This window comes from Chelonoidis abingdonii, chromosome 4, assembly GCF_003597395.2.
Source record: "Chelonoidis abingdonii isolate Lonesome George chromosome 4, CheloAbing_2.0, whole genome shotgun sequence".
Taxonomy (NCBI): domain Eukaryota; kingdom Metazoa; phylum Chordata; order Testudines; family Testudinidae; genus Chelonoidis; species Chelonoidis abingdonii.
In genome coordinates this window covers 11,501,051-11,638,177 of record NC_133772.1, presented here as the reverse complement: position 1 = coordinate 11,638,177, position 137,127 = coordinate 11,501,051, and the positions used below count along the sequence as shown (strand labels likewise).

General features: G+C 44.7%; 6 protein-coding genes across 7 annotated transcripts in view; 2 read left to right on the top strand and 4 right to left on the bottom strand.

Moving 5' to 3' along the window:
* Positions 1 to 12,157: 12,157 nt before the first annotated feature.
* On the bottom strand, positions 12,158 to 21,989 carry GUCA1A (guanylate cyclase activator 1A). The gene is made up of 4 exons (XM_032794170.1): positions 20,893 to 21,989; positions 15,878 to 16,027; positions 15,022 to 15,112; positions 12,158 to 12,318 (listed from the first exon to the last, which is right to left on the bottom strand). The coding sequence occupies exons 1-4, from the start codon at positions 21,088 to 21,090 to the stop codon at positions 12,158 to 12,160; spliced, it is 600 nt and encodes a 199-aa protein (XP_032650061.1). The 5' UTR covers positions 21,091 to 21,989.
* A 5,211-nt stretch (positions 21,990 to 27,200) lies between these two features.
* CIMIP3 (ciliary microtubule inner protein 3) lies at positions 27,201 to 36,815 on the bottom strand. Its single transcript, XM_075064709.1, has 3 exons — positions 36,723 to 36,815; positions 30,926 to 30,988; positions 27,201 to 27,832 (listed from the first exon to the last, which is right to left on the bottom strand). The coding sequence occupies exons 1-3, from the start codon at positions 36,813 to 36,815 to the stop codon at positions 27,416 to 27,418; spliced, it is 573 nt and encodes a 190-aa protein (XP_074920810.1). The 3' UTR covers positions 27,201 to 27,415.
* A 7,068-nt stretch (positions 36,816 to 43,883) lies between these two features.
* Positions 43,884 to 75,411, top strand: C4H6orf132 (chromosome 4 C6orf132 homolog). Of its 2 annotated transcripts, none has more exons than XM_032794157.2 (5): positions 43,884 to 43,982; positions 58,423 to 58,538; positions 67,892 to 67,967; positions 69,376 to 72,517; positions 73,572 to 75,411. In XM_032794157.2, the coding sequence occupies exons 1-5, from the start codon at positions 43,979 to 43,981 to the stop codon at positions 73,675 to 73,677; spliced, it is 3,444 nt and encodes a 1,147-aa protein (XP_032650048.1). In that variant the 5' UTR covers positions 43,884 to 43,978; the 3' UTR covers positions 73,678 to 75,411. The 2 variants fall into 2 exon arrangements, with proteins under 2 accessions (XP_032650048.1, XP_032650047.1); XM_032794156.2 differs by lacking the exon at positions 43,884 to 43,982 and adding an exon at positions 46,265 to 46,549.
* Positions 75,412 to 81,725: 6,314 nt separating this feature from the next.
* Positions 81,726 to 90,481, bottom strand: WDR77 (WD repeat domain 77). The gene is made up of 11 exons (XM_032794158.2): positions 90,257 to 90,481; positions 88,948 to 89,133; positions 87,827 to 87,968; positions 87,693 to 87,742; positions 86,927 to 86,997; positions 85,780 to 85,834; positions 85,412 to 85,483; positions 85,204 to 85,312; positions 84,499 to 84,567; positions 83,928 to 84,075; positions 81,726 to 82,533 (listed from the first exon to the last, which is right to left on the bottom strand). The coding sequence occupies exons 1-11, from the start codon at positions 90,369 to 90,371 to the stop codon at positions 82,513 to 82,515; spliced, it is 1,038 nt and encodes a 345-aa protein (XP_032650049.1). The 5' UTR covers positions 90,372 to 90,481; the 3' UTR covers positions 81,726 to 82,512.
* Positions 90,482 to 90,620: 139 nt separating this feature from the next.
* On the top strand, positions 90,621 to 115,067 carry ATP5PB (ATP synthase peripheral stalk-membrane subunit b). Its single transcript, XM_032794159.2, is given in 9 exon segments — positions 90,621 to 90,728; positions 90,810 to 90,852; positions 108,100 to 108,150; positions 108,152 to 108,190; positions 109,008 to 109,048; positions 109,175 to 109,338; positions 110,726 to 110,851; positions 113,573 to 113,752; positions 114,730 to 115,067. Coding segments are annotated over 9 exon segments (744 nt in total). The 5' UTR covers positions 90,621 to 90,700; the 3' UTR covers positions 114,802 to 115,067.
* A 19,455-nt stretch (positions 115,068 to 134,522) lies between these two features.
* The window catches only part of ADORA3 (adenosine A3 receptor), a 4,561-nt gene continuing 1,956 nt past the window's right edge, over positions 134,523 to 137,127 (bottom strand). The window contains exon 2 of the mRNA XM_032794171.2: positions 134,523 to 135,833. Within this exon, the coding sequence (XP_032650062.1) occupies positions 135,215 to 135,833 (619 nt within the window). The 3' untranslated portion in view covers positions 134,523 to 135,214. The remainder of the gene's footprint in view (positions 135,834 to 137,127) is intronic.

Below are 137,127 nucleotides of genomic sequence, written 5' to 3'. Positions count from 1 at the left end.
GCCATTGGGAGGTGGTTTGCGTCTGGAGTGAGTGGGTGTGGGAGGGCAGAATTTTGCTCATTAATTTTCACATTAACAAGAGCATCAGCATTTGTTTGTAATGAGTGATGGTAGAATGAAACAAAAATGATCTATGACTATCCTAAGAGATAAGCATGGTGTGAGTTTACTCCAGAGTTACTAAGCCAGTTGTACACCACAAATAGTGAATAGCTGATAGAGAAAATAATGTATAGGCATCCTCTAGCCTGAGATTTGTTATACTTACAAATAACAACCATATCTGCAGAGTGCAGGTTGGATAATGGACAGGAAAAAAGGGACAAATGTATTGAATAGTTTATTTGCAATCAAAAAATTAAACCAGGAAAAAAAGATGACTGAATATACTAGATTTGTATTTTTTCCTTTTGAAGCAGTAGGTCTAATCATATCTATGGGAGATTCGCAATCACTTTTCATTTTTCTGTGGCCTTTTACTGAAATGTCCTTGCTTCTCATTAGTTCACTGGTTTGTTCTTTTATGGTTTTATTGGTTTTTTTAAATCTAGGGAAATAGGGGGAAACCAGAATAAGATTCATATTGTGCTGCAGCTCATGTTTAAAACATGAATCCATACAGATTGGTCTATTTTTTAAATAGACTTTATAAGAGTGTGTTCCAGTTATTTCCATAGCACAGAAAAGAGGTGGTGTTTTTCATTTCTAAGTAAAAGCTATACTTTGGGTTATACAGTGGCTGCTCTGAAAAGATCATTCTAGTTTCAGAGTTATTACCAATTCCAGAGATATTCCCTACACTTAAAATGAAGAATACCACTGCAGCCTATGTATTAGTTGTAAACATTCTATAACTCCTGTACCACATTCTCAGATAGCATAAGATAGAGTAGCTCTATTGACTTCAGTTTTGCGATGCTGAGTTATACCAGCTGGGGATCTTCCCATAAAGCAGTGCTAGAGATGATAAGCCAAATTCAGAAGAGACATGCAGAATGGCCTAAATTATATGTTCTTAGGCTCCTTCCACTTATATAGCTCTATTTATACCCAGTCTACTGACAGATGTTCCATGGAGCCCGATTCTCCACTGCCTTGCACCTTGTGTAGTCATTTACTCAAGACCAGATTTTGAACTCTCACAGGTTTCATACACATATAACTGCTTGACTTAATTGGTGTTAGTCCTCCTTTACACTGGTGTAAGGGCCTGATCCAAACTCATTGAAATCAATCCAGAATTTACACCTTCATAGTAGGAATTCCAGGAAATTCCAGGTTCTAAACCCAGCTAACACAACTTGACAATTGCTTTTCCACTCCATATTTCATTTTCTTTTCAAGTTTACACGTGGTTGATATTTTAGTTTCTCATTACATAGTAGAAGCTTCTGTATGCCAGTCAGCCAATCAGATTGTGGAGAAAGAAAGATGGTTGAAATCCCCCATCCCCATTCAAATAACTTGTATGCTGGTGGGCTATTACAGTGAGAGTTTGTATAGAATCATTGTTAGAGTTTTGTAACATTTGAATTGAATAAAGAATATTTATTTATTAAAATAGTGACTTTTCTTTCTATGTTCTACCTTTTCTCATTTCCCTTCAGATTGACGTGATGGCCCATAAGGTATAAGGGAGAGCAATGGGGTGAAACTAGCAAGATGAGTCTCAGGAGCAACCTTCTAAGAGAAATCTTTTAGGGTATGAAATAATGAACATGGGAAGGGGTGGGGCTCACATTTTTTGGGTCTTCTATGACTAAACAGGATTAGGCAGAAAAAATATTCAGTAGGGGTCGAACCTGCAGTTACAAGGAGATAGGCTAGTGACTTAACAGTTCTCTTCCACTGTCCTGTAGCTAATAGGATGCCCATTATATAAGTATTTCTCTTCCAGATTGGATTTGATATAGCAGCACTCACAAAATCATGCATCATGTGGGATGCATATGTGATGGCCACCATCTTGGACATTGAACCAGCAAACTCAGGTGGAGCTCTATAGTTATACCTCTGTGGAGCACGTACAGAGAAGGGCCACATAACACATTCTCACCAGAGGGCTACACAAGGACTCGTGACACAGAATTATTGAAGATGACAGTGGCAGTTTCTCCAACAGCAGCGACATATATAAAGAGTCAGATTTCTTGCTGAGATCAGCCTAGACACTAGGGGGTTAACTCTCAGGTGAAACCAGGAGCCAAACCCAGCTTAGCCAGAAGGCCGTCTTCAGATGACTCTCCCTGCTGCCCATAGCAGTTGGTCTTATTTAATTGGTCTTTGTTTGTCAAAGGTAAAGGTGACATATTTTTAGGTAGCTGACCACTGTCCTTTGTGAAGGGGCTAACCTGAAAGCAGGAAACTCATATGGCAGAAGCAAAGGCCAACCATTAAATCATTGACTTAATCAGATGAATGAGCTCAGGATTGTGGCTGTATTAGTTATAAAGGTATACACCACAGTCAGATCCAAGTAAATATATTTTACTGACTGAATAAGTGGTGCATGTCCACTAGGAGCAGTAGGATCCCACCCAAATGAAGGCACAAGGTAGCAGATCCAAAATCAAGGTCAAACATAGCTCTGAAGGAAGCAGGTGCCACTCCACTGAGTTCAGTGGAATTACACTGACTCATTCTAGGGTTGTATTTGGCCACTAGTGTTTACAAATCTTACTGTTTTTGTTTTGTTTGTTTGTTTAAATTAATGTCCTTTAACCACAATAGTGAAATGATTTTTAATGGGGTGATGGAAACAGCTGTGTGGCAGGCACTGTTGCATGTGTGACCAAGTGTTGGTTTCTGCAATTTACAGCCAGTGGGTTGGTAGGTGGGCTATTTTAATTAGATGGCTCCTCTTATCAAATTACAAAACATGGAGTGCTGTGTATTATTCCTTCTGTAACTTCTGGTGCAAGGCCTTTGCTAAGAATGGCAGCTGAGGACAGGGGGAAGAAGAGCTGGTTAGATTTTTAAAAAGTCCCTAAATGTAAATTCTGGATAAAAAAAAAAAAAGAAATAATGGAGCCAATTTTCCATTCTGTTACAATGGCATAAATCTGGCATAATGTGCTGAGGAATCAGACCCAATCTCTCTCTCTCTTTCTCTCTCTATGTCATCAATGGCATTGTCATTTTCTGTCAAAAATATCATACTGGAACTGTAGTCCCCCTGCTAAGTCTATAAGCATTAAATGCTTTGATCTCCTCTCAAACTCAGTTTGACCTCTGTGTTGGCTCTTGCTGTTAACTACTGTATTAATCCATTTTCCAGACTTACTGCCTAGCTGAAATTGGATTTGCCTGATCCGATTTCTTATTGGCCTAAATTGGGAAATTGGAGGATGGGTATTGAGACTTGCTAAAGACAAATGCCATCTGATTCTCTGAGCTGATCAGCATTTGCTCCCATTCTTCATGTTCACCAAAGTTAGACAGGCCTGAAGGTGAAATAATGAGGTTAGAAAGCTGAAGTCTTTGCTGCTGCAGAGATAGGCTGTGTGGGAGATGCGACAGAGAAATGTAGCTGGGAAGAGTTATATTGCTCTGAAGTATTCTGCACAGATAGATTTTCCAGAAACATTACTGAGCATGGCTGAGCATTGTTCAGGAATTGTCTCTGCTTTGAAAAAGAGATGGGCCCCAACACAACCCTTGGTTCAGGATCAGATCCAGATCTTTAGGGGGCTTGGTCCTGCACACTGCAGAGGTTCAGGTCCTCAACTAGAGTAAACTGTCAATGAAAATATGACAGTTTATCCCACATTGAGGATTTGCCTCCAGTTGCAGATTGCTGTGCATATAAGCAAGATGGGGGAACCCAGGTCTGCATTAATGAATGCACTGCTGGATGGGCACAATATGATCCCTGCCTGGAAGCAAGCATGAGACTTGAGCAGAAAGCAAGCTGTTACTAGCACTAGGACTGCATGTAAGTCCATGTCTATTCTGACACGCCCATTCTCTGTCCACAGGCCCACAGTCTTGAGAGGAAGGAAGTGAGCACAGTAGGGGCCAGAGATTCAGTCCTGCTCTGAGGAGAGGATTATGTCAAGGTCTTACCCTCAATTACACCCACATATATCCTCCACTCACAAATATCCTGTTGCAACAGTGGTGGGTAGCACAGCTTTGCGCCATGGAAAATACCTGCACAATACCTGTGCTTCCAACTCTGTCATTTTTTTTATAAGTCCCAGGATATTTGATCTTTTTCTTAGAATCCTGTAATAATGTGAGAACCTCAGCTTTCATTTTTAAAAAAAATGTCAGTTTCTAGCCCTCATAACTGTGGAGAAAATCTGGAAAATATGAAGCAGGTTCACCTGGAAGGCTCAGAATCCAGCAGGGAAATAAAAAGCCCTCAAAATATATTATGTTTTTTTAAAAAAATTAATAATATTTAAGACAATTTCATGACATTTAGGCCCTGTTGGAACATGTGTGGTTGGCAATACTGCAATCAAGAGCCTAGACATAGCAAAGTAGTCCTAGAGAGAAAGAACGATTCAATCTGTTTTATGTCAATTTCTGTCTTCTGTATCGCCATAAAGTAACAGGGTGTAAAAGGAGGCATGTTTGCAGATTGAGTGAATTGAACCTTTATTTATTTATTCTGGATTCCTTTTGCAATTGTTCTTCACTCTTCTGCAGCACTAAACAATGGAAGCAGAGTACAGATGAAGCAAGGACTCCTTGCTTAATCTTCTTCCTGCTCTCCTGGGTGGGGTCTCTCAGTATTTTCAGTGTGGCTATAATTGACTCAAGTCCCCTTGCCAGAATTATGAAAGTGATGCAAATTAAACAGGGGGGAGGTGGAAGGAAACAGATTCTGATCTCCAGTGTTACCCAGATTCACTTTCAATGAGAGAGAAATTATTTCCTTGATTTCAAAGGATGCAAAATGTATTTGTTGTCATTTTTTAAAGGGCTGAGAGAAAATGGGAGAAGGGAGTGAGCATTCAGCCAAGAAAGAGTTATTCCCAGTTTCCTGGATGAAGAGCCAAAACAACTAATGAATCTATTCCTATATGACAGATGTGCTCCATAAATGTAAAATAACATTACTTTAAGGATTAAAAGTTGCTTTGTTTGCAGTCAGCACACTTTTGCAGCGTGGGTCTATCTCCTAGCTAGCTCAAGTGGCAATAGCATTGGAGTAGCTTTGGAGTAGGGGGGGAGTAGCTTTGGAAAGGTTTCAGCAGCTGGCAATTCAGGTGATCCTGACAGCTGTCAGATGGTGGCATGGTTGCTCAACCGTAGGAATCCACTACTGCAGGAGAACAGGGAAAATGGTAAACACATTCTTATTTGAAATACAGTAGCATATAGGGGTCCTAGCTGAGATCTATACCCAGAATGTTCAAACATATTGTAAGAGACAGCCATTGCTGTGAAGAGCTTTATAACTGAAATAGTGAGGACAGGCAAAGGGTGGGAGAAAGAGGATATTATCCCCAGTTTATAGATGGGGAACTGAGGCCCCCAACTCCCATTGAAATAAGCACCTAGGCACATTTGAAAAGCCCACTAGGTATGTATCTGCATCTTTAGGTGCTTAAATACCTTTAAAATCTAGCCCTAAGGAACTTGCCCTAGGTCATAGTGAACAGGTAGAGAATTGAACTGGGATCCAGCAAGCCCCAGTTCACTGGCTCATGTGTTTTGCCCACCACTCTGACCAGTTTGTATTTTATTAATTTATTCTTATGAAGCTAATTGTTGGAAGGAAGCTTCTTTAGTATTCATAAGCAACTGGGGGTTACAGCATCAGCTGGTATACCAGAAATGCTAATAAAACATAAATTAATAGTAAGTAAACAAAGACAGCTGACACCTGAACAATCCCGAGGTGGTTGCTGCCATTTTGCTGTTTATTAAATTATTATGAACTGGGGCAAAGAGATTCTCAGAGTTGTTTTTCTTTCTTTTTAATTTGCTGTCAGAGACTTTGGAAAGCAGCATCTGCAGCAAGGAGGGGAGGGTTTGCTAGACACACATCTACCCTCAGATTCCCCCAGCCTGCTTTTTTGCATTAGCATTTGGGACAGCTTAGCCTGTAGAAGTTTCTGATTAAACAGAACTCTGGCCTGTCAAGGTTTCTATAGGAAACACTGCAGCTTCCTTCACAACTGAGAGTATGGAGGAAATAAAAATCAATCTTCAAATGCATATGGAAGTGAATTTCATCCATGTGTGGAAGCCTGGCACATGGTCCATGCAGCACTTAAGGCCAGCATAAATTCTATTTTGAGTGTTTAAGTGATCCATAAATCTTTTACAAGTCCTCTGCCCCACAGCAAATTTCAACCACAGAGCTCATATGGGAATGTATATGCCAAAGAAATAGCTCATCCAGGATCTTACAATAAAGCAAAATTCTGCTCTCAATTACACATGTATAAAGGCTGTGTCACTGGGTGAACTGTCTTTTTACCAGAGTTCTGAGTTCAGCCTCACCTGTGACTATTTCACCTCTCAATCCAATGACCATGTAATGAGAGCATGTGATTAGGAACCAGGCCTGCTGGAGCATATAAATGCAACCTAAGACTAGTCAGAAGAGGGATGTAAAGGAGTAGTAACATTGTGTGAACTGTTTCATGCAGAGAAAACAGGTGGGAGATGCTCTTTAGTTCCCAGGCAGAAAGTTTGCAAAGAGCAGCAGCCAGCTAGGAAGTTTAGAGCAGTGGTCCCCAACCTTTTTGTGGCCAGTAGCCCATTCATGTTTTCAGAAAAGTGTGGCGGGTGCCAACAATTTTTCAAGGCTTATTTTGTATTTGTACATTAAATAATATGAAAAAAATCATATTTAATACACATAATATATGAATCCATAAGATAAAAAGGGTAATTTTACATGTAAAAGGTATTAATTAAATTATTTGGCAATTAGTCTTTCACCTTACCATGTGAATTTGCTCTTTTTTATCTACCTGTAAGAAAAATTAAGGGGTTTTTACAAAATAAATATCATAAACAGTTTTCATCTTATTTATTTTAAAAAAGTTAAACATGGTTGAACTGCTGGTCCAAATATATTTATTATTCTTACTTTAACATAGAATGAAGCCTGCAGCCCCGGAATTCTCTGTCCCTGGCAGACGTGGGGCCGCGGTTTCTCTCCGGCTTAAGCCATGGCGCCGCGCCTGCCAGGGACCGAGAACACTGGCGCCCGCAGCCTAGAGCCCCAGAGTTCTCTGTCCACGGCAGAGGCCGGGCCACAGCTTCTCTCCGGCTTTGAAGCTGGAGAGAAGCCATGGCCTGGTGCCTGCTGGGGACAGAGAACACCGGAGCCCGCAGCCTGCAGCTCCAGAGAAGCCGGAGAGAAGCCGCAGCCCCGTGTCTGCCAGAGAACACCAGCGCCTGCAGCCTGCAGCCCTGGAGTTCTCTGTCTCCGGCAGGCGCGGGGCCGCGGCTTCTCTTCCCTGCTGAGCACTAGGCAGGCGCACATAAATGACCCGGCGGGCACCGCATTGGGGACCACTGGTCTAGAGAGAAGCCTCAGCAGAGACAGGGCTAGCAATCCCATACCAAAGGCTGCTAGCCAGTAGGAGAGTGGATGGAAAACTTGAGCTGCCTTGAACTTTGTATAAGTCAGACTCCAGAAACAGAGGGTTACTAAGAAAATGCCTGCAGAGTGAAAGTTTATTAACTGTAGCGGAAGGGAAACTGAGGAATGGGAGCACCTGAAGCCAGAGCGAGTGAGCCCTTCTGAAGCCAGAATAACATCAGTACAGTCAGCTAGCCCTGAAGTTACATGGGATTCAGTGAATGTAGGAGCAGAATCTGGCCCATCTTGAGTCTGAAAACTCCAGGCCTCTCTTCTCTGGTACCATTTTAAGCTGGTTCCCTGAATGGAATTGCTTTTGATGTGTAGCAGGGAATTAATATCTCCTGCTAGGAATAGAAACATTTGATTTAAAAAAAATAAAATAAAAAGGCACAAGTGAAATAATTTTATAAAATACCATCTTTACTTTGTTCTTTAATTACACTATAGACTCAGAAGTATAAAACTTAACAGGTAAAATGCAGCCAAATGCACGCGTACACATGCGCACACACACAAAACAACAGAAAAATCAGAAAACTACTTATACGTCGGAAACAGCCAGTGGTAAATAACAAGACATTGAATGTGGGGAAAATAATTGCTTCCAGTGTGCAGTGCTGCCTAGTCACTTGTGTGTTAGTTGCTGCTGTGGGATGAAGACACTCTCTGCCTGATGAGCACATAACAGAGAGATGAACAGAGGATGAATGGCCAGCCCTACTCAGCTGCTGCAAAAGAGGGGCTGATAAACCATTAATTATCAACCTTTCCTATGTGTATGGTGGATACTGGGGGCAGTCAAGATGTTACATCTGTCCTGCCAATAGAGGCAGAGAGAGGTCGTTGTGTTAGGTAATTAGCATACCATTGCGATCCCCAGGTCTCTTTCTGCAAAAGTGGAAAACAGCTTCTAGGAAGGGCCAGGACTCAACCTTACAGGGAAAGATGTTTCATAGAATCATATCAGGGTTGGAAGGGACCTCAGGAGGTCATCTAGTCCAACCCCCTGCTCAAAGCAGGACCAACCCCTAGATAGATTTTTGCCTCAAATCTGTAAATGGCCCCCCTCAAGGATTGAACTCACAACCCTGACCAATGCTCAAACCACTGAGCTATCCCTCATTACCAAATGCCCTGATGTTTGGAAAAAGCTCACAGTTTGAACATTGTGTTTGGCCCATCTCTAGCCATGAATTCCTTTGAACTGCACTTAGACATTCTACTACCATTGTAGGTTCCCTTGTTTTGACCCTTTGACCTTCACACCTGTCTTTGTTATATTTTCTGATGCCCACTGTAATTATGTGATTTCCTGGGCTCAGTGGATCCTCCCACAGGCTAGGGGAGGGTCCTTAACTTGCACCTGCCCACCTCCCCAGAATCCAATAGGCCCATTGTATGAAAAATGTTCTATTGCCAAAAGGTATAATGGAAAATGAAAACAGTGTACCCACCAGCCCACAGATTAGTGACCAACATTCCTCCAGCAGAAACTCATCCATGGAGGTATCTGGGTTGGTAAGGGAAATTATAAAAGCCTACTTAAAGTGTTAAACTAGTTCACTTTCCATTTCCCATTGGACCTTGTGTTTGGTACCTGAACCTCTGTGGGTAACTAGTAGTCTGGGCTCCATAGAAAAGTGAGATGATTTGTTCCATTCTGATTCCCCAACAAACAAGTCACGGCAATGTGACAGTAGCAAGAGTAAACATGCCTGTGTTCTAAAGAAGCAGAAAGGCAAGAAGATGCCAGTCCCACTACCAAGCTTTCCACAGTTGGAGCTTGGAAAGAGACAGAACTGATGTGGTCTGGCTTTCAGAGGTGTTGAACACCCATTGATTTCAAAGCACTCTAAACCCTGTTTGCTTATTCCCAGAGCTCAGGCACCTGCACTGTGAAGTGGAAGGGTATTCTGGCTACTGGTGTGCAAAGAGGCACACCAGGTGGGTCTCACCTCACTCACAAATGTCTATGTTCAGCCTTGCCACAAGAAGCAGTAATGAGAAAAAAGGCTTGGCCAGGCAATGTGTGCAAAGATCCACACAGCATCTGGAGACTAGAGGAGAGATTTTCAGTCTTCACAAATCATTTTTCTTTTTGTGAAAACAATGTATTTTTCCCCTTTTCTATAGGTGTGTATTTGCCAAACATTATGTTATACCCTCATTGGGGCTTAGCTCCATATTCTCTAGAGACGTTATAGTCCTCTGGGTTTTTTCCTCCTCCAAACTTGTTATAAGAAGCATTAATGAGGTCGAAATCTATGAAAACTCTCTTTCCCCCACCTATAAAAGTGATTCTGACAGTTATCCAAATCCTACATTGGCTGGACCAATTAGAAGAGTTACACTGGTGTAAATCCAGAATAACTGAAACTAAAATTTGGCTCATTGGGATCAATAGCTAACTAGGAAAGTATCAGAGGGGTAGCCGTGTTAGTCTGGATCTGTAAAAGCAGCAAGGAGTCCTGTGGCACCTTATAGACTAACAGACGTATTGGAGCATGCGCTTTCGTGGGTGAATACCCACTTCGTCGGATTCATTCACCCATGAAAGCTCATGCTCCAATACGTCTGTTAGTCTATAAGGTGCCACAGGACTCTTTGCTGCTTTTAAGTAAGAAAGTATTCCAAAGACCAAAGAGTGGGCACGCTACATTGTTCTTTCTGTACAGATGAGACATGCAGGAGTATTTCTACAGATACATGACAAGACATTACCTTTTAAGTCACTGCCATTGCTGTTCTTTCAAATTCCTTCATGGAGAAACAGGGCCAAGCAGTTGTGTGTTTGAATAGTTCAGACATTAGTAAAAAGGCACATTTATGTTTTTAACATTTTAAAAGGAAGAAAAAAAGTCGCTTTAGTCAAGACTCTTTTTTTCTAGCTCATGTTGGGTTTTTTAACCTTCCTTTGCCTTTAGTTTAAAGATAGCCTCAAACCAAAGGATGAGTGACATAACCGTTGACTTCTGCTTATGTGCAAGCATCAGAGCAATTACTAAAGGGCAACTGTCTCAAAATACATATGGAAGGAGAAGATCCAGAGCATTTCTCCAGCTGTTCTGGAATTCCCGCTTTCAGGGAATTATAGTGGGTCAAAGCAAAAGAGATTAGACTGGACACTCTTAGAGTCAATTTTTCTTCCACAGAACATTGTCACTCTGGGCAGATTTCACTATGGTTGAAAAGTTAGCACAAGGTCCATGCACCACTTACAGTCTATTCTGTGGGCTCATGATGGATTCAAGCTGCGCCTAAGTGCCCTGAATTTCACCCTATAATTTGAGTTGTGAAGTGATCCGTTGATCCCATTTCACTCCACACAATTTGCTTACACTCCAGTTTACGACCAAGTTCTCTCCTTTCAAAGACATAATGAGGAGAAAAATGATTCTATCAAAAATATCTGATTTATTTTCCCTGTCGTGTATTTTACTTGAGAGACTTCTCTGTGAGAAAAATCATCACTACTATATTGTAAAATGCCTTTAAATATGACCTAGGTCCCTTTCCCCCTATACACACACAAACATGTGCCTAACCAGAGAGGGGTTTGCAATTTAAGTGCTCTGTTCAGCTAGGGTGCAACTGACCCCAGCGCAGTGGATCCACAGATGCCCATGTTGCCATTTAACACGTGTTAAAGATTTAAGGGGTGCCTGGAGCCTTTTTTGTGGGCTCCTGTGCAGGTCCAAATTGCATCCTTATTGCCTACTTGCTCTGAACTCCCGCAGTAACCCTGGTGTCTGTGCTGATTTGGCTGACAGAAAAGCTGTTCATTATGAACTGGACTCTGCAAAGTCCTTGGAAGGTCACCTGTGTTTGTCACATACCGATTTCCATACAGGTCACATAGCTGTGGTTACCACTATGTTCTCAGAGTGGGAAATTCACCCCGGGCAGAGAGCCTGTGCACTCCTACTTCACTTTCCCAGTGTTTACATCAGGCCTCCCCTAGGGTTTAAGCTTCCATTAAGAGCCAGGTGCTGCTCCTTTCGAAATCAGAGGGGTTTGTACTTGGCTTTAATGGAATCAGGTTTTGACCCTAAGACTTAAGTGGTGTGAAGACCTTGTGGGGCCCCTTGCACAAAGATGAATTTCCACAGTGGTCACACAGCTATGCGCCTTCTGAAAGTATTATGTGATCCTGCTCTCGCCTTCCTGGAACACATTCTTCACTTCTCTCCCTACATAGAAGCAGCAATATTCAGAGGCACCAAGCTGGCAATAGGCCCAGGTGGCACCATTCGGGAAGTCCATTTGATTCTAGAGCAATGAGTCAGCTCGGCAGCTCACTCTCTTTAAAGTCTGATCTCTCCCTTTTACAGAGGCAGCAGTCGTTGCGTCTGCTCCCTAGGCAGCGCTCGCCCAACGCCCAGAGGCTCTTGTCACTGCTGGTCTGCGTTGGCCTCACAATTAACTGCATACACAATTGGTTTGACATGTTTAGAGGAGCTCCTGATTCCCCTGCTACGGTGATATTCTAACATAGGATGCTCTTATCACAGTGGCAGTAGCACAGCTCGCCAATTTCCCCACGCCCACTCCAATTTTTTAATAATGTTAGACAATAAAATAAAAGAGTTCTGAAAATTTCTATTCAGCTGCCCCTTCTGTCTGCTCCGAGTCCTGTGGGTTCTTCCCATCATTCTGGATCATCCGGACAATGTGCGTCAGGTCCAAGCTCCGTGTGAGGATTTCAAGGAGCACCTCGTCCTTCTGTACTCCCTCCATGAACTCCTCCAAGGAGAGCTCGCCTGTTTGCAGGAACACATGCAAAGAGGGCTCTGTTAAATCCTGCCCCCATCTCTGCTGACTTCAGTGGGCCTTGAATCAGGCCCAAAGGAATTTGTAGATACAACATAAGAAAGGGCCTAACCAAGGCTCTCAGTCCCCTGCCAAATAAAATTAAACTACTTGCACAACCTCAAACGCCTCTCCACAGCTCCAATTGCTCTCAAAACCCACCTCCTCCCCAGCCCCTGCAAACAGAAGCAGCTTGCAGTGTGCCCTGAAGGACAGTAGACCACAGGGCCATTTCTGATCAGCGGCCAGCCCCCTCTCCTTTAGAAAGAGGAGTGTCCAACTTGAGTTCCTCTGATCGCACCTGTGTCAGTACGTCATGAGGAGAGGGGCAAAGTCCTACACCATTCAGGCCTTATCGATCAAAACTAGCATTTGAAATATAATCTGGAACCAACAGGATTTATTTACTGAAGGAGAGAGATTTAAAAAAAAGAAGCCTATCTCCCTGCCAGGCAGTCTAGGACTATTCTCTAAAAGTTTCCAGTATCATTTTAAATCTCCCCAGTCAAAGGGTTTCTACCAGTCCTCTTGGGAGACTCTTCCCCAGAGGAGTGTATAACTCACTCCAGAAGTTTATCTTGACATTTCAGCTAAATTTTCCTCTTTCTTAATCTCATTCTCCTCTTAATCCCCCTAGTGGATTCTGGACCCTTGGGAATACGGACATCTAAATTCAAACTCTATGACAAGAGCTTGAGATGTTGATGTTACACCCCCATGCTTATTTTGGAACTGTTTAAATAGGGCTTCTGATTTTAGATTTTGAATTTCAGGTTTTACTGTTGTTTGAAACAGTGCTACATTAAAGCGCACAGAGGAACAAACACCCTAAACACTAAACCAGGGGATTCTATAACAAGGATACAAAATTTAAAATAACATGTAAGTCATTTGTATACATATTATAAAAAATTAAGTAGATTGTGTTTGGACAATAAATTTGGGAAGTACCTGGAAAAATCTTCTCAGAGCCCTGAAACCCCCCTGATTTTTGGACATCTACACAGAACTGAAAAATTGCTAACAGTAAACCCTGAACAATAAAATTTATAACACCCAAAAAACAGAAGCCCTGTACATAAAGCCAGATTCATGAGGCAGAATTTGGGGTCTGTTTAAGTTCTAAGGATTGGGAGAAGCAGAGAACATTTGACACAGTCCCACATGACATTCTGATAAGTCAGCTAGGGAAATGGGAGGTTGGCAGAACTACCATTAAGTGGATATGAAATTGGTTAAACAGCCGCAAACAACGAGTAACTATTAATGGAATGATGTTAGATTGGAAGGAGATCTCAAGGCGGGTTCCACAGGGATCTGTTCTGGATCTGATGTTGTTTAACATCTTTATTAATGACCTGGATGTAGGAAGAGAGAGCATCCTGCTCAAATCTGCAGATGACACAGAGCTGGGGGAGGAGCACAGAGCTAAAGTTCAAAGGGATCTTGATAAATTGGAGAACTGGACTATAGACAACAAAATGAAATTCAACAAAGACAAATGTAAGGTGCTACACTTAGGGGAAAAAACCCAAATGGACAAATACAGAATGGGGTATAAGTGGATTGGCATCAGCCCTGCTGAGAAGGATCTGGGAGCTGTGGTGGATCACAACTTCAACATGAGTCAACAGTGCAATGTTGTTGCAAAACAAGGAAATTCAGTTGTAGGTTGCATTAACAGAGGCCTAGCATGCATGTCACAAGAGATGATAATACTGTTCTATTAGGAAATTGTTAGACCTTAGGTGGAGTATTCTGTCCAGTTTTGGTCACCAATGTATAGAAAGGATGTAGAGAAACTGGAAAGGAACTAGAGGTGAGTGACAAATATGATCAAAGGGATGGAATACAAGCCATATGAGTAAAGGCGGAAGGAAGTGGTACATGTTTAGTCTGAAAAAGAGGAGATGAAGGGGGGGACATGACAGCAGTCTTCAAATACTTGAAAGGCTGCCATAAAAAAGATGAAGAAAAATTGTTCTCTCTTGCCATAGAGGGCAGGACAAGAGACAATGGGTTCAAGCTACAGCAGAGCAGATTTAAATTAAATCTCAGGGAAAACTTCCTAACTGTAAGAACAGTAGGACAACGGAGCAGATGCCTAGGGAGATCATGGAAGCTCCTTCACTGAAGATTTCCAAAAGGAGGCTGGAGCCATCTGTCTTAGATGGTTTAGACACAACAAATCCTGCATCTTGGCAGGGGTGTAGACTAGAGGACCCTTATGGTCCCTTCTAACCTTATGATTCTATGATTAAGAGTGGGAAATGTGTAAGCACTTAGAGTTCAGCCAAAGGGGGAACAGGAGAGAACGAAATGGGCAGGTTAGATGGTACCTGTTTCTTCTTAGTTTGCTGAGACCTTGAACAAAATTTAAAAGGATAAGGGGCTAGACTTCCCCTCGCATCCTAAAGCTTTTTGGCCAGATCTTCAGATCCTCAGCTGATGTAAATGGCCATAGCTTTACTGATGTCAATGGAGCAACAGTCATATACACCAGCTGAAGATCTGGCCTTTCATATGCTTTCGGATCCATTTTTGACAGCTCTGTTTCGGGGCACTCCAAGAGTTTGCAGTAACTTGGAAGGAAGAATTAGGGTTAGGGGGTTCAAGTTAGAGCAGTGCTCTCTCAAGCATATAAAGGTTCTTACCATCTCCATTGATATCAATTTTGTCAAATACCATGTCTGTGAATTCCTCAGCGGTCATTGTTTCTTTACATCGGTTAATGGCTCGAATAGCCTGGAGGCAAAGAAGGACACAGAGAACATTTAATGATCATGTTGTGTAGATTTATGAATGTGTGGGCAGTGAGTAGCAAAGGGGTGTAGCACAAATTACCAAATTTTCATGCAATGGGTTGGGTTCTCAAAGAGATAACAAGTAAAAAAAATTTTTAAAAAGATTCAAAACAATTTAAAATACATTAAATGCATTAAAATTTTAAGTAGTTAACGGAGGCACATTAGGATATTTCATAAACCGCTGACCTCTGGAAATCTTGATTCAAATCCTTAGGTTCAATTAAAGTGCTAGTCTCAACCTAGTTTTAAATGGAGGTATTTAAAAGCCCAGACTGGAACAGAACGGATTACTGCAGGTGAGAACTGGAAATTACACTGGCAGATGTGTGGAGGCTGAGGGTTGAGGACTTGGACTGCAAGGGAATTTCAGTCCATCAGCACAGCAGTGGGGGAGAGCTACTGCCACAATGCATGCCCACACCAGGCATGGCACCAGCCACTGCTGTAATTCCCAATTTGTGCCTAACTGAGCCTGGAGGTCCTTCAGCCCACTATTGTGAGTGGACTAAAGAGTTGGCCAATGCTCACAAATTTGCCAGTTGACTTAGCACAATTATCTCTCTGGCTTGGAATGTTCTTCCTTTGGGAATGCATTCTTGTGGCCTTTCTCTCGCTGTACATTTGTCTAACAGCTGATATCCAAGGTGCTATGGCAACACAGTTACTGGCTGAAGAAAAGAGAGGCAGAGCAGCAATAGCTCACCTTGATGATATTCAATAATTCTCCTCTGTCAATGCAGCCATTCCCATCCACATCATAGAGCTTGAAATACCATCTCAGCTTCTGTTCCACTTTTCCCTTCAAGACCAGGCTCAGAGCTGCCACGTATTCCATAAAATCAATGTAGCCATCCTAAAAGGCACAAGAACAGGGCTACATCAGAGGTGAGCATGAGTCTGATAGTCGGCTTTAAAGGTTCTGTCTGATATCTTTTGGAACAGCCGACTGTATTTCTGTAATAAAACTGGGATAATATTACTTATCTTTCTCTAACTACTGGGCCAGATCCTAAACTAGTGTAAATTGGCTGTAGTTCCTGTGAAGTCAATAAATGATGCTAATTTATACCTGCTGAGGATCTGGTCCAATAAATGTAAAAACACTTTGAAATCGCTGGTACTTATCTGGCCCCCATCACTGTAGTATCTGAGCACCTCACAGTCTTTCATGTATTTATTGTCAGAACTCCTCTGTGAGGTCTGGTGGTGTGATTATCCCCATTCTACAGATGGGGAACTGAGCACTGACAGACTAATGACTTACCCAAGTCTGGGGTGGAGTAGAGAATTGAACTCAGGTCTCTAAGGGCTGAGGGGAAGACTGTAACCATTAGACTGTCCTTCCCATTTAAACAAATCACTTGGTGAAAAAAGACTAAATATGTTCAGATGAATTATTACTTTATTAATAAATATTACTAACAAATATTATTATACAACAAACTGTAGTGATGTCTCTCCAATAGCTGTGATGGGAATTGGGAAACCCAGTTGTGTGTCGTTTGGACAAACATTTCTTTCCTTAATTTAAACATTTATTTTTCAACTTTAATTAAGTTAATGGATTTTTAACTATTTGCAAATGGAAGCCCAGGCTGTTCAAACAATCAAGAGTCATGCTGGTAATTCATTCTTGCCTGGTACTCAGGGAAACACAACAAAACAAAAGCCAAAGTTTTGCCATAGCAAATGGAACCTGAACTTCAAAAGTGCAGGGTCCTATTTTCGATAGAGAAGTCCTAATTTGGGAGGGATTTAAAAAAAAAAAAGTCAGGCAGCATGAGCTCTCCATTCCTTACTTCAAAGATTTCCTCTGCATTTCAGCAAAACAAGGGATCTCAGGGGAACATTCACCCGTGCCATGGCCACCACAGGGAATCGGCAACACTTAAGTTCCACTCAAAGACCTATTTTTCAGGCTTACCTGGTGCATATGCCTTGTGCCTGTCCCCCTGAACAGGGGTGAATTGCATCGGCTCTGGATCAGATTTTCTGTATCCTGCTGCATTTTCCAAATTTGAATAAATATGCAAACCAAACAGACATAAGGACCTAAAGTTCAACTGTTCTATGTGAAACTAGGCAAGGTGAAAGCTTTCACCCTCTCTCCAGTGCATTTTGAATGCAAGCAGCAGTTAGTTTTAGTTGTCCCAAACACTTCCAATCCCCAAAGTGGTAATTTTTAAATTTGCAGATGCACAATGAGTTAATAATCAACAAGATCTCAGAGTATCTGCTGGGTTTAGAGATTAAATAAACCTAGAGAGCTATTCTGTGCTATGGGAATCTCTTTATGCAATACAATTATATCTCAGGAAGCAAAGAGGAACAGGCTTATCCAGATGAAATCTGATGGGTTACCCAACGCTATCCCATCCATGTGCATATGTAATTCTTTTCACTGCTAATGGGATTTGCATGCAGAAGTCAATGGGAGAAGCGAATTCACAAAGAGAATATAGAATGGGGTCTTGCACTGTAATCTTTTCCCTCTGGAAATTGGGTTCACACTTGGTCAGGCCAACAGAAAAGGAGGTTTAGCCTCATTTTTCTGCTTAGTTACATTTGCCCCACACACTACAGTTGGGTGCATTCACCTGGAGAGGCTTAGTTCAGGGGAAGTTACAGGTAGGACTGAGGTGTATTTGCAGCAGTGCTATGCAGGAGGGAGCTCGCTAGTCACTGCCCTGGCTCTAGGTATTGATCTCTGACATTCACAACTTCTTAAATTTCTGCAATGCCTACTCCCAAACCTATTTCAAGTGAAAAATGGCACATTGTACAAAGCGATGGTAATTCCTTGGGAAGTACGGAATCAGCCCACTGCTCAAGCGGCCCAGTTAAAGAACAGATCATCTGCTTTATTCCACAGTCACAAAAATCAGATTAGGTATAAATAGCTGCTGAGCCCAATTACCACCCTGGATTTCCTGTGCGTTGATTCATTAGTCAGGTGTACATTCAAGCATGAGATCCCTTAGAACACCAATGTAAATACTGGCATACTGACTTTTGGTAATATTTTCAAGTCCTTTAAGCAATTTAAATTGATTTTCAATGGGAACTAAGATCCTAAATGGAGCCTTTTTTTACGTGCGCAAATTTTAGCCTTAATTTTTAATTTAGCAGGGATTGGGGGGTTGTTTCAAAACCATGAGTGCTACTGAATGTTTAAGGAAGTCAAGTGTCTCATTCTCAGTTTGTCTTTTTCTAAACAAACACATTCCTGTTGGGCAGGACATTTTTTTTAGCTGGCACCAGCTTTAATTTCATTGCACCACCAGTTTGGTAGGTACTTTGCAGAGAGACATGAAAACAAGGGCCAAATTCTGTTCTCATTTACACCAGTGAAAACCTGGAGTAATTCCACTGACGCCAATAGATTTCTACTGATTTAACTTGCAATAAAATTCTCCTAAGGTCAATGTCTTTGATATTTTACAGACACATACTAGTGGGCTTAGTGCTAACGATGCTGAATCATCCCCACTGGAGTCAGACAATAACTCAAGTTAGTGGGACTGCTCATGGAAGCAAGCACTACACCTGGTATGAAGTTTTTGCTGGACTGGGGCTTAAAGTTTTGTTAATGTGGCCAGATTCCCAAAGTTTCTTGCAGCATTTGGGTTTGGGTAAAAATAATATTGCAGAGAAGAATGGCATGGGGAGCTTCAGGGGTCAAAGGGCTCCAGAGGACTGTCGGCAGGTACTGAATGGCAGTCATGCTCCTGTAAGGTGCAAGGAGGCTCCAAAGATGCTTCTTCCTACCTTGGAGTTCAACACACTTTTCAACAGACAACGCTGCAGGGGCCCCATTCTATGCAGCCTGGAGAGTAAAATCGCCTGTATTTCACCTACTGAGAGCTTTCTGTGTGGGTGAAATTCATTCCTGACCAGACGGCCTGCATAAGGCTTAGGTGACACTTAAGTCTCAGTTAAACTCAAGGTCAAGGATTTCAGCAGAACTCATGTCTTCTGCACTGGGTTGAATTTTAGACACAAACTATTGGGATGAAATGAAACCTCAGACAAGGGGTGATGGATGTTATGAATGGCAGTTTGTGAGACAGACAAGGCCGGTGAGGCAATATCTTTTATTGGAACAACTTGTGCTGATGAGAGAGACAAGTTTTTGAACTTACGCAGAGCTCTTCCTGATAGGGCCCTGCCATTATGCAGTCAATTAGACCCAAATAAACCCTCTTAAGTAAACAGATCTGCCTTACAGACAGCTTTCTTATCCTGAAAAGGGAGAAGAGCCACTAGGGCCTCCACCACTGCCAATCCATTCTATATGGAAGGTGAATAGATACATGGTGATGGGCATCAGTAAACATCCTTAAGACAGGCAAATCCAGAATCACTCTGTTGATGGCACTTCCGGATTTATATTGGTGTAACAGAGGCTAGTTAATTATGCCTAGATAGCAATTCTTTTCATTTCCTTTTCTGCTGAAAGCTCCTTACAAGGTGATGGGCCTGATTCACTCCTGCTTTACTCATAGTATTGTGTGGGAATAACTCCACTGAAGCCAATGAACTTGTGTCGGCATAACACTGGCCATGCAGTAATGACTCAGGGCCTGCATATCGAGGGATCTTCCAGCCCTCACTGGGAGGCAGATATGGCAGCCAAGGAAGTGATTCTGGATAATAACAAATGTTCTCCAAATAGGGCCTGACCTGAATGGGCTTTGGAACAGGCCCATGAGGACACGGTTAAAAAATAATCTTAAAGATCAGGTCTTTCTCCCTTTGAAGTCAGGGGACATTCAGGAACTGATTTCAATGGGAGCAAGATTGGTTCCTACTACAAAGCACAGCATCCATTAGCAGCAACTGCTCTACCTGAACCTCAGTGGGTCATTTGCTGCTTTTGCTTTTAACAGCACCTTGTGACAATCATGAACGAATTTAGCAGGAGCAAGTAATTAGACATTTAAAAAGTTGTAAAAAGAGAAGCCCAGCACAAGAAAAACACAGCTATATAATAAAACAAATCCAGTGATAATAAACATAGAAACCAGCAATAAATACACTTAATCTTTGCCCTAAAAGATGGAATGTGCCATACTGAGTGGATGTGGAACTTACTGTTGCTCAGTCAAATTAATGTGGCACTTTTGACTCAATTTCTTTTTACTGCCATGACATTAGATAGTTTGGGATTAAAAGGTAATTTATTTTACAGGGATTAGAAACCATCAGATAAAAAAATTCTTTTAAAGTTGTATTAAAGAGAAATACCAACAATTCAAATAATTTAAAACTAAAAACAATGGAATATTTGTTTTGGAAAGATTCCCTTTTCTTTTACCTGCATTCATATAACAAACTCATTCGGAACATTCATGTCAAATACTGTCACATAAGTATATTTATATGAACTTAATTCTCCACCATATTGCAAACTGTGCAGACATTTAGACTTGTGCAATATGAGTGCAAAGTAGGTGTAAAATGCTACCAAAACTGGTTTTGAAGAGTGGAGAATCTGGATTTGAGAGTGTTTTACACCCACTTGGTCCTTTACATGTGTGTAAAGGACTGCATAACATGTAAGGCAATGGAAAGACAGGCCATATTTATATATTATTTTTATTTGTATTATCAGAGTACCTATGGAACCTTAGCCTCATATATATAGGGGTCCATACACACATAAACACATACATAGACACAGGTACATACATATTAAACAGGGATGGTTATATTTACCTTATTAAAGTCAAATGTCTCAAACATTTGCTCAATGTATTTGTTTGATGCTGGACTCAGATTTTTCAAACCAAAAAACTGCTTGAACTCATGCAGGGTGAGCTGGCCTGAGGGACACTCCGTCATGAACTTCTTGTACCACTGGTGGCACTCGGTGGCACTCAGTTCTTCCACGGATTTCCCATCCATGTTGCCCATTTCCACACAACGAGATGGTCACGTTTTTCAGGAACAATGGAAATTTTGCAGACTTCTCCTTCTCGGTTGTTGGTGGTTTGGTTGACTTTTTTTTTTTCCAATTCTACTTTTTTGTCTTTAAATTTCAAAATAAGCTGATGTTACAGGAATTATGCTAATTAGAGAACTCAAACACCCAGCCACAAGATTTTTCTAATTCACTGTCATAGGTGACAGAGCTGCAAAAAGGGCACCCCTCCAGAGAGAGTTTCACACTTCCTAAAGTGAATTTAAACTCGCAAAACCCTCTTCAAACAAGGACCTGACATTTAAGTATGCAGCAAATCCTAATCCAGCCAATGAGGAACAGCTGGGGATGGGATCCCAGCTGGGGCATCCATAGTTCAGGGTTAAAATAGAAGGGAGGTAAAATGGGAGACTCTTGCAGATTACAGGTAAGATTATGACGGCAGGATTTGCTCCACGCATAATCTCCTAATCCACTTCATTTCTGATTTTGGGTCTGACCATGTGAGTGATGACTCTGATACTAACATCAGAACAAAAGAGAAGAGAGTAAAGTACTCCGAAGGCCTTTTGTTAGTCTGTCCTTTCACTTCTCCCCTAGAACCCAACCCATTACAGCCAGAGGGCTTCCAAAAGTGGCCAGCAACCAGAGAATGAAAAGTCAGGCTGGGGAGAAGAACACTTCAGCTCCTGTCATGTGTTTTGTTGGGTTGATTTTGATGGCCTAGGACAACACCAAGGAAAGAGAATCATCCTAAGCACTAACCAGCAGTCCTGCTAGCAGAGATTGGTTCCAGGGGGCAAATCTCCAGTTAATAAATTGTCATAGCTCCACTGATTTCAATGGCACTTTACACCAGCTAAGGATCTGCCACCAATTGTTATGTGCCTCCGTGATATGTGAAAAGGTCTTAGTGTGAATGAGAATTGGGCCCAATGTTGTTTTCATATCAAAGGTGCAGCAAATAGAGAAGAATTAACAAAAAATTGATCCTATTATAATAGGCCAAATCCACAGAGTATAAAATGAATAGAGCTACCTGGATTTACACCAGGTGAAGATCTATTCCATAGTATTCATAAATATTTTTTCTTCTACACATCTTAAGGTAAGGAGCCCAATTTTGCACATGGCCTGATGCTGCTTTCCCTGCATTTATGCAGTTATGAATAATAAAAGAAAGGCTTCAAATTAAAGGTGTGCAGGCTAGTTACACTTCACCAACTCTTTGTCAACTACATTTCCTAGAAGCTTGACAATGGCTGGGCAACAGAAACACCTAGCGGGACAAACATCTGTGAAAAACCTGGCAGAATAATATAAGGCTGAACACGAGGTTTTTTTCCGGCAGAAATACTGTGAGGTTTGATATTCCAGTGACAGTCAGTTTAATAAGGTGCAATGCACTCTAACAAGCCAACAATGAGAAATTCAACAGGGAAAATGGAAACACGCAGAAGCAAAACCTTTCCCAGACATCTATAAAGTGAACTGCGCTAACAATGAACTGAACGTGGAGAGGTCTTCTCATCTGAGTGTGCCTCAAAGGGCTTTGCACACATTCATTCATTAAACCTCACAGTTTCTCCTTCTGAGGCAGAGCAGTATTATTTCCTCAGTTTTTACAAAAGGAGAAACTGAGCTACAGAAAGGTGATTCAATGGCAGAATCAGCCACAGAACCGAGGCTCTGATTCTCCATCTTCTGCTTTAACCATTACACTGCACATGTTCAAGGAGCTGGGAATAGGATCGAGCAGCCCTGACCCTGCAGTCCTATTCTCTAACCACTTAATATGTTGCACACCTGCCCTGTTTTCCCTCAATAGAAGCAGAAGTTCTCTGTCCCCCCAACTTCTTATCTGGGCTATTTATGGCACCGATTGTTCCTGGCCCTTACGTGGGTTAACACGAGGAAGGAGAACACAAGAAACTTTCCTCCCATGTGCAACAAATGTAAGGGCTGGCACAATCGCACCCGCTGCACAACAAGCCTAGAGGTGCACAATACCCCAAGGGGGAAAGGAGGGGCAGGGCCAGGGGTTCCCCTTCTGCCCCAGCCTGTGGGGAGGACAAGTCCGCTGAGAGAGTCAAGAGCACCCCCTGGAGGGTGGTAGGCGACCTTCCTCTGCATGCCAATTGTGGCATTCTAGTTGCCTGCACCTCCCCTTACTCATGCTGAGGGGCCCTGGGGGGGCAATGTACTTTCGGAAGGAGCTGCTCTGTCAGGGGCGGTGCAGAGCACTTCCTGCTCAGCGAGTGACAGAAGTGTGTGGCTTGTGCAAGAGGGATTAATATCCAGGGCAAGGAAACACCTTATGCTGCCGGAGGAATCGAGGGCAACCCTGACAGATGCGCAGGATGTAAGGATATTCCCCCAGATCTGCTGCTGATATAAGCACCAATTAGGGTCAAATTCAGCTGTGGGTTACACCTGTGAACATCTACTTTCCAAATCCAGTCAATGGAATTACTCTGGGTTTGTGCCAGTGCAAAGGAGGAACAGATTTGGCCCTTAGTGTCATGGTGCCAGGGGGCTGCCCTCTAATCAGCAGAAGTGGTCTTGACCCCTGGCTAGACCCTTAAGGGAAGGAAGGGAGGGGAGAATTTACCTTTCCCCACTGCTGTGTCCCAGCGTGGCCTCTGCCTGTAAGCTGTCCGCTCTGCATTACTCATCACGCTAGCAATCCCCAGGTCCCAATGATCAGTGAAAGGCAGAGGCTGGGACTGGGAGATACACAGAGAACCTAAAAATAAACCACTAATAAAAAAGTGTGGGGGCTTGTACCTCAGGATACATCAATGTGCTAACAGTATATGAAAATACCAATGCTTTATAAGAGCTTCCAGTGGAGATACTCAGGACTTACGGGAAACAGCCCTCACACTCACAGTCGGCGCTAAAGAGGGAACACATGAAGCAAATCAAGGCCTCCACTCCCCTGTGAATCTTGACAGCATCTGAAATATGAGGTGCCACTGTTCTTTAGCTAAGCATCAGTTAAGTGTACTCGGTTCTTCAATTCAGAATCAGCAAATGCAGTGGAACCTGCTGCTAGCAGGAGCAGACAGAAGAGATGGGTCTGAAATGAATCTGGTTAAAACACACCCCAACTTGGCTCTGCTGCTTGGGCTAATCTCTAGCGCACTGTGAGTAGAATGAAAGCCCCGAATTATTTCAGGATATTGCAAGGTGCCAGGTGAAATTCCCAGCTGTGCCGCAGACTCCCTGTATGAGTTTAGGCAAAGCATTTGGGCCCAGATCCTCAGAGTGCCTAGTTTAGATGCCTAGTTTTCAATTATTTCAATGGAAGTTAGGTGCCTAAACACCTTTGAGTTTCTGGGCCTTGGGCTCGCTGGGCCTCAGTTTCCCAGCAGTAAATAGGGGGATGATTTATAGACTCATAGACTCTAGGACAGGAAGGGACCTCCAGAGGTCATCGAGTCCAGTCCCCTGCCCTCATGGCAGGACCAAATACTGTCTAGACCATCCCTGATAGACATTTATCTAACCTACTCTTAAATATCTCCAGAGATGGAGATTCCACAACCTCCCTAGGCAATTTATTCCAGTGTTTAACTACCCTGACAGTTAGGAACTTTTTCCTAATGTCCAACCTAAATCTCCCTTGCTGCAGTTTAAGCCCATTGCTTCTTGTTCTATCATTAGAGGCTAAGGTGAACAAGTTTTCTCCCTCCTCCTGATGACACCCTTTTAGATACCTGAAAACTGCTATCATGTCCCCTCTCAGTCTTCTCTTTTCCAAACTAAATAAACCCAATTCTTTCAGCCTTCCTTCATAGGTCATGTTCTCAAGACCTTTAATCATTCTTGTTGCTCTTCTCTGGACCCTCTCCAATTTCTCCACATCTTTCTTGAAATGTGGTGCCCAGAACTGGACACAATACTCCAGTTGAGGCCTAACCAGTGCAGAGTAGAGCGGAAGAATGACTTCTCGTGTCTTGTTTACAACACACCTGTTAATGCATCCCAGAATCACGTTTGCTTTTTTTGCAACAGTATCACACTGTTGACTCATATTTAGCTTGTGGTCCACTATGACCCCTAGATCTCTTTCTGCCATACTCCTTCCTAGACAGTCTCTTCCCATTCTGTATGTGTGAAACTGATTGTTCCTTCCTAAGTGGAGCACTTTGCATTTGTCTTTATTGAACTTCATCCGGTTTACCTCAGACCATTTCTCCAATTTGTCCAGATCATTTTGAATTTTGACCCTGTCCTCCAAAGCAGTTGCAATCCCTCCCAGTTTGGTATCGTCCGCAAACTTAATAAGCGTACTTTCTATGCCAACATCTAAGTCGTTGATGAAGATATTGAACAGAGCCGGTCCTAAAACAGACCCCTGCGGAACCCCACTTGTTATACCTTTCCAGCAGGATTGGGAGCCATTAATAACCACTCTCTGAGTACGGTTATCCAGCCAGTTATGCACCCACCTTATAGTAGCCCCATCTAAATTGTATTTGCCTAGTTTATCGATAAGGATATCATGCGAGACCGTATCAAATGCCTTACTAAAGTCTAGGTATACCACATCCACCATTTCTCCCTTATCCACAAGACTCGTTATCCTATCAAAGAAAGCTATCAGATTGGTTTGACACGATTTGTTCTTTACAAATCCATGCTGGCTATTCCCTATCACCTTACCACCTTCCAAGTGTTTGCAGATGATTTCTTTAATTACTTGCTCCATTATCTTCCCTGGCACAGAAGTTAAACTAACTGGTCTGTAGTTTCCTGGGTTGTTTTTATTTCCCTTTTTATAGATGGGCACTATATTTGCCCTTTTCCAGTCTTCTGGAATCTCTCCCGTCTCCCATGACTTTCCAAAGATAATAGCTAGAGGCTCAGATACATCCTCTATTAACTCCTTGAGTATTCTAGGATCCATTTCATCAGGCCCCGGTGACTTGCAGGCATCTAACTTTTCTAAGTGATGATAGTCTTCTACCTCATGGCAGTGGTCATGATGCTTAGTTAATTATTACTTGTAAAATGCTTTAAACATCTTAGCTGAAAGGTGCTTCTAAGGAGGTGGCCGGGTTTTTTCCCGTAACCCACTCTGTTAGCAAGAGTTAGAACCCTACATAAAGTTGCTGAGTAAGTTCTGCTGGCTCATTATAGCAGGTGGGACTTGTTAATTCTACCAAGATAGGAAGTGTGTGATGATCATCTGACCAGAAGGCACGAGGGTCTGGGGCACAGAGATTTCTGCAGGGAAACCCTAGGACCAGCCAGACTTGGGCTGAGATTTATGACATACTGTTGATATTTCAACTGCCAGTCAAGCCAAACTCCACCAAAGGGGATATGTTTGGACAATATGAGTACACTGTTCAGAGCAGAGTGGGAAAGTCCATCAGCTCACAATGCTACAGAAGGACAAAATATTATGATTATAGTTGTACCTTTCTGCCAATGGATTCAATTCACCAGGCTATTAAAAAAATTCCTGTATACTGTGTGCCACCTCACATCTTTTACAGTATACTCTTAAGTCAGGGCTAGTAGAGACCTCCCCAGTGTATGTTACATTTCAGTGACAATTACCAAACACAAAACAAGCTTTTACAGCTCCAAACACAAAATGAGCTTTCTGCCTCACTGAGCCTAGCAATGAAGGGGTTCTTATGCTTTCCAGAGTCTGACCAGGACTTTGGGAAACCAAAGAAGAGACCAGCTCCTACGGAATACAGCCCAGGTTCTACACTGAGCCCAGTGCATGCTGGGGCAAGACTTCTGGAGTTTAGTCTGTTGTGTGGATACCCATGCAGTACATAGATGATCAGTAGAATTCATATTTTGTGCACCTCACTGTTGAGTCTCAGTGCCTCAGTAAGGGCTCCCAGCAACCCGGACACAACAAGTCTGACTGGGTTTTCCTATATCAATACAAGTACACACACTCTAGGCAACATATTTCTCAGAAATCAGTGCATTCATCAGGTGGATGTATTCACCAAACCTAACAGCATCTTCCCCACCCCCCATATCCATTGTTTTGCTATCACAGGCACCAGCTGTCATTTTAACATGCTTCATTTAATGTGCCAGCTAGTGGCTAGTTTTAGTAACTTAACCACAATGGTAAGTTTACACTATTGCACTGCATTCTGGAAGGAGTTGGGTAGAAGTTACAGGAGCCGTTTGCTATGCTGCTGTGAAAGTTTAGCTCCTGCAGTATTTCCCAGGTGGTCTTCTAGAGCCATCCAAATAAGCTTTACCTTACCCTTTCAACCCACACACTGCACTAGAGTATCCTGCACAAATGAGAGGCTCGGGCCAGGCATACTGTCAGTTTCGTTGCTTTGGGTTTATTGTAACCAACTGTGGTTTTGTCCCCACAATGGATCTCCACTTGACAATGTTTGCACTCTCTACGTCCATCACCTTCCTGGTGTGATCGGTGTCCCGGCAATACCGGTACCCACAGGTTGGCTTCTGCGCAGTGTAAAACGGCGCGTACGAATTAGAGTAATTCGATTTATAGAAGACAAACTTGAGTGAATCAGGCTTATGACTCCCAGGGTGTACGACGAAAGGAACAAACATAGAGGCTAAAGATTGGTCCTTACGATAGCCGATTGGAGACGACTGATCCTTGGATGTGCGTAGGGGGCAAAGAAAATCCTGTGATACTTTGGCTGTTTCTCTTCCCTTTGATCTCTTGCAGGCATTGATGGGAGCTCCAGGTTTCAGAGCCCCATCGACCTGTGAAAAGAAAAGTCAAACAAAGAGACATTGCAATCTTTTTGTTCCTGCACAGAATTGTAGAAGTTTCACATTCTCTCTATCATCTACCCAAACATAATGGCGCTGCACTAGAACTGGAAAATGAAACAGATCAGGCCCAGTAGTGAAAGTGGCCACTCTAGTTACACTGAACAGCAGTCAACAACTGGTATAAATGCTAAAAATCTGGCCATTTAAAATTCTTCAATGAGTGTTTGAGGTGTTGCTCGTAGCACACATAGGGGATTATTTAAAGAAAATGTATTATTTTTAACTTGACAGCATCTCTTTACAAATACTACTAATAAAGAAAAAATATACTAAGGAAATTCACATACCAAAGGTAAAACTAGATCCCAAGGACTTGATTCTCTGTAACCTTGCTCCTTTTGCAGCCATTTACACCACCACCAACCGAGTGTAAAGAGCTATCAGATTGTTGTCTTGTGCTCCCCATCTGTCTGTCTGTGTCTAGCTGTTGTCTCTTATCTTAGACTGCAAGCTGTTTGGAACAGGGACTTGCTTTTTGTTCTGGGTTTGTACATAAATGTTCATCGGAGTAGGGACTAGGATAAAGGTTAGTGCCCCAGAGCCACTAGCACTTTCTTTGTCCAAATAACTACTCAGGTATTTTATACAAAGTGGAACAACTTTAACAGAACAGATGTAGATAGCCCCACTCCAGGTATATAGCCCACTGGTTATGGCGCTCATGTAGGATGTAGGAGATGGGTATTCCAAGTTCCTGGTCCTGAACAGTGATTCAAAACTGGGTGTCCCAGGTCCCAGCTGACCTAATCAGTGGGCTACAGGTTACAACGGGGGTACCACCCCTCAGTTTAATGATTGTTGCTCTTTGCTTTTGTTAAAAATGACCAACACAAAATGCTTCATCTGAAGCCAAGGTTTTCTCGACTCTTTCAATTTGCCAGAATTTCCCCTACCGCATACACACACACACATACACACACAATCACTTTCACTTTCAGCGGAACCAAACCATTATTTTGATTTTTTTGGAACTGTCAGTGAAATGAGACCATCAGTTAAAACATTTGCACAGCTCTACCAGCAACTCCCTGATCACACTGCTGTGCCTGCTCACTGGCTTCCTGATGCCTTGCCAGGCCATGCATTTCTGGGCTACTTGTATGATGTGTTCTTTGCAGGCCCTAGCCACAACCTTGGCACATCCATCGGTGGGTCTATTTTTATTTTGCACACAAATATGCAAAAGATGGAGAGGAAAATATGAATCAATAAATCTTATATGTAATCAATAGAGAGCCAGATGTTCCTTGTGTCTTGAGCCAACAATGACACCACACCCAAAATATGTTGCACAGTTCACCATCTTATTCCAGCTGAGCATATCCCCTGTGGAAACACCACCTTCCAAATTTGTACTAACATGATCTTTTTGCAGAATGAGGTGATACCGGCCTGATGACAGAGAGCACTTGTGGTCATGTATTTTGAGCTATCCCTAGGGCGCTAGACTAAAGGGTTAAGGTGTAATTCTTTAGCACAAAAGATTCTCAGTTCTACACCTAGTGATAGTTTATGAAGCCATGGGATTCTTACAGCACGTAGTGTGAACAGATTCACATCTAAATGCACCTCATCCGGGTAAAACACAGCATGCAACAATGTTTCTCTGCTGACAGAATTTAGTCTTTCATCTCCCCCCACAGATTTTCATTCTCTTTTCACAGATCTGTTTTACCCCGCTTTATGACAAACACAGCCCGGATGGGACCCGACTGAACAGGAGTCAGTGCACCAGTGGCAGGAGTGCTCAGGAGATTGGAAAAGGGAGAGGACAGTCCTTCATCACTAGGTCAGCTGCCTGAATCCAGTCCTGACCAGACGTTGCTACTATCAGACTCATTTTTCAGAGGCTAATGAACAACTAAGTGGTGGTCCTAGACCAGTTCCTAATGGATCAGGTACTCACTGACATCAGAACTGCACCCAACTAGAAGCCCTGCTAGTATTCAGGGATCACACAGGCCATAGATGCCTCTCTCAACCCTAAAGGTGATTCCTCTATGCCAGGGGTCGGCAACCTTTCAGAAGTGCTGTGCTAAGTCTTCATTTATTCACTCTAATTTAAGGTTTCACGTGCCAGTAATACATTTTAATGTTTTTAGAAGGTCTCTTTCTAGAAGTCTGTAATATATAACTAAACTATTGTTGTATGTAAAATTAATAAAGTTTCAAAATGTTTAAGAAGCTTCATTTGAAATTAAATTAAAATGAAGAGTCCCCTGGACTATTGGCCAGGACCTGGGCTGTGAATGCCACTGAAAATCAGCTCGCGTGCTGCCTTCGGCACCTGTGCCATAGGTTGCCTACCCCTGCTCTATGCTGATAAATACCAATGTAGTGACACAGGGAAAGCTTGCCCATGCGATATCTGTTCTGTGGGTCAACAAAGCACTGCAGTGCTGTCAGTGCAAGCACCTTGCGCCAGTGTTAAATTCTCTGAAAGAATGAAAACAGAAACAGGATTTAAATGCACGTAGGGCTGAAAAACACAGGTCACTTGAGAAAGGTGCAAACATCTATCAGAAGTAAAATTTGAAGGCTTTCTTGGCAGGGACATTACGTTTTTACCTTCGTTACTTAACCAGCACTTAGAGATGCTCAGGATATGCTGCTTTTCACGGAGGATGCCCGTGATCCTTGGAAAGGTCAAATGGGAACCAAGTTGTCCCTGTTCAATTATTAGTTGTGCATCCTAAACAAAATCTTTGGTGCCTAGCTTTATTTTTAACCATGTAAAGAGGTTTCCATGATGCTCTGGCTTATTCAGCTGATCTATTTTCGGCCTGTATACCTGGCTCTGACTACTGGGTCATAAACCTATTAATCACGTAACAGGAAGATCAGTAAAATGATTATGTAAATTACATTGCCTACTGTCTTTTGAGGCCTCTGGCAGCTGGCTGTCACCCACTCCCCAGACAGCCAGCTGCCAGAGGCCTTAATGCTCTCACTGCAGGACCCTTTTCTTCAGGGATCCTCCATCTGCCTCTGAGAGATGCTCAGATTTAGCTCAGTGCCTACTTGATCTTCCCCAATGGCTAGTGCTTCCATTTGCATTGTGGCAAGGATTCCACTTGGTGGTGGCTGTGGGGGGAAGAGAGAAAATCTTCCCATCTAAGATATTCTCAGGATGCCACTAACATTCAGAAGTTAATCTGCTTTCAAAGACCCTAATCCTGAACTCATTGAAGTCAAGGTTAAGAATCCTATTGGCACCACTGGGCTTTGGATCAGACTTAGCTGCAGCTTGCAAGCGAGAGGTCAGCACGTTCCAGCCTTATGGAACAACAGGCTTTATACATGATTTACTGGCACCTCTTCCCACTCTGAACTGTCTTTACTTTGGGAGGACGGCATTTACTTCTGGGAATGACAGTCTCCATCCAGGCAGTGTCCCTGGAGCCAAGTCTGTGATAGGAGTTAGAGGTGATAGCAGACCTCCGTTGGAATGTGCAGAATTGCTTCCTACAGACCAGCTAGAGAGGATGGCTTGCATGTCTAAGCCCCGAGTCTGAAGTCACTAATGGTACATCTATACTTCATCTGGAACTGAGCCTCCCAATGCCGGTAGACAGACTGACGCTAGCGGGACTCAAATTAGAGGACTAAAAATAGCAGCATTGACGTAACAGCTTGGGATAACTTGGGCTCTTACACTCATCCGCCCCCGTCACTTGTCTAGCTTGACTCACCAGTGGAGTCACAGCATCCACACTGCTATTTTTAACATGCTAGCTTGATCTAAACTAGTTCAAGTCTGCCTATCTGGGCTGGGAGGCTCCCTCCCAGCTGCAGTATAGATATACTCTAAAGTTTCTGGAAGTGCAAATCCCAGGGAAGTCATCTCAGGCCTTTTGTAGATGTATAGTTCTTACAGCTAAAAGGGACCACAATCCGCATCTAGTTTGACCTTCTATGCTTCCTGCATCAAGCCCATAACTTCTGGATGAGCTAGAGTGTATCTTTTGGAAAGAAATCCAAACCTGATTTAAAGACTCTAGATAATGGAGAATCCACCACAACATTAGGGAATTGTTCTAGTACTTAATTACCATCACTATTAAAAATTTGCACCTTGGGTACAAACACTTTGGGTACATGTTGGGTACCGAGGTCTTCTGAAAATTTGGCCCCAGTTGGAGAATTGGGACCTTATTTTCTTGCTCATCTCCACCATAGTTTTCACCTCTTGCTAAAGTACATTAAGTGTATCAAGAGGGAGGCTTGAGATTAGTAAACACCAAAGATGTTGCAGGCAATTACCACACCCTTTAAACAAGCAGCATCGATAATAAGTACTTCAACATCTATTATAGTCCTTATGTAAAAAGTATGATTGTGGAGAAAATGAAATGCAAGGGAAATTGGAGCAGTTAGCGGTGACTATAAAGGAGACTTTTGCTTCCCAGTATTGTTCACCCAACATATTCAAAAATCACGTGCTAGGCTCCAAAAATTATGAGAAGCAACAAAGAGTCCTGTGGCATCTCAAAGACTAACAGACGTATTGGAGCTTTTGCAGGTGAATCCCCACAGATGTATCTGACGAAGTGTGTATTCACCCATGAAAGCTCGTGCTCCAATACATCTGTTAGTTTGTAAGGTGCCACAGGACTCTTTGTTGCTTTTTACAGATCCAGACTAACATGGCTACTCCTCTGATGCTTAAAAATTATGAGAGTAACTTAAAAATCATGCATTTTTTAAAATGAAGTTTGGGTACTTTTTATGTGCTTTCTGCTTTCTGAACTTTAAGATGCAGCTGGATCATATTTCCAAGCTTCTCTCTGTAACCCTGAAAGCTAGAAACTTCGTTTTTTGTTGTTTTTTTTAATGAAAGCTGAGATTCTCATGTCATTACATGACTCAACGAGCTGGGATTTCAAGAAAAACATATTATGAGACTGGAAATAAAATTGTGAGTCCCACACACATTACAGCTTTTAACAGAGCAGCAAAACAGTGAGTGTTCCCAAACTCTATGTATTTTTATGCTATCCAGCTGGTTTCCAGTGACCTTTTCTATAGTTGGTCACAGCAGGTGACATACATACACATCAGTAACCATGCACAATACTACCGCCCATGCATGTGCATTTTTGAGATGAGGTTAAGGGATGACAGGAATTGCATTACCCTGGTCCATCTAGTCCAGTATGTCTGCCTCCGACAGTGGCTAGCACCAGGTGCTTCAGGGGAAGGTCATAAATCAATAAATATCGTTATGACATGAGATAGCCTTGAAGGGACCAGAGCCGCCTTACATTAACTGTGCCAGCTGTTTAGCACATTAGCAGTGTCTCTGCCAGCCCTGATGTGTCATGTTTTGCTGTAATCCATGTCAAAAAAAAAAAGGCCCCTCACAATTCATAGGGAAAGATAACACCTCCACAGAGTACCAGCATCACCCAGTCACTGCTGCCAGCATGGTAGGGGGTGCTGCACCAGGTTGAATATTTGGAGTTAGGGCTGAGGAAGGGGAGAAGGAGTACAGATGGGTGTGGATGGAGGATTTAGATCCATGTAGTGTATGTATATATTGACATTTCATTATGTGAGTCTGTTTAGATGACAAGCTCTTCAAGGCCAGGACCTTTCCTCAAATTCATCGGTAAAGCACCTAGGATAAAATTTTCAAAATCATCAAAGTGACTTAGGCACCTCGGTCCTGTTTTCAAAGGAGATTTAGACACTGAGCCTCAATCACATCAACTGACTAAATACCTTTTGGAAATGCAATTTAGGTTCCTAAATCAGTTTGGCTTTGCAACGCTGAATGCAGCAATGCCCAAATACCTTTAAAAATCTAGGCCTGAGTACTCAAGGCCCAATCTAAACATAGATTTTGTGCCAGAGCAGCCATTTCAGCTAGGAGTGGGCATTTTATCCTAAATAGTTACAGCAGTCCAGCCCCTGGTGCAGGCTCAGTTAAACCAGTACAAAGGTGATTATACTAGTATCATATATTCCCCATCCCATACAAGGATAAACTATACATCTGACAAAGTGGGTTCTAGCCCACAAAAGCTTATGCCCAAATAAATTTGTTAGTCTCTAAGGTGCCACAAAGACTTCTTGTTTTTTTTATACCAATGGAAACATTTATATCTATAACTGCATCCACGCTACACTGTACTTACTACCCATATAATTAAGACAGGGCAACTTCAGTGTGTAGACAAGGCCAGAGTCACTTTTGCAAATGGAACTCAGGCTCCTAAGTCACTTAGATGCTTTTGAAACGTTGACTCCCTGCTACAGGTGCCATGTGCTAGATGGATTACAAAGGAGTGAGGCAGCTGGAATTCCATTTCCAGGCTGCTAGCGCCTTGTGCCCTGCTGGGGATTGCCATGGGGAAGTCTCCGCTTTGACAGAACTGTGGCACCTCTGCCAGGATGGTTAAAGTTTCCCCCAGATACTTTCTTGAGTGATGTCGTTGAACGCTCTGTTCTCCACAGGAAAGTAAACAGCTGGGGGAATCCCTCCCTGCCCTGACCATCCCCGCCTCCCTGGGGGCGTGGATTTCCCAGCCCCCCACGCTGGGAGCTGCTGTATCTCTATGCTCCCGGCCAGGCGCTCTGTGCCCGGCGGGTGGGGAATGGGGCTGGGGGGCAGGGTCCTGCCAGCGCCGACCTGAGACCGCCGCTGGTCCTGCCGCTGCTCTGCAGCAGCCGCCCCTGCCTTGCCTGCTGCTAAGCCCATTAGCCCGGCGGGCTCCTACCTGCGAGGGAATCCCCCCTGCGGGGTTCCCTGGCTGCGTCATCCCGCCGCCAGGCCGCTCCGCACTTGGGCTGCCGCCGCTCTAAGCCGCTGGGGAGCCGCCAGCGGAGCCTGGTGCTGCCGCGGCCGCTGGGGGCATGGGGGCCGCTGCGCTCTACTCGGGAGCCCGCTGCGCTGCGGGGCCGGGCCGGGCCATTGTGACTCGGCCGAGGCGTCAGCTCTGCCCACGGGCTCCTGGCCTCGCTGCGCCCACGGGGGAGAGCAGGGCTGGGGAGTCAGGGCAAGCCGCTTCCCAGGGACAGAGCCCGGCCTAGGAGGGGAATCCCTCTGTCCCCCTTCCCGAGCCCGCTCGCTTACCCCGGGGCTCCAGAGGGAATGGCGTTTGGTGGGGACAGGGGGCCATTAGCAGGGGCTGTTGTGAATATGAAGGTCCTGATCCCTTGAGCTACATTGGGCAGAGCCTGGCATCCAGGGCTGGCTTTAGGCCAATTCCCCCGAATTGGGCCCTGCGCCCAGTGAGAATCTCTTCCCTGGCTAGAGGCACCTTTTTAATTTTTACTCACCTGGCGGCGCGCCAGGTCTTCGGCGGCACTTTGGCGGTGGGTCCTTTGCTTGCTCTGGGTCTTCGGCAGCACTTTGGTGGCAGGTCCTTCAGTGCCGCCGAAGACCTGGAGTGAGTGAAGGACCCGCCGCCGGAGTGCCATCAAAGATTCGGAGCACTGCCAGGTGAGCACAAGCCCCATGTGTTTTTTTACATACATACATACGTACATACATATATATATATATATATATATATATAAATTCCCTCTCACTTCCCTGTGGTGGTATGTGTCTTCCTCAACCTCGGGTCCTTACCAGAGGCTGGGAGTTTGAGGGTTCTGTGCAGTTATCTTAGCTGTTCTAGCATGGACTCTTCTGGACAGAGAGCTCTGAGTTGTTCCTGGGATCTGTTGGAGCACATCACCCAGCTTAGGAGTCACAGCCCCGAGTGCTCCTACCACCATGGGACCACTTTGCTTCACTTTCCACATCTCTCTAGTTCCTCTTTCAGGCCCTGGATCTCTCCAGCTTCTATATTCCTTCTTCCCTGATTGTTCTGTCACTTGGCACTGCTATATTATCCACCGCTGTCTTCTCGTTTCTATTACACCGAAGTCTGTTAATTGGCCGTACCTCCCTGTCCGTCTGGAATCTGGAAGTCCAGAGAATCTTAGCCATGCTATTCTCCACAACCTTCTGTGGAATCTCCCATCTGGTCTTGGGAGGGTCTAGCCCATACGTGTGCAGATGTTCGTACACAATGCAGCCACTTGTTGTGCCATTCAGTTATGCTGTTCCTGCCTGCATCTTACATCCTGGCACTAGTTTTGGACTGTCTCTGAGCCCCTCTGCACAGTCTGCACCTTGGGTCCTATCTAGTGTGGTCAACTCCGCTTCAATGGATCTGGTGCTCAGTGCTTGTCTGTGCTGCTATGATCAGTGCTCAGTGCTGTCTTTTAGTCCAGCCCTTTCCAGCCACTGGTAGAGATCCAATGTGCCACCTCAGCTATCTTCGATGGTACATCCGATGCAGAGTCTGTCTTGCATGGCAACTCTTCTTCTTGGTCTTCTCCCATGTCTGCTGCTGCTCAGGCATTCTCTCAGCAGCTCATCTTGGGCCATCTTACTGATGTACTCCTGGATGTTCCGGGTTTCGTCAGGCAGTGACTTTGATGCTCACCAGCCCCGCCGCTTCTTTCTGGCTGGTATACAGTCTCTGGTGTTGGACTTGGGGTTGGAACCTTGAATTGTGAGGAGCTTCCGGTCTTCACATGGACTTCCATGTCCTCTTTGGCCAGATCACTATATCCGGCAGGGTATCTGATGACGGCAGGGCGTATCTGTTGATGGGTGTGATCTGGTTTTTCCACTGAGCTGGTCTTCAGGACCTGTCTTATTCCTTTGGTGATACTTGGATGTTGCGTCTTCCTTGCTCCTCATCATGGTTTCCATGTGACTGTGGAGCGCAAGGTACTTGTAGCTGGTCTGTATGTCTGGTATGTGGCCGCTGGTAGTTCACCCCATCAGTTTGACTATCTTCCCTCTCTTCACTACCATCCGGCCACACTTCATCAGATCCGAATGAACCGATATTCTCACTGGTAGATCCGCGCAGGTGCGATTAGCAAGTCGATGTTCTCGGTTCATTCTTACATAAAGCTTGATGTCATCCGTGTACCCGTATCAGTCCTTGTGATTATGGCTGTGGGGGTTTTAAGCTATGCGAGAACAGCAGCGGGACAGTTGTATCACTTGGTAAGAGCACAACTGATGGCGATCTTGTGCAAGCTCTTTGAGTTGCTTCCAGTGTGGTCTTCATAAGTCCATTGAGTTCTTGAGGAAGGTCCTTAGCTGTCCTGTTGACTTTGTATAGCGCAAGACATTTCATAGATCATGTGTGCAGCATTGAGTCATAGGCATTTCTGTAGTCAATCCAGGCTGTGCTCAGATGGTCTGTCTAGATCTTGAGTTTGGGGCGACTGCTCTATCATGAGCAAACTGGTGTTGTCCATGCCCTTCTGAGCTGTGCTCATGTACTGGCCCATAATGTCGCTAAGCTTGGTGGTATGATGCTGATGGACTTTCCAGTTGTGGGGAGGCAGTTATTGGCCGTAGTTTAGAACGGTTCGTCCTGTGCAGGAGTCTTCATGATCAGCAAATGTCTTCCTTGTGTTGCTGCGGCTAGCAGCTGTTCTCTGTCTGCTAGATGTTCATGCACTGCTGTTAGTTTTATTTACCAGTAGGAATGTTGATCTGTTGGTCCAGGTGCTCTCACCTTTCATGTCTTGACCGACTGCGGATTGTCTTTCTACAGTGATGGTGAATGGTTCTGTTTGGAGTGCTGTGCTCAGGCGCAGTTTGCACTGGTAGTTATGGATCGTCTCTTTCTCCCATATGTTCTTCCAGTACTGTTCCCTTTCTGTGCTGGTGGCTCTCTGTTATTGTGTGATTTGACTGAGTAGGGATAACTTGGTGGTTACTTTGGAAGAACAGACTTTACTTTTGGCCTCTGTTCTAGTTATTCCTTGCCTGGTAGAGTGTGTGAGCTTTGTTTAGCAGTTCCTAGGGCGTTTCAGATGGAATCAGGTCAGGCTTGAATTTTTCAGTAGAGATTTAGCTATCTTACACCCTTCTGTAGTATCCTATCCAGTGACTACTTCTCTCTGAGCTCGCTTGATTATTTTCAACTAATTATCCAGGGTGGGTTACTGTTGTGTTCTGATCGTGTAGCCCAAGCATCTCAGGATACGAGGCTGGTAGCGTATACCAGTTCGAGTTAAGGTGGGTAGTAGGGATTTACGAGGGCTCTGTGGCATCTTCTAAATACTATCATGATGGTTTTCCAACTGAGCTTGGTAATAGGTCTCCGAGGATTGACTGTAGCTATTTTTTTCCATGATCTTCCATGCTATATGAGCGCTGTGTCTGCATGGAGGGGGTGGAGGAAGTTTCGCCTGTGTGGGGGAATGCACATTGTTCTTCCAGTCTTCTTGAGTCTGGGAGTATATGGAGTTGGGCTATCTCAGGCTATAGAGAGCTTCCTATTTTATATGTTGTAAGGTTGGGTAACGTGTTTTTTCAGTTAAGTGTGGATGTAGAGTCTTTTGTCCTCTAGTCCTCATATGTTCATATATCCCCTCTCATTAGGTCTACTGTTGTAGTAGCATTCCATCAATTCCAGGTTCTCTTGTCTCATCCATGAATGGTTTGTTCCATTAGCTCACTTATCGTCAGATTGTCCTGGTTCCTCAACATCTGGTGCGGACCTTGTTAATCTGGGCGACGTCCGAGCCGGCATGACTCTCCTAGTTCGTGTCACTCTCATATATGAGGTAGGCAGGTGAAGCGTTAGGGGGTCTTTTGCCCAAGGACCCCTACTGGAAATTTGGGTACCAACCGGGATTTGAACCCCCATCTCTCGTATCAAAGGGTGGTCTCCCACATCAAAGGGCAGTGCGCTTAACCACTACGTTATCCAGTAATAGCCATCCCTGCTGGGGTCCTGTCAAAACTGTTTGAATTGGGCCCCGCACTTTCTAAAGCTGGCCCTGTCTGCGCAGGGTCCCTTGGACTCCAGCTGGGCTCCAGCTTCCCCAGCCCTTGCTAATGTATTGACAGTTAATGATATTTCAGGTTTTTTCTAAAGCCCCAGCTCCTGGAGTTCCCTGAATCTCTGCTTTCATTTCTCAAAGTAACCTGCTTTTTGCCTTCACAGTTGCAGAAGAAAAGCCTGAAAAATTGACCAGAGTGCACCTTAATGGCCCAGAAAGTGGAAGGCAAATTAAAAGTACCCAGATTTTTTGTTTTTAATATTGCGGATTTTAAGCCAACCTAATTATTGGCGAGGTGCTGACTTTCCTTGGTGGATGTAGGGGTCTGCCTGTTTGGACCAGCTTGAAGGAAGGGACCCTGTCTACATTCTACATATTATTTAGGAGAAAACAAGAGAACCAAACATCTAATGAAAGAACCTGGCTCCCCTTCCAAACTACAGTGCTGGAAGAGTTCACTTTCTTCCAATGCACAATGACCAGGCAGGAACAGCACAGCATTGCAATGCTTTACAATCCTGTCAGGGTTGTTTGTAAGAATAGAGAACCATTGGCAGTAGTATCACTGCACTGCTCAGCACAAAACTCTTTAGTTGTGTATCTGTGTGGAGTTGCTGATTACAGACTTTTTTAAAAAAAGGAAAATGCATTTTTACTGAGTGAATAGTTCTGGGTGAATGATTTCCCCCCTCCAAACTGATATCGATCTTTTCTTGAGGCATCCCTGAGCTGAGGAAAGGGGTCTTTCAGATGTTATCTGTGATGAACCAGATTTGCATTAAAGTAATAGTTCTCCATCTCAAGAGTTGCAAATTCAAAGTTGACTTAGGTGACAAGTGAAACAAATTTACTAGTCTCAGCCCCGCACCAGCTATTTACTTTCATAAGAATAGAGAATTCTACAAAATCACTCAAGAATATACATATCAGAAACATATAATTAAATTACTAATTCATCTTTTGATAAAAAATACTTTGCAAAATTATAAGAGATGCTATTTTATGCCTGACTAGTTAATAATCACTAACACTGCATGAAAATGAAAATCTTTGTGTAAAAAATTCACTGTGAAAACAGGGCATTTTTCCAAATTTTGATATACTTTTTGCCAGTGCCAGACTGTATTAATTTCCAGTGTTTTCATGGAAGTTCTCATTCATTATTCAAAATTCAGGCACATCAAAAAATAATTTAATACAGATATGAATACTTAGCATACATACCATTCTGATGTCTTTACATCATCAAACCACTATATTATCTATCTCCATTAACAAGTCTGTATAATTGTATGTATATATTAAGTAATCTGTACATTCATATTTAGTAACTTGTACTGTTCACTTGAATTTTAAAAAAGTCACTTAAGCCAATGTTCCAAGGATTTGACCTTAGTTTAGAGCCCCTTGTAAATTTCAAATGTCTTTGTTTTGCTTGTTACTCATATTTATAGATTTGATGTCACAACTATGAAATATGTCATTGATAATGCTGCTACAGCCACAACAATCACTTTGTTCTTTGGCTGTCTATGAACTGCAGCCTCAACCTCTTATAGTAAATCTGAGAAGACAGGGACTATACCTCTGCAGGACTGGATTACATATTTTATTTACACGAGCGCCTCACCAGGTAGCAAAGTGTCTTGTCACTTCATTGCATGAATAACTCGCTTTTTGCAATAAGAGGTATTTCATAGAAATCTTGTGTTCCTGAGCTACGGAACCTGCCACAGGTATTGCGCTTTAAGATATGGCGCAAAGGTACACCTGGCTTTTCTACAATAACTCACTGAGGAAATAGACCAAACTTTTATATGGAATCTGGCATTGTCCCTGTCATGGCAGATATGTTTGGAAAATTGAGAGTGCTAGTGACATCACTGGCTACTAGAATGCCAGATGAAAACTCATCTATCTACTGTATTGTCTTTGGCAGCCTAAGTCATTTGTTTCCTAGTAGCATTGATTTCTGACTGACAATCAGGAACTTGGTGGCATGCTGCGTGTGTGGAATGTGTGTGCTGTTTCTATTGAAATTCTAAATATCTCATTTGACAGCTGTGGTGCTCACAAATAGACCTGCTTTAAAAAGATAATGTCATTATGTAAGGATAGATGCAGTTCGTAATATACGATAGGATGGGTAGGTGGAGGCCATACAGGGGTTCCTTCAGATAAGCATCTAAATGCAAATGGCCTTCCACTCCGAAGGAAATGCTAAGCATCTGTAGCTCCCATGTTAAAATCAGACTGTTTGTATGTAGCAACAGAGAGTCCTGTGGCACCTTTAAGACTAACAGATGTATTGGAGCATAAGTTTTCGTGGGTGAATACCCACTTTGTCAGACTCACGGAAGCTTATGCTCCAATACATCTATTAGTCTTAAAGGTGCCACAGGACTCTCTGTTGCTTTTTACAGATCCAGACTAACACGGCTATCCCTCTGATGTTTGTATGTCGGTGCCTAATTTTGAACATTTGAATGTGTTTGTGTAAAGTACTGCCCTCCACTGGAAGAAATATGCCAAGCCATTGTCTGCTGGCCCCTTTCTGCCTGAGTTAGTGGAACTGTTCCTTCAAATTACAAGGCTGGCATCACAACCTGCATTTCTGCTGCTGATTTTTTTTTAAAGCACAAAAGAAGCTATTCCTACAGCAAATAATGGACATTGTTAGGCACATAACAGGGATCAGATGTGCTCCTGGAGACAGTGAACAACTTCTAACTGCTGGACAAAGAAAATTATTAGCAGAAAGTCGACAGCTTGACAGCGCAGAATGCAGTTGTCAATCAGCAGTGATACCCCTTCCAAGCCCCTGTGAAGCTCAGAGAAAACTTGATGGACAGGTTCTAAACTGAAAGGAGTTTCCAGAGAGGCAGAGTTTTCATTCCTCAGCCTTGTGCTTTTCTTCATTATCAGTGTCTAACTCTCTGTGCTACTCTTGGCTTAGTATTTACTTAGTTCATAGGTCACATGTGTTTACTTTTATGCAATAAAAACAGAGAAGGAAAGAGGGGGAACACACACACAAGTACTGTGTTTGGTCAAATATTTCCACTTCTGTTTTTAGAAACAGTAATGTGTGCATTTTCAACAAACGTGGACAGCAAGGCAGGATTTTGTTGTGCGGAAAATGACTTGGCATGAAGAAATTACAATGGTTTCCAAAGTAGCAATAATATCTTACTTGTACCTGGCCCTTTGTTTTTGAAGAAGTGCAGAATACTTAAAGTGACATGCCAAGCTATGTACAATCCCAATATTTTGCATTGCTCACTGTCTATGGCACAAAGCACCCACCAGCACAGTATATGGGTGGGATTTCCACAAGGCCACACTGTTGGCCTACCTGCTCCCATTGAAAAACCGCTGGAGTTAGGACAAAAGTTGAGCGCTTCAGAAAATCTCATCCTATAAATCCCAACTCTCTATCGCCTCCTATCAGAGGCCTTCAAGCACAGTGCAAATGTTCCCCAGACCTCGCCCAGTCTAGCCTAGGGATGAGGCTAGGGTAAAGAACAAATATTTGTAGTCTGGAGCAAACGTTGCAGGTGTATGTCCACAACAGTCTTTATAAGAGGCTTAAGTATCTCTCCTTAGTTAGCAATAAGTTCAGGGGAAGTAAAAAAGACTGGCGAAGACATACCCTTATGCTGAGAGGAATTTGCATCTCTTTATCGCCTCCTTCCCTGCAGGGCCACCCAAAGGATTCTGGGGCCTGGGGCAAAGCGGGGGAGCCGCGACACTTGTACTCACCCGAAGGCGGTCCAGGTCTTTGGTGGCATTTCGGTGGCGGGGGACCCTTCAGTCGTTCCACGTCTTTGGCAGCATGGAAGGGCCCCCCGTCGCTGAAGACCTGGAGTGACTGAAGGGCCCCGACTGCCGAAATGCCGCCGAAGACCCAGACCACAGCTGGGCCAGGGCTCGTGGAGCATTTCGGTGGTGGGGCCCATCAATTGCTCCATGTCTTCGGCAGCACTGAAGGGCCCCCTGCTGCCGAAATGTCACCGAAGACCTGGATTGCCGCTGGGCCAGGGCTCGTGGGGCCCCTGTGGGGCCTGGGGAAAATTGCCCCACTTGCCCCCCCCCCGGGCGGCCCTGCTTCCCTGGCTGTTACTGGCTGTTGGTGGGGTGGGGCAGTGGGAAGTGTAGGTGCTTGCTGTGCCATCTTCCCCCTCCTGATCTCCCAGGGCCTTTGAAACTCCTGCAGTCTGTTCAAGCACCCACCGCTATCCCCCTTGGCCCCACCTCCCGCGGGGATGTATGAGTTGGCTTGGCTAGGCCTTCTACCTGCAACTGGTGTAAACATGGCACTATTGAAGCCATTGGAATTTTTCCCTTGATTTCCTCTCTCTATCCAGGTTTCTATTTTCTATGTGGCCCTCGTCACTGGGGCTTTTTCTGAACAGGGGTGCCAATGAGTTGAATCTTACTTTAGTACTAACCAATAACACTGGGCAGTTATGTTGATTGTGGCCATAGCGCCTTCATGGAACAGCTCTTCTCAAAAGCTTTGTGGATTTCTCTCACTCTATATGATTCTCTTGGCTTCTCTGTTGATTAGCTCCTCTCTTCCCTTCCCCCGTGTTCCTTGAGTTAATTTGTCTATATATGTATATCCGGTTAAACTGGTTTGATCAAACATTGCAAATACCAGGTGGCACTTGCCAAATGTCTTGCATAGTTCACAAAGATACGGTGTTCTGTTTGCTTATAATGTACATATCTTTGCATTTACCCTACACCTGATGGAAATTAAGTTGACATTACTAGGTAGTGGGGTGGGGGGGGGGGTGTTCATTTGGTTTGACCTCCAGTCATGGGAGGTACGTGGGGATTTTCTTTAAGCATCTGGGGTGCAGGAAGGGAGGGCCCTGGCAAAGAGCCAACATTGTTTTCTCCAGAAAACCTCCCTTATGAAAAATGCCTCTTTACAGCTTCTATCTTATTACCTATCATATCTGCAGGCAATACTGTTCCCTTATTTTGACTCTGGCTTAGAGCCAGATGGAACATCAGAATAACTTTGTGTACAAGTGGTCCCGAAGAACTCAATACATGGATAAAGTTAATAGTCAAGGTTGGCCAGATCAGTTCCTCGGTTTGTCACAAATTAAACATCTCTGAAAAGAGCTATTAAAGAGATTGTGCGCCAGAGTCTACCACCCTTGCTCACCCTGGGCAGTAGCCTACTCTGAGAGGAGACCCATTGGACTTCAGGAGGATTCATCTTGGAGGAAGGGATTACTCAATATGAGTAAGAGAAGCAACAGAATCTGAGCTCTAATTTATAGCTACTGTGAGTCCCTTCCTTTGGTTCTTTCATGCCCCACACTAAGCACAACTATAACCCATAATGCAGGAGTGGTAACTATAGGAGGTTAGGTTTTATTTCCTGAATCAAAGGTCTGCAGTGAGGGGCTGAGGTCCCACTGCCAAAGGTTTCTGTTTTTCTTTCCCATTAATCAGTTTTTCCAGAAAAGTACAAAAACAAAGATCCGTGATGAGAAAGACATTTACATTAATACGGCAATTAATATTACCCTCGTTTTGCTATGGATGTAAGATTCGTTTTTTCTCCATTTCAGTGGTGTTTGGCAGTTCTGAATACACTGTCGTTGGGTTGGATTTCCATTTTCAGAGAATTACATTGGTACTCGTTCATTGGGAGATTAAATTCAAAACTCTGGAAAGGCTTTTGCATTTATTGCTCTAATATTTTTGTAATTTATGGCAAGGTCAAAATGTGGAACAGGTGAGGTGACAGGTGGCAACATCTCCAGAATTTACTATAGTAATAAAATCTACATACATTTTGACCCTAGTAGCTGACTTGGAAGTACAACTGAAGATAATACTTTCATTCGTCACCTCACAGTGTTGTTTTCAGAGTTAGTTAATGTTTGAATGAGTTTTTGAAGGCATAAAATTCTATGGAATTACCAAGATTTATAATTAACTGAAGTTATTATTCATTAACTTGCAATATTATTTTGCGCCACATATAAAATATCTTGCAATGTTAGAGATTAATTCAAGGAATTATACCTATTTTTGTACGTAAGAGATAAATCAATTATATAGCGTTGTTTACCCTTTCTCAAAAAACAAAAAGAATGGGGTCACATGAGGAAATCAATAGGCAGCAAGCTTAATATAAAGAAGAGGAAGTACTTTTTCACACACTGCACTGTTAACCTGTGGAACTCATTGCCATGGGATATTGCAGTGGCCAAAAGTATAACTGGGTCAAAGAAAACACTAGATAAGTTCATAGAGGATAGGTCCATCAATAGCTATTAGCCATGATAGTCAGGGATGCGACCCTGTGCTTGGGGTGACCCTAAACCTCTGACTGCCAGGAGCTGGGAGGGGAAGACAAGGGTCGATCAGTCCAATTGCCCTGTTCTGTACACTCTTGTACACTGAAGCTCTGATACTGGCCACTGTCAGACACAGGGTACTGAGCTAAATGGACCATTGCTCTGACCCAGTGTGGCAGTTCTTATGTTCTTATAGTTGGAGTTAAATTCCATAAACTTTAACTAGCTCTTAGACTGTAATTTAGGCCCCAGTCCTATAAACTGATCTGCACAGACAGGCTCTTCTGCCTAGACACAGTCCCACTGAAGGAAGGCATCAGCACTTTGCACAGGCACAGGGGCCCTGCCCACCACTATGAATCAGGTTGCAGGATCAGGCTCTTAGCTATTAGCAGACCATCTAAAATCTAGCTGCCAATTTGCATTCTGGAAAATACATGATGGAGCAAAATGATTAAACTTATTAGTTGTCCTAAGACAATTGTTATTTATTTCTATTGCAGTAGCATCTAAAGACCTCAACCAGGATTAGGGTCCCATTACAATAGGCACTCTACAACCAAGGGAGCAAATACAGTCTTGGACCAAAAGATCCCACCACCCAGGATTTTTAGACTATATGTAACAGATGAATAATCAGATAAGTGGGGAGCAAAGGAGGGTCAAGGAGAAGGAAGTAACAATAGAAAGAGAAAAACCACAGACTCTACATATGTGCTTCTGCTACCCTGACTCAATGCATATACTAGTTAGAAGCACATTTATTGATTGTCAAGATATTTAATTAACAGATAGCACCACACCGAAATGACTGGCTATGCATTAGTATTTATTTTTCAGTGCCCCAGCCTTGTGTCTCCTTATTAGAAGAGACAAATAAAAGATGTGGTGAGCTGTGAAATAAATTCACTAGCTGACTAACACTTTTTGCTGTTAGTTTGTCTCTGAAAAACAGGAGGGCGAATGAAATATGTAAATGTTTTTATCATGACCAGAGAAGAGCAGATGAGCAGCTTTATGGATCCTCTCATGGGTATCACAGTGTTTTGGAGACATCCACAAAACATCCCTGAGCAGTAGGGACTGGAGATTGGCAGAGTTTAACAATGGCTCATTGTAGCAGGAAGGAAGGAATGTGACCAAGCCTGGAGCTGCTGTTGGGTGTGGCCAGGTAAGACCAGCCAGCCTTCTACCTGCTCAGGTGTTTACACTTAAAGCAGCCGAAAAGGTAGCTCTGCAGACCAACACCTGTTTTAGCTTCAGCTGGGTGGTGATAGGGGCACACTGGAAATATGTCTTGCTAAAGGAAACATTGGAGACCTGAGCAGAGCACGGTAGGGGATCAGAGCAAAGATGAAGAAGACTCAGTCTGTGCAGGGGACGTTTAGCAAACTCTTTGGGAAGAAACATGCCAACAACACCAACAATACTTCCCTTTATGCCACAAATCCACCCTGGATCTTCACGCAAGAGGTCACTTCTGAGGGCAGAGGTGGTCCCGGTTAGTATTTTTCTTTATTTGGGCTTTCAGGAGAAAGGCAGTAAAGAAGTCAAATCATCCTCTCAAAGTGCTACCTGGCCTGATTAGCCTCCTGCTTTGAATCCAAGCAGTGACTGATTAGTTTAGATATGGGGGGAGCAGCAATACCCTTGTTGGGGAGTTCTAGTGTGAACAGTATGAATTCTGCTAGACAGAGCCCCATTAATCATTCGTGCAGTTTGGGAAGCTATGGGAGGTATTTGTTAGTACTGAGCAGATTAAAAGGAAACATGTTTGAACCTGTGATACTCTGAATGAACAGCAAGTGATAAACTCTTTAAGGCCAAGGAAAATAAGAAGGCTTCTAAACAAGTTTAATAGCTAACAAAAGCTGGGAAATCTGGCTTAATATGTGTGTTGATAATGGATTCTCAGATCTCTGAAGATTGTGGTCTGTGAGTTGCTTTGTTCTAGTCTTTGCTAACACATTTGACTTGCGTTTCTTTTCTGGGTTTTAAATGAGCTTTTGGATATGTGTTTTGTAGGTAATTTGTTTTTGAGGAACTGTGGGATGTCAGGTCCGTTTATTCTGTGGATTTTATTTGTATCTCATTGTAGATTTAACACCCTGGAGGCTTAGGTGGGATAGTACCAGATACATATTATTAGAGCTGAACCAAATTACAGATAACAGAATGTGGATTTGGCTTTTTAGATTCCAATAAACGTTTGTAAATTCAGGGGTGGAAGTATTGTTTGTTTAGCTGTGTAGCTGACACACTGATAAAAGATATACAAAGAGATTACATCCAGCCCTTAGGCTGGGGAAATTCAGATGAGGACAGTAGGCACTATTAAAAGTGACATGAAACTTTATTCAGAAATGGTTCCCTTCTAATCATTGCTATAAATCCAAAGAGGGAGTTGAGTATTTTTCCTGTGGTGTGTTCTTGTTTTAAAGTGGCAGTGCATTTGGTTAATTACAAATCAGGCCTCAGCCCTGCGACTGTCTCCTTCCAAGTCAATGAGGTTCCTTGGAGGTACAAGGGACACTGACGCAGAGAATGTGACTTGACAGAGGCTACTCACAATTTGTAATGTACTGTAATTTCAGTGGTTGCATCAAGTATGGTAGCTGTGACTGTAAAGATAGTGTAGCCCCAACTGAGGGAGGGGATGGCATTAGGCACTAAATTCGGGAATCTCTGAGTCAGTCACATGCAAAACCTACTCCCTTTTCTTGTTGCTTAACCTGTGTTTACTTTGCAATATATCTGATGCAAAACTAGGGTGGGGATTAGCTTAAGCAGTGAAGCATCTGGTAGCATATAAAACTATGTAGTAAATGTTCAAAGAAAGACGCAAGATACAGGGCAGAGCTTTGATCAGGCAGAACATACCGTTGCAAAAAATCAAAATTCAACTACATCTGCACCTAGACTGCTTAGCAGTGAGACAATAGTAGGCCTGGAATAAATGCACTGATAAGTCTTACCATGCTGGCTTGAAAAAAACTATTTCATATCTAAACATCCTCAGTAAAGTATTACAATGCAAAAACTACTAAAGGCCTGATTCTGCAACCTTCTTTGTTTGAATAGGTTTCCAGAACTCCTGGCTCTGATTCTCTGGTACAGTACAGTCTTTTTAGGAGACCTTTAGTTCAAACACAGGATACTCTTAAAACAAGGCTGTGTCACATTTGCAAATGTCTCCAGAAAACACTAGGTAACCAAAGCGGCCCAAAGTACAATCCAAGAGTTAACCATTTCCTTAAAATATAGCTCATGCATTTACTTGGAGAGGAAGGTTAAGGGAAAATGCTGATCAACTAAAACTTTTATTGCTGGTGGTCTTTTAACAGGCAAATCCTATTTATCTGTCAAGGAAAATATAAGTACAAGCATTTCCCCTCCCTTCCTTTCTCATCAGAAGCATTCAGGCTCCTTTCTTAAAGATGCTTCAAAGTCTGCAAATTCTTAATAACCTTGGGGCAAAGTTTTGTGGTCTGTAATCCAGCCTCTTATTTGCTGCAGTTGATGTCTTGCTCAATTTAAAGATCACATGATTTTGGAGCCCCTTGACCAGTCAGTCTCTCTACTAAATTATCGTATATACTCATTCATAAGCCGAATATTTTTGGTAAAAAAATTATGCATCAAAGAGCAGGGGTTGGCTTATAAACAGGTCTACACCAAAATTTGATGATTTTAAACTCTATGGAATCATTGAATATCTAATACAGGGATTGGCAACCTTTAGCACTCAGCCCACCAGGGTAAGGCACAGGGCTGGCTTTAGGAAGTGCGGGGCCCAATTTGAACATTTTTGGCAGGGCCTCGACACGGGAGACTTTAATACATTAAAAAAAAACAAAAAGAGGTTTAAAAAAAAAGCCTTAATTCTTAGCAATGCGGTTTCTTAAAAGTTCTGATTAAGGATGTGCCCAGTATGTATTTGTTTCACAATAGGGTTAACCGTACATCCGTTATTTCCCCAGAATGGCGATTAGAACCAAAAAGCTCCCTGAAAGTCTGGGCTAAAGAACGGAGTGATGTTATCCTACCATTATAGTTCTCTATTTTAAAAGTGCGACCTGGAATGAAATGAGCCTCCGCTTGTAATGTGGGGGTCCGCCACTCCTGGGGTTGCTAGGGACAGTGTCCCCAATTTTACTAGGGACGTCGATTTGGCTGTTTGTTTAACAGGACTCTATACTCTCACCTCGTCGATTTTCACTTGCTGTCTGTCACCTAGGCGTTGCACAATGATGGGTCGCCAGCTGCTCCTGCCCTGCTCATTGAAGCAGGTGTGCAGGGTTACTGCCCTGGAACGCAAGAGCCCAGGGGACATAGGGCGGCCATGGAGGCAGGAAAGGGTTGCGGGGCTTGCTTGAAAACAGTAGAATGTGGTGGACTGGCTACAGGCAGGGGTGCAGCGGCGAGCTGGCTTACAGGTCCAGGCACGGGTGCAGGGCTCATGCCAGCAGGGCAAGGTTGCAGGGCTGTGGGTTCAATGGGTCTGCGAGAAGGCTGGCTGGAGACGGGCTGGTGCGGGGCTGGAGACAGGGCAGGGGGTGTGGGGCTGGCTGGAGATGGTCTGGTGCGGGCAGGGCAGGGGGTGCAGCAGGGGCTGGCTGTGGGCAGGGGGTGCAGGTACAGCCCATCCTATATGATGAGTGCCCCCTCCTTCTCCCTTCCCCACCGGGGTAGCAGCAGCAGCCCGGGGCTCAGGGGCAATTTAAAGGGCCCGGGGATCCCCTGCTTCTACCACCCTGGCCCTTTAAATAGCTGCGGGAGCCCTGGGGAAGCAATGGGGCTCTGGCTGCTATTTAAAGGACCGGGGCAGTAGAAGCAACGGGAGCTCTGGACTTTTTAAATAGCCCCCAGAGCCCCGCAGCCCTACCCCAGGGCTCCTGCAGTGGGGCTCTGGTGGCAATTTAAAGGGCTGGGAGCTCCAGGCCCTTTAAATTGCCCCCTGGGGAAGCCAGTGCAGCTCACCAGCTCTTGCCCGTATGCCGTACTGGGGCTTGGGCATGGGGCCCTCTTAGGGGCAGGGCCTGATTCAGGGGAATTGGTTGAATTGGCCTAAAGCCGGCCCTGGTAAGGCACACCACTTCCTGCAGTTCCCATTGGCTGGGAATGGTGACCTGCAGCCACAGGGAGCTGAGGGGCTCCATGCCTGCAGACACTCCAAGTAAACAAAACATCCCAACTCACCAGTGGCTTACCCTGAGCAGCCGGGAGCCAAAGTTTTCCAACCCCTGAAATATAGGGTCAGCTTATGAAAGGGTCATACTGTTTTTGCTATTTTTACCTATCTGTTTTGGGGGAGTCAGCTTATAAACAAACGGGATAATGAATGAGTATATACAGTAATTGAACGGTTTGAATTAAAAGCTCTGTGAAGCTGCATTAGATTTGAGTGAGAGTCACAACTAGAACCTTTTATAAAACTCAGTAAAAGGCTCCAATGTCAGGCTCTTGGGCCTGAACACTGGCCTATATGGGAAGTTCTGCTTTTTAAGGACCTCAAATGTGCGCATGATCACTCCAATGGTCCTTGATGCAGCTGGAAATAACACCTGGAATCAGGGCCACCCAGAGGATTCAGGGGGCCTGGGGCAGGGCTGGGTCTTTGGCGGCAATTCAGTGGCAGGTCCCTCTCGGAGGGAAGGACCCGCCGCCGAATGAAGTGGTGGCAATAGAGCAGCCTAAGTGCTGCTGATCGCGGCTTTTTTTTTCCCTGTCTCTTGTACTCACCAGGCGGTGCTCCAAGGCTTCAGCAGCACTTCAGCGGCGGGTCCTTCACTCGCTCCAAGTCTTGCGCTGCACTGAAGGACCCACCACCAAAGACCCGGAGCGAGTGACGGGCCTGCTGTTGAAGTGCTGCCGAAAACCCGGAGCAGCTCATGGGGCCCCTGTGGGGCCAGGGGCCTGGGGAAAATTGCCTCATTAGCCTGCCCCCCCTGGGCAGCTCTGTCTGGAATAACACTGGAAATAAACAGCCATTTAGTACAGTGCGCTCTAGCCTGTGTACTGTCACTGGGTGATATGGTGTGGTAGGTGGTGACACTGCCACTCTTGAAGGCTGTTCTCTGGGAGCAACTTTTTCCTCAACCCAGGAGGACTGCATCCAACTCTGAGCATCAGTCTGAAAAGTGCATGCTGCTGGAGTCCATCAGACTGCTCTCAAGCCATCTCTGCTAACCTTGTGCCTGTGATGGATGTGGTTAGGGAAATGCAATCAGCCAAGCTGACTGAGTTTTGTCTTATTAATCGGGTTGGCGTTTGTGGCTGACTCACTGCACTCAGGCTAGCCCATGCAGGTGTTGAAACGAAGACTGATGTGGTGTTCTTGCTAGCTGTCTGTGGAGGCCCTCAGGTGTTCAGTCTCCTTTTTGTCCTTGGCCACCTGGTTGCCACGAGACATTCTCAGAAAGAGAGGGGAAGTGTATGTGTATGGATCCAAAATCCAAGGTCAGCAGAGATGTGTTAATATCAGGGCTGGTCAGGAAATTATTTCCCTTTCTTCCCCCCTGCCCTTTACTAAATAAAATTGACAAATGTCATCTAAATTTTTGATGAAAATTAGCATTTTTTTTCATGTGTTTCTAGTGTGTAGGTTCTTGCAAAACTGATATTCTCCTTGCTTCTGTTCCTCTTGAAAGATTGGTATATTTTGCTTTCTCCCTTCTGCTTATATATACTTCTGAGGATTGCATTAATGATCCCAAGTGCATGCAAATTACACTCCACAACAGAGACCTGAGAACACAAACAATCTGTTTTGCTGGATCACTTTCCTCCAGCTAACCATCTGGGGCATGTCTCTGACTGTTAGCATCAGGGAATTTCAGCATGAGATTATCTGTTGCTTCATGTCAATTGATTTGGTCATTCAGGAAGAAAACTAGGCTGGGAAGACATGGCAGAGAATGGGTGTCACTCCCACCTGTTGGCAGGGCTACAATGGCAACCAGCAATCTGAACAATCTCAGTCACAAACTGGTTGGCAAGACAAATAAATAGGTGTCTCCTTTAAAAAAAGAGATTCTTACTTGAATGAAAACCATAATGAGGTTTTCAAGCAAAAAATGCAACCTATCCCTTTCACTTGTTTGCATGGATTACACAATCCTAGTTTTTTAGCCATATAATCCACAGAAATGAAAGGTGACCATCAGATGGTGCTCCCATTCCTCAGATTTGAACCTTGGATTCCTCTGCACCGAGGTGTGAGCATCATGCTCCCAAATTAAAAACACTATTTACATAATACTTTAACGAACTCCCATGGAAACCAGTAACAAAACTCCATTGATTTCAATAGGTGTGGACTCTCATGTGGGAATTTATTCCATTTTTATCTCTTTTATCTCTGAGTGCATGTATTTTACATGCCTTCCCCCCACCCTTTTTTTTTTTTTTTTTTTTTTTTTTTTTTGAAACTCTCCTGCTTTGCTTTAATTCTTTTGGTAGCAAGTTATTCAGTAGCTATTCTTCTGGCAAAGGTGGGGTTTACACCTTTTGGTGCCTCTGCTTGTTAATTCATGCTATTAATCCACCACAGAGAACATCATTAAAGTAAATTATGGGCTCTATTTACTGTCAGAAAGAACCATTGGATGAGAGGTGTAGTCCAATGGTAAAAGCAGAGGACTGGGAATTCATCAGTTCTATTCCAACACCTTCAGAGGTCATGGCCAAGTCATGCCAACTATCTGCCATGCACATCTGTAAAATGAGGATAATGATATTTAATTCAGAGGGTGTCTTTAGGCTTCATTATTGTATGGCACTTTAAAAACCCAAAGTGTCTTTTGTTAGCGTTATTGATTCCCCCTTTGTGTTGCTATAATATGTAGTGGAGGGAAGCATTGGAAAAGCTGAGTTCTGAATTTGATGACAAGAAGAACAAGGATTTCACAGGGACTAAAGAAGCATTTTGTTGAATATGTATGTCTGGGTGTGTGTTCTACTTGTGTTTTCTTTATTTGACTAAGCCCCCTACAGTAAACAACTGAAATATGACTTGGGCATGTTCCCACTTTATCCCCCTAGTGCAAAGTGATTCATTTAGAAGAAGAGAGACGCATGGAGGCGAATTGATAGTTTGACTGCCAAGTACTGCTTTGCTACAGCCATAAATCCCCTGGAGACAGCCCTGGTGTAAACTGGGAGTAAGTGGAAGTAGAATTTGGCTCCACGTCGCTGAATGCCCAAGAGTCTCAGTAAATTCAATCTAGTGCTACTTGCATGGATTAGACAATTTGGGGCGGAGGTTTAACTTCACTCCTCACCCTACCTTGTCAATGGTGTTTGTGTCTGTATAACACAGGGTGGACTCGTGTCTTCAGGTACATCTAGACTTAAAAACAAAAACTGCTGTAGCAGCAAGTCTCCAAATCTGTCTCAACTGACTCAGGATCACAGAGCTCATGCTATAGCACTAAACATTTGAGTGTCAACGTTCCAGCTTGAGCTGTGAAGCCTGGCAAGGGGGGATGGGTGTTGGAGCCTAACCTCCAGCTGGAGTGTGAACATCTACATTGCAATTTTTAACATGGTAGCATGATCTGTGTGAGCCCTAGTCTGCGGGCACAGGCTCGAGACTCACTTCCATGGGTTTAGTGGGTGGTTTTTGTTTTTTTTCTGTGTTGACATACCCTTAGCATTACCCTTTTGTGGGTGGACCATGAAAAGAGTTTGAGTCAGCTATTGCTGATACCAACCTTATGGTTCAGCCAGGTTTGACGGTCCAGGTTCAATCCCCACTGTTGACCCAACCAAAGGCATTATTACCTCTGAACTTTTCCAAAGCCCCCTCTTGGCCTGGGCAGTAAAGGAAAGTACAGGAAGGAAAGCTTCGTGGCTGCTTGCAAAGCCACTGCATGTGCCCCTTCCTTCTGCAGGCTCTTCTGCTAAAGCTCAATGGGAGAGAGACGCTGCAGATTGCTTGTCCTTTGCTGCTTTGTTTAGTGTTCACTGTAATCAGCTTGAGAAAAGGAGCTGCTGGTGCAGGCTGCCAAGCCCAGGGAGCTGGGATACTACTAGTGAGCAACAAGGGCCCATTGTCCCTCTGCTGCACAACAAAACGATGGGGATCTGTTGTAGAGCTACAGCAGCCTATAATACCAACAGCAAAGCCCATGTGTTGGAGGCCACCTCCCTACCCTACCTGTAGGGATATGCAACTGTCCGGATGGGAACAGGCGCCAAGGGTAATAGGTCAGGATTCAGCAGGGATTCTGTGGCAGAGGTAGAGAGAGAGGCCATCAGTTGATCTCAGTCACCCCCAAATCCATCTGGTTGCTAACTGGAAAGAGAAGACAGACACTGTCTATCAGCCAAGCCCTGCAGTCTGTGTGCTACTGCCAGCCACTGATCCAGCTGTGGAACCAGCTAAGCTACTTTACATAAGGAGGGAGCTGGAGGGACTCTCAGTCTCACTAAACAATCATCTGTTTTTTCTTTCAGTTGCTTCTGAATCTTCTCCCTCCTTCCCAAAGGGTGAATCAGATGCCAGCTTTATAAGTCTGGTCCACTTGAGACAGACCTTTATTAATACTGAACAGCAGTAAAAATAACCCACTAAAACAGACCCACATGCGCTAATAAATCTGTGTTCTTCAGGCTCAGATGCTCTCTTCTCACTTGTTTTTATTAAGACTTTTTTTCTTTTACTTTCTATAACAAGAACTCATTTAATCTGCAGATATAACACCCTGTGACATACAGCACTGAGCACATACTGGATGCTGAATATGGTGTCTTGCTACTGAACACATGGGAAGCTCCACTGAGTTCAATGGGCCTACTCCATACAAACAGCTACTCATGTGTTCGCAGGATCAAGGCCCTGGTTACTGTATATTAACTGCAACTGGAGCCGATTAGAAAAGCGCAAACAAAGTTTTGCAAACAATTTCGTTCTGGCTCTTCCACCACATTTAATTTGTTCACATTTTCCATTTAGCTCCAGTTATGGTGATTCTTTATGCCCCTGTCCCCATGGTACCAGAAAGCTGATCCATACAGTAAACATAGCCTCTAAGCAAGTGGGGAAACTAGTTCTACATTCACCGACTGACCAACAGACTGAAACCCCTGCTATTGATGCATGTCAGCTTCTGTCTGACTTTTCCTTATGTCCTAAAGTACCTATAGAGAAGTTCTGATGAACCAGAGTGAGTCAGTATCAGAACCAAGGACCCTCCTTCTCTTGAGGATTCCCCGAACACCTGAAAGCGTATATAAGCCTGTTCTCATGGCATCTTCAACCCAAGAGATCTGGCTAAGCATCGGACTTTGAGTTTCTTTTCCAAACAGATGGAGTTCTCCTAGTAATGGGCGGGAGATGACCTAGGATTCACCACACCACTTTGGGCATGTCTACACTAAGAAATTAGATTGATTTTATAGAAGTGGATTGCGCATGTCTCCACTAAGTGCATTAGGTTGGCAGAATGAGTCCTTAATACCATGGCTAGCATCGACTCACGGAAGTGGCGCACTGTGAGTAGCTATCCCACAGTCCCCTCTACCCATTGGAATTCTGAGTTAAGCTCCTAATGCTTGATGGGGCAAAAACATTGTCGTGGGTGGTTTTGGGTACATGTTGTCAGTCTCACCTGCCTCCCTCCTTGAAAGCAATGGCAAACAATCATTTTGCGCCTTTTTTCCTGGGTTATCCATGCAGACACCATAGCACAGATACATTTCTGAGAACAAAAGGGAGACTCTTTCACAGTGAATCAAGAAATTCACAGCAGATGGCACATGTGTTTTAGGTACAAGGTCGCATTTTGCCTCTTATATTGAGCGCTTGCCAGAATGGTGACACTTCACACCTGGCTGGGCAACAGAATTCAGTTTCTAGGTAGCCATGGTAAGCCAAAGGGTACGTGGGGTTGGCTTCTTCTGCATTCATAATATGTGGGAATAGTTTTAAACTGCAGTGCCCTCCTTTCCCATAGCAACCAATGCCGGTTGGGTTTGCCATTTAAAAAGAGGGGCTATGGTTTTGGGGCACACCCCTTTTTCCCCCCTCCTCCTCCTCCTGCCTGTGTGGCTATTCTCCAGGATGATCCCTCTTAGCCAAGCGCAAACTGCCCAGCGTCTAATGTGTCGAAGATCACAAAACAGAGGGGATCACTGTTCCCTTACAAAACTTCCCCTATTTCAAGCAAGTGATCATGAGTGATATCGCTCTCCTGAGGCTAACACAGAAACATAAAGACCAAATGTTGTATGAATGCAACCAAAACCCAGGACCATTCGCTGCCATGCTTTGTGCTGCAATGATTCCAGACCACTTGCTACTGGCTTGGTGTGGTAAAAGTGTCCTACTCTGGAGAATGAAATAAGGCAGCCCTCCCCAGAAACCTTGTGCAAAGGCTTCAGAGTACCTCCAGGAGAACTTCATGGAGATGTCCCTGGAGGATTCCCGTTCCAGCCCCACACACGTTTATGGGAGGCAAGTTTGCAGAAATTTTGGTGGTGCCCAGAACCTGCCCCCCCCCCAACTCTGCCCCCGCCCAACTCCGCCTCCACCTGCCTAAGGCTCTGGGCGGGGTTTCAGGGGGGAGGTCTGGGGTGCAGGTCCTGGGCTGGGGATTAGGGTGCAGGCTTTGGGAAGGAGTTTGGGTGCAGGTTCTGGGCTGGGGCAGGGGGTGGGTGTGCAGGAGGGGGTGAGGGGTGCAGTCTTTGGGATGGAGTTTGAGTGCAGGCTCGGGTGGGGGTGTAGGAAGGGGGAGGTGGTGCATGCTGGGGCAGAGGATCAGGCTGCAGGGGAATGAGGGTTGGGGCTAAGGATGAGGGGTTCATGATACGGTGGGGCTCAGAGCTGGAGCAGAGGCTCAGGGTGTGGGGGGATGAGGGCTCTGGATGGGGATGAGGATCAGGGTGCAGGGGGATGAGAGTTGGGGCTGAGGATGAGGGTTTAGGGTGTTGGAGAGGCTCAAAGCTAGGGCAGAAGAGCAGGGTAAGGGCAGCCTGCCTTGCCATTAGCGGAGGGCAGGCGCTAGGACCCTGAGGCAGCAGGCTGCAGTTCTGCCAGGAGCCGATCTGCGAGCAGGCAAGGACTAGGCAGAGGAGGGACGCAGGGGGAGGGGTGGAAGGCAGAGGCCGGTACCTGCTCCAGGCAGGGACGCTGCGGGGCAAGGCGGTAGGGGGAGACCCATGGGGGCCAGGGCCGGGACCTTATCCAGGCAGGGCTGGGGAAGAGACCCAGCTCCAAATATTACTGGAGCAGGGCACCCGGCCCTGAATATTCCTGGAGCCCAGGCACCTCGAGCCCATATAACCTGCCGCCTATGGACACGTTAACAGACTTTTCCAGTAGCTGTACTGGCTGCGAATGCATCCCAATTGTTCAGGGCAAATCAAACACTAAACACAATTGCTTTTAATCCTTGTAGTGTTGTTACAAATGTGCACTTACCAGAGGTGCCTTCTCCACCTTCAGGGTTAAGAACAATACGCCCTGGGAGGGTACTGGGTTCAGGGTGAGGAAAAGGTCCTGGCTGCCCAGGAGAACAGATTCTCTGCTTGCCTGCTGCATATTCTTCTCCTCCTTCCTCATCCATATTGTGTGAGGCTGCCAACTTCCAGGTGTCCAAAGAGAGTGTTGGGTTCCCCCCCCCCGCCCCCGAATGGCATGTAGCTAATCACAGAAGCAGCATGCCTGGGGCTCTGAATCAGAGCCACCGTTTGCCTCCTTTGTCTTTTGGTAGGCTTGCCTGAGCTCCTATTTTCACGCTGCATTGTTGTGTGTCCCTGGTACAGCCTCTGTCCATCATGCCCTGTGTGATTTTGGTGTATATATCAGCATTTCTTCTGATGGATTGGAGTTCTGCCTGCACACATTCTTCTTCCCATACAGAAGTCGGATCCAGTGTCTCCCACTCGCTCCATGCTGGAGCTCGTTTGCAATTCTGGGTCTCCTGTTCTGCTGAGCTGGCCATGCTGACCAAACAGGAAATGAAATTCAAAAGTTCCTGGTGCTTTTCCTATGTACCTGGCTAGTGCATCAGAGTTGAAAGTGCTGTCCAGAGTGGTCACATTGGAGCACTCTTGGATAGCTCCCGGAGGTCAATACCATCGAATTGCACAGCGCTGTATCTACAGTACCCCAAATTCCACCCAGGAAGGTCATTTTTTAGCTCTACTCTCCTCATCAGGGGAGGAGTACAGCAGTTGATTTTAAGAGCCCTTTAGGTTGGTAGAACAGGGTTGGTTGTATAGACACACTCTCTTTATAAAATCGATCTAACGCGGCTAAATTTGACCTAACCTCGTAGTGTAGACCAGACCTTCTCATATGATGGTATTTGGTTTTAACATCAGTTAGCTTTATTCCTGTCTCACAAGTTCTATTCTCCTTATTTTTAGGTGATGTTGTTGAACTGTATTATGAGGATAAACGTGTTACTACAGTGACTGATTCTGGAACAGCAACACTTAAGCCTCGGCCAAGAGTCCGACCGTTACTGACCTTCATGCCTCTCGTGAGTATTTTCCACTTCCCCCATTACATTCCTGAATGCAGGGGTCTAACTGCACCGGTGGTAGGAGGTCAAAGGAGCTTGCTCTGCCACTCTAGCAAATGGTGTTTAGAACCAGCTAGATTGGCGTGGTGCCCGGTATATCTCTTATCGTCTATATGCAGAAAGAAAATCAGGTCGGAAGCAAAACCACTTTTTAATGCTGATGGTTACAGACAGGGACTGAAATCTGATCTGAGCCCATAGTTTATGATGGACATAGGCAAAATAGCCAGGTAGGAAGCTGTGAGGTGAGGTAAGTTACATTGGTCATGAACTTGGTAAACTGTGTTAGCATTTCTGCTGCAAATTCAAGGCTGAATGTGTTGGTAGCAAATCAGAATCAGGTTGTGAGTACACATATCAGAGGGGTAACCATGTTAGTTTGGATCTGTAAAAAGCGAAAAAGAGGCCTGTGGCATCTTATTGACTAACAGACGTATTGGAGCATGAGCTTTCGTGGGTGAATACCCACTTGGTGCATGCATCCGATGAAGTAGGTATTCCCCCACAAAAGCTTATGCTCCAATACGTCTGTTAGTCAATAAGGTGCCACAGGACTCTGTCGTTGTGAGTACAGTATTCTGATTTCACTGCTACTGGAAATGCCCTCTGTCACGGAGTCAGGGCCCTGCACCCCTCTTCCTGGGATGCACTGTGACTTTCAACCAGCCAGTAAAATGGAAGGTTTATTGGACAGTAGGAATGCAGGCTACAACAGAGCTTGTAGGTACAACCAGGAACCCTCAGTCATGTCCTTCTGTGGGGCAGGGAGCTTACACCCCAGCCTGGGGTTCCCTGCATTTAACCACACCACCCAGCACAAAACTGAAACCAAAAAATCCTCCAGCAGCTCTCTTCCTCCTCCCCCTAGCTCCTCCTCTCCTTTGTCCAGTCTCTGGGCCAGAAGGTGTCACTTCTCCCAGTCCCCCTCCTGGATCAGGTTACAGCTCAGGGATCTTCCTTCAAAGGAAGTCTCCCATCCTTAGTGTAACTCCTTGGCAACATTTGGGTCAATCCGCCCCTCTCCCTGTTGCATCACACCCTCTTGTTAGCTCAGTTATGAGATACTCATTAGTAAAGTGAGGTCATGAAGCAGAAGTGGGGAAAGGGATATCGGCACAGCTCTAAGCAAAACCCCCTTGAACTGAATGGAACAATGGAGCAGTCAGTGTCCTGATGTGGTATAGCAGGACTTTACACCAAATGATATTTGTAGATCAGTGTGTGGATCAGTGTCTGCCAGCTCCAAAAGCAAATCCTCCTCCTAGTATGTGATAGGAGAACCCTATACGATTCAGATGGATTAAACTATTACATTACTTTAAAAACCTAGAGAATCAGACCCTCTTTGCAGGTTATTTTGAATGATCGTCTAGGCTGTTGTGATGGGGACATAACCCTTGAATAAAGAATTATCACTGTTCTGTTCTACATGGGTTTTTACCTGAGTGCCTTCCAGTAGTGCATTAAGCAACGTGACTACACATCTGTCACTTGTTGTTGTTGTTTCTCTCATCCTTTCTCCAGGAGGAGGAGTGTGTGCAGTGGAGTGTCATGTTTTGGTAGATGTGTGGTGAATTTTGATGTTAAATAAATATACCCATTGTTATGTGTTTATATTAGAGAAGGCAGGTCAAAAAAATACATGTGACACTTGGAGAAGGTTTGTGATAGTCCTGAGTTCATTCCAGAGCCTCAGACCATGCCCAGGACAGGATGCACACAAAACTCCTGCCCTGATTAAAAATTTGAGTCCTGTATTTAAATCGGCCCAAATCAGCAAAATGCCCACTTGGGGCATTCTCTCATCAGCGCCTTTCCTCCTCCCCCTGTATAATCGCAGGCCCATTAAATGGTTGTAGATGATTTGGCCAGGGGCAGTACCAGCCCCAACACGCCGAGCACGGTTTGGGGCGCATTCCGCGGGGCACTCTGTCGCTTCGAGTGAGTCTTGTGGACCAGCCGACCTTTCTTGCGCATCAGGCCTGCAGGAGGGTTCCACCGGAGCTCTGCGGGACTGGCGAGTGCAGAGCGCCCCCGCGCAGCATTGCTGCCGTGCTTGGGCAAGTGAAATGTTCTACGATTGCGCCCACTGGATTTTGGCAGCTCGCGCTTAATATAAGCAGTAACTAACAGAGCGAGGAGGGAAGAAGATTGGTAATGTTCTAACGTCAGGTGAATACCCCATGGAAATAGCTCTTTATTTCTTTCATTCCCTGTTACCAAGCCCTATACATGCTAGTCAGCTCTGCCACAGCTGCTTAACATCAAAGTCAGGGACGTGCATCAGAAAACAAAGCTCTGCTCTGTGCCCGTGACTGGAGCTCTTCACGATTGGGTGGGCTGAGAGCTTTTCGCCTGGGATCTCTTGGCTTTTTGCCTCAGTTGCATTCAGTTCGCTGTTGTTTGCGTTCAGACAGTTCTCCTGTATTTACATAACCTCTAGACAGTGGCCTTCTGTCGAAATTCCTTGGACAGGGACTCCTCAGACAGATGCATCGCAGCATTACAATAGCAACTGCTATGCTGACATTGAAATTAGAGGTACAGTTAGCAGGCTAGATCTGGGATCCCTAAAAATCTCCAGAAGGGTCTCTCTACCTCCGGATCAGGAGAGAGTATTCCTTGCAAATTCAGTAAACTCCCATTTGCTAGGCAGTATTGAGTATATTTTCCCCACATGATTGATCTTCCAAGGGTCCAGCTCATAAGGAGTTTGGAATAAGGCAACAACTGCCTAGTGTAATTATGGAGAGCGAGTAGCTGACTGCATATAATATACCAGACATGGGACACTGCTAGCGGTAGGATACTGTCCTTACCAGATACTAGTCTTGGTCCATGCAAATCCTGCATTCTCAGCCCCGAAGAGCTGACATAGCTGAGAGAATGAGCCAGATTCTGCTGCTGCTTGTGCATCTATCAGCATAGCCACATTTTACAACATTTCAGTCAGTTATTACACCGTGCACTGACAGTTGACTGCATAAAGTTAATGGAATTTTACAGGTGGTGTTATGGGTATTAAGAGACAATGGAGTTGCAGGATGTCATTAAAGGAACAGTTGAGGAGGCTGTGGGATTACACAGGTTTGCTGAAGGAATAATAAGGAAGCAGTGGAGCTGCACAGGTTTACTGAGGGCATGACCTACCTGCAGAACGTTTCTTAAAGCTGATCGCACCAGAGAAGAGAACCTTGCTTGATTGGAGAGCTCAGACTGAGTTTTCAGGGCTTGCTAGTGAAAAACTTTTTAAAATTGTATCTTGTATGGAATCAAAAAGAAGGCAACAAGGATGGGAATCCCGTGAGGTCAATTTTCCAGGGAGACCATGCTTTGTGATACAGCCGGCATCTGCCTCTGCTTGAAATGGGCTACTCGGGGAAGAGAAGCAGGCGGGGGAAGGAACAGATCTCTGTCAGCACAAACGTCCTTTGGAATAAACACGCAGAGCCACCCCCTTACTCAGCCTCAGCAATGCAACTTTCTTCACCCTGCCCATGTGCTAACTTCTCTGGTGTGCTATTTGGCTACAGTTGTGGAGCTGTCCAGATCCAAGCTACATAGTTCCCTCATCCCCAACAAGCATTCGCTGTTGCTGCCTTTCCTCCCAATGCTTCCTAGCTTCTCTGCATCTCAGATTCCCTTTTTTAAAATAAAAGGTAACTACAAATGGAGAAACCAAAGGAATGAGTCACTGAAAAGGCAAAAAAGAAGGCAGGCAGTGAGAACCTGCCCTGTAAGCTCTCAAGGAGCGTTCTCTCCCTTCCTGCTTGATGCCCTGTCACTCGGTCAGTCTGGCATCAGAGAGGAAACGAGAGCTTCCTGCCTATTGAATGTCAGCTGCACTTCCCTGCATCTCACCATACGCAGCAGGACAGTGTAGAGGTACTTCTGACCCAAGTGTTTCTATAGCAGGAGGCCTGTGGAACTTATGCTTACACTGTGTGACAATGACTCCTGCCGGGGGTCGGCTGGGGTGGGGAATGGGATCTAACACTGGCAATGAAGTTCTCCTCCAAAAAAAAAAAAAAAAGGGAGGGGGGCGTTAGTGACTGAAATTTTTGCAAAACAACATTATTGTCTTCATGTTTTTGAAATTGCAGGGGAAAATGTCTCACACGCTTCAATTTTTTTTTCCAATTGGGGCACCAGGGGGAGATTAGGGGGTTTTCCCACTAAGGTAGAAATAAATTGTTCTGAAATTTTTTAATTTTAAACATGTTTTTTCTTTGCATAATAACCTTGCCTTTTTTTCACCCAGCTCTAGCTGTGATGCGCAATGAATGGAGCGGAGGCCCACTCTCCTGCTCCTGAGGCCTTACTGTAACCCACATCACATAAGCAATATACTAATCTACAGCCCCTTCTTTTCACACAGCAACTGACATTCTGCATTGCCAGGGCTTTGCTAGGCTGACGTAGATGCGATCGTGAGTCAATATTGAAAGTTGCTTAGGGTTTAGGTACACCCTGCCCTGGAACTGTGCCCAGACCTCTTCAACATTCCTCTCTATATGACATTTTTTTCCCCTTGCACGACTAACTTCCTTCCCATATGAACCCTTATAGCATTTAGCAGTGGCCTTGCTACCAGGGGCAATGTTTTCCAGTAGATTTTTTAATGAGAGGGTACTTGCAACTCATGTACTCTTGGGAGCAGTGCCACTTTCTTCAGCGATCAACAGCTTGCACCTCACACGACTTCCTCCATTCTCATTGCCACTGCAAGGTGCTGCCTTGGCAGCCCTGGAGATCAAAGCACACTAGCCACAAAGTCATTCCAAATGAAGGACGTGCAAGTCCTTGTGATAGGAGATCATGGAACTGGTCAAAGTACAGTCAGGCGGGGCTCTCTCATCAGCATTTGAAGGATGAGAGAAGCTTCCTTGGAGAGGGACGGCCTAATTCTGTCCACCGTCATGAAGGAGTGCCTTCATGTGCCAATGAATGCTCATCCCAAGCAGGGCACTCAGCGCACAGAAAACCTCCTCAAACCTGAAATGCTGGTCCTAAGTGAACCACTCAAGAGAGTAGAGGCACCTCACCATGAGTCAGAGGGAGGCTGAGTAAAGCTAGTCACGTGCCTAGTAAATACATGCAGTTGCTATGGCCAGCATTGTCAAGAGAGACCACTGACTTGGGCTTCCTCCATTTTTGGAAGACAAATGTGACATTGTGGGGGCTAATTTTGAGAGGTGCAGAGCACCCACAATTCCAAAAGAATTCCCTGGGAGCAGCAGGTGCTCAGACAGGACCCTTAAACATCTCATTTTGACATCTCAAAAAATTGGACACCCACAGTTATTGGACACAGGGCCGGCTTTATAACCTGCAGGGCCCGATTGGAATACTCAGCGTTGGGGGTTCTGCTCCGGGTTTTCCACAACACCAAAGGACCCCCCTGCCCCCAAAATGCCATCGAAGACCCCTGGAGTGGGGCCCCCTTGGGCATGGGGCCATCTTCAGCATGGGGCCTGATTCCAGGGAATTGGGTGAATCAGCTTAAAGCCAGCCCTGACTGGACACTTGAAAATATAGGCCTTACTCTTGTTCATTTCCGTAAGGGTGTGTCCCTGTAATCTAGTGTGTGACTCATGCACTGCTCAGAATGCAGGGGCAAATGAATGCTTAGAAATCACTCTATTTCCTTGTTAACAAGCTACTATGTGTATTGTGCTCCTGAGATTCAAAGCAATGTGGAATGGCTAAGAATTGCTGGTTTTCTATTTGTTGCCTCCCTTATGCTTTTCATGGCTGTACCAGAGAAAGCCATGCTGGCTTGTATGAAATGCCTTTAGATGCCTCTTTGTTTGGCATTTGCTGGCAAAGTTGAAGACCTCAAGGAAATCCTACTGAAGTCATGGCCTGACATCTTCAGCTGGAGAGGTGCTGCTGGGCAAGGGCAAAGGGGGAGAAATCCTGAAATGCTTCCTTATCCTCTCTGTTCTTCTTAGCCCTTCAACAAAAGCTAAGGTTCTTGCCCAAAATGTTGCCTCCCATTATCTTGTGTATCTCCAGGAACCACAGAATGTTCTGCATGGGAACAGCCAGAAGTCCATCTAGTCTGGCAGTTGGCCTCTGACAAAAGATGATACCTGATGCCTTAAAAGTAGCCAACCTGTTCGCCACTGTTAATGTGCCTGGTCAATTGAATATTGACATACATTTTGGGGCTGAGGAGAATAGTCTTCTGACTGTGTCATGATCAGTTTGGGGCAGGCACTGCAGGCTGTGACTGGGACTCTGTAAAATACACAGTAAGGGAACATCTGCATTTTCCATTTTTTTTTTTTCAAGAATTGGCAGGAAACGCTAGGTGAGAGTGGGGATGGGGAAGCTATTTGCCATGTTCATTTATATTCTCTTCTCTCTGGGAGGTCTTCTTGGGTTTCTCTGCCACTTCTGATCACTGCTGCTTCTGGAGCCCAGCCATGCTGCTCCCAACACAGACTAAAAGGGAGTGCTTTAACAAGTCAGCCGTTCCTTCCCATCCTACCTGCTGCTGAGTGTGATCTCTCTGGGACATAAAATTCAACCCCTGAGTGAGTCAGCTTAATAGCATTCTGATGAGTTGGGCAATATTATAGTCCTCAGTGGACCCCCTTTCCTGGCAGCATTAATGAAAATAGCAGCCAGCTAGCATTCATGAATCCAGGCCAAGGCAGCTTTTGCAAAAACCTATTGTTGATATATATTAGCAACACTCAGAGTGGGTGGGGTTGAGAATCCTAAGAATTCAAAGGTCTGAAGGTGTGTGTGAAATTCCAGGACAATGGTCACGTTTCAACCTACAGCCAGCAATGTTCTGGATCTGTGTACAATCCAGGAAGGAAGATATTTTTAGTAACATGTATTCGTTGTATAATTATCATGTGGTGTGGCAAACACAACCCAAACAATTGCAATGTTTCTTTTTGACTCTAATAGGTATGGGGTTCTTAGAACAATTTTTTTGGTGGTTCAGGGTGCGGCCACTAACCCTTGCTGGTGGCCGCTCTGACAATTTTTCCAAGCCCAATTCCCATCGCACTGGGCTGAAGCCTAGAGCCAAAGCCCAGGGGCTGAAACCTGAAGCCTGCTGAGCACACACACTGGGCCTGATGTGTCTGCAGAGGCGCTGCCCAGAGCCCACAAGAGGCTGTGTGGTGCAAGGTGCTGATCCTGCCCCTCCCACCCCCAATTGGTGGTGCTAGCATGGCAGCCAGCAAGGCAGCCAAGAGCAACAGCTGGACATTACTGGGAGGAGTCATTGCTTTGCCACTGTGCCCCTGCCCCCAGTCCCATCTCAGCCCAAGAGGCTGTTGTGGCTGCAGAAAAATCCCCACAGTGGCTGCAATGAGAAACACAAACCCTCATGCTGCAGGGCACAAGCCAACCTCTAACTATTGGGGGTCAGGAGGAAGCTTTCCTTATGGGCAGGTTATTCCATAACTGCCTACCACGGGGTTCTTGCCCCTTTCTCTGAAGCAGCTGGTGCTGGCCTCTGTCAGACACAGCAGACTGAGCTAGATGTGCCACTGCTCTGGAAATTTCTGTGTTCCTAAATTATCCCACACTGCTTTCTTTTCACACCCAGTGCCTTTACAGCGAGTTAATCTAGACTCTCAACATGTTTATGATGAAGTAGACTATGTGTTAAACTGAAACTTTGCCCAGTGGGACCTTGAAACCCTACTGCAATCTCTTGTCAAAGTAACAATATTGCCAAACGAAAGGCAAAGGGCACTGGCTACTGGATTATCCAGGGGGTTGTATAAGAAATGCAGCCACGCTGTGCAGTGGTGGAAACTGCTTGTAGGGCAATATTCTCTTTGTACAAAGGATTGTAAAGAGTTGCCTAGAAGAAGCCATTGGCAATGCACAACACCACATTTTATAGATCCTACAAGACCCAGGAACTCTGTTATCTATTCTTGAGCTCTAGCTGCGGGCTCTTTATGTGTTAACAATGTATGTTTTCTGTTGATTAAAGATCACTCCTGTTATACCATCTGACTGGTATAAATTTCTCTGTACAGAATGGCCCAATTCAGCCTTGTCCAGCCCTTTGTGCAGTCACAGCAAAGTGGGTTTCTAACACCACTCTTCTGATTTGGTAGCACTTTGCACAAGGTGTAGGTGACTACACACGGTGCCTGGTGAGGATGAATTGAGCCTGAAATGTCTATAATGAAGTCTCAAGAAGGTACATCCGAGCTCAAAACTGCTGAGTAAAGCGTTGGTCCAGGAATTAGAGTTCCAGTCCTGACAGGGCTTGGTCTGTAATTTTCATGCATTAGTGTGTTTAGCAAGCAACAATAACTTTAAACGCTTTTGCTGAATGATCATCACAGTGAGTCACTGGAGAGGCAGGTTGGTCTGTTTGTGTTTGGGAGGTGTAGGAGGTGCTTGTTCAGCATTTCAGCCTAGTTGAAAGTGCCACGAATGAGCCCGCTTCTTGGAAAAATGGCATGATCTGGAACTGAACAAATTTTTTGCACCCCAAATGACCTGAAATGGCCGTGGCTTCAGATAGCTTCACAAGCCTGAAGCTCAGCAGCATCACTAAGATTTGGGCACATGGACCAGCTCCTGTTTTGCTTCTGCATCAAAATGTCGGAATTTTGCAGTGCAAATGCAAAAATGGTTGTCAACAATTTCAGCTGGGTTTCACAGTGATCCCTCAGTGCAAACTAGGGAAAGGAATGCAAACCCATGAGGGTTGGGGGGTGGAGGGCAGTGTCAGTGGCATTTAACTTGTTAGGCTGTGCTGAATGCCATAACCCCTCCACAGAATTCATGCCATTTCTTCAGTGAGTTAGTGTCCTCTGTGTGTGAACTTTGGTGAGCAACTGCCAATGCTTGCTGGAGACTATCTTCACCCCTGCCCTGCCCTGTCCGGTAGAGATGGAATAAGGCAATCTGGAGCGCCAAGTCCACTCCCAACAGGTGTGCTTCCCAAGGCCACCATGCCATCAGCGGGTGCACCAATGGTGGTAGCTCTCTGGCAACAGCTGGTGGTCCTTCCCCAGTGGGAGGTTGTCTGCATGTGCAGGCAGACATGTCTGTACTGGTCACAGTCAGGTCATGTTTTCAAGCTTTTCTTCACAACCAGGAGGCCTAGGAACATATATAAATGAAAGCTGAGATTCAGATGACCTAACATGGGTAAAACTCGTGCCCAGCACTTTATACACATGGTATTTGAGGTGTTTTTATTATTAATTTGTATTGTAGTGCCGCCTTGGCACCCCAGGCTTGAACCTTTGTTCTAGGTGTTGGGTATATACAGTTGTGAGTTTCCTTACCATCCACTTATTAAACCCTTTCAGAACACCCAGGAAACACATGGAGTGGCTGTGCCAACCCCTTCTGTGCCAGAGGGTTTTGAAGAAAAAGCATCTCTAGGTAAGTTGTCCTCTCTGCTGAGGTATTCAAAGCCCTTAAAACGGCTTTAATGCACAGATCGTTGCATTATGTTGCCGTCACCATTCCTTAATCATGCAACTAGTTTGGCTGAAGTCAATATACCGAGGCATCAGGATCTGACCTCCTGTGTTCCCACACAAACTGAGCAAGCTTTCAGCTGCTGGCTGACTTGAGGAGGGTTCCAAGTGTCCTTAGGGAAAAGGACTGAAACACAGTTACGAGATGCTCTCATCAGATGAAGCCAACACCTGCAAAGCATGTTGGGTTAGTTTTTTCTGCGATGCAACCATGGCAACTATCAAGAGTTTTTAAAAATATATATATAAAGTTATTCCATTGATGACATGGAAATTTGGTTGCTTAATTTATTCCCTTATTCAGTAGGAAGCATAGGAGGTAACTAAATTTCATCTTGACTCTAGATAGTGACTGTGATAAGAAGTCAGGAGACTAAATATGCTTTTCTGCCAAGTATTACATAATGTCTTGGGAGTCCTGAAACAATCTAATTCTAGCTGTTTCCTTTGTGGACCCAGTTTATCTGATTTGATATATTTTATATGAAAATCAGTGCATCAGAAAAGACAGAGACACATCGAGGGAGAGTATAATACAAAATAAAACTCATGAACCCCAATCAAAATTCCATAAGTTATGGAAGCATCTGATAGAAGTCTACGTCTGTGGTTTTTTGTTTTGTTTTGTTTTTAAATTGATTCTTCCCTAATTTACATAACCAAATGAGCACAAAATACATTGCAGGATCTCCCACTGTAGAAAGAAGCCTAGAGACCTTCTCTTGTCTATTAACCTCAACTTGTTTTTTTAAGAAAAGGTTCAATCCATTTTTTTCTTAGAGGTGAAATACAACTCTTATGTTAGCATAACTATGAACTAGGATCTTCAGATGACTCATTCCATCTGGGCTGAAAAGTTTACAAGTATTATCCAGGCCACCTAAGGAGGTGCTAGGAGCCTTCAACTGCCAGTGAAGTCAACAGGAGTTGAGGGTGCGCAGCACCCTCAAGATTAAAGACCTGGAGATTAGTATATTTAATCTACTCCATAGAGAGCCTGGTACAAGCTATTCCTGCTTCATTAGGGTCTGCCCCTGGGATTTTAGTTGCAAAATCAGGCCCTTATGCTGAGCCTAAAGATTTACTGAACACAAGTGCGCTATTAAGGAGAGAGTTCCAATGACTGTGTTGCTGCTAAAATCATTTTTAATCAGGTTGTTTTAAATGAAATGCTTCCAGCTGGTTGTGTGACACTTGGCTCTTCTTAAAAGGACAGGTTTTTTTGTTTGTTTGTTTTCTTTTCTGGAGATGTTCTCTGTATGGGTCTTGCCAATGTGCAATGTGTTTAACACCAGTGTTCTTTCCCATAGGTCTTAAGCCCCAAATCAATGGAAACTACAGACTGTACAATTCAGTTGGAGACCTGCGGCCAAAGGCTTTCGAGAGAGACTATCTGGACAATGATATTCCTCCACCCCCTTCAATGACCCCACCCCCACCTCCACCCTCCATGGCACCCCCACCCCCACCAATGGAAATACCACTGCCTCCACCATGCACAGCACCTCCGCCGCCACCACCACTACCTTCAACAGCAGCATCTCCGCAATCCGTAGCTCTACATCTGCTTTCATCTTCAACTGTATCTTCTCCAGGCCCACTGTCCCCTCCGGATTTCATTCCTCCAGCACCTCCACTTGCTTTTGTGGTGCCCCCAGCACCGCCTCTGCCACCTCCAGCGCCTCCTACGCTTCATACTCCCATCTCGAACAGCGTCTCCAAGTGGAAATCAGAAACGGTTCTGAACATGAAGCAGACAGACGCCAGGGAAAATGCCAGCGTCTCCTCTCTCACTGTCACCATTCCACCTGCCTCTCACCAGAAGGAAGAGTCACCAACCAAGTCCACCCCAGAACCTCACCTGACTTTCCCCAGATCATTAAAAGTACCTCCCGCTGCCCCAGTGAGAAGTTCATCCATTTCCGTGGAAGAAAAAGATTCTGGTGAGGAAGATGGGCCTATTTCCAGACAGCCTCGCACCCGCCCTCCCCTTCCACCAAGCTTTACCATAAGACCTGCAGCAAAGGTGCACTTAGCTGGAGAAGCTGAGCAGAAATCTACCTCGGATAGGCAGATAGTAACAAAGCCCGTCAGACAAATCACAGAACCCACGAGCCCAAGACCAGGGTCAGACTCTGGCAAAGGGACTAATTTTAATAGCTATCGGTCCTCATTGTTAGAGGCAACAAAGATCCCGCTGGAGAAAGCTGAAAAAGACTTAGGCCCAAAATCTGAGCTTCCTGGTGCAGAGGAGGAACCGGATGTGCCCTCCCCAGACTACACATCATCTGATGATGACTGGAAAGAACCCAGTAATCTAAATAGGCTGAAGCAAGAACTGTCAGTTTTGCTGTCCTCCTCTTCGAAAAGGGAGGAGAGACAGCTGGATAAACCCATAACTGCCAGACCTGCCAACAGTATTACTGACCACCCTAACAATGATAGGTTTAGCTCTGTTGGGTCAAAACAAGCTACACTTACTTTGAAAGATCTACAGTTACCTGCAGGGGGGGGAAGTGAGAGGAAAGAGAAGATACCTACTAATTCACTCACTGCAAAAGAGAACTCCTCGATTTTCTCTGCTCCAAGCAATAAACCCACCAGCATGCAAGCAAACAGTGTTATGAAATTCAGGAATGAGCTGGAAGCACTACTCTCCCCAACAAAGGAAGGTAAACCACCAATAGGACTTACAAATCACAGACACAGTCCAGGCACAAACAGAGTTACCCTGAATTCTGGTAGCAGCCAGACAAATTGTGGTGACTCCAGGCTGCCAAAACCTGTTGTCAATCAGCTCCCACCCACAGCAGCTTCAGTGGAAGTTGAGAAGACACAGAAGGATCGTAAGACTCCCAGTGCCCTCACCAGTAATAAGACTTTGGAGAACTTAAACCCTATTCCAGGATACCTGCCATGTGACAATGTTCAGAAATCTCCAGACCCACCTCAGAAACCAAAGGACCAACCCTTTGTTCTAGCCTCCTCTTCACCCTCCTCTATAGAAGCTACCTCTTCCACACAAACCTCTGGGTTACACACAGACTTTTCTCTCGTCCAATACAAAACCCATCAGGCCGAGACCAGCTCCACAGACAGTCTATCCTCTCTGACCCCTGCCCAAACTGTGGAGGAGGGGCCAGTCAGTACAAACAAACATGATGCAGACAGAGGCACAATCCTGTGCTCTGCTGAGAAGTCACGGGTGCCTTGGCAACCATCCTCTTCCTCCATGAATATAGACCAGGAGGAGGAGGATGTCCTGATTCACCCAGTCACAGGAGAAAAGGTGGAGAAAGGCTCTCCAATGGCTCTCCTCCTGGCTGCAAAACAGCGGGCCCAAAGAGGCAGGCAATCTGCCTCCCGCCAGAACAGTTACTTGTCCAAAAAGCCCCCCATTAAGCTATCTGAGAAACTCGGTGGCAGCAGCAGCCAGTCAGAAACTGGCTCAACCAACTTCTACTACAGTGAGTCCAAGCCCTACTCCTTTGTGGTGGCACCAAAGTCCCCGCCGATGGAGTCACCTGCCCTGTTGGGGGGAAAGCAGCATGATAGAATGATCACACCTGAAGGCAAGGCACTGGGCTTCTCAGAACCAGGACAGAAAGCCTACAAACCGCTGTCATTCTCCAGCACTTCTGAGCAAAACCAGAACATGCAGAAAACTAGCAGTGGGGAGTCCCAGAGCCTTTCTAAGCTAGAGAGGTTTGGTGCCTCCAGTTTAGTTCAAGGCCTCTTGGAGTCCAGACACTTGAGACCGCAAGACCTGCCCCCCAAACCTGACCTTTCCTTGTACTCCGTCTCTTCACCTCCTGGCTCCTTGTCCAAGGAGGATGAAGAAAATGGAGAGAAGCTTGACTATGAGATCATCCCACCACCACCAGAGTTCAGCAATGACACCAGCAGGGTCGAGAAAGCTTCTTCAAATATGGGAGAGAGCTGCAGAGACCACAGTTTCCCAGATTACAGCCAACCCTGGGAAAGGCAGCAGAATATCCGATGCCCAAGCTACAGCTATGGCAACAGTTATGCCCTGTCCACCAAAATGGCCCCAGACAGCAGTACGAGGAATAGCGGCATCAGTCAACATCACCCAGGTGGCCGTTACTCCACTGGCCCTCCTGTCTGCAGCCCAGACAGCCGCCCGCTGATCAAGAAGCGCCTGTACGTGTCTGAACCCGATAGGTCCTACTCGAGAACATCCACGTCCTCCAGGAACGTTAGCACACCCGTGACCTATGGCCACAACATGGTGGGGTATGGCTCCCAGGCCGCAGAGGGGATGCGCCGGGTCAGCTCCACCCACAGAAGTGTCCCCAGCAGCACGCAAGGCAGGCGCATGTCACTGGAGCCCCCTGGGAAAACCATGTCTTATAGCGACACCATGAACAACGCCAAGTATAAAGGGCAGAATGGGGAGTACTCTGCTGCCAGTGCAGCAGCAGCTAGCAGGTACGTTCCACTTATTGTGAGGACCAGGTGGGCTGATGCTGGAACTCCTTGGAATGGGGAGCTGAAGGGGTGTCTGATTTGAATCCCCAGGTCTGAACCCATATCTGTGGTTCTCATTCTGGGTCACACCCAAGAGAGGAAGAGGCTTCTCCCCCAGTACTGGCCCAGTAGCGACTGACATCTTTTGAGAACATCTTTGGTGCTCTCTCTAACTCAAACCCAAGGCCTGATTCTTCCTTCCACCTCAGTCCTAGCTCTTTCAGTTGGTTTTCCCTCTGACCCAGGCATTGGCTGGCTCCACACACAGCCCCCCTCAGCCCATCTCTAATTATAACTTGTTGTGGAGGGTTTGCGTAAGGGGAAAATATCCCCAAATTGAAGCAGTCTGTTTGAAGAGCAGGACAGGCAGGGCAGGGAACAGGACCATGTCTTGCTCTATGTTTGCACTATGCCTATTAGTAACAGGGTCTCAACCCTGATTGGGGCATCTGGGCGGTGATGCAATACAGATACAAGCCAGAAAGAGAACTATGAACAAGGCTTATCCCAGCTTCTTCCTGGAATCCTGAGGCCCCTCTGCTGGCAAAGCAGGGAGAGGTGTGTCCTTTCCCTGTGATACATTCTTCCCAAGGAGCATGCTCCTGAATTGGGTTTAATTAGAGTGTGTTTTGAAGCAGATTTAAAATACAAGCAGAGAGATTCCTTTGCCTGGGGCACTGTAGGTACGTCTTGTTGCACCATCAGCCACAGGAATGGGGCATGTTTAAAGGCACAGTGTGCCCACTGGTACAGGCTGCGCAGATGGATGAGTGGTTATGGCTGGAACTGCCCTAGCCAATCTGTCGCTGCACGTGTGTCTTCAGAGTTGGGCTGTTGGATACTATGGCAACAGGCACTGGAGAGAACTACAGTTTGCTCTCTCTGGGTGCAGAATAAAATATAACTACAGGAACACAGTTACTCTCGCCCCTACCCCTCTTAAATGCCTTGCTGCTTTGTTTTATAAATGGCTTCCGTGGTTTTTGATGACTTCCTCCTTTGTTTCCTCCTTTAGGCCTATCCAGGACAACCCACAGTACAGTTCTCCTGTGAACACCTTCACTGTCAGGCCTGGGACACGGCAACCGATTTCCTACATGTACCAAGGTAGCCATCGATAAGTTGGTTCAGGAGGCTGCTTTGCTGCCTTCCGTTACATAAACCCCACAAGCGTGTTCCAACTTGGTGTGACGCAGGATGGACCTTGATGTGTCATTAATGATGAAGTCTATCCAGGAGTGGTTCCGTAGGAGCATAAAGGTCTGCCATGGCTCCCAGAGTATTCTGTAAATGCACTGCTTGCAAATTATTGGGGTCAAGGGTGAGACTAAAACCCTCCTCAAAAACAGATATGGAGAGTCGTTACTGGAGAAGCCCAGTTGCTGCACTGTTGTCTTGAAGGAATGCCTTCTCTCTCCCCCACAGGACCATTAGGTAAATGCTCCAGCCTATTAAGGGTTTTAAAATGTAAAAGAAAGAACATGCCTTGCATGCTGTTTAAAAGCACATGATACAAGATTACTCGTTAGTGATTTTCTTTCGTTAAATTCAGTTTTAAACCTACTTTAAATACAATTTATTTGGAAGGGGGGAAAAACTCCACTGGGAACCTGCATGACAAGGGAAAGGTGTCTGAATCCAAATATGCTAAAAACGGGTTGTAGAAATAGGGAGCTTTAACAGAACAGAGAGAGACATGATCAGAGTGGAGGATGGAGGATCTGGAACTCCTAGAATCTAATCCTAGCCCTGCCACAGACTCTGTCACTAGCCTTGGGCAAGCCAATTAGCTGCATGTTTTCAAAAGTGGCCTTTGATTTTTGAGGGTGTGTCTTGACCCCTGAGGTCAATAGGAGTTGTAGGTGCTTCAGCATCTTTGGAAAAAATCATCTTTGTGCTCTCTCACTGAGCAGCGAGAAATGGAGGTGTGCACATTTAAAAGCCACTTCTGAAAATTTGGGCCTTAACGTCTTGTCTTCGTTTAGCTCATTTGTAAATGGTGCTAATGACCACCTGTCTCAGAGGAGTGCTGAGAAGATTAACTGGTTCAGGTTTGTAAAGTGCTTTGGAGATGGAAGACACTAAGTGATCATTGTCCTTAAACTCTGTCCATACTAATGGACATCACTGTGACTTACAAACTGTGTGGAGTTTTACAGTTCTCTTGTCCTTCAGAAGAATGCCCCTTTAAATGCCCCATTCCAAACAGTTAAGCAACTCTTTTCCTATAAATTCATGTCTCATAAAGGATGTGGTTTTAGTTTTAGCCTACTTTGGGGTCAGCTAATTTTTAATATAGTCCTTAAGTAGCTGACACACTGTCTTTTGTAGTGTGCCATTAGTAAAATATTAATGATTTATAGCATCGTCTGTTTTTATCTATTTCTGTAAATGTATTATGGATGCACTCTTACCATCTCATCAGGCAAGCATGCTGCATTGTGTCTGCTTTCTTCCAGTTCAAATATCTGTCTGAATTACAGTCAAACAAAGGTTATCCAAATGAGATGGGAGCCATGAAAGTAACTGTAGGTAAACAGGGGACTTGAGTGTGTGTCTCTCTCTCTCTCCCTATAATATATAACACACACACAGGGGGATATCTCATTTTACATAACCAAAGTTTGGTTAGCTAATTTAGTTGGTAAAAGATACATAAACAAAACAAATCTAATATGCATCAAAATAAACTCAGTTAAAATGACTGTAAAATAAATGTAAAAACATGTAGAACATTTTCTAGTTATGGACATCAAACAAAAAGCACTTTGAGACACTAGTCATGTTTTATTTAAAGCACTTTTTATTTTCACTAATATGCAATACCTTTTTAGTTCACTGAAGCTTTTCCCATGTAGTTAGTGTGTATATATGTAAAGCTGTTTTGGTTTTGTTTTTTTGCTGTTGGACTCTTAACATTAAGTGAAAAACTTTGGCTTACACTATGCAATTTTTTAAAACAAGCTTTTTTGGTATGACTGTCATGTTGCAAATTGATAGTAAGTGTACCATTATTTGTAATTCATTATACTAATGACTCAACTTCTGGCCTTATTTCACAGTTGTCCCATGTATTGGATATAAATCTAAGTATTCCGGACTTCTACTTTGCCACAAATACAATGAGAATGCAAATATGAGTGTAATGGCTGAAATTCAATTCCCCTAATATACATATGATGCACAATTCCAAATAAGCTTACGCCAGGGGGGTATGTAATGAAATGCCAGCGTGGTGTTTAAAAGATAAAATGAATGGGTACTGATGGAAGTAGTAATTTTCCATATATTGTAAGTTGTTGCCAAAAGTACTAGCACCCCAATCCTGCAAATACTTAAGAACACATGCAACATTTATATTGTACCTAGTTCTTGTCTAAGTTTATGGGATTACATGTGTGAGTAAAGCAATGCACCTTTTTCACTGTTTGCAGGATCAGGGCCTGAATTTGGACTATTAAAAATATATTTTCCTTGTAAATATTCAGATGATTTTCCAGTGCTTTTTTTTTTTAAACTACTTTTCACCATTTCAGTTTCACATAGGCATGATTTTGCTTCTTAATGTAACTTTTTACACACTAAGATTTATGGCATTGACCTCTAATAACCTGAAATTGCGAATGCCAACTTTCCTGTCAAAACTGTTCAAAAACAAGTTTGGGAAATTGAAGCTTTGCTCATAAATGATCCATTTTCACTAAGGAATGGTCCTAGACTGTTTTGGGTTTTCCAAGCAAAACCCTGTAAAATTAGTCTGCTATTATGAAAACACGAAATCTGAAATTATTGTTTTTGACACATTTGAATGTTGTTGCTTGTATTTCACGCAGTCCCACTGGATACACCAAATTGTATTGCTATTTTATGTAGTCTGGGGAGGTTTTACTTCTATTAAATTTGTTGTATGATAAATTGTTACATTATTCATACTGATAAAACAGATTAGTTTATTTTGTGAACTAGAAAAACAACTTTCATTTTAATTTAAATATGGGCACCTGCCCTTATAAGTAGATAAAACAGTTATTTGGAGAATAATAAGATGGTGTCCTTGGTGGTTAATTCAAGCCAATGTTAATTCAAGTGGGATTTTGTGTTCACTATGATAAACATGGGTAATGTGATTGATGTTCTACTTCCTGAATGCCTGCTCCCTCTGAACTCAATGGCAAAACCCTGTAGACTACAAGGAGAGCTTCAATCTGGTACTCTGACTGACTGGTTCCCAGTGGAGAGCTGCCACATTGCAAAAAAAATCACTATCAGTTATTGGCAGAATAAGTAGAAGGGCAAAACCCAGATGGGCAATGAAGAGAGACTTTTACGGAAGGACAGGGGTGCCTCCAGGTCAGGCGGGAAGCACTTTAACAGGACAGCACATTTAGTCTGCACTGTGCCGTAGATCAACATAGGACTTTTTTTTAATTCCAGGGCTCTTAATTTGGCAACTTTCACCAGCTTTCTACATTCAATAATGGTGTTTAGTCTTTGCTTGCTTTTTTAATATAAAATCACCCAGATGAATTAATGGTTATATATGTTCTACTTGGTCACTGCACATAGGTCACTTCCAAATGAAGTGGTTTATAATCCATATTAACCTGATGATGTTTAAAACCTTCTAGTATTTTTAAATGATTTGCTTTAACTTTAATGAAAACTTGGTCACTCATTTATCAGAACTGTAGTTATTCCCAGCAAATGAGTATTCTACACCTAAGCTACACTGGTGGTAGTATGTGATATTTTTGCTTGTAAGATGTATAACAAGCTTTTATTTATAGACTATATTAAAATGTCACACACTGTGCGGTCTCTTTCATTAAATGTTTCACTTTTGTTTTTGCTTGAAAGTGCTTGAAAGGGCTGGGTTATGTTCGGTTGTCTAATTAAAGCCTCGTTTGGCTTACTGAGTTATCCAAATGTCTTAGAGACAAAATCTGCTCCTGATACATCTAGTGCAAAAGCATCATCTCCCTCAACTTTAAGACTTAAGGAGGAAAAAGGAGGGTGGTGAGGATTGCCTATCTGCTGCCTGTGGTAAAGGACAAAAGAGTCTTTAATTTCTAGGTAACTGAACTTCAGCATCTCTGTATAATTACCACTGTCTGGCTGTGGATTAATCCAGCTGACTGTCTATAACAAAACACCACTGCACTTGGTACTGTCCTCCATAGCAGAGGCACTAAAGTTTCCAAGGACTGAATGGATATAAACAGTGAACTGCCTTTGCCCTGCGATAGGTCCTCTCTCTAGTTCTAGCTGGACAGGGAAGCTTATTTATACTCTATACCACCCTTGTTCTATAGAATCACAGGACTCTAGTCTTTAGAGCTGTCAGTCCAGCTTCTTTCACTAGCACTGAAATTCACATATGCATTTGCAAGTCCTAACATGAGTGTCTTTTAAAATGGAAAATGCTTGCATTACTCACACTGTGAGAAGAGAAAAGACTGAGGCTTGTGTTAAACATTAGCTCCTCTCTCCACTCCTCCACATTGAAAGAAATGTAAATGTGCATTTATTCAGCTCTGGTTACCGACCTGGACTCGTTACTGGGGAAGTTCAGAAATATATATATGAAATCCTAAAGGAATACTCAACTTGGGAGGCACACCAAAAACTAAGACTAGTGTGTGAATGAGTCTAATAGTGGAGACATCAAACTGTGCACAGCCCTTTTTACAAATGGCTTCTATATAAACTGGGGTTTAAGGTGCATGCCCCCCCTTTTTAAAGTGCTTCTAAGGTCCTGCCTATGTTAAGGAAGCTCTCACGCACGTATGACTGTAGCTATAATCACACTGGTGCAAATCCCTAAAGCAGATCCTGTACACTGATGTAAAATGGAGTTTACATGGTTGCAGTTTACATCAGTTGGTTACATCTGTGTGAATTTCCTTAAATCCCTTCAGCGGACTTATTTCAGACTATTTGGAAGTCTGTTGCTGTGCAGAAAAATAATAGTTTTAAGCTTGTTCCCTTTAAGTACAGTGCAGATAGCATATAGCTACTTCAGGCTGTTACTACTTAGCTCTTTGGGGCTCTCTTTGTTCTGCATTTGTACAGAATCTAGCACCACAGCGTTCTGGTCCATGAGTAGGGCTCCTAAATTGTATTACTATAAGAAATAATATCTGTTTTAGAAGCTCAGAGGCACAAGCTTTGTAAAACTGGTTGAAAGATGGATACTAATAGCTAATGACACCTTTGTGCAAAATGGGTTAATAGAATGTGAGCAGGGAATAACTTGTTTACTGCTCCCTTCATTTAGAAAGATATTTAACGAAGGTACAGTCATTCAACATTTGGCAGAGAACCAACTGCAGAGGCAGAAGGACACGAGTCAGAATAGAAAGCAAAAGTCAAACCATCATCCAAACAAAATGGCTTATCTATAACTGAACCAGGTAAGCTCGTCTCTAAAGCTATGCAGAACGGACCTACATGCCAGATTTCACTCCGGGGCAAAAATACCAGCATCTGTGGAGATAAAGATTCCAGTTTAAATTAAAGTTAACAGCTGTATCAGTTATAAACAAAACACAGTGGAAGCTCTCTGACCAAGGCGGAGGGTGGGTACGTGAAATTGCTTAACACAAGTCCCTTCTGACACACTAAGCTTTTTCTTTACACAATCTATACAGCCACTGCATGTAAGTTAGTTCTAACACTAGCCTGACATTTCAGGTCAGCTTTTTCAAGGGCACTATTAGGGCACCAAAATAAGTGACTGGGTTTTCCCAGAGCTCAGCATGCTGGCTCCAGAATGCTGCCAACACTATTCTTTCTAGGTGCCTAAATGGGAGTTGAACGTGCCATAAAAAACTGGCCCTCTAGAAAACACACAGATATAAATGGATAATTAAATTATTCATCCTTTCATTTTTTCTGCAGGATCTACTGTAACAACTGAAACAGAGCTTACATACTTCATTTAAGTTAGCTGGCGCCAGATTCTGCAGCTATTATGCATACTGAATTCCCATTATTTTCAATGGGAACTAGGCACTAAACAGTTATTAGGGAGGCATTAGTCAAAACTCCAGATAAGGCAGAGTAGAATTTTGCACTTAAGGCAGGGATTCAACCTCCTTATCCTTTCTAGAATTATATTTTTACCCATTATAGACAAATGAATGTTCTGAGCACTTGCATGTAAATCCATTAGTTTATGAACTAAAATTTAAACATGGGTCCTCTGCAACTGATGTAAATTCAAGTAGCTGTAACTACAAAAAGCAAGATTAAAGGAGTACAAAGGTGAGCTTTAAATTACCTTGCACAGCTCATCTTGACCTATATCCAGATCTGAGAGCTGTGCTTTGGCAATACTTGCAAAATGTTTGTTAGCATCAAGAGATATACAAGTGAATTGCCTCTCTCTCTCTCTCTCTCTCTCACACACACACACACACACACTCTCTCTCTCTCTCTCTCTCTCTCTCTCTCTCTCTCTGCCAGTCCCCTAAATTACAGGGGCACACTGAGCAAGTTAGATAAAAAGCCATTTCAGAGATGACAAAAACACCATTGTATGTTCCATCTGTTCCTAAATAAATTAGTTAAGCACCTATATAGCACTTCGCATTACCAAAGCACTGTGTAAGCACACTTTGAATGAAACATACCTCTGTGCATTTTAACACTACGCAACTGAGTTATCAACATATTGTTTCATATTCTATAGCACTAAGATTTCTGTTAACCAACTAAGTTAACAGTTCAGTTATCAGTGAGTAGACACCATTGCATGCAACATGTGCATCCTTAATACTAAGATAGAATGTAAATCCCCTGAGGATGGAAAGTATGTATTCCTCCATGAGCACAAGGCTTAGCTCTTAACTGAACCATTTAGATACTTCCACAGTATAAATAAAAAAAATAAGGATGGGGCTGAAAGATATTTGTCTCCTCAAAGAGAATGAGGGATTATATTCAACTGTCAGAAATCGTCATATGAAAGCAGAGCAATACAGGGTATAAAAGACTATGTACAACTTTTAGATTTTTTTAAACTAGCTAGATAATGGCTTTTTCTAACTGCAATGTCTCATTTCCCATTATGCTAAAAATTCTACCTGTTTAATGCATAATGATCCTAGCAGATATTCATTTACCTAAAAGAAACAGTTCAACTTTCAAAGAGAGGAGATTCTTTCATGCTGCTCTCAACTATGAAATCAAAAGCTCATTAGGTAATTCAATCAGAAAGACAGCTGCTGCCCCCATGTGGTGGGATGCAGGGAAGCTTAGCATTCAGAATAAGCAATTAAAATATTTGAAGGGGAAGAGCAAAGCATTTGTGCGCTACTGGCACATTAACAGAAACACTGAATACTGATCTGACAACGTACAATTTTATAATACCAGGACAGTCTTAGGGGTCTTCAGACACACACCCAGCCCTACTGAGCCAGAGCTCAGCATCACCCACCTTTTTACTGTGAGCAGTTTCACTTATACCATGGGAGTTACAGACTCCATTAGTTTCAGCATTTGGTTTTAAAATATCCATGGGTTTTGACATTTTGGAGATTAGTGCTCATGGGCAGAGAAATGTGATAGTGAACAGCTGTGCCAATTCCACTGCAAAACTTGAGAGAGGTCAGTCTTAAGTGGGAGCTCATTAAAAAATACCATAGGATTATAGCAGCTTGTCATGGATTCTGGGCTGAGGGGAACTAGAGACAACAAATATATCTTTGCGGTAAAGAGTCTGCCTCACTCAAGATTAAATTCACTCTTGTTCAGAGGGCCAATAATGCGTAAGGCTGTATGTTGGCCACTTTGCACAGGGATGAATTTTATCCTTCCTGAGGAGAACTGACCTCAGTAGTAGCTTCCAGTACTTTGCTGGATCAAGCCTCTACCAAGAAAAAAGGTTCCGCAATTCACATCCAGGACCAAAAGAAATATATTGCATGTCCCTCTACGCAAGTCATAGGGTCCAGGTTTACTCTTTGGAGCGAATGCAAGATAAATAATGCAAGTCTTTGAAGAACATGTCCCAGTGAATCTGTACCCATTTAGAAATTAAAACTATGATTTATTAAAAACTGCCTTCCATTTTTCAAAGACAGACACCCATTTCACATGTAAACAGCACAAGACTTGTTTTCATTCTCATTACAGTATCACAGAGGTCCATGATAATAAGTACAAGGTTTTTCCCCTTCCTTTATTTTAAAATAGCTTGTAAGAAAGGTGTCTGCTTTTATAACTTTCACTTTTGAATACACTGCACTGAACTGGATCAGCATGTGCTCTCTGTGAAACATTTCACTATGTCAGAATTCAAGAGAGCCAAGTTAGTTTTAAATGAATAAATGAAAAAATATACACAAGGAAACGTATCTGCCTGCCTGCAAATTAACTATAGGCACTGCACAATTTGGGTCTGCTATGATATAATCTGTATAGTAGATCAGATGATTTTAACATTATCCTTCATTTTGATTTCTTCGCTCATGCAGAACAGCATGTTACAGACTAAGAAGAAAGGAAGTGGCTTCCAATCAGGTACTTTCTGTCTATTTGCCTCATAGTACATAGCCTGTTTAAATTTGGGAGAGCGTAGGTGGGGGCAGGAACCATACTATGAACAAAATATCCGAACAGCAGTTGGCAACACATGCAGCAGTGCAGTTTTTCAAAACCATACTGTAGTTTGAGGGAAAGAGCCAGGTTTTAAAAATGTTATGCAATAAGTTACAAAAACACTAAAGGATAAGCAAAGCAAATACTAGGAATTTGGGGCATATGCCCTGCTCCCCAGAACAAAAAGCCATTTAATGTAAGTAGTACAACAGAAGTCACCCTTTTATGAAAAGCTACCAGTAGCAGCTGGTCACTGACTTTCAGAAGAGAAACAATTTGAGCTTTCAGAATCTTCACTCTGACTCCAAGCTGTAACAAGGGAGCTCTTTCCCTCAGCTTTCTTCATCTCTTCAATCCTTGAAGTGAAGTATCTGCAAAGCAAGGAAGCTGAAGTTTTGACCCTGGGAAAGCCACAGTGGTGACTTGCTGTGGCTTTAGGGCTCCACTGAGGCCTGACCTACACTGGGGGGGACGAAATCGATCTAAGTTACACAGCTTCAGCTATGCGAATAATGTAGCTCAAGTCGATGTATTTAGATCTACTTACCACAGTGTCTTCACTGCGCTAAGTCGATGGCCGATGCTCCCGTCGACTCCGCCTACACGTCTCGCCCTGGTGGGGTACCGGAGTCAACGGGAGAGTGCTCGGTCGATTTATCGCCTCTTCACTAGACGCGATAAATTGACCCCTGCTGGATCGATCACTCCGGAGGCAAGTGTAGACATGCCCTTAGTGTCAAATACAATGCAGCCAACTAAACTACAAAACATCTTTGATAGAGAAACACATCCTGGAGAGCCCAGTTCATAGTTCTCCCTAGGTAACACTTCACCATGAAGACACTCAAAGGCTACACTGGACAATTGTGGGAGCTGCACTTGGCATTCCTGCTGAACAGCACAGATCTCCATCTTCTCTCTTACTGACTATCTCAACATTCAGATGTCCACTCACAGGACAGAAGTACAGACTAGCAGATTCTGTGCCTGCGTATGAGATTCACACACTCAGAGGAAGATGGAGCATCCGTAACTGCGCCAGAGGTTGCATGAATGACAGTAATGGTGAAGCCTTTCTGTGCTATAAATATTGAACCAAGGTTTCCTGTTCATCTGTCAGGATTAATTTACATTGCTCTTAATCTCATTGTTCCATAATCCCAACTCAGACAAGGCCCCCACAAGACTGCCAAACTTTTTAACTGGAGGAGAATTCTATTCTGCTACTTCTATAAGTGGTTTGATATGCCAAGAAGAATGAAAGCCAAATCCTTTATGGTTTTATTTATTTATTTTTACCTAATTGCCCACTTCCCTGCAATTCCTTGTGTCTGAAATCAGAATTCTCTGGTGCAACATGTTAAAGCTTTATCACAGGTGAATCTGGACTCTACACCAAGGGGTTGTTTTTGTAATTAGCTCATGCCTAATGCAAAGTTGCTACTGGGCCTGTCTTCTTGGTTGCAAGCCATAAACTCTGAGACAAGCAATGGGCCATATAAATCCCTAGTGCATAACATCTGGAGTTAAAATAAAATAATTGGAGATCTATCAATCTCCTGGAACTGGAAGGGACCTTGAAAGGTCACTGAGTCCAGTCACCTGCCTTCACTAGCAGGACCAATTTTTGCCCCAGTTCCCTAAGTGGCCCCCTCAAGGACTGAACTCACAACCCTGGGTTTAGCAGGCCAATGCTCAAACCACTGGGCTATCCCTCCCCCCTAGATAAATCTGGACCAGTGAGTTTATAAAACTAGTCATGTACACTGTTGCTCCCAGCAGCTTCAGTAGTCTGTGTTGGAACTGTGTGGTGTAAAACTTGATGGTCCCATCCAACTGTAGAGAGCAAGGCCTTGTTCAAGGGAGACCACGATAGGCCTCTCACAAAGTCTCGATGAGAGCGACTTCTGAAACTGGGAAAAGCAGAAGATATAAAACGGGATTAGACAGAAAATATTTTAATGGCCCCACTGCCTTACTTTACATTACGAACTACTACTTAGCTGCACTGTCATTCCTGGAAAATCCCAACACTCACAGAGTCAGGCAGTGTTCAGTAACTAATTCCTGATGACTAATATGCTATAAAAAGTTTCTTTATCATCTACCTCCTTCCTGATCCCCAAACAGGTGTTCAGTTAAAAAAAGGCTCTAGCTTTGTTTTGTTATTCCACCTGGCCAAGTCCATTCCTATAAATGTAAGAGTGCAATTGATCCATTTCTGCAGTACCACAAAACCAAAACCCTGACCTCTTTTACATATAAAACACACTTAATGATCATTTAATGACTAAAATTTCAAAATGCACCAAGAATTAATTCCATTTAGTACTTACACCTCTGAAAGGCTGGAGTCAAGAACAGCTACCGAGCAATCTTCACTAATTGAAGCCAGAAGGGGCGAACTGGAGGGTAAAAGATAGACTGATGTTAAAACTACCATATATTCACCTGAAAGTTCAAAAGTAAACAACATATGAAACATATGCTTCTTAACGAAGTGAACAAAGACTACCTGGGAATATTATAACCCATATCTGCGCAAGTTTCTTTTACCAATAATTTAATATTCTATGAATATCTTATAGATGTCAAGCAGTATTAACAGGAAACATTCTGTTACTGCATAAAGGAAAGGAAATGAAGGTACAAGATGGTTCAAAGTGGCCTAAGTGTCAAATACACACTGCTAGCCCTATCCTTAGTGCAGACCAGTATGAACATCTTTCCCCATATGGTTCTTGGTTCAGAGGGTTTTTTCTTTTTTTTTTTTTTAAAAAAAGAACAGGACAGAATTGTTAGGGTGCAATATATATACAGAGCACTGGAAAAACAATAGACAGAGCTGCAAGGTGAGTGGACTTTACACATACATGGGAACCAATGTAAGACACCAGTTCCTGTGCACTTCAAATCAACTTTACACATTGCCTATTACAAAAGGCTGTGGCCAAGAGTACTTCCAATTCCTTTAGTTCTGAGAGCCAACAAGGTCTATCTATCAGCATCTAAACTGCCTCATTCCACCAAAACATCAGTACCTGTGTGTAGAAAATGCAAACCCAGTGATGGTTTGGGAGTGCACAGCTGAACTTAAGGCGGACTCTGGGTTCTTCGTGTCCACAAGAGCAACTGTCCCATTTTCATCACCTTTAAAAGAACAAAGGAGAACAGGATTATTAGGAAAAAATCAAACAGAGAACAAAGAACATTCAGTCACAATCAGTTAATAGTAAGATAGCTCCTTACCCAAAACAAACATGTCACTTTGCTGCGGATGCCACATAACTGAGGTAGGGAGGTAAGCCGAGGCACTGCAAACTGTCAGGAAAGAAACTATGGTGAGTGCGACGAGAATTGTGAGCTCAGATATTCCTACATTATTTTAGCTCCCTTAGTTGCTGATTGGCTAAGTTTTTTTTTTTTACTTGTTATTGTACTTATGCGATGCTATTTTACGACTGGTTTCTTTTTGCTTTCATCCTAGTGCTATCATTGGCTGAGATAAATTCTATGTGGAAGAAGAACAATACAAACTTAAGTTTGCAACATTTCATTCATTATCTCCTCCCCTTCTCCCCCAGAAAATTCCACATATTGTATATCCACAGACTTACCAATTCGAGTAGCTGGTTTGGGGCATCTGGTATCCCACAGTAAAATTCTGTCATCCTAAAAATTCAAAGTTAATGGAGGGGGGTAAAAAAAAAAGTTTCATGATCTCTGTGCCTCCACATATCACATCAATGAATTAAGCTTTGGACTGGGAATCAGGAGTAGTAATCTCTGTTCTCCCACTCACTCTCTCCATGGGCTTGGATAAATCACTCTGTGCTTTTAGTTTCCATTCTCTATAATGGGGACAGTCACACTCGCCTACCACACCAGAGTGGGCATCAGTGTTTGTATAGCATTTCAACGCGTAAGTACTGCAGTGTAACTGCTAAGTATTATCAGTTAGAGGCAATATTGTGTATTTGAATCAGAATACTCGATAACATAAATAAATATTTACATTCAGATGATTTCATACAACAGGGTTTTCTTTCAAATTGGGACAACTGCTAAAAGCAGAGTTTTGCAAAATATTATGAAAATATACGTAATTGTATAGTGACTTCCCATCCTTTAATTGTAAGTCCGTCTTTTCCCTCCCACACCCCAGGCTTAAGGTATCTCTAAATTGAGATTATTTGTATCATGGTAGCTACACAAGTGTACACTCCCAGTATAGATGCAGTGCACCAATGCAGCCTACCCTGATTTCAGACCACTGCAACCTCTGCATTACGCTGGTGCTGTGATCTGCAACAAGAGTTTAAACTGGGGTAGATATACCCTCAGTACAGACTGGGCCTTAACAACTACAGAGCTAGCCAACAGCATATTTCAATGTAGTCAATATAAATTATCATTTTAAGTTATGGATCAATGAATGTGCCAAACTGGAATGCTTCAAGATGATAAAAAACATGTGTTACTTATTGAAAATCTAAATACACCTCTACCCCGATATAACGCTGTCCTTGGGAGCCAAAAAAATCTTACTGCATTATAGGGGAAACCGTGTTATATTGAACTTGCTTTGATCCGCCAGAGTGGGCAGCCTCGCCCCTCCGGAGCACTATTTTACCACATTATACCCAAATTTGTGTTATATCAGGTGGCATTATATCGAGGTAATGGTGTACCTATTTTAACTGCAGAGGTCATAGACCAAATCAGATTTATACCATAGAGATTTGGAGACAGAGTTAGTTTTACCTCAGCACAGGACAGGAACACGGTATCCTTACCAGGACAAGAGGCCACACAAGTCACTGGGCTGGAATGAGCTATCAAAAGAAAAAAAGGATCAAGCTACTGAAAGGTTGGGAATGTGGCTCAAGGCTAGATGCGACACCTAGCCAAAGAGGGGCACTGGATGGCTCACGTGCACTGCCTCTACCTGGGCTATCTTCCATCAGCTCTAAATTCACAAAAACTTGCATTAGAAAGTAATAAATATAAAATTCTAGGCGAGAAATATTTTCAGCCTAGCACAATTACCATACAATGGATCCACAGAGGGGAGAGGAAAACTGTCACTTGTCAGTATGACGTTTGGAAGAAGAAATGAGAGTGAGGGAAATGACTCACATCCCTGGAAAGATGTGGGCTAGAAAAATTCTAGGAAGCCTACAAACCTCACACGGATAATCCCACAAAATGGACAACTTTGTAAATTGTGTTAAACCATAAACACTGTCCACTTGAAATATATTGTACCATCATTTTTCCTTGAAAGCTGAGCATCATGTATTATAATCAGGATAAATACAATTGGGGTTAGTGGTAAGACATCGAAAGTAAATAATCTTGGGTCAAAGATTATGGTGCAGTCACCAGCCAGGATGCTGCATGTATCAGCTCTGCGGAGCAGTGTGTGTTTTATTAGACCGGGAACAGCTGGATTTGAAGTCCAGACTCCCAAAGCAGCTCCTAGAAGTGAACAGGAGAAGCAAAATCCATAAGTCAATTTGGCACTCACCTCTGTAAGAGTGCAGCACTGTTTGCTGTGGGATGTCCCAAACCTTCACGCTACAAGTAAGAACACAACCAGTTAGGAAGAGTGAGGGATGATTCACTCAAAACAAGAGAAACAGGAATGCAAAGGAAACTAACCAGAAGTCTTTGCTGCCACTAACCGCTTGAGTGGCGTTAGTGAAAACGCTCACTGTTGTCACAATATCGTCATGCTCATATTTACAAAACTTGTTCACTATTAGAGTTTCGTTCTCATCCAACTCCCAGAGCTCCACAGCACCTAAAGGAGAACGGGGAAATCCAACCATTTTACCAAGAGGGTTCAACCAAGAAACAATACAAAAGCCTGGGGGAGAAGATGCTCTATTCCCAAGAGCACTCATTACCCAGAAGGGCCCTGCTGCAAACTAGATGGGATCTAAATGGAAATATCCCCATAGACAAATCAATTAACAAAGTGCAAGAAAGTTTTCAAAAATGCCACCATGATCGTATTAAGAATATGAGGTAGCACTTACACAGTGGTCTTTGTTTTCAAAGCACTTTACAAAACATGCAATCAAAAACCTTAACACTGCTTCAGTATTATGGTGATGAGTGTCACAGAAAACCCTAAACTACGAAATCTGAAACATCCCTCTGAGATAAATGACTACTACTACTCATGGCACCAAGGAGCCCCAAGCATGGCCCAGGACCCCATAGTGCTAGGTGCTGCACAAACAGAACAAACAAGACAGTCCCTGTTGTTGTTCTTATTTTACAGATGGGAATACTGGCACAGAGCGGTGACATCATTGCCCATGGATTTACATTTGGGCCAGGAACATGATTCAGGTGTCTTAATTCCAAATCTTTGCTCAGGCATTGTTTACAAAGGTTCAGAATTGCCGCAGTCTCAGTTGAGAGCCCAGGGCGAGGGGCTGGAATCCAGCAGTACAACTGATTTTGCACTGTAGGTCTGTACACATAAGTCTGTTTTGTACATGTTCTCCTGCCATTTCAAACAAGAGTAAATTGTTGTTGACCAATCTGCATGCCCACAATGTTTGCTTTAAAAAACAAACAGTTTTTAATCCCACAGACACTCCCACTTCTGGACAATACAGACCACTCAGCTGGTCCCCTTTATGTTGTCCACTTCCTTCCATACGGCATCCTAGACAATTCCCTTGATCTGCACCAGGCTAACTAATGATCATGCCCACACATTACAGACAAACTACAGAGCTATAAAAATTCAACCTGTTTTAATTTACCAGAATCTGAGGCCACTAGTATTCCTTTATCTGCTACCCATTTCAGATCCGCTACGCCTGCTTCCGTCTGAACTCCAGCAGAGCAAAAGCCTTCATTAGGAGCCCGTTCTGGATCCTTAAATACCCAAATGGAACCCACCCAGGAACGTCCACTCAAGCTAGAAGCACCCAGGAGAAGAGCTCCATCTGGAAAAGAGATAAAAAGAAGAGAGACAGTTAAATCCCACAATTCCTGATATACTGAGCCTATAAGTAAAGCACAATACAGAACTCAGGTTATCTAGGTTAACATAACTAAACCATCGTCTTGACCGACAAAAGTTTTGGTTTGACTTAGCTAACACATGCTAACTAAGGGCTTATCTAAACTTAAAATGCTACAGTGATGCAGGTGCACCGTGTCACCGAAGTCACTACCTATACCGACAGGAGAGCTTCTCCCATTAGCGTAGGTACTCCACCTTCCAGAGAAGGGGTAGCTAGGTTGATGGGAGAAGTCTCCCATTGAACTAGTACTGTCTACACTAGGGGTAGGTCACTTTAACCGTGTCGCTCAGGAGTGTAGATTTTTCTATTCCGTTTCTAAATTCTATGTAGGTCTGAATGGTGTCCTTGAGACCTGCACTGAATGAACAGATGTTGAGGGGATGGGAGAAGCAATGCTCAGTGGCTGCACTGTAGGCAGGTATGATAAAACTGTAGAGTCCCGCAAGGTCCCAAGAGAGGCACAGGGATAGATAACCCAGGGGCTTTCTCTCTGGGTGTGAGACTGTTCAGAAGTCCACTCTCAGGAGGGTAACACTTGGCTGCAGGGGGTTGGATGGTAGGTATCACTGGGTATTAGCATCTTGTCCCACCAGGAACGGATGATGTTTGGGATCCCCTAGAACGCAGTGCTTGCGATCACCCAGGGGAATTCTGGGGCTCCCGTGTGCCTGGCAGAGGATGTGCATGGGGATGCAGGGGGTACAGAACGGGATGCATTAAGGTAAGGATATGGTTACCCATCGAGGGGTGCAGGCCACAGGGTAGTTCAGGTTCAGGACAGAAGAGGTGCCCTGTGGGCACAGCATGCGGCAATACTCGAGAGGTGCAGGGTGGGGTGCATGGGAAGGACATGCCCTTGGGGGGCAGAGGTCGCTGGGGGGGGGCACACCCCGAGGGCATAGCTGCAGGGCGCCCCGGGGCTAGGGGCACAGCGCAGGACAATACTCCAGGGGCGCAGGATGGGAATGCATGGGAAGGACATGCCCGGGGGAGGCGCAAGGGGGGGTCACACCCCGGCGGTGGGGGCCTGGCGCGGGGGTACCTGGGCGGTAGTGGGCCCCGTCCAGGTGGCGCTCCATGCAAGCGGGCGCGTTAGGCGGGATGTTCCACTCGGGGCCGCCCGAGGCCCCCTCGTCAGGCTGCTCCGGTTCTTGCATGGCAGCGCGCGACTCCCTCCCCGGCACGAGCAGACAAGCACCGCCGCCTTCCACGTGCTGCTCCCGGGACACCCCTACCGGGCCACGCCCCCTGCCGGCGCCCCGCCACTCCTCTCGCGAGATTTCCCAGAACCGCCCCGCCCCGCCCTCCGGGGAATTACAGTAGATTACGATTCTTCTCGCGACACTTTTACTGCTCCCGCCCCCACAGCTCGCGAGATGTTGGGCGTTCCTAAGCGCCTCTCGCGAGGCTTCCTTCTTTGCGGCCATCTTGCTGCCGCCGCCGGGGTCACCGGGACAGAGAGGGCAGAGCTGCAGCTCCACCGATAATGCTGTCTCGCCTGGGCCTGCGCGCCGGTGAGTGGGGACCGCCCCCGGGGTAGCCCAGGGGGGGCAGCGGGGGCGGGCCGTGCACTGATCGCTCTGTGTCCTCCGCAGCTCCGGCGGCGCTGAAGAGCCTGACTCCCTCCCTCTCCGTGGGGTAAGTGCGGCCGGGGGAGGGGGGTCAGGACTCCTGGGTTCTCTCCTCTGGGTGGGTGCCAGGGCTCCTGGGATCTCTTTCTTTGGGGTGAGGGGGGTGCGGTAATTGGGGTTGGGGGGTGTCAGGACTCCTGGGTTCTCTTTCTTCTCTGGGGTGGGGGTCAGGACTCCTGGGTTCTCTTTCTTCTCTGGGGTGGGGGCTGCGGTAATGAGGGTTGGGGGGTGTCAGGACTCCTGGGTTCCCCGTGTGCCTGCAGAGGATGTGCGTAGGGGAACCACGACAGGTACAAGAACGGGATGCATTAAGGTAGAATGTACCCATCGAGGGTGCAGGCCACCAGGGTATTCGCAAGGTTATCAGACAAGAAGTAGGGCCTATCCAAGGCAAAGCAACGGCAATACTCGAGAGTGCAGGTGGGGTGCATGGAAGGAACACTGCCCTGGGGGGGCAGAGGTAAGCTGGGGGGGCACACACCCGAAGGCAATAGCTGCAGGCTGCCCCCGGGGCAGGGCACAGCGGCAGGACAAATACTCCAAGGGGCGCAGGATGGGAACTGCAGGGAAGGACATGCCCGGGGAGGCGCAAGGGGGGTCACACCCGCGGGGGTGGCCTGGCGCGGGTACCTGGCGGTATGGCCCCCCGTGGCCGCTCCATGCACACCGGGCGTCGGTTCTAGCGCGCTATAAGTTCCTAGCTCCGGGGAGGGAAAACCTCTGGCCACTGATAAGGCCCATCTCAGGCTGCTCCGGTTCTTGCCACTGCAGCGCGCGACTCTCCGATGGCCACACTGGTGGCCAACTGTTGCCTCGGGAAGGAAATGCTCTGCCATTGGTCCCTGCATTGGCCACATGGTTCACTGTTGCTGACTGTGAAGGGAAATGCTCTGTGCATTACTCGTGTGCAAAACGGTGTCAGTGTGGCGCTAGTGGGAAGAGAGCTCTGTGCATTACCCTGCGTGAGCCACATGGTGTGACTGTTTCTCTGTTGGCGGATGCTTCTTAGTGTATTCAAGACCTGCATGGCCACAACGGTTTACTGGTTGCTCCATACAGAAATGCTCCTGTTCATTTCCTGGCTTGGCACAGGTGTCACTGTGCCCTGCTTGAGGAGACAAGCTCTGTGCACACCAGCATCGGCCACACGGTGTCACTGTTGCTCATGGCAGAAATGCTCTCTTGAATTAGCCGCTGTGTTCCACAGGGTGCCACTTGTTGGCACGGCGGGGGGATATTCCCTTAGTGCATTACCCTGCGTGGCCAAACCGGTCATGTTGCTAACAGTTAGGAAATGATCTGTGCATTACCCTGGCGTGGCCACAACAGCGTCAAGTGTTTCTCTGTGGGGGAAATGCTTGTGGGCATTACCCTGCGTGGGCACTGGGGACCACTCGTTGCTACCGTGAGTAGAAAATGGCTCTGTCACATCTATTCTGCGTGACTACAGGGTGTCACTGTTGCCTCTGTGGGAAATATTGCTTTGTGCATACCCTGCGTTGCCAGGCAGTGGTGATAACTGTTCCTACAAGCAGGAAAATCCTGTGCAGTACCCAAAACGCAATCTTCCAGGGCCACCTAACCATAGCACGCACCACTCAACAGCACGCATGTGTCCAGGACCTTGTTTCTAACCCCGAGGGCCAACAGAACCGCGAGTCTCTCAAGGGGCCCCTATCCCGGGCACCCCAAATCCCCATATCAAGGGGCAGCTAACACCAGGGACCCTAAAACACCATTTCAAGGGTCCCCTAACACCAGGGTCCCCGAACTCCTTTCGCAGGCGCCTCTATCCTGGGGGCCCCAAAACCCCATTTCCAGGGCACTAAAACCCCTGGGACCCCAACCCCACAATATCCAGGAGCCACCACACAAGGACCCCAAACGCTATTCCAGTACCGCCTAACCCCAGGCCCCAAAGCCCACACTTTCAGGGGCCCCAAACTCTGGGACCCAAAAACCCATTTCGCAGGGGCCCCTAACCTCAGGGCCCAAAACCCCATTTCTCAGGGGCCGCCCTAAACCTAGGGGCCCCAAAACCCTCATTTCCATGGCCCCTAACCCCAGGTGGCCCTAAAACCCCCATTTCAGGGGCCATTAACTCCAAGGGCCAACAAGAAACCCTATTCCAGGGAGCCACTAACGCTCTGGGGCCCCAACCCCGCCATTTCAAAGGGACCCCTAAAACCTAGGAGCCTAAACAACCTCCAGTTTTGTGAGGCCCTAACCCTACGGGAACCAACACTCATGTTCCAAGGGCCCCTAAACCTAGAGCCCCAAAACCCCATTTCCGGCCCTAACCCTATGGGTGCACCACCCCCCGCTTTCCAGGGGCCTAAAACGTAAGTGCCCCGAAACCGGCCCATTTCTAGGGTCCCTAAACCTATGGAAGAAGACCCCGCAATTCCAGGCCCCTAAACCCCAGGGCCAAAGTAACCCCATTTTTCCAGGGGCCACAAAACCCATAGGGCCCGCAAACCCCTTTCTAGGGACACTAACCTCAGGGCCCCAGTACACCTACATTCTCTCACGGACTCCTAACCCCAGGGGCCCCCAAAACCCCATTTCCAGGGCCGCTAATCTCTAGGGGCCCCAAACCCCATTTCCAGGGCTCCTAAAATAAGGGCTTCCAAAACCGCCTTCCAGGGCTCTCGTAACTCTAGGTGGCCCCCAATAACCCCCCATTTCAGAAAACGCCGCCTAGCGACCTAGTGGGCCCAAGACCCCATTGCCAGTGGCCCCTAACCTATAGGGCACCCCAAAAACCTCACCTCTCCCCGAGCGAGCGGCATCTACGTACAAACCCTACCGCCGGGCGCGCTCCAACCCAAGCGTGCTGCTTCCGATTTATCAGGGCCGCCGGCACACACACTTCAGCTGAGGCCCCAAACCGCCACGCCCCTGCCGGCGCCCCGCCACTCCTCTCGCGAGATATTTCCCAGAACATCCCCAGTGGCGCCTACACCGCGAGGCCCCCGGCCGCCAAAAACTATATGCACTCATTTATCCAGCGGCTCCCCTAAGCCGACAAGGTTGAGCGTGCCTCCAAAGCCCCACATTCTTCCAGCAGGCACTGTTGCCTAGCACGGTACGCGAGCCAGCCGCGCACATCACGCCATGATGGCACATAGGGCCTCCTCCAATACTGCGTCAGCGCCCCACTCCAAATACCATGAGTCTCGCAGGCCGCCGCCCTGAGACCTAGGGTCACCCATAGCGCCGGACAGTCACACACAGGTCCACACCGCTGCACATAAACACATACGGGGGCGAACCAATAAGCCCTCGATCTCGCCTGGGGCCTAAGCTGCGCCGGTAGTGGACCGCCCCCGCGGGGCCTAACCCCATGGGGTCCACGCCGCGAGGTGGGTCCGGAGCGCGTGCGAACTGACTTATCACTAGCTCTATGTATCTCTCTCGTACTATAGATCTCTGCGTTGCGCCTGAAGTAGTCCTTTCTCCTAAGCACGCTCCGGGTAAGCCTTCAAGGAGGGCCGGAAACGAGCCATAGAACACGCGGCGGAGGTCGAGCACTCCTAGACTCTCTCACGCCTGGGTGGGTGCCAGGCTCCTGGGAACTCTTTCTTTGCGCGGCGCTAACCTGGGCCCATTCCAGGGGCATGCGCTACTGGAGAGGAGCGAGGGAGAGTCCCAGAAAACACCCGGTTCTGCCATTTCTCTCTGAGTGGAGGGGCGCGGTCTAGACTCCTTGGATTCGGGCCCGATAACACTCGGGTCGTATTGCCATGCGCGGCATCTACACATGACCCAGTGGTCGCGACACTTCACCCCTCTCTGGGGTTGCGTCTTCTTCTGGGGGGGTCAGGACTCCTGGGTTCTCTTCTCTCCTGCGGGGGTCCAGGGCTCCGGGTCCTCTTTCTTTGGGGTGAGGGGGCTGCGGTAATTGGGGTGGGGGGTGTCAGGACTTCTGGTTCTCTTCTCTCTGGGGTGGGGGTCAGGATCCCTGGGTTTCTTTCTTCTCTGGGGGGGCTGGGTAAATGAGGGTTGGGGTGGTCAGGACCCTGGGTTCTCTTTCTCTCTGGGGGGGGGTCAGGACTCTGGGATCTCTTTCTTTGGGGTGGGGTGGTGCGTAATTGGGGTTGGGCGGGTGTCATGGTTTCTTCCTCTCTGGGTGGGGCTGCTGGTATGAGGGTGGGGTGTCGGACTCCTCTCTTGTTCTCTGGGGTGGGGTGCGGTACTGAGGTTGGGGGTGTCAGGACTCCTGGGTTCTCTTCTTCTCTGGGTGGGGTCAGACTCTGGGGTGTCGTCCTTCTTTCTTCTCTGGGGGTGGGGGCTGCGTCAGAGGTTGGGGTGGTCCAAGAACTCCTGTTTCTTTCTTCTCTGGGGGGGTCAGGACCCTGGATCTCTTTCTTTGGGTGAGGGGTGCGGTAAATGGGGGTGGGGGGTTCAGGAACTCTCTGGGTTTCGTTCTTCTCTTGGGGGGGGGGTCAGGACTCCTGGGTTCTCTTTCTTCTCTGGGTGGGGCTGCGGAATGAGGTGGGGTGTCAGGACTTCTGGGTTTTCCTCCGCGGGGGGGGGGGTAGGACTCCTGGTTCTTTTTCTCTAGGTGGCTGCGGTGTGGGGAAGGGGTCAGGACTCCTGGTTCTCTTTCTAGGTGAGAGGGTGGCTAGGAAGTAAGATTCTCGGGCCGTTCCCGGGGCTGGGGTTAGAGTTTCTGGCTCTGCCAGAAGTGACCTACCTCGGCATGCAGCTAGGTCGCTTCTGTGACCCTCTTTAGGTTAGATGAAGCATTTTGCTAAAGTACTGAGGGTTGTGCTGGTTTAATTTCTTTCCAGCTTAACTCAACCACGAGTGTATACACTACTACATCTGTTTACTGGATGATGATAATGTCTAGTTTCACATATGGCACTTTTTTAGAGAGGGCATTTTATAGAGAGGTAATTTCAAACTGTGGTTTAGTTATCTTCTGCCTGTTACGTACCAGCAAATACAATACAAAGTCTATTTCATCAATCTATCAACAAAATTAGACCAGTTTAAAATTGTATAAAGTAACAAACATTTAGCTTGAATGGTTGCCACTTCGTGTGTTATTCAGGCCTTAATATTTTGAGCTCTTCTGGCAGCTATTTGAGTTTATCTGCCCTGTTTGGCAAATTCAAGTAGCCTCTAAGTCAAACTTTTAATATGATCAGATTCGGAGTTGAGATGCTTGATGTTGTGACCATGAGCAAGTCACTTGATTTTTCAGTCTATTTACCTGTTAAACCATGGTAATAGAATTTGCTTCTTTTTGCATGTGTAAGAATAATTTTTTGTAAGCATCTTGAAATAGATGTGTTTACCAGGGGTAGTTTGTAGTGCATTAACCAAAGTCCGTTTGAATGATTGTACATAGTTTTGACTTCTATATAACAGAAAAGATTTTTGGGGCCACATATAAGAACAGAGTGCCCTAACTCATTTGAGACTTTTTTTTTTTTGGCAAAGGAATACACTTCACAGCAAATTCTCTTTTTACTCAGTGTATTGCATGCGTCTAGACCATTCCAACAGGTCAGCACTGCTTGCTCCTTACCCTCCCCTGAGAAAGGAGGGAAGTTCGTCATGGTTGATCCCCAGAGGAATTTTTCCAATTCCTGTATCCTAAAACAGGAGTCAAGGTTTAGTCTGTTGTACCCTTGTGGTTGATTTTGATTATTGGTGTGGCAACCCTGCTATGCATCAAATACGGCAAAGTGTCTGAAAAGTTTTGGTTTTACTGGTATGAGTAATTTGACATTAATGTGCATGATGAATTGCTTTTGTGGTGGGAAAGAACACACTTTGTTTAGGTATTGTACTAATTATGGGCTTGAGCCTGTATGGAATAAGTTTCTCTGAGATACTGAGAACCTTCAACTCTTTGAAGTCTGGAAGCAAATGGGGAGTTTGTCAGAGGGTTCCTACAGAGGCCAGGTCTACACTACGCGTGTAAATCGATTTTAGATACAATTCAGCTACGAAAATACGCGTAGCTGAAAAAGTCGATATATCTGATGAACCAAGGTTCTGTCATCTGTCAGGATTAATTTAATTGCTCTTAATCTCATTGTTCCATAATCCCAATCAGACAAGGCCCACAAGACTGCCAACGTTTAACTGGAGGAGAATCCTATCGTACTCTATAAGGTTGATATGACCAAGAAGAATGAAAGGCAAATCCTTTATGGTTTTATTTATTTATTTACCTAATGGCCCATTCCCTGCAATTCCTTGTTGTCTGAAATCAGAATTCTCTGGTGCAACATGTTAAGCTTTATCACAGGTAATTGGACCTACACCAAGGGGTGGTTTTGTAAGCCTTAGCTTCAGCCTATGCAAAGTTGCTTAATCTGCTGTCTTCTGCGTTGACAAGCCATAAACTCTGAGAACAAGCATATGGCCATATCTCCTATGATAACATCTGGAAGTTAAAATAATAATAATTGGAGATCTTGAATCTCGGAACTGGAGGGACCTTGAAAGGTACTGGAGTCAGTCACCTGCTTCACGAGCAGGACAATTTGCCCCAGTTCCCTAAGTGGCCCCTCAAGGAACTGATCTCACAACCCTGGGTTTAGGCCGGCCAATGCTCACACTGGGCTTTATCCTCCCCCAGATAATCTGGACGAGTGAGTTTAATAAAACTAGTCATGTCCACTGTTGCCTCCCAGAGCTTTCAGTAGTCGTGTTGGAACTGTGTGGTGTAAAACTTGTGGTCCCATCCAACTGTAAGAGCAAGCCTTGTTCAAGGGAGAACCAAGATAGCTCTCAAAGTCTCGATGAGAGCGACTTCTGAAACGGGAAAAGCAGAAGATATACAACTGGGATCGACAAAAATATTTTAATGGCCCACGCCTACTTTACATTACGAACTACTCCTTAGCTCACTGTCATTTCCTGGAAATCCCAACACTGACAGAGTCAGGCAGTGTTCAGTTAACTATTCGCTGATGATATATTTATTTAAAGTATTTTTTACTATAAAAAGTTTCTTATCATCCTACTCCTTCCTGATCCCAAAACAGGTGTTCAGTAAAAAAGAGGCTCTAGCTTTGTTTTTTGTTATTCCACCTGCCAAAGTCATTCCTATAAATGTGAAGAGTGCAATGAGCCATTTGGCAGTACCACAAAACCAAAACCCTGACCTCTTTTACAATATAACAACACACTTAAGATCATTTAATGACTAAATTTCAAATGCACCAAGAAATTAATTCCATTTTAGTACTTACACTTCTGAAGGCTGGGAGTCAAGAGACCTACCGAGCAATTCACTATTGATAGCCAGAAGGCGAACTGGAGGTAAAAGATAGAAAGATGTTAAAAACTACCAATATTCACCTGAAAGTTCAAAAGGAAACAACCATATGAAAATATGCTTCTTACGAAGTGAACAAAGACTACCTGGGAATATTGATAACCCATATCTGCGCAAGTTTCTTTTCCATAATATTTCTATGAATATCTTAAGAGGTCAAGCAGTTTAACAGGAAACATTCTGTACTGGCATAAAGGAAAGGAAATGAAGGTACAAGATGGTTCAAAGTGGCTAAGTGTCAAAACACACTGCTAGCCTATCCTTAGTGCAGACCACACGTATGCACACTTTCCCATGATGGTTTCTTGGTTCAGAGGTTTGTTCTTACTTTTTTTTTAAAAAAAGAACAGGACATGAATTGTTAAGGTGCAATATATATACAGATGCACTGGAAAAACACTAGACAGACTGCAAGGTGAGTGGACTTTACAACATATCATGGGAACCAAATGTAAGACACAGTTCCTGTGCACTTCAAATCAACTTTACACATTGTTTACAAAAGGCTGTGGCCAAGAGTACTTCCCAATTCCTTTAGTCTGAGCGGCCAACACGTCTATCTATCAGCATCTTAATGCTCATTCCACAGAAACATCAGTACCTGTGTGTAGAAAATCGCAAACCCAAGTGTGGTTTGGGAGTGCACAGCTGACTTAAGGCGGATCTCTGGGTTTTCGTGCCACAAGAGCAACTGTCATTTTCATCACCTTTAAAAGAACAAAGGAGAACAGGATTATTAGGAAAAATCAAACAGAGAATCAAAGAACATTCAGCACATGTTAAATAGTAAGATAGCTTCTACCCACAAACAACATGTCAACTTTGCTGCGGATGCCACATTAACTGAGGTAGGGAGGTAACCGAGGCCACTGCAAACTGTCAGGAAAGAAATGGTGAGTGCGACGAGATTGTGATCAGATATTCTACATTCTTAGCTCCCTTAGTTGCCTGATTGGCAAGTTTTTTTTGTTTTATTGTTTATGGTACATGCGATGCGATTTTACGACTGGTCTTTGCTTTCACTAGTGGATCATTGGCTGAGATAATCATGTGGAAGAAGAAGCAATACAAACTTAAGTTTGGGCAACATTTCATTCATTATCTCCACCCCCCCCCCCCCCCCCCGCCCCCTTTCTCCCCAGCAAATTCACATTGTATATCAAGACTTACCAATTCGAGTAGCTGGTTTGGGGCATATGGTATCCCACAGTAAAATCTGTCATCCTACAAACAAAGTAATGATGGCGGGGGAAAAAAAAAGTCTTTCAATGCCTCTGTGCTCCCAATATCACACATGATTAGCTTGGATGGGAATCAGGAGTAGTAAATCCGTCGCCCACTCACTCTTCCATGGTCTTGGATAAAATCACGCTGTGCCTTTTAGTTTCCATTCTCTATAATGGGGACAGTCACAAACCGCTACCACACAAGTGGGATCAGTGTTTGTATAGCATTTCAAGCGTAAAGTAGCAGTGTAACTGCAAGTATTATCGTTAGGAGGCAGCATTGTGTATTTGAATCAGAAAATCCGATAACAAACTAAATATTTCATTCAGATGATTTAATACAAGGGTTTCTTTCAATTGGACAACTGCTAAAAGCAGAGTTTTGCAAAATAGTATGAAAATATAGCGTAATTGTATAGGTGAACTTCCATCCTTTAATTGTAAGTCGTCTTTTCCCTCACACCCAGGCTTAAGGTATCTCTAAATGAGATTCTTTGTATCAATGGTAGCTACACAGTGTACACTCCCAGATAAGATGCAGTGCAACAATGCAGCCACCCGGATTCAGACCACTTGCCCACCTCTGCATACGCTGGTGCTGTGATTGCAACAAGGTTTAAACTGGGGAGATATACCCTCAGTACGACTGGGCTTAACAACTACAGAAGTAGCCAACAGCAGATTTCAATGTAAGTCAAATAAATATATTTAAGTTTATGGATCAATGAATGTGCAAACTGGAATGCTCAAGATGATAAAAACATGTGTTATTATTGAAAATTCTAAATACACCTCTACCCCGATATAACGCTGTCCCTTGGGACCAAAAAAATCTTACTGCATTTAGGGGAAAACGGTTATACTTGAACTTGCTTTGATCGCCAGAGTGGGCAGCGTCGCCCTTCCGGAGACTATTTACCCTTATAGCCCAAATTTGTGGTTCTATCAGTGGATTATATCGAGGTTATGGTTACTATTTTAACTGCAGAGGTCATAGCCAAATCAGATTATACGCATAGAGAATTTTGAGACAGAGTTAGTTTTACGCTCCGCACAGGACAGGAACAGGTATCCTTACAGACAAGAGGCCACACAAGTCCTGGGCCTGGCATGGAGCTACTCAAAAGAAACAAGGATCAAGCTACTTAAAAGGTTGGAATGTGGCTCAACTAGATTCGACACCTAGCCAAAGAGGGCAACTGGATGGCTCACGTGCACTGCTCTCCGGGCTATTTCATCAGCTCTAAAATCACAAAACTTGCATAGAAGTAATAAATATAAAATTCTAGGCGAGAATATTTTCAGCCTAGCACAATTACCATATCAATGGTCCACCAGGGAGAGGAAACTGTCCACTGTCAGTATGACTTTGGAAGAAGAATGAGAGTGAGGAAATGACTCACATCCCTGAAAGATGTGGGCTAGAAAATTCTAGGAAGCCTACAAACCTACACGATATCCCAAAATGGACAGACTTTGTAATTGTGTTAACCATAAAACTGTTCCACTTGAAATATACTGTACCATCATTTTCCTTGAAAGCTGAGCATCCATGTATTATAGATCAGGATTAATAAATGGGGGTTAGTGTAAGACCATCGAAAGTAATAATCTGGGTCAAAGAGTATGGTGCAGTACCAGCCAGGATGCTGCATGTATCAGCTCTGCGGAGCAGTGTGTGTTTTATTAGACCGGGAACAGCTGGATTTGAAGTCAGACTCCAAGCAGCTTCCTAGAAGCTGAACAGAGAAGCAAAATCCATAAGTCATTTGGCACTCACCTTGAAGAGTGCAGCACTGTTGCTGTGGGATGTCCAAACCTTCACCGCCACAGTAAGAACACAACATTAGAAGAGTGAGGGAGGATTTCATCAAAACAAGAGAAGACAGGGAATGCAGAAGGAACCAACCAGAAGTTCTTTGCTGCCACTACCGCTTGATGGCGTAGTGAGAAACGCTCACTGTTGTCACACATATCGTCTGCTCAGTATTTACAAAACTGTTCACTATTTAGCGTGTCGTTCTCATCCAACTCCAGAGCTCCAAGACCTAAGGAGAACGGGGAAATCAACCATTACCAGAGGTCAACCAAGAAACAATACAAAAAGCCTGGGGGAGAAGATGCTCTATTCCCAAAGCACTGCATTACCCAGAAGGGGCCATGCTGCAAACTAGATGGGATCTAAATGGAAATACCCATACGACAAATCCATAACAAAGTGCAGAAAGTTTTCAAAATGCACCATGATCGTATTAAGAATATAGGTACGCACTTACACATGTCTTTGTTTTCAAGCACTTTTACAAAAAACATGCAATCAAAAACCTTAACCTGCGTCAGTTTTGGTGATTGAGTGACAGAAAACCCAACTACGAAATCTGAAACATCCCTCTGAGATAAATTGACTACTACTACTCAGGCATCAGGAAGCCCAAGCATGGCCCAGCCCCATAGTGCTAGTGCGGCAGCAAACAGAACACAAGACAGTCCTGTTGTTGGTTCTTATTTTACAGATGGGCATACTGCAAGAAGCGGTGACATCTTGCCCATGGGATTTACATTTGGCCAGAACATGATTCAGGTGTCTAATTCAAAATTTTGCTCAGCATTGTTTACAAGGTTCAGAATTGCGCAGTCTCAGTGAGAGCCCAGGCAGGGGCTGAATCCAGCAGTACAATGATTTGCAGCTGAGGTCTGTACACATAAGTCTGTTTTTGTAGCATGTTTCTCCTGCCATTTCAAACAAGAGTGAAATTGTTGTTGACCATCTGCATGCCACAAGTGTGCTTTATAAAAGACAACAGTTTTAATCCACAGACACTCCACTTCTGGCCATACAGACCACTCAGCTGGTCCTTTATGTTTACCACTTCCTTCCATAGTGCATCCTAGACATTCCCGTCTGCACCAGGCTACTATGATCATGCCCACACATTACAGACAAATTACTTACAGAGCTATATGAAAATTCACTGTTTACTTTACCAGAAATCTGCGGCCACTAGTATTCTTTATCTGCTACCCATTTCAGATCCGCTACGCCTGCTTTCGCTGAACTCCAGCAGAGCAATGAAGCCTCATTGAGGAGCCGTTCTGGATCCTAAATAGCCCAAATGGACCCACCAGGACGTCCACTCAAAGCTAGAGCACTCAGGAGAAAGCTCCATCTGGAAAAGAGATAAAAAAGAAGAGAGACCGTTAAATCCACAATTCCCTGATATACTGGCCCTATAGTAAAGCACAATACAGAAACTCAGGTTATCTAGTTACACATAACTAAAACCATCGCTGTACGACAAAAGTTTTTGGTTGCTGCTAACAACATTAACTAGGGCTTATGACACTTAATGCTACGTGAGCAGGTGCACTCGTGTCACCGAAGTCAACTACCTATACGACAGGAGAGCTTCTCCATTAGCGTAGGTACACCTTCCAGAGAAGGGTAGCTGGTTGATGGGAGAAGTCTCCATTGAACTAGTACTGTCTACACTAGGGGTAGGTCACTTTAAACCGTGTCGCTCAGGAGTGTAGATTTTTCTATTCGTTCTAAATCTATTAGGTCTGAATGGTGTCATGAGACCTGCACGAATGAACAGATGTTGAGGATGGAGAAGCCATGCTCAGTGGCTTGCATGTAGGCAGGTATGATAAAACTGTAGGCCCGCAAGGTCCAAGAGAGGCCACAGGATAGATAACCCAGGGGCTTCCGTCTCTGGGTGTGAGACCTGTTCAAAGTTCACTCTCAGGAGGGTAACCTTGGCTGCGGGGTGGATGGTAGTAATCACTGGTATGTAGCATCTTGTCCCACCAGGAAGGATGATGTTTGGGATCCTAGAAGCAGTGCTTTGCGACTCACCCGGGGAATCTGGCTCCCGTTGCTGCAGAGGATGTGCAGTAGGGAATCCAGGCGACGGTACAGAGAACGGGATGCATTAAGGTAAGATATGTTACCCATCGAGGGTGCAGGCCACCAGGGTATTCAAGGTTATCAGGACAGGAGAGAGTGGCTGTCCAAGGCACAGCATGCGGCAATACTCGGGTGCAGGGTGGGGTGCATGGGAAGGAACATGCCCTGGGGGGGCAGAGGTAAGCTGGGGGGGCACACACCCGAGGGCAATAGTGCAGGCTGCCCCCGGGGCTAGGGCACACAGCGCAGAGACAATATACTCCAGGGCGCAGGATGGGACATGCAGGGAAGGACATGCAAGCGGGGAGGCGCAAGGGGGGTCACACCCCGCGGGGGTGCCGGCGCGGGTACCTGGGCGGTAGTGCGCCCCGTCCAGTGGCCGCTCCATGCACAGCGGGCGTCGGTCTAGGCGGCGCATGTTCCAGCTCCGGTGAGGACTCGCCACTGATAGCCCCATCTCAGGCTGTCCGGTTCTTGCCACTGCAGCGCGCGACTCCCTCCCCGCACGAGCAGACAATCACCGCGCTTCCACGTGCGCCCCGGGACACCCTACCGCCACGCCCCCTGCCGCGCCCCGCCACTCCTCTCGCGAGATTCCCAGAACCGCCCCGCCGCCCTCGGGGAATTACAGGTAGATTATCGATTTCTCGCGACCACTTGTACTGCTCCGCCCACAGCTCGCGAGATGTTGGGCTTTCCTAAGCGCCTCTCGCAGGCTTCTTCTTTCGGCCATCTTGCTGCCGCCGCCGGGGTCACCGGGACAGAGAGGGCAGCAGCTGCAGCTCCACCGATTAATGGCTGTCCGCCTGGGCTGCGCGCCGTGAGCTGGCGACCCGCCCCCGGGGTAGCCCAGGGGGGGCAGCGGGCGGGCCGGTGCCTGATCGCTCTGTCTCCCAGCCCGGCGCGCTGCGCGACCTCTCCTCCCTCTCCTGGGGTAAGTGCGGCCGGGGAGGGGGTCAGGACTCCTGGGTTCTCTCCTCTGGGGGGTGCCAGGGCTCCTGGGATCTCTTTCTTTGGGGTGAGGGGGGCTGCGGTATTGGGGTTGGGGTGGTCAGGACTCCTGGGTTCTCTTCTCTCTGGGTGGGGGCAGATCCTGGGTTCTTTCTCTTGGTGGGGGCTGGGTAATGAGGGTTGGGGGTGTCAGGATGCTGGGTTCCCAGGGGCCCCAAAACACCATTTCAAGGGTCCCCTAACACCAGGGTCCCCGACTCCCATTTCCAGGCGCCCCTAATCCTGGGGGCCCCAAAACCCCATTTCCAGGGGCCTAAAACCCCTGGGGACCCCAACCCACATATCCAGGAGCCACCAACACCAAGGGACCCCAAAACCTATTTCCAGGTACCCCTAACCCCAGGGGCCCCAAACCCACATTTCCAGGGGCCCCAAACTCTGGGGACCCCAAAACCCATTTCCAGGGGCCCCTAACCTCAGGGGCCCAAAACCCCATTTTCCAGGGGCCCCTAAACCTAGGGGCCCCAAAACCCCATTTCCACGGGCCCCTAACCCCAGGGGCCCTAAAACCCCATTTCCAGGGGCCATTAACTCCAAAACTTTCCAAGGGCCCCTAAACCTAGAGCCCCAAAACCCCATTTCCAGGGGCCCCTAACCCTTGGGGCACCAACCCCCGATTTCCAGGGGCCTAAAACGTAAGTGGCCCCAAACCCCATTTCGAGGGGCCCCTAAACCTAGGGGAAGAAACCCCCCATTTCCAGGGCCCTAACCCTAAGGGCCCAAGAACCCCATTTCCAGGGGCCACAAAACCCAGGGGCCCGCAAACCCATTTCTAGGGACCCCTAACCTCAGGGGCCCCAACACCCCATTTCCACGGACTCCTAACCCCAGGGGCCCCAAAACCCCATTTCCAGGGCCCTAACCCTAGGGGCCCCAAACCCCATTTCCAGGGCTCCTAAAATAAGGGCATAGGGCACCCCAAAAACCTCACCTCTCCCCGAGCGAGCGGCATCTACGTACAAACCCTACCGCCGGGCGCGCTCCAACCCAAGCGTGCTGCTTCCGATTTATCAGGGCCGCCGGCACACACACTTCAGCTGAGGCCCCAAACCGCCACGCCCCTGCCGGCGCCCCGCCACTCCTCTCGCGAGATATTTCCCAGAACATCCCCAGTGGCGCCTACACCGCGAGGCCCCCGGCCGCCAAAAACTATATGCACTCATTTATCCAGCGGCTCCCCTAAGCCGACAAGGTTGAGCGTGCCTCCAAAGCCCCACATTCTTCCAGCAGGCACTGTTGCCTAGCACGGTACGCGAGCCAGCCGCGCACATCACGCCATGATGGCACATAGGGCCTCCTCCAATACTGCGTCAGCGCCCCACTCCAAATACCATGAGTCTCGCAGGCCGCCGCCCTGAGACCTAGGGTCACCCATAGCGCCGGACAGTCACACACAGGTCCACACCGCTGCACATAAACACATACGGGGGCGAACCAATAAGCCCTCGATCTCGCCTGGGGCCTAAGCTGCGCCGGTAGTGGACCGCCCCCGCGGGGCCTAACCCCATGGGGTCCACGCCGCGAGGTGGGTCCGGAGCGCGTGCGAACTGACTTATCACTAGCTCTATGTATCTCTCTCGTACTATAGATCTCTGCGTTGCGCCTGAAGTAGTCCTTTCTCCTAAGCACGCTCCGGGTAAGCCTTCAAGGAGGGCCGGAAACGAGCCATAGAACACGCGGCGGAGGTCGAGCACTCCTAGACTCTCTCACGCCTGGGTGGGTGCCAGGCTCCTGGGAACTCTTTCTTTGCGCGGCGCTAACCTGGGCCCATTCCAGGGGCATGCGCTACTGGAGAGGAGCGAGGGAGAGTCCCAGAAAACACCCGGTTCTGCCATTTCTCTCTGAGTGGAGGGGCGCGGTCTAGACTCCTTGGATTCGGGCCCGATAACACTCGGGTCGTATTGCCATGGGGTCAGGACTCCTGGGTTCTCTCTCATCTGGGGGGGGGGAGGGGCTCCTAGGATCTGGGTTCTCCTTCATGCCCAGCTGAGGGGGGAGGAGGTATTGGGGTTGGGGTGGTCAGGACTCCTGGGTTCTCTTCTCAGGCTGCGGGGGGGGGGAGGGCTGGGCTCTGGGTTTCCTCTCATGGTGCGGGGCTGGGTAATGAGGGTTGGGGTCAGGACTGCTGGGGTTCTCCTTCTTTCTTCGCTGGGGGGGTCAGGACTCTCTGGGTTCTCTTCTTCTCTCGCGGGGTCAGGCCTCCTGGGTTCTCTTTCTTTGGGGTGGGGTGCGGTAAAGGGTTGGGGTGTCAGGACTTGGTTTCTTTCTCTCTGGGGTGGGGTCAGGACTCCTGGGTTTCCTTTTCTTCTCTGGGTGGGCTGCGGTAATGAGGGTTGGGGGTGCAGACCTGGGTTCTCTTTCTCTCTGGGGGGGGGGTCAGGACTCTGGATCTCTTTCTTTGGGGTGAGGGGGGTGCGGTAATGGGTTGGGGGTGTCAGACTCTGGTTCTCTTCTTCTCGGGGTGGGGTGCGTACTGAGGTGGGGTGTCGGACTCCTGGGTTCTCTTTCTTCTCTGGGGTGGGGCTGCGGTACTGAGGTTGGGGTGTCAGGACTCCTGGGTTTCTTTCTTCTCTGGGGTGGGGCAGACTCCTGGGTTCTCTTCTCTCTGGGTGGGGGCTGCGGTAGAAGGGTTGGGGGTGGCAGGACTCTGGCGTTTTTCTCCTGGGGGGGGTCAGGATCCTGGGATCTCTTCTTGCGGGTGAGGGGGTGCGGTAATGGGGGTGGGGGTGTCAGGCACTCTGGGTTCTCTTTCTTCTCTAGGGGGGGGGGTCAGGACTCCTGGGTTCTCTTTCTTCTCTGGGGTGGGGCTGCGTATAGAGGGTGGGGGTGTCAGGACTTCTGGTTTTCCTCCGCGGGGGGGGGGGTAGGACTCCTGGTTCTTTTTCTCTAGGTGGCTGCGGTGTGGGGAAGGGCCAGGACTCCGGGTTCTCTTTCTAGTGGGGCGAGGTGGCTAGGAAGTAAGATTCTCGGGGCCGCGTTCCTGGGGCTGGGGTTAGAGTTCTGGCTCTGCCAGAAGTGACCTACACTCGGCTGCGCTAAGGTCGCTTCTGTGAATCCCTCTTTAGGTTAGATGAAGCTTTGCTAAATACTGAGGGTTGTGCTGGTTTAATTTCTTTGCCAGCTTAACTCAACCACTGAGTGTATACACTATTACATCTGTTTACTGGAGTGATGATATGTCTAGTTTTCACATATGGCACTTTTTTAGGAGGGCATTTTATAGAGAGGTAATTTCAAACTGTGGTTTAGTTATCTTCTGCCTGTTAGGTACCAGCAAATACAATATCAAAGTCTTATTTCAGCTAAATCTATCACAAAATTAGACCAGTTTAAATTGTATAAAGTACACATTTAGCTTGAATGGTGCACTTCGTGTGTTATTCAGGCCTTAATTATTTTGTATCTTCTGGCAGATTTGAGTTTATCTGCCCGTTGGCAAAACTTCAAGTAGCCTCTAGTCAAACTTTTTAAATAGATCCGGATTCTGGAGTTGAATGCTTGAGTTTGTGACCATGAGCAAGTCACTTGATTTTCAGTCTATTTACCTGTTAAACCATGGTAAATAGAATTTGCTTCTTTTTGCATGTGTAAGATAATTTTTTGTAAGCATCTTGAAATAGATGTTTAACCAGGGGTAGTTTGTATGTGCATTAACCAAAGTCCGTTTGAATGATTGGTACATAGTTTGACTTCTATATAACAGAAAAGATTTTGGGGCCACATATAAAACAAGTGCCCTACTCATTTGAGACTTTTTTTTTTGGCAAGGAATACACTCTTCACAGCAAATCTCTTTTTACTCAGTGTATTGCATGCGTCTAGACCATTCCACACAGGTCAGCACTGCTTGGCTCCTTACCCCCTCCCCTGAGAAAGGAGGGCAAGTTCGTCATGGTTGATCCCCGAGGAATTTTCCATTCCGTTCCTAAACACGGAGTCAAGGTTAGTCTGTTGTACCCTTGTGGTTTGATTTTGATTATTGGTGTGGCACCCTGCTATGCCATCAAATACGGCAAAGTGTCTGAAAAGTTTTGGTTTTACTGGTATGAGTAATTTGACATTAATGTGCATGATGAATTGCTTTTGTGGTGGGAAAGAACACACTTTGTTTAGGTATTGTACTAATTATGGGCTTGAGCCTGTATGGAAATAAGTTTCTCTGAGATACTGAGAACCTTCAACTCTTTGAAGTCTGGAAGCAATGGGGGAGTTGTCAGAGGGTTCCTTACAGAGGCCAGGTCTACACTACCGGGAAAATCTCGAATATCTAAAATCGATTTACTCACCCATCTTCACCGCGCGGGATCGATGTCCGCGGCTCGCCATGTCGATTCCGGAACTCGGTTGGGGTTGGTGGAGTTCCGGAATCGATATAAGCGCGCTCAGGGATCGATATATCGTGTCTGATCTAGACAGGATATATCGATCCCCGAGCAATCGATTTTAACGCGCCGATACGGCGCGTAGTCTAGACGTGCCCAGACTTTAGCTTTCGGTAAAGGATAAATTCTAAGTGTGTGTTATGGGCCTGATTAGCAGAAAAATGTTTGCAGCTCCTAGCTCCCGGTAATGTCTAAACATGGAGGTTAATGCCCTATACTGAGAGGGCAGCAGAGGCTAGAGATAACATAGAGATAACATATTAGGCGTTCCATGGTTACTTTCTGGTGATGGAAGTCTTCATATAGCAGTATATCTCTGGGAATGGTGATTCTTCTGCCCGAGTCATTCTTTTTTTGGAGAGGAGTGACAGGTCCCTCAATATTCCTATATAACTTAAAAAAATTAAAATGCCTATCTCTGCTTTCCGTAAGCTGAACTTGGAATGGGTCTGTTTCCAAGTGATGTATTTGAAACGTTATCCTTTTATCTATTTTAGGGCCCTATGTGCTGGGAACTGGGCTACTGTTCTACCTTCTCTCCAAGGAAATCTATATAGTCAACCATGAAACAATTGCAGGTGCCTGCATTGTGGGAGTCCTCATTTATATAGTTAAAAAATATGGAGGTGATGTAGCAGCTTTTGCTGATAGGCTCAATGAGGTAAGAAAAAAAGAGACCATAGTCTAACTTGACACTGACTCTCAATGCAACAATTCCAGGCGTTCAGTTGCTTTAAAAAAAAGTTTTCACCAGTTTTTCTAATATTGAAGAAAAGTAACAGCTTTTTTTAATTATGGTTCTCTTTGTACAGTGCTGAAAGCCTACATGGCACTTTACAATAGGTGATCTCTGCCAAATAAATCTTACAGGGCAGACAACTTAATCTAAATTCATGGATATGTTCGACTGTAGAATTGTGTACAATAGTAACTGTCTTGCAACTGAGTGTTCTTAAATTTTGACTGGTAACCTACTAATCCTGAAGAAATGGATTAAACTCATCAGAATGTACTTCCAGACCCTATTGGCCAAGGGAGCCAGAACTTGACTATGTCCATGCATGTTAAGAAGCCACCTGTTTGCAAAATGCTTATTTATGGTATTTTGCCATTAGTGTCACAATTTAAAATTAAAGGGCTGAGGGCAAAGTATGTATTTATAGTTGGTGTCATGAATCAGTATCCATATATGTAGAATTTGAGTAAAATTTTTCAAAAGCATGTTAAGTCTCATTTTCAGCAGTGACTTGGATGCTTGGGGAGCATAAGCCTCTGATTTTCAAACTTACCTGCTTTTTAGTTGGTGTGGTTTTTTTTAGAAATAACTATACCATGTAGGTGCATTGGGAAGCCAGTGCATTGCAGTCTTTATTGTATCTACTTCAGAATGAAATGGAGGAGTTTAGTCTGGAAGTTAGAGACCTCGTTAACTCATTCTTCACATTTTGGGGGCATGCCATTTCATTTCTGTACTCTTACATGTGTTCCTTGGTTCTTTTCTGCAAATTCCTTTTCTATACTAGAAAAGATTTGCTGGTATAACTATAGCTTCTTCCTAGTCTTGGCCTAAGTAAACTCGTACAGTAGACCTGAGTTATACTGGCATAGGAATGCTTTTGTTGAGATGGCTTATTTCAGTTGGGTAAGCTCTACTAGTAAAAATGTGTTTGTCAGAATAAGTTACATCTGCCCTAGGATTGTTTGCAGGTATAGCTGTACCGGTAAATCTTTTCCAGTGTACACGGTGCCTTATCAGAAAAGCACTTGCCTTGTAGCTTATACTGGGTCTCTGAGTGAAATAAGCTATACTGACAGAAACTCATCTGTGCTGGTAAAACTGCATTTATGGATGTTTAAGTGTAGACCTGGCTTAAGCTTTAAACATGGCAACTTCAGTGGCAGTTACTGTTCTTGGCTGCCCCTCTTCACCTTCAGACCTGATAAGTTACAGTTTAAGGAGACAATGCAATTTTGAACAATCAGATCAGCAGTTGATCTTTCCCTTCCTTATGTTTTAGTCTGGATTTTAAAGTTCCTTCTTATTTCAGGAGAAAGTTGCCAAAGCTTTAGATGTCAAAAATGATTCAATCAACCACCTGGAGTCAATAATTGAACAGGAAAAGAAGGAGCAATGGAGGGTTGAAGGCCGCAATTATCTCTTTGATGCCAAGCGGGTACGTTATTACAAATATAACTTTACAAATATCTTTTTACATAGTTACGTGGCCCTCATAACCACAGACCCTGAGTGTCTCTATGTACTTAACAAGCAGCAGATGTTGACTATCTGTACATTAGGTGTGGCAGGTCACATAGACAATTAAGTTGTATGACATTTCCCATTATAAGACCCTATTTTCAGTTCCATGTAACTTTATCAGAATTATTCAGGCTTTAATTTTTCCATCTTGGCTGTCTGCCCCAGGCTTTGAAAATGATTCGTTTCTGAAAATGAAGCTAGGGAAAAATACATTGTTAAAACATTGTGGCGACCTTTCATTTGAGAAGTTCTAGAACCTGCAAGTTTATGGGACTGACTCGAAATTTGGCAGTAGGAGGCTTCTGTGTTGAGGATGTTCCTTTTGCAGTCCATGTGTGTCTTCTCAAATTTGACCAAATTTTAATTCTCTGAAAGATCACAGTTCACACATGATCAATAGAGATTCCTTAGAGTTCAGCTGCTAAATTTCTCAAAGACTTCATCTAAGCTGCAGGATAGGGCTAAGCAGGACTTCCCTGGCAATTGCAGCTTTGGGCTGCTGTGGAAGCATTGGGTCTGAGCACCTGAACTGAGAGCAGGGAGACTATCTTGTGCTGTCCTGGGACCAGGCAGCATGGAGAAGGAAGCTGCCTAATTTGAATGAAGAAGGGACCAGAGCCAGACCTGCTGGGGTGTAGATTGGGATTGTGGAAGAAAACAAGTCCTCAGTGTGTGTGTGTGTGTGTGTGTGTGTGTTAGCAACAAGTCAGAGACCGTTTATTATGAGCAATTGCAAGGGAAGACTTCAGTCAGACAGGGGGCCCCCCTGACCTTAGGCAGATCTTCCTCCACAAGCAATATAAGACAAGGATTTAAACCTTCCTGTTACATACATCAACGGCTAATGGTTATCCTTTGTTTATACAAACTCCTTCCAGACTTTACCTTATCTTAAGGTTTCTGCTTAAATCAGCTTTCCATCTTTATTAACTAAAAGCAAGGCGAGAAGCAAGGTGAGAAACAGCATTTCTTACAACTCTCGTGTTGTTTGGGTTAGGTCTACCTTTCACTTGATCCTTAAATTGACTAAAACATTTACCCTGCTTTTAATTCTGCTTCCACAGGATGGAGTGTTGGTTGGGTAAGAGGGGGAGTGTTGGCAGATCAAGTGAGGTGCTTGAGCACAGGGGGACAACCAGGATTAGAAGCGAGTGGGAATGGGATGAGGAACATAGGGAAGGAGAGGGGGCTGAGGGCCAGGGAATGAACTGGAAGTGTCTGGACAAGGGAATAGGCTAAGAAGCCTGAGGAGTGGGGAATGGGGTGAAGATTCTGGAGGGGTAAAGATGAGAGATGAGTGTGACAGGTATGGGCTAAAGAGAATGGATTAGGAGGTGTTGCGGAGGGGCAGGGCTTGGTCTATCATCCCCTTTCCAAATACACCTCTACCTCACTATAACGTGACCCGATATAACACAAATTCGGATATAACGCAGTAAAGCGGCGCTCCGGGGAGCACACTCTGGTGGATCAAAGTACGTTTGATATAATGCGGTTTCACTTATAGCACAAGAAGATTTTTTTGGCTCCCGAGGACAGTGTTATATCGAGGTAGAGGTGTATTTGTGAAACCCACTGGCAAAGTGTTTCATCCTCCTCTAGTGCTGTTCCATCTAAAGAGTGCCACCTACTGCTGTAGCTGCCACTCCCGAAGCTCTAGTGGGAGAGGTCTGTATTGTGGATCTAAAGGGTCCAACCCTGCTGATAACCCATGTGGGTGTCAATGTGACTTTTTTTAAGTTTTTTTTTAAATCTAGAAAATTACACTTAGTCTGTTTTAAAACAACATTATGGTGAGAGTTCCCGGGTAGAGCTGGATTATGCTAGATTTTTGTCATTTATTTATTTTGTGTATAAAGACATTCTCAGTTGAAAAGCCTAAAATGGAGCCCATTTTTTAAAAAATACTATATCCACTTAACTAATACTACTGATATTTAAATAGTGGGACTCTCGCTTTTGACAGTCTGTATAGTCTTGGCATATAATATAGAATTGGGATTCTAGGGTTCAGTTCCTGTCTCTGAGACCTTGGGAAGTCATTTAACTTCTTTGTGCCTCCATCTGTGAATGAACACAGCCAATTTTTGTAAAATACTCTAGGTTCCTTTGAAAAGCAACATGTGAGTGTAGTGGTCAAGGGACATTTACCTGGAACACATTACTGGACATTGACAATACCAGGGAGGGATAAGCTGGAGTGCCAATAAGAAGTGTGGTCAAGAATGTAACTTAAATACTTTCTGGATGGATTGTATTTTCTAATGTACAACCTACCCTAAATTCTCAACTATTGAAGAATAATTTTCACTCATTGATATGTTTGCTTTCCGCAACCAACTCTGTATAACTTTTCAGGATTGATGTACCTGACTATTAGGATTCTAATATCTAAACTGTATTATTAAAAGTATTGATCTAAATTTGGATTATTTTTGATGAAGTATCTTACGACTTTTAAAACAAACTTTGTATCTGTGGATAATCTAATCACTATACCCAGATGTACAGACACACTTAACCTGCGTATTATATAATTTTTTAACATTAGTTTAAATAAAAAATTTAAATCTGAGATACAAGATGGGCAGAAAAGTCGTAATGGAAAACTGAAGTGCATCTTTTCTCTAACTAGAATAACGTTGCTATGCTGCTAGAGACTAACTACCGAGAAAGGCTGCTGACTGTATACAATGAAGTGAAGAAGCGGCTAGACTATCAAATCGCTGTTCAGCAACTGACACGTCGTAAGGAACAAGATCACATGATCAACTGGGTAGAGAAAAATGTCATCCAGAGCATCACTGCTCAACAGGTACTTTTAGCTTCTAGCAGTTCACTGTGCCTCCTGTGTCCTAATACAGAATACTGTTTTCCTCAACTGCCTGACATCTTTGGTCAAACATGACTAGTATGTCTTTGGCTGACTCTTCTCTGGCTGGCTTCCAGAGCACCCAAGGCACGTTCCTACTTTTTTGATCAAAACCAATGGGATCTGATTTTTTTTCAGAAATGCTAAGCACTTGCAGCATTTCCTGATTTCATTTGGGTTGTGGTTGCTGATTGCTTCTGAAAATCAGACCCAGTAACTCCAATTGAGAGATTACCTTCCTGCACAACGGTAGTCTTGTGGGTGGGAGGTGTGCCCAGGAGGCTAGGGTACTTCCTTGCAGCATCCCTTGATGTAAAGCATGGATGTTTAAATGTGGAATTTTAAGATGACGACTGGTGGGACTAGCGCACCTGCACATTTCCCTTCCTTGTTGCCTCACAGGGCTAAAGTCGCTTCAGTCTCCACACTGGGAGGTGAAGAAAATGGGTAGACCTAAATATGGAGTTGAAGTGCACTAGATGGGGATTTCATTTACATAATGCTGTCATCTCTCCTCGGTCAGTTCTGCCAGCACTTTGGAGGATCCACTCACTCTTCCCAAAGCTTATTGTTCCTCTAGATAGGTTGGCCTGACACTTGTCGACATCCTGCAGTCTCCTGTGAATTGTGCAGGCTGACTGTTTTTTTGGTAGGATCAGATTTTAATCATCTAGATTGATCATCATTTGCTAATGCTTGAACATAAGCCAATATTTGGATTTCCATCTCCATGAGTTTTTTAGATGGTCATGCAAATTATTAATCATACATGAGTTGGAACTAGATCCTTTCTGTACCTGGCTTCAATTTTTACCCAGCTAAATCTGAACATGGCTGGTGTGCACACATTGTTCATGCAAATGATTCTCTTCCCTGAGTTGTTTCAAGGCCTGTGAGAGTCTATTCATTTCCTTTTGCAGGAGAAGGAGAGTATTGCCAAGTGCATCTCAGATTTGAAGATGTTATCGAAGAGCACACGGGTGGCAGTATAATCGCACAACGGTGAATTCCATTCAGCTCTGCGTTTTTCTGTGATCTGCTGTTGAAAACTGTACAACTGTAACTCTAAATTAAAATACGTTCTGTATTCTCCCTGTCTGATTAGTAGCACTGAACTTGCAGCAGTCCCAGGGCATGGTTATGGTAGTTAATTCTGATGTGAACAGGAATCTATGTGCTTGTTCCAGTTTGTTTTTATGCAGAAGTTTAGGGTTCTGCAGATGAATAAAAACATAACTCTTCCTTTGTTAAAGCCAAACAGTTCATGTTTCTTTCTGATTGGCTTTGCCACTGACTCACTATATGTCTAGGTAAGTGACTGCTTTTGTCTGTCCCTCAGTTTTCTCCTCTGTAAAATAAGTATATAAGGAACAGGGGGAAAGTGAGGCATGATTCATACTTGTAAAGCACTTTGATATCCTTGAGTAATATAAACAGACAGTGTTTACACTAGATATACATTTGGGTTATGGCCTAACCATTACACAGACAGCAATGGCTTATTAGCTCCTGGGTGGGGAGGGGGAAGGAGAGAGGTACTATGCAGGGTATGTTATACTCCGCTTGCTCTGAAGTGCAGGGTGAGCATCAGAGGGTAGTTCCTGCCTCCCTCTCCTCCCCCGTTCTATATTTTTCACCATATGTGTTTACTTTCTGTAAAACACCTTAGGTTCTCAGTGCTCATGGTTGCAAGGCAGAGCTCAGTTTCAGTATATAAGTCTGTCACATGGCTCACCTTGCAAGCAGAAGTTCCCATGATAAAGCCCTGCTGGTGGACCATAGATTACATAAATAGGCATATCTCCATTATTTTATTTATCTCCTAGAACTGGAAGGGACATCGAGTTCAGCCCCCTGCCTTCACTAGCGGGACCAAGTACTGTTTTTGCCCTAGATCCCTAAGTGACCCTCTGAAGGATTGAACTCACAACCCTGGGTTTAGCAGACCAGTGCTCAAACCACTGAGTTATCCCTCTCCCTCATAGTTCACAGTGCTAAATTGAAATTTTGTTATGAAGCATCTTAATCAAAGAGGGGCTGCTTTTTCTTTTATTTATTTAGGGGAAAAGGTCCCTCTCATCTGTGAATGAAATGAATGCTTAGTTGTGTTTTTTTTAAAAAACACAAACACCAAGACTCAACCTCTGTCTATCTTTCTGGTGGATCTTGTTAAAGACTAATGTTCTCAATTGTGCATTTCTAGCATGGTACCCTTGTTTTCTGGATGAATAGATGGCTCCCTCCCACAATCTATCCCACAAGGAGAGATGTGATCATGCTCTCTCTGGTGTGATACAGTTGCCTTTAGAAATTACCAATGGTTCTGAGAGTGCTAAATCCATCTTCAACTGGGCACGCTGTCTGCCACTTATCTCCTCCAAGGCACATAGTCCTTTGACTTTCTATTAGCAAACTGAAAAATTAGAATTGTCAGTGTCACTTTCCTCTGTGCTGGTGCCATATAAATCTCTCCGTGGATTCTGTATGCTGACACTAACAACTCTACTATTCCAATTTGCAGTATCTCAAGAATGAAAAGTGAGCTAAGTTGGGGCCAGGTACTAATCCACAGAAGAGGAAGTTGGGTGCAGAAAGTAGCACTGAAGGCAGATAAGAACCTGACTTGCTGTATATGTGTTTGGGGACAAATTATTGCAAAGAAATAAAGCAGAGAAGAAAATGGTTGCTAATCTACTATCCAGTTACTTAAAACTCAAGGAAGTGCAATTTCCTTCTGTCTGTGGTTTTAGTTTGAATTAGTGTTTTCTGGGGGTTTTCCCACTTTTTTTCCCCCTGCATATGTTCTGTAATGGAGCTGATATTTGTTTCTCAGTGTCTTCAACTTCATTGTATTGTTACCTATATACCTGCTTTCACTGCAGAACTGACTATGGTTGCTGAATGTAGAGTTGTTTAAGGTAAAAGTCACTTTGCAAACAGGAGTTAAATAGCGTATATTTCCAGACAAATGAAGACCACTACCCTCCTTCCATTTTCCATCCTACTGTCTATGCATTGCACCAATTGTTCTAGAAAAGCAGGCACAGAATTCATAACTGAACACAAGTGGCATAAGCCCAAAATTTAGGCTTTGGTTAATAAACATTTCTACTAACTCTACCCATTCCAAAAAATCAATTTCATTGTGAAAATATAAACAGTTCCTGAGCAGAGTGAGAATCCAGGCACAACAATAACGTACCAAGTGGAAAGCAAACCACCAATATAAATGTTGAGTAAGGACAGGTAAATCACTTGGCTTACATTTGAACCCACTCAGTCGTCTTGACTCAAATGTTATTGTGAGTGTTCTACTTACTGGAAATTTGAAAAAGGAGCAAGGAGGGGGAGAATTTTAAACAAAAATCAATCAATGTACTGCATTGATAGGGCCTTCTGCTGATTGTCTGATCTTTTCGGGGTGGAGGTCTATCCCTAATATAAGCCCAAACTGAGCAAAACACTTAAACGTAAGTAATCTCATCCTTATTCAGCAATGCACATTACTTTGGTAAGTTATTTATTCAAAAGTTCCTTCCCTGTGCTGAAAAGGGATGAGATAATTTAACACGGAAAAAAACTTTAGTTTTTTAAACATGAGTCAATTGAAAAAAAAAAATACAGAACTAATAAAGATTTCAAAATGTCAACCAAAATTTTGACTGGCTTTGTTAAAAACAAAGGTTTAAATTCAGAAGAGAAAAAAATATTCAAGAGATTTGCAAAACAAAAATATTCCCTTGTGTTCATTTTCCCTTAATAAAAAGTAAATCAATTTTGACACCTGATTTCTAACATTTGTTTGCCAAAAAATGAGTCTTGTTTACTTGAAATAAATTGAGTGGTTTCTTGTGTTACAAAATCTGATATTACTATACTTCCTCATGCATGCGAGAGAAGATTCTACCTGACCCAAGACAGCAGATGATGCAACATCTGAACAGACGCAGATACGTTGAATTACTTCTGATAGCTGTTACTGATCTATTTTGAAAAAGTTAGGAAAAATCAAGTCGTTTTTGCAGCTGCGAAGGCTTTGCAACATTTTCTCGGTGTTCAAGGAAGGAGGTAAGATGTAGTTAGTTCATTTAGCTTAATTAAAACGCATTTTTACTGGTAAAGAATAAATCAGTCATATTTATCGTCAGAAATCTGGTCAATGAATTTTTCTTTAGGGCCTGTGCCTTTCAATAAATCAGTATTTTCAGATTTTTAGGCGTTTTCAGATCGTGTCCTAAGATTTAAAAAGAATACTTTTCCCTCTTGTTGTGTGAAAGACCCATACAAACAACAGAGGACTAACTGACTTTACAGGGGAACATCAAGTACTGTCAAATGCACAACATAAACTGCAAAGAGAAAATATTTTTTCCTGACCTTTTTCATTTATATTCATAGCTGCTGCAAAAAAAGCAGATAAAAATTTTTCATGTAGAAATGTAGTTTTTAAGTTGGCTATTTCCCTCCAATACTGAAATAGGATTTACTTTAGTCAGTGTCTTGAATAGTAGATAGACCTTGTGTTTATAAGCATGGAAAAATATGCTGAATATGGCTTCGTAGAACATTTCAGGGTGCAGTGCTGACCAGTGAGGGGCTATGTCACCCCTTCCCTGCAACCTTGGGTGCCTCACAATGCTTTGCTGTTGTAGCTTCCAACTTAAGTTCCTCAGAAGCAGCCTGTCAACATGCAGGTCACTCCCTGAGTGTCTGTGTAAAGTCACCATGCGGGTTCAGCAGTTCTGACCGCAGCAGCCTGACACAACACACCAGCCCACACTAGGGCTTCCAGCAGCCTGGGTTACTATTTGCAGAGTGACACCCAGTCTTGAATTTTCCCTCACAATGTGTATTCTGCACTATCCAGTCCAGACGCACTAGATCTGTTGCCCCTCTTATGGGATCAATACACAACAGTTTGCCACCTTAAATGGAGTTACCCAAACAATTCACAACACTGGAGTATTTTGATTAAAGAACAAAACTAGTCTGAGTTACAGATAATGACATATTAAAGTCAAAAATGGATATAAGAAAAATGAAGATAAAATGCTTTCTAACCTAAACAAACTAAAGAGAAATCCATTACTCCAGGTTCCCAGTAAGATTGCTGACCATGCTCTCAAGCCAGGGCCTGCTCCCAAAGTGCAGTGGCTGTTTCTTTCATCTTGGGTGAAGAGAGAGATGGATAGGGAGAGAGAATGGCCCTTCATTTTCATAGTTCAGTCACCCTTTGAAAAGCGTTTTCCTGAGCGTGACCCCTAATTAAAGTTCTTTCCACGTGAGATCAAAGAAACATGGACTTTGCTGGAGGAAGGAAGCTTCATGCTGTTTCTTTTCACCTGTGTATGCTGAAATTCAGATTGTCTTGTTTCTTCTCCCTCTTGCTGTCTGAGGACTCTGTTTGCTGTGTATACGCAGACGGAGGTAAACAGACGTCCCGTTGGTTAAGCCAGGACTGCTTGAGTAGTTCTACCTGGGGGGGCTATGTGAGTTTGAACATGTGCCTTTAACATCATATGCGGGTTTTTCATAACTTTACATACAATGTTGCTACATCCATTTCACCATGATATTATTCATCAGTAGGTTATTAGTTTTCAAATGATACTTCACAGGGTGTATTCTGTACAAAGACAATTACAATAGTCTGCAGGGTGAATACAGGGGTGCTTTCGGTCACACTTAGTAGTGGAGTGGGGGATACTGGTTGCCATGACTTCTAGGTTCTGTTCCTGATTCTGCCACTGACTTGCTGTCCATTTTGTTTAGGCAGGTTATTTATCCTCTCCATGTTTGCTACACTTCTCACACACTCTAAAATGTGGATAATACTTTCTTAGCTCACAGATATGTCATGAAGCTTAATCCATTGCAGTTTAGGCATTTTGAGCTCCTTGGATGAAAGCCTCCAGAAAAGTACAAATTAGAGTGGACCCAGAGTTTGGGGCTGTTTAGACTCAAGAGTTTTGGTTTCAAGTACAAACTATGATTAAGACTAGTAATTAATAATGACCTGGAGACACCTGGCCTCCATGAATCAGACCAGGACTTTGGAACACATTGAGACACAATGTAATGATCTTAGAAATCAGAGACTCGGCCCGGAATCTATGGAGTTTTCTAAACAGTATATACACACTTTTATCCTTAGTTACCAAGAGAAGAGAGAATGGGAAGTTGGAGCTCGAAAAACAATCACAAATCACATCCAGGTAACTACATCTTGCATGGGGGTGTGACGTTACGCTTCATATTCTTTATGAAAATATACTTATGACAGGGCCGGCTTCAGGCACCAGCTTGGGTGGCCAAGGGCGCTTGGGTGGCCAAGGGAACGGGGCGGCACGTCGGGCTCTTCGGCGGGAATTCGGTGGTGGGTCCCTCGGTCCCTCTCAGAGGGAAGGACCTGCTGCCGAAGAAGAAAGTGGCGCAGTGGAGCTGCCGCCGATCGCAATCACAGCTTTTTTTTTTGCTTTTTTTTCCGCTGCTTGGGGCGGCGAAAACCCTGGAGCCCACCCTGGCTTATGATATGAGTTTGCACTGTGCAGATTTTTCTACACAGTGCAAAACAATATAGTTGGGGGTTTATCTCCCAAAAGGGGTGTGCATGTGAGTGCTGGGGGAGCCTTCTCACACAGCGCTGATTTCAGTCTGTGTCTGCAGCTGGTTGTGGCCCTGCCTGTGTGTGTGTGCTGCAGGAGACCAGAGAGCCTAATTCAGCAACACAGGGAGAGGGAATCCAGGCTGGTGGAGCAGGAGAGGCTCAGTAAAACCACAGTACATCAGGTGACATCCCAGACAGGGAGTCCAGGCCACCACAGAGAGGAAATGAACCAAATTCTGTTCTCAGTTACACTGGTGTAATATCAAGACTTCAACAGAGCTACATTAGTGTAGTTTGTAATAATATTTGGTCATCATTGGGCAGCAGGGATAGTGTGGCTGTGTACATCTCACAGCATGATTTACCATAGCCCAGCTAACATTCCAATTAGTAAACATAAAAAGAAGATCTTAAAGAACGTTCTCACTCTGATGTACATTAATAGCTCCCTCGTGGGTCATGGGCCTCTGGGCAGAACAGATCCAATACTGGAAACAGTGCTGCAGAAAGAAACTTATTTTAAGAAACAGATAACGTGTTTTAATGCTCTTTGTATTAATTTCTAGCGCCATCATCAACTGCAGCCATCACCACCACTGCCAGCACCAGTTCCAGCACAACCACTATAGTCACGATTACAAGAGCCAAGAGCTTATTTGATAAGTAAACAAGAACCATTTTTGTGGGTTAATTATCATAGTGGCATGAGATCATTCACAGATTCCAAGGAGAGTTGTTATGGGCAGTGACTTTAATGTTTCTGATTGTATAAGGTTGCTCAGAATCTATATATTTATATTGCTGATACTCAAACAATATGTATTCTTCATCAGCCCTTAATGCAATTCTAATGGAAACCACATAACCAGTAAGTCATAAAGCACTTGGAAGTAAGTGCTGCATCAGATTCCAAAAGAGATGTTCTTAAATGAAAATGATAACTCTCTGATACATTCACCACCACATTTTGATTTAAATGAGATAATAGAAGAACAGTGTAAGTTGACAGACTGATGTGATATGTGGTGATGCTGTGATAAACTGCTTAGCTCTTCAAAATTTCACGGAAATGAAAACGTCAGGCCAAATTCTACTCCCATTTACACTGTTGTAAATCAGGAGTGATTCCATTGTCTATAGCAGAGTAACTCTTGATTTACACTGGAGCATATGAGAGTGGAATCTTGTCATCCATAAATGTACAATGAGCAGAACTATATCTCATGACTCCTTCAAAGATATAAACTGTTAATAAAAACACCCATTACTGTCTCCCCTCCTCCCCCCAAGATTTTCTCCAGCCACAAGAGATACAGGTTGCAAACTGCAATATTGTATATTTCTTACAATGTGTGAATTGGATAATCTCCCTCCAGCAGATTAATGCCTTCAGTGAATATCCCTGTGGTCAGGTGGTTGTATATATTTGAGTTTAAATCTGAAGTGAGGGGATATTTTTCTTTCTTTTTTTTTTTCTATTTTTTTCTAATGTGTTTGCCTCACAGACTTACCTTTTTCATCATATTTATGTTCATTTTCTGAATGCAGCATTTTTATGTCTTTGAAACTCAGGGTCCGTCATGGGTGTGAAAAGCCAAAACATTTTAAAACATATACTGAGGTCCTCATCCTGCTCCACTTCAAGACATCAACTTCAGTGAGAGATAGGTTTTATGGTCTCCAGTACAGTGCTTTCCAATTACCAGGCCAGGCTCAGTCCTGGTGTAAGTAGGTGCAATTCCATTGAGATCAGTGAAGTTACGTCAGGGCTGAATCTGGTCTGTTTAGATCAAGTCTCTTCCTATTCTGTAGAATTAAATAAGTTGCTGATCTTGTTACCCATATTTATTCCTATGAATGTGAGGGTCCATACTGCAACTTGCATAACCTGTGGTAATGCTTTTAATGCCAATAACAATATCTGAATGACACACTTATTAGTTGCAAACATCTCATTATCACACAAGTTTTTCTTAGGTTCTTTCTTCTTCCCTCTCATTTGGAATTTTGGCCTGCTAAATAGCAGCTCTCTTTAGACATGTGATTTTGTTATTCAATAACATCTGTCTCTGTTGATTTGAATTCAGTGCACAGGGTGTTGTTCCGGATGTTTTGGTAACATTAGTGTTTGAACTCAGCATAAGGTCCTGAGGTGCTGAGATAGTATTGGTCAGTGTGGTAGCCAGAACAGAGAGTTGGAAAAGGGGGAGCTGTTTGTTTCTGACCCACTGTATTCTGTGCACTAACAGCCCTGAATTCCTCTACATATTGGTGGCCTGTATCTCTGCCGTCCTGTTGACCATGCTGGTATTGACAACTGTCTTCTTTGTCAGCAAAAGGAAAGGTAAGGGTTGTGCAATAAGGAATAATGCTTGCAGGATATTGAACTGCCGTAGCTTGTGGCAGAGGACAGCTGGTTTCCAAGGGCCAGGTCCTCGTAGGTATTTAGGCACCTAACTCACATTGAGATCAACTGGATTTAGATCCCTAAATGCCTTTTAGGATCGAGGACCGAGTATCTCAGGTGTTCCACATTCAAATGCTGTTGGTGGGCGAGCAGGTTTTTCATTGAGGAAGTGACAGTGTTCACTTAGGATCTCCTTGCCATGTCTGTTCAGGGTAGGCCCTTTATCTTTTTAAGCATAACTTTGGGAATGTGAAAATGCCACCTCATTTAGAAATATGCTTAGATGATATCTGCTTGAATGCAGCATTAACAGCAATGACTTTTCTTTTTTACTATTTTTGTATTTAGGAAGTATTAATAGGTTTACAAATGCTTGGCATGTGAAACATTGAACATCATTACACCAATGAATGTTTCTTTAAAGAAACATTAGGCAGGAATATGGTAATCTTATCTCTCTAACAGGGTGTTGTTATATTACAGAGTGAGCATCATTACAATGACCTGTCATTTCTAGTGATTTGATTAAATTGAGTGAAAACTCGAATTACACATATTTAACCGTCCACACATGTCTATTTAATGTTAATACTCAAAAAAAAACAAAAAAACAGACAGGCGTGCTGGGTTTTTTTGCATGTGAATGTACTTTGAATATTGAGTAAATGGTAGCCAAAAGTATGTTTGCAGCAATGACTGTTCATCCACCACCTGACTCTGGGCACCACTTCAGCTACAATGACGGTAATTTTGCCATCATGCAATGAAGCATAAAGCCTATTGTAACCAAGAATAGTGACTATTAAAAACCCTGAGCCAAATTTTTCAAAGCACCCAGCATCCACACCTTTCAAAAGTCTTCCTGTGGGAATCCACACAGATATGATCCAAGTTACTAGATTACTTAGGGTCTGTCTTCGCTGTAAAGTTAGTTCGGCCTTTTATTCAGGTGTTGCTTCTGCTCCAACCTTCTCCTGTCCCCACACAAACCCCATCGCTTATATTTAGTGATGCTTTAAACCCAAGCTAACTGGCCCTTTCCGGGGATGTGGTTTCGAGCCAGGCATTTCTCTTTTCATTCAGGCTGGTAACCCATATACTTTGCAATGAGGATGCAGGCTAAGCCACTCAAGTGAAGTGCTGATAGTCTTTCAGTGCCTTCCTGCAGTTCCTGCTGTGTGATCAGAAGGACGGACAAATTCTCCCACAGTTCCCTGGGAAAGTATCATAGAGGAGCTCAGGGCTGCCCCGGGGGAGAGGGGGCAAGTGGGGCAATTTGTCCCAGGCCCTGGGCCCCACAGGGACCCCCACATGAATATAGTATTCTATAGTATTGCAACTTTTTTTATGGAAAGGGCTCCCAAAATTGCTTTGCTCCAGCCCCCCTGAATCCTCTGGGCAGCCCTGGAGGAGCTCAGTTTACAGTAAACACCGAGAACCCAAGAGTCCTGGACCCAGTGAGGGTACAGCGACTTGAGTTTGGCTTTGCAGTGTGGCAGCTAACACCCAGGCTAGGCTAAGCAGCGGGCTGATTCCATGGGCTAACTCTGCAATGAAGAGAGACCCTTCGATTGCAAGCTCTTTAGGGGCATGCACCCTCTGTTTGTTGTGTGTTTCACCCAGAACAATGAAGTCCTGGTCAATGACTGGTGCTGCGAGTCACCATCACAATACAGACAATCTAGTAAAACAATCCAGAGGATGCAGGTCAGAACATACTGTACACCTTCTCCCCACGCTGCCCCGTAGGGCACACTTTGTTATGCCCTTCCTTCTTCAACCTGCTCAATTAAAAGTTTATTTCCATTTGCAAGGCAGTTTTCCCTCCAATTTTTCCTGTGCCTTCTGCCCTTCCCCTCACCTCATGAACTGGGTCAATTCATCCAGGCCTTAGAATGACTCTGAACGCATACCCAAAGGGCGGGGATTTCTTCTGGGGCCTGGCTGTCATTGGTACCTATCCCTTTGTCTCCATTACAGTTCACAATACACCCCGAAAGACTTCTCAAGAGCAGGATCCTGCAGATACTGTGCATCAAGCACCTGCTGAAAACTCCCAGGTAAAGGTCGGAACTGTTTCCTTGGTGTGTCTCATGACACGTCTTCAGATTCTCTGTAGAAAATGCTACATTATCATAAATGTGAATTTGGGACTGAAAAAAGGAAGTTTGTTCATATAAACGTAACAGTTATTCAGAGGTTCCTTTTACCTTAACTTATAGCTAGTGCTTTCCCTTGGAAAGCAATAAGCACTCCTACCTATGCCACCCAGGTGCTCAGTTTCTCATGTCTACAGCCTCCTCATCCCCATCAGCGTGTGTGGTGCCAGAGACTAGAAGAGGTGTTTGTATAGGGATGCTAGATATTTCCTGACCTGATTCAAATGCGACATTCCCCAAATACCTCAGGGACTCAATCTGTCCCCTCTGCAGTTCCGTAGAGATGGGATATCACCTCTGACATTATGTGACTCCCCAGCTATGTTAAACAGGATAAACATGTATAAGCCCTCATGCTTCAGGTCATAAATAAATCACTAACTGAGATGATTAGGAAGAAGCTTTTCCTTATGGGCAAGATATTCCATAATTGTCCATTATGGTATTGATTCCTCTGAAGTCTCTAATATCGACCATGGTCACAGGATACTAGACTAGTGGACCATCAGTCTGGCAAGTTCTGTGTTCACCATTCACAGGAGCAGACTGCTCACACTAGATTACATTTGAGAGCATCCTAGAAAGCGAAATGAAGGGTAGGAAATCCAGTCAGAATTCCAGCAGCTCCTCACTTCCAAATAATGTTTGCAGGTTCCTACATGTCCTACTGATGAGATCACCTATGCCAGTTTGACTTTCAAACAGAAGCCTTCGTCAAAGACTGCTCTGTAGTATGTGCTAATCACAGTGAAATGAAGACATCTTTGCTGCCTGCAGTTCAAATACAGATGGAAGTTCTGTTGCAAGCCCTCAGTTCTGTTTGGAATCATGTTGCCAAATATTGCATATATAACATCAGCAGATTTATTTAAACTGCATGGAGGCCTGTCCCACAAGGAAGTGTTGGTGAGTGGTCAGAGCAGGGCACCAGGAGTTCAGATTCCATTGTTCTCTCCCTGACTCATGGTGTGAGCTTGAAGAAATCACTTGTCTTTTGTGCCTCAGTTTCCTTATTTATAAAGCATAGATAACCCCGCTTGTGATGCTTTTGTCTCTTTTCATTCCTCCTGCTATATTTTTGTGATCCTTCAAACAGCTTCTGAAACTTCTTTGCGTGTGTTAATAAGTGACAAGATAAGGGCAGGAAATACTTCTCTCATCATCCGTGCAGATCTGTCTTGTCAGATGGTCTCGTCTCTCTCTGACTTGCTTGTACACCCCCTTCTTAAATTAGTATTTACTCAAATAGACCATTTGATTGCACCTCCTTTTTAAATTGTCATTTGCTTTGGTTAACTGTGTTTGTTAATCACTTAAAAATAATTCTCCATAGTAGATGGCATAGGCAAAACTCTGCTTCCTGACTGGATCTTGAGATGAGTACTTGAGGTTGTTTTTCTGGACATCATGTCCTCTGTAGAATTTTAGGTTCCAAGAAATGCTGTGACACTTATGAAATCCATGGCCACCATGGAGATGTTTAAAAAAACACGTAACAATAAATAAATAGTGAGGACCCATTACATGCTGTGGGAACATCAAAGATTATAATGGCACTTTCATCCATAGCTTTACAAGCATTTTACAAAGGCGGGTAAGAAGCATTACCCCCGCTTTACAGCTGTGGGAACTGCAGCAAAGTTACAGTGAAGCACCCTGCTCACTACCAGATCCTTCAAGGAGGAGGGGAGCTGTACCAGGCAGAGGAGGAATGGGGGCCCGCCTCTGTTTTAGCTGAGCAAAGGGGCTGTGTTCCATTCCCCCACCACCCACACACACTCAAGCGTAGGGAACTGACGCACAGAGAGATGAATGCCCAGATCTTGAAAGGTATTTAAGCTCCCCAATCAGTGGGAGTCAGGCACTTACAAATTGTTGTGGATCTGGGCTGAAATGACTTGCCATAGGTCACACAACTCGTCAGCAGTAGAGCTGGGAATGGAATCTATATCTCCAACATTCTCATGCCCTGTTACTTGAGTATTGAACCCTTTTTCACTTTGATCAGTGCATAAAACCAGATTTCCAAAGGTATTTAGGAGCCTAAAGATGCAGATGAGCACTTACTTGGATTTCAAATGCCTTGGGTCAGATTTTTAACTCCAGTGAGAGTTGGGCAGTGCCTTTTAAAAATCCCACTGGGTGTCCCTCTGCATCTTTAGCACACAAATATCTGTGTAAATTCGATCCTATTTCTCTTGGGTCGATTAAACTTGCTGCACACCTCAGCAGACGTCAGTATTCACAATATCTGACAAAGAGAAGCTGAGTTTCGTAAATAGAAAAGAGAAGAAAATGTCTAGAAACACAAACACATTGCTCTGCGTTTAAAGAAGTGAGATTAAATGGCCACATAATGACTGTGAAAGATAAGGGATGCTTTATAATGCTTTATAATGACTGATCTGTTCTTCTCCACTCACGTTTAAAACCACTGTTTCTTTAAGCACTAGTGTAGCATGATATCAATGACAAAGGGACGCAGCCTTGGGGGAACCATTATTCTGTTGAAAGCTTTGGGACATTTAGGGAGAGCAATGAATTATTTGACTTTGAATGGTTTTTTATGTTTTTAGTGTGACTGGGGTCATTCCAGGCTCAGTCTTTTTATTTGAAATATTTTTAAAAGAGTTGCATAATGTTTTTAATTTGTTAAAGCAACCTAGAGCACAGGATAAATGCTTCTGTAAACGTACAATACTTGAATTAATTCAATTAAGGGTTAGACACAATTTTCCTCTCTGCATACACATTTTTAATCTAGCTATAGCAATGCTATAAGACCCCAATACAGCAACTGAATCTCCAGGGGCAGATCTTAATTCCTACCCAAATCCAATTACAGAATCAGGGCCTTAGTTTGTGCCCATCTCTCTAGTTTGTGCTGCTAGGAAGTGGGAAAAGGTGAATTTGACTCATACTAGAAAATAGAGCAGGCATAAAATATTCACTATGGCAAAGGAACATACTACAAATGTGCACACTTTTAAGTTTACAGTATGTTTGCATGAAAAATGCCATGTACATTTTGGAGGCTTGGTTTTAGTGCTCTTTTTCTTCTCCTTTAATTGACCAGTAATGCATCTTTAATAAAGCAGCATACAAAATCAAGCCTTTCAATGTCTTTGTGTGTTTTAGAGTTTGGGGGCCTGGAAAGGGTTGAAATACTTTAGCTTGCTCTGGGACTGCTTTCAGTGAGGTCCTTAATACTTACTTGTTGTCACAAATCTGCCATTGGGGTAGCATCATAGCATTAAATAATAATAGTCATTATCACCATTTTACGGAGAGGAAAACTGAGGCAGAGGGCAGTTAAGTCCAGTGTTTCTAGAAGTGCACATCCATTTTGTGTGCCTGAGTTTCTGGGTACTTTGGTCACTGCTAGACTGCTCAGAGGGTTGTGTTTACAGGCTGAGTACATTGCACATCCCAGAGCTCCTTGCACTCATCCAGTCTCCCCCTACCCCCAAGTTCCCTATATGCTTCTCTCCCTTGCACCTCTATTTCAAGGATTCCCTACACCCCCCTTAACCTCTCTCATGCAGGGGCTCTGTGTTAACCAGTTGTTAATGACTGCTATCAACTGGTTCTTTGATTATAGGCAAAGAGGTGGTGGTTGCAGCTGCTGGGTCTGTTAACTAGATGCCAAGGGCTTTGTGTGTGCACCGTTTTCCTATTTTCATCCAAATCCATAGGGTTCTACCCATTGTTCCTACATCATTTTGGAACTGATTGGATGCAGGGTTCAAAAGTTACCATGTTACAGACAGACAGAAATGCCATCAAGTTGAGTGCAGGACCTGGCTTTGCTCAGCCAATCATGAGTCTTCATCACTGAGATGTCACTGCAACATGCTATCTAATTTGCTCCTGCCAGGTACAATTCTCCCCTGGGCAGAAGCCAGCACGAGGCCTAGGGACCATGTAAAGTTAGGGTTGCCATCTAGCCAGGGTTTCCCAGGATCAGAGCTGTCCCGGGAAATCTGTATGGGTGCTCAGTGCACACTGCCAGCTGTCCAGCATCCTCCCTGAGCTCCTGTTTTTTGTACCTTAGCGGTGGCACCCTACTTAAAATACAGCTTACATGGACTTAATTAGCACACCGGCCACATACTGGGTCTCCGCACAGCTGGCACAGGAGTAAAAATCTGAGGTACTTCCAAGCCATCTACCACAGGTCAGAGAGAATGCTGTGTTATGTCTCATGCGGGAGAGCGCTTCGGACAATGCCCCTAGCTGGGAAGCAGACAGGCCTTTTTAATGGTGTGATGCGGGCAATGGACTCTCTTGGCAGGGAGAAGGTTAATAGAGACTCTCCCTGAGCCCTGTAAACCAGACAGGTGCCTATCCTAATTGTAGTGACCCTGACTCAGAGGGCAGTGGGAGTGGACTCAGCTGGGGTGAGTTACTAAATTCCCCTATAAGAGATGTGTGCTGAGGGTAGGGGGCAATAGCAGCTTGACAGAGCTGGAAAGAATAGAATTGCTTCACCTTGTGCTCACCTGGTCTCTCACAAAGGGTGTCACTGCACAGGCTTGGGGAATAAACCTTCTGTGAGGCCCACAACTAACTAAATGGGGCCCCTGTCCAAGCCTCTGACAACTCACAGCAGCCAGCTGCTCTGCCCTGTTACTGATAAACAGGGTGTTCTGCAGTGAAATCCATGTGTGCTGTGCAGTCTGGCTGAGCTCCTTCACTGACCTGTTCATTACCTGAGTCCACCTGCACACCAGGGCAGACATAATCCCCTGTCACAGGCTGTGACAGGTATTAAACTGGTTCTATGATTCATTTTAGTCAAAAGGCCAAGAACTAGAGCATTTTTATCAGTAACTTCCTTGGACAAACAGAACAGAATTGCTCCCTTTCAACTTTCCTATAACAGTCTTTATCAGGAATAAAAGCCTGGCTCCTACATCCTATTTCCACTCTCTGCTTTGCTTATTAGAAACAACAGATGCTACCAATCAACTACTGCTATTTAATGTAGCTTATTGGCTGGAACTTGTTCTAGTCAAGATGTGGTTTGAAAGGGTCTTGGGACTGTTGTTGTATTTTTGTAGCAGGAAGCTGTGGTGCTAGGTGCTACCCAAACACAGGAAAAAAGAGCCCTTTGCCCTAAGAGCTGACAATCTACTCAGGCTGCTTTCTCTGATCACCTTGGAGAGGGCAGTGGGTGTAGTTTATGCTAACTTAAATGTCAGACATCTAGAAAAAGTTAGTATGATCTAGGGAGGATGCTGCATGTGCATTTGGATCCCATGAGGCAGATGCCCCTCGGATTAGAAGTCAGTGTTGCAATTTGATTAGCTGTGATACTTTTTCCACCAGTGCTACATCCTGTTTTAACAATATTAACCAAATTCAACATGCTGTATCTTATCACAATTTCTTGTTTGTAAAGTGGTAGAAGCTATAACCTAGAATCCTCCAAGGCAATTGCAGGTAGGAGGAGTCCCCCTTCATACTCCATTGAGACATTCAGAATGTGTGAGTTCACACCATCTTGCACCCACACAGCTCAGCATGTAGCCCACTCTGTGCTCTCTATGCATTTGACTTTGGATTTTTTTTAAATGTTATTAGAAAAATTAGAAGAACCTGAGCATGACTGGCTAATCATTCTGCTGTTCCCGTGCTCTGCCCTGCTCCAGTGATCAGTGTATACGAACTGCTTTTATATGTATTACAGTAGTGCCCTAGAGGCACCAGCTGAGATCAGGGCTCTGGTATGCTTGGCAGTAAAGAGTTTGCAGTCCAAAAAGACAAGACCACTAAAAAGAGGGAGAAATTTCCATTTTTCAAAAGATGACCTGAGGCAGATGGGGGAATTGAATGTAGATCTTCCAGATCCTAGTCTAGTGTCTTAACTACAAGCTTGTTCAATGTGGCTATATGGTTTTCAACCTTACAGCAAAATTAACTTTCTGTGTTTTTTTCCAAAGTCTCTTTAGTTTACACTTAATACTTAAAGCAAAGTTTCTTTTCCATCCATTGCTCTGATAAGTGAAAGTTTGAGTCTTATTCTTTCATCACTGGCTTGGCTTCCTCTTTTTCAGATATTAGTCCATGGAGCTTTGGCTTCTGTATGTGGTTTGCAGTTCTCTATTCTTCTAGTTTCTCTGCCACAATCACTCTAGTTCAGGGGTAGTCAGTAGGCAGACTGTGGGCCAGACCCAGGCTGCCAGATGCTTTTGAAAGGACCCTAAAAATTTTTTATGTACTTATTAATATCATCGTTATTGTTTTTTTCTTCTCTGGAGTCTGGACCTTGACTATACCTTAACCGAGAAATTTGGACCTTGACAAAAAAATAATTGACTACCCTGGCTCTAGTTCATCCCACTTTCCACAAACACTCATGCTTCACCATGATGTTTCAAAACTAGAGAGACAGAAGGTCAGACCACATGAGGTAACACTGAATCTGGTGTTGAGAGAGAGTCAGGTGTGAATGAAAGTTCTCAGGGGCAGGCAGGGCAATTAGGAAACAATGCAACTACTGAAAACTCTTCAGCAATCAGTTGGAGATGCATTCAAACAGAGATGTGGCCTTCTCTAAGGGCTTGGCTACACTTGCAAGTTGCAGCGCTGGTGAGGGGGTTACAGCGCTGCAACTTACCAGGTGTCCACACTTACAGAGCTCAGCCAGCACTGCAACTCCCTTCCTGCAGCACTGGCTGTACACCTGGTCCGCTACGGGTGTAGTGAATCCAGCGCTGCTGATGCAGCGCTGCTCATCAGGTGTGGACACTCACCAGCGCTGTTATTGGCCTCCAGGGTATTAGGAGGTATCCCACAATTCCTGTATACAACAAACCGGAAGGTACTCCCGGGAGCTACTTATCTAAAAAACAAACACAGCTGCTCTTTGCTGCAGCGAGCGAGCGAGCCGAGGCTTTGGAATGTTCACAGCTGTTTGCTTGAGGAGACAAACAGCACGGGGGCGTGGGAAGGGGAGGGAGTCCATCGGAGAAGCTGCTTATCTGGTCTGAAGCCTTTTTACATTTAAGAGTGATTGAGAGAGGGGTGGGGGAAATGGCCAGAATTTGCAAGGCAGGGAGCTCAAAGTGTCTGGTCCAAAAATCCGCGCTCTCTGTCTCCCTGACGCTCCCTGTCACACTCCACCCTACCCTCCTCTTCTGAACTTGCAAGGCAGGGAGCTGTCACAGTGTCAGCTCCAAAAATCCACTCTCTCTGTCTCCCCCACGCTCCCTGTCACACTCCACCCCACCCCCCTCTTTTGAACTTGCAAGGCAGGGAGCTGTCACAGTGTCTGCTCCAAAAATCCACTCTCTCTGTCTCCCGCAAGCTCCCTGTCACACTCCACCCCACCCCCCTCTTTTGAAAAGCACGTTGCAGCCACTTGAACGCTGGGATAGCTGCCCACAATGCACCACTCCCAACAGCGCTGCAAATGCTGCAAATGTGGCCACACTGCAGCGCTGGTCGCTGTCAGTGTGGCCACACTGCAGCGCTGGCCCTACACAGCTGTACGACCACAGCTGTAACTACCAGCGCTGCAAAAATGTAAGTGTAGCCATGCCCTAAGATTCCCATAATTTTTCCTTTTACTCAACTTACTTTTTTTGCTGGACCTTCAAACACATTGGTAGCTAAAATATAAAGATGAACAAAAATACAACAGCAGGCTTGAGATATATTGCTATGAATAATGCTGAGCAGCTCTCTGTCTTCAAGACACTTTACAAACATTAAGTAATAGGCACGACACCCTGTGATGTAATTATTTTCTCCATTTGACAGATGGCAAAATTGTGAGAGTTGTTTAGTGGCTGGTTGAAAGAGAAGTCACTGCCAAAGCTGTGATTAAAACTCGAGTTCCTGGCTCAGACAACACAAGATACCTCTCTTCAAATATTATTCAGTCAGGATATGCCCATGCTGCTAAGTACCGTATTCTGGAAAACAGGAATACACACCTAACATCTTTTCCAACTGACCCTGTTCAACAACCCTGATGAGAAAATGTAAAAGACAAAACATGCACCTGGCACCTCTTTACTGACTTTTGAAATAATAAAAGCTGTACCTCAAGCTATGCCAACTCACTGGTATTCCCATGAAAGAACTGGTATATTGTGCCCCTGTGGCATATTTTGTTCTCTCTCTCTCCCCAGTGCTGCCTGTTATTGTCTGGTGTGATATGTCTCAGCAGGACATGTCCACTGTTGTGTGGTTTCGGGAGTTATTTATTTGAGGGGGGGAGGTTAAGTGAATTCCATGCTGATGAACGACTCCCCATTGACAGGAATTCCTTGTAGGGCTAAGAGGAGAGTTTAGCCTCCAACGCCCTTTCAGCCTGTGGCCTTTCTGCGGAGACTGCCACCAAGAAAGAGTGAGGTTTGGTGCTGCAGACATCTGTCTTCCAGTGAATGTGCTGGAACCCAGTTCTCACAAGGTACTGAAAAGGCACCAGATGCATGGGTGTAATTGCGGCAAAAAATGAGAAGCAGTGTCTGGATAAAAGCACCAAGCCTGCAGCTGCATTGAAAGGGAAACCAAGAGTATGGCAGAAAGCTGAGTGGGGAGGATATTCCACTGTCAACCCCACAATGGTTGGACTTACGATTAGAAGATAATAAATCTAGTTGACCAGCTCAAATCTGTCCCAGGATAGCCGTAAACAACTGTTAATAATATAATTGCTTTTCATTGCTATCCTGGGACAGCTCTGAGCTGATGAACTAGAGGCGAAAGGATCTATATCTCATTTATCAGTAGTCAGAGCCATTACCCCACCACAAAATGTTTATGTCTTTGAATCAAGACTGGAGATCTTTCTAAAAAGACCAAAACAAGGCAACACTCTAGCTCAACCACAAGCTATAAGCTAATTACAGGAATCACTGGGTGAGGTTCTATGGCCTGTATTTTGCAGGAGGCCAGACTAGATACTCACAATCATTCTTTTTGGCCTTAAAACACATAAGCTAAATTGCTGGTGCAGACAATGTGCTTTAGAATAACATGGCTGAGTTTGGATTAGATTCTAGTAATCCTGCTACCTTTGTATTCCTGGTGAAGCCTTTTTCTCCAGCACATGTAGAATGAATGAGCAGACTACTCAGAGCCTATATTTCTCCCAGAGCCTGTTAATGCAGCAGGGTTATCGGTCTGTTTAGGTTATGTGAGAATAATTTACCCAGATAATTCAATAGCCATTCTTGATTTATGAACACGGCTTTGTGTGATTCTTCCTGGGGGTACCCAGGACTGTGAGGCACCTTGCAATCATCTGCCCTGAGCGTGAGGAAGCCTTCTCTGTGCCTGCTGGGGGTCAGCTCCCCAACTCCACTGGCCATGGGCAACATAATTGCCCCCCTCTAGGCCTTGCAGGCCCTGCTGTCATTCTGCAGGTTAGCAACAGGCACGCTCCAACCTCTGAACATCTCCCTGGAGTGACTAGCCACTGGACACTAACAGTATTCACAGATTTGCTGCTTCCAAAGAAATGGTACAAGCCAGTTTACCAGTCCCACTTCCGAGCACCACTCTGCTGAACACACAGCACTGAAATTTGTTTATAGTTAAATCAAATACAAGTTTATTTAACAAAGCATAAGAATTTGAGTAGAAGCAAGTAGAAATATTGGAAACAAATGGTTCCATTAAGAATAAAATCATAGCATGCATTTTAGAGCCTAGGCTTAATTATCAAAATATTCTCCTGGCTCATCTAAAAATCCTTGCAGCACTTTGTAGCCAGGCTGGCTGTGACCCCTCCCTTGCACGAGATATGCATGCTGTCAGTTTGCCTCCAAGGTGAAGGTTTCAGTGTGTCCCTTTGCACACCAAGGACACTCTCCTGCCGTTTTTTCTTCCTATAGATTTCCTCTCATGTAGATTTTCATAGTCTCTTAATTAGCACCTGTCTCAATATGCAAATAGGCATACATTGTGAGATACGCACTACAAAATACACAAACGACCAGACAGGGAGATATTACCACTTGTCTGAAAGGAACATTACCGAGGTATGTGATCTGATTTGACTCCAAGACCTTAAGAACATTATTTTCAATATAGATACATAACTCCTTAAATATTATCCATCTATACATATTGCAATGGTTATGGTGACCAGTGGGCTACTGGCACTTGGTAGAGACCTCATTTGCCATCCTTTGGTGAATTATTATACATATATGTGACCCAGGGAATCCCTGTAAAATCTTATGCGTGCCCCCAGGACCCTCTGCCAGTTGGTATCAAGGGGTCACTGGGTCGCACTCTGATGTTTTCTCCATGCTAGGACTGACCGGCTTTGGACTCATGCACAGGACATAGGTTCTTAAAATAAGAATATAAGTGTCTTTGAACTTCTTTATCTTGCAATCATAGACAATGGGATTCATGACTGAATTGGAGTGAGACAGCAGAATGCTCACGTACAACAGATGCCGCGGGATGAGACAGCTGGGACAGAAATGTGTGATACAGTTTAGAATGGACAAAGGCAGCCAACAAATCGCAAACAAGAAGAGGACGAGGGCCATAGATTTGACCGCCTTGAATTCCTTCCCATAAAACACTCCTGCCTTTGTGTTTGTTGCACTTTGACTTAGTTTTGTCCGGATAATGTAGAAGATCTCGATGTACAGAGCACACATGAGGATCAGAGGGATGAGGATCCAGGCAAAGAAGCTGAAATACACCATATAGTCCATTCTCATCACAGAGGTGAATTGACACTTGAGTTCACTGTGCCTTTCTGTGCCAATCCTTTGATTCCATCCAAACATGGGGACAAATCCTGTCAGCAAAGACAACAGCCAGCAAATTCCAAGAGCCACCCAAATTCTTCTCTTTGTGGTGATTATTCTGTACCTGAAAAACACCAACCCTGTTAGATGTGATTCTTTAGCGACAGTGAAGCAGCATCCAAACACTCATGCTTTCAAGGGCTGTAGGTTCATTTGTGGCTGACTTGAGTGCTCAGCTGTCTTTTGGGCAAGGTATCTTGTTGCCAGTACTTTGTACTCTATGTGGAATGATTAACTAGTTTTAACCAAGTCTGTCTCTTACCATTTGGCCTGCTTTGGATAGCCGCATTTCTGGTCTGGTGCTGATCTCAGCGTGTCTGAGGCAAGGATATGATTGGCATTGCCAACAACTGATTCTGCTGGCTACCTTCCAGCTTTCCTTTAAGGACCTCTCCATTCATATTGTAATTTACACTATTCCTCCAGACTACACTATTCCTCTACTCTTGGAACCTTTTGATGTAGGGCCTTTGCTCAAAGAAATATGGCCTGATGTATTAATTTAGATGGGAAAAAAAGAAACCCAGCAGTCAAAGGTGTTAAACTGACCCAGTCACTGCCCAATATTAAATAAGGTTCAGGGTTTGGTAAACAGAGACCTCAGCCTGCTTAGCATCACGGCAAACACACTATTGAAAGTCTTTTAAACTTTTTTATTAACGATTCAGAAAAGAACTCAAAAACAGTGAAAGCCTTTGAAATGTAAAGCATTGTCAGGCTTTCATTTTACCAACATCCTGACCCTTTCCTTTTTGCTGGAGTGAGTTTTGAGAAAGAACCCCTTTCCCCCTTCCCATTTGACAATATCTTAGGTGGTAATAACTGTCCTTTTGGGATAAGAGAAGGTGTTAGTTATGATGGGCTGGAGCTGTCGTAGATGCTGTTGTTAAACTTCAGTCTCACTTCCCAGAGGACAAAACAAAACACAAAGGGGGATAGAGAAGAACGGCAAAGATAGAAAATGCAACTTCTGTCTCTGGTGTTGATCCTCACTGCCGAGACCTGACAAACTTGTTCCAGTGTTGGTCTTTTGAGGGCATTGCTTTTAGCTGCCTCTTTCTGGTCACAGGCTTTCACCAGTCTTGTAAAATAGACAGTCTTGGCTGGTTGAGCCAGACTCTTAAACAGAAGACAAAAGAAGAAACATGGGAAAAAGAAATCAAGGTGTGGAAAGAAAAGGACATCTTGGGGAGTGGTGAGGTGTGTCAAAATCTTACATCCTAGATGGTGTTCAGGGTTTAGTCAGAGCTGATGGAGGTGGTGCGATGTTATCTGGGTCCCTCTCTCATGGCTCGATTTGGTCACAACATGTGTCAGGATTAGGATGAAGGAAGTCCAGGGACCCAGGAGACAGCAGG

Coding starts and splice junctions, on each gene's coding strand:
- WDR77 (XM_032794158.2), bottom strand. CDS start 90,371: ATGCAAGAACCGGAGCAGCCTGACGAGGGGGCCTCGGGCGGCCCCGAG. Junction 87,969..88,947: donor ACTAGTGGCCTCAGATTCTG/GTAAATTAAAAC, acceptor GTTCTCCTTTAG/GTGCTGTGGAGCTCTGGGAG. Junction 86,998..87,692: donor AGTGCTGCACTCTTACAGAG/GTGAGTGCCAAA, acceptor TTCTTTTGATAG/CTCATTCCAGCCCAGTGACT.
- C4H6orf132 (XM_032794156.2), top strand. CDS start 46,402: ATGAAGAAGACTCAGTCTGTGCAGGGGACGTTTAGCAAACTCTTTGGG. Junction 67,968..69,375: donor TGAAGAAAAAGCATCTCTAG/GTAAGTTGTCCT, acceptor TCTTTCCCATAG/GTCTTAAGCCCCAAATCAAT. Junction 72,518..73,571: donor AGTGCAGCAGCAGCTAGCAG/GTACGTTCCACT, acceptor TTCCTCCTTTAG/GCCTATCCAGGACAACCCAC.
- CIMIP3 (XM_075064709.1), bottom strand. CDS start 36,815: ATGAACCGAGAACATCGACTTGCTAATCGCACCTGCGCGGATCTACCA. Junction 30,989..36,722: donor TGATGAAGTGTGGCCGGATG/GTAGTGAAGAGA, acceptor TTCCCCCCACAG/CCACCACCAAGTGGAATCCT. Junction 27,833..30,925: donor TAGCCATTGGGGAAGATCAA/GTAGGCACTGAG, acceptor TTCTTTTCACAG/GTCGATGGGGCTCTGAAACC.
- GUCA1A (XM_032794170.1), bottom strand. CDS start 21,090: ATGGGCAACATGGATGGGAAATCCGTGGAAGAACTGAGTGCCACCGAG. Junction 16,028..20,892: donor AGACATTTGACTTTAATAAG/GTAAATATAACC, acceptor TGTGCCTTTTAG/GATGGCTACATTGATTTTAT. Junction 15,113..15,877: donor AATTATTGAATATCATCAAG/GTGAGCTATTGC, acceptor CTTTGCCTCCAG/GCTATTCGAGCCATTAACCG.